General features: G+C 40.6%; 2 protein-coding genes across 5 annotated transcripts; one reads left to right on the top strand and one right to left on the bottom strand.

Annotated features, from left to right (window-relative positions):
- Nucleotides 1-14,285: 14,285 nt before the first annotated feature.
- On the top strand, nucleotides 14,286-86,229 carry ZDHHC17 (zinc finger DHHC-type palmitoyltransferase 17). 3 transcript variants are annotated; one of them, XR_008732377.1, is made up of 18 exons: nucleotides 14,286-14,418; nucleotides 33,203-33,306; nucleotides 42,226-42,348; nucleotides 48,413-48,490; nucleotides 49,883-50,027; nucleotides 53,818-53,882; nucleotides 55,217-55,379; nucleotides 59,938-60,063; nucleotides 61,326-61,468; nucleotides 63,864-63,964; nucleotides 71,604-71,728; nucleotides 73,144-73,206; nucleotides 74,481-74,574; nucleotides 78,395-78,478; nucleotides 78,871-79,028; nucleotides 81,098-81,192; nucleotides 83,091-84,459; nucleotides 85,966-86,229. XR_008732377.1 is itself a non-coding variant. In XM_055711287.1 (17 exons), the coding sequence occupies exons 1-17, from the start codon at nucleotides 14,356-14,358 to the stop codon at nucleotides 83,227-83,229; spliced, it is 1,869 nt and encodes a 622-aa protein (XP_055567262.1). In that variant the 5' UTR covers nucleotides 14,286-14,355; the 3' UTR covers nucleotides 83,230-86,229. The 3 variants fall into 3 exon arrangements, 2 of the variants coding, with proteins under 2 accessions (XP_055567262.1, XP_055567263.1); XM_055711287.1 differs by having other exon boundaries at nucleotides 83,091-86,229; XM_055711288.1 differs by lacking the exon at nucleotides 83,091-84,459.
- Nucleotides 86,230-90,742: 4,513 nt separating this feature from the next.
- CSRP2 (cysteine and glycine rich protein 2) lies at nucleotides 90,743-99,332 on the bottom strand. 2 transcript variants are annotated; one of them, XM_055712365.1, is made up of 6 exons: nucleotides 99,219-99,332; nucleotides 95,151-95,269; nucleotides 93,044-93,212; nucleotides 92,471-92,603; nucleotides 91,699-91,792; nucleotides 90,743-91,074 (listed from the first exon to the last, which is right to left on the bottom strand). In XM_055712365.1, exons 2-6 carry the CDS (start codon nucleotides 95,260-95,262, stop codon nucleotides 90,998-91,000), a joined length of 585 nt encoding a protein of 194 aa, XP_055568340.1. In that variant the 5' UTR covers nucleotides 95,263-95,269; nucleotides 99,219-99,332; the 3' UTR covers nucleotides 90,743-90,997. The 2 variants fall into 2 exon arrangements, with proteins under 2 accessions (XP_055568340.1, XP_055568341.1); XM_055712366.1 differs by having other exon boundaries at nucleotides 95,151-95,272; nucleotides 99,219-99,237.
- Nucleotides 99,333-144,179: the final 44,847 nt, after the last annotated feature.

The following is a 144,179-nucleotide window of genomic DNA, read 5'->3' on the forward strand; positions in this document are numbered from 1 at the left end:
GCTGTGTTTATGTGTTTTTAGATGAAACATGGCATTGTGTCAAACATAAATTGCTTGAAGGCAGCAGTCATTTAAAATGGGTCAGAACCAGTGAAGCCATGCAAGCAGAGAGGATGTTAGTGAAAGTAATGTGATTTTTACCTTCAAAATCTCATGAACCACTGAGCCTAGAAAACAAACTGCTGTACATCTTTGCAAGGTGGGACATGATGATTAGCCTTCTAGTGGCATGCAGCATTGATTTCTGTTCCTGGTGACCCTGAGTCATCAATAATCAATGGCTTTTCAAATCAGGCAAGCGCACAGGCCTTTTTCTGGATGGGACAGGATGTTTTCTGCATCTCAAGTGTCTTAAACCACTTACCGGGTATCATCCAGCACTGGTGAAATAAGGACTAGCCAGCAGGAGTAAACAGTACTTTAAATAAATAGGTTTTGCTCTCCTAGTGTGGGAGAGTAAGAAATGCAGACATAGATACATAAGAGGAATTGTCTTGCATGAGGCTTTATTTTCAAAGGCTTACATGGGGAGGTAAGGCTGCTCTTAAACATGCACTTCTCAGGTAATGGCAGTAATGGCACACTGTGCACAGTCTTCAGTTTTAATAGTAGCTGCTTGGGTAAAAAGGAGGTTCTGTTGTCTGATCTTCTAATTCTGTATGCATTGTTTTTGGAAATATCCTTTCTGTGCAAAGCCCTGGGGAAGAAAATAAATTCTTTTCCATTTCTGAGTGCCTGGAATTTGTGAACACTAGAAACAAGCCAAAGCCTTGATGCTATTCTTGACATTTCAAAGTCAGCTAAGCTAAAAGTCATATACTGCTTAATCATGGAGAAAGAAATTATTATGGTTAGTATTCCACTCCAGACGCATGAGAACTCATGGCTTCCTTGTTCCCTTACCCCAGCATACAGGCTGTGTACATTCCATGGGAGAGGATTTAGTACAGCTCAAAAATTAAAGAGCAGTGCCTTTAGACTAACCAACACTTGATGAAAAAGAAAAAAATGTTTCAAGAGATCACGAGTAAGAAATGCCCTATTCTTTCCCCAGCCACCCTTCTTTTGCTTCTTTAACACCTTTCTTTCTCTGTCTTTTACTGCCTGTTTTAATGGTGTCTTTGTCTGTCATTTTCTTTCTTTTCTCCAAAGTTTTACTGACTCACATTCTTTTCTTTCCACTTAAGGGTCTTTTTCTGCTTTCTCACGTGCCCCCCCCCAACCCCCTATAGTCCACCCTTTAATTTTGCACCTTGTCTTAGTCTGTTCCTCATTTTATTCCTCAACATATGTGTTGAGACTGCTGGCAACTTAAGACAAGGCTACTGGCACAGGGCAGCTCCTGGCTTTGCTCCATAGATGAGCTCTTCAAGGAAGGAACAATTTCGAAAGACATTAGGTTTCAGTAATCTGCACCATGCCCTTGGAGACAGTGTTGAGGTTCATTAGTGTCTAACGCAATAAGCACAAACATAGAGTTATAATGTGTCACTGGAGCAAATGGGAAGAGCAGACTCTGATCTCAGAGCATTGACTGATGGAAGTCTTAAGTAAATCCATTGATATTCATGGAATCATGCTGTCTACGTCAGTGCTTGCACAGATACCCACTGCCCCTTTCTTTTAAGAGATGACCCTTCCAAATACTGGACTTGATTCACAGCTATTTTTGCTGAAGTTTTGCACCAGCAGAACTTCACTGATCTCAGTGGAGATAGGCCAAGTTTAGGGATATAAATGAGACCAGGAGTAGTGAACCTAGCCCATATATTTTCGCTGAGTGCTTTCCAAAGCCTTCAGTTGTATTTTGAGAGTCTGCATTTCCGTTCAAATTCAATTATTCATGTTTGACAGAACCTGCTCTGGCACTACTGTACTTTAAAAACTGGAAACTCCTCCAAGGTATAGTACAGAAAAAATAAAACCCACTATTGTCCTTGAAGGGAACACTGCAAGGCTGCTGGTTCTGTTTTTTCAAGCAGACTGATATTTTTTTTGTCCTATTGTGTCAGTTCATGGCTGCTGAATGTATTCTAAAACATCTCCATTACTTTCCATCTTACAGGCATTTTTATTAGATCTATAATCTCATGCCTCATATCCTCGGAGTGTCCTCAATGCTCTGCCATTGCTAAACAATTATCAGGAGGATGTATTTTCTCCCTGATGGATTCTAAGCTTTTCTTCCACAGGCTAGATTTTATTGCAGATTTTATGTCAGGATGGCAGAGGCTCATTGTTTCTTCTTAATTGTTCCCACTAGAAGTCAAAAACATAAATACAGAAAGAAGAGCTGAAGTGATAATCTAGGCAAGTGAGAGAGCAGTTTTTGATGTCCAACATTCTCATAAAAATTCACTTCATGTTCCTGCTGACCTCCTTCTTCTTGATTCGTGGCAGATAAACAGAACACCTATCTCTTTTTCCTCTGTTAAGAGGCATCAGAGTGTCCAGGCTCATCTCTTACACACCCTCTTTACTGCAGAATAACAAGCTACTGGATGGCAGATAGTTTTGCAAACTTTCATATTTTGGCTGTTCTTTCTGCCCATGCCTATTAACTCGTCCTCTTCGTATACTGAAAAATTTCACCCACCATAGGTGGCCTTAACCCCCCCGCCACCCCTGGAAGATCACAAATGAAGAAGCATGTTAATGCTGCCCCCAGAATATGATACTGCAGATCTGTCCATTGTGCACCACATTTTCCAAAGCAAAGCAACACAGGAACATATTCCTAGCTTTCATACACAGATGTCAAATTCATTAATTAGCTATCTAATTAATATGAAGTCTAACTTTCCATTCCAGCCTTCACTTTCCATTCTTCTTAAGATTGTATTTGAAAATGGGAATCCTGAAAATATAGCAGGAAAAAATTGTCTTTCCTCCAGTCATTGCAGTAGCAGTGTCATAGACATATGAGACTTCTTAGAAGCATTGCACATCATAGATTTCATTCATATAGTGAGCATTTTCAAACATATTTTAAGGAATACATGTATTCATGAAATAAATGGACAGCATGTGAAGGTATCAGGCTAGACTTCTCAGTTTCAGTATTTGGGAGATGTCCTACCAGCTGGCTGTTATGAAGTAGCCAACTTGCCAAGGCTATAGACTGCTGACATACTGTGGGATCAAAGGAGAAGACAGAGAACCTGGAAGACATCAACAGTTTGAGAAATTAAATGGTAAGACTATCACGATAGACTTTCTTAACATAGCTCTGTCTGTTGGGTCCTTACTCAAGCATGTAAGACAGCAGCATTAGGATTTTCACTAAAAGGCTAATCCCTACAGTGATTTTTCTGATTTTGGTAAAAAAGTGTTGTATTTATATTTGCAAAAGTCCCATAGTTTGAGGCTATTGCTACCAAGTTTATTTCATTTATTGATTCTGTAATTCTCAACACCTTCTTCCCCATGTCTTTGACAAGCACTTGAAATACCGCTACAGAACAAATGCACATGAATTCAAGCCAACATCCTTTTGCACAAATGTATTATCTTCAGAAGCACCTACATTATTTCGGAGCCAAGGCCATTTTTAAAAATGGCACTCAGCGGAGTGAGAGGGTGGAGTGATATCCCTCCCCAGGGGAGCCACAGGCAGTAGTCTCCATTCGGGTCACTCACGTACTCCCCCATCCTAACGCAGTGCCCGTTGAGCTGATGTCTGCATAGTGCTATACCTTTCACAGGCAGTAGGTAGGGTCTTTCCCACCAGCCAGAGAAACTGGCTTTTATCTATTTAACGTGCGTGGCAGAAGTTGGGCCAGCACCTCCACTAACCCCCTCTCTCCCCAGAAAACACCGAGAAGCTTCATTCTTGCCAGGTAACGAATTTGAGAAGGAGAAAAATATTCATGGTCAATAGTAAAATATTTAATTTTTCAAATTCACTGGTTTCCCTCTCCCCTCCACCACCACCTCACCACCCCCAGTTTCTTGCAAGGGTTGGTAACTGTCTACTTTCCAATTCTGGCAACTACCTGTGTGTAGGAAAACCCATGTCTTGGTAAGAAAGATGCTCACAGGTATAGGTTTGAAGTGCTCAAGTCTGATGAGAACTAGCCTTCAGTGTTAGATGACTATAGGTATGTTGTGGGCCTTCCTGTATTGCTGCTTTTTTTTTTTTTTTTTTTTTTTTTTTTTTTTTTTTTTTTAAGAATAACACAGTTGCAGTCAGTTCCATTCACTGCATTTTCAATTTCTGCGCTGCCTTCTGTCTGGATCTACACAGGTTTTAGGATAGGAAATGAACATTTGCAAAGGGCAAACTGAGCACTAGTGCAGTTTCCAACCAAACAGCACAATGCTTATACAACGTAGCCTGCTGGGAGTTGTGCACCTGTGTGGTGCCTCTGCATGTGTCTGAAGTCTCTTCATATTCTCCTTTATATTGAAGATCTGTTTTGATTTGCTGTCTCTCTTGTAAAAGCAATGTTGTAAAAATCCTTGGAGCTTGCTTCTGACGTGCACCTCTGACGATGTGCACAGCTGGCTCTGCATGGTCCTAACCCTGAGCTGGGTTCACATGAGCCAGCTCTGCTAATCCCAGAGCTGGGAGCCTTAGGGTATTATCCAGCTTGCATCTGCAGAAGTGCTGCTCAGTTACTTCTGCCACGCAATCAACACAGCAGCTCTGTGCTGCACCAGAGGGATGCTCCGGCTCAGGTCAGCCTGTGCTGGGGCAATCTGTGCTCTGCTCCATCCCACAGAACACCGCCTGTGTCTTCTCACCACAGTAATGGATGGAGAGGCTTTTAGGAGTTTTGTTGGGTTCATTTCTCTCTCTTTTTTTTTCCTTTTTTTCTTTTAATATTGTGTGAGAGGCAGAACCAACGCTGTGATGGCTGATAATTGCCTGCACGTGCGGGTTATAATTTAGGATTGCGTATATCTATTTTTCAGCCTGCTTCAGTAGACTACCTTGGGCAGGAACGGTAGGACAATATTCAACACACAGTTGTGAGGGAAAAGGAAACATGAAGTGAGAAGAGAGGATTTAATAGATCTATTCAATAAATAGTCCCCAGGGTGGTGCCTGATGCCAGGACTAGGGTGCCCTGGTACCCCTTGGATGCCCCCCTCCACTGGCCCACTGGGTGCCCAGGCAGCAGCAGCTCCGCTCCTTTGCCTGGAGCTGTGGAAGCCCTGGGGCATGGTGCTAGGAAGAGTTACGGGGTTAAGAACTGAGAACACCAGACACGGGCAGTCAGGAAAAATGAAGACTGTCATAAGAAACTAAGCATATGGCTACTAGGTCTATATTAAGTTTCATTTTACGTGCATGGAATTACCCCTTCTCCCTCTGAGACTGGCAGGGACTGGGTCACTGTTACACAGGGGAGCTCACATCGACGCAATAGCCAGAATATTCTCCGTCGCAATATGCTGACCTGCAACTTCGCAGATGAAATTGATTATTTTTGCTGTCAGCCTCCTCCTGCTCTATTAAAATTCAATTTTATGGTGCAACATTCCCTATGGATATGTTTTGTCATTTGTTTCCAAGACAGGCTGGAAGCATGTATGTGCTTCTAGCAAATGCTGATACCTCGTAAGTTAGCAGCAGCAGGCTGTGATATAATAAACTGCTTACTTTTTTGTTATCATATAATATGTGACCATTTGTAACAGTCTTAAATCCAAGCTATACACCCATCTATTAAATACCACTCTGTGTGCCAAACCTTTTAGTTCCACTGTATTAAAGTGCGAGTGAGCCTTTTTTCTTTTTTTTAGGACCACTGAAAAGTGTCGGCAGTAAATGAAGCCCAAGGTGACCAAGGTCCTGATCCTGCAGGTTCCCAGGTCTTGCCACTTCCTATTACCACCAAGATGTGCAGTTAGAATGCTGTTAAATCTCTCAAGTGGTGGCACTTTTGAGAATAGGGACTGAGAGTCTTAAACTTCGCAGCAATTCAAGGGATGTCTGTCTCATCAAGCTGTAGGAATCATCTATGCTATTTTGACTGAAGGGAGATAACACAGTCATTGCCTTGAAAATGTCTTAGCATCTAGAGCCTTTTTTTTTTTTTTTTTTTTTGAGAAAGGAATCGTGAAAGAGGTTAGAATCATCCACCTATTTCTGGAATTATCTACATTGCCCACATTTTGCGATGTTTCTGATCAGGAATGGTTTTTGATTTTCATCTGCAAGCTCAGAAAGGCAGACTTGGAATAGTGCCTCTGTAGATTTCCATCCTCTCCTAACCCAGATCTTTGCACAGCAGATTAGAGCTGCACAACAGGGCCATCAGCTTTAAAGTGACAGCTCAGCTGTCCTGCATTTATTGTAGAAACGATGCCATTGGTTCATTTCTTACAGCTCCTAGAATTGATTATACTGCCTATACACCTCCTGTACACTTCACTGTCTTTAGTGATTTCCAAGCACACCACCTAAACATGCAACTTTCTGAAGCTCAGTTTTCTTTCTTAAAATAATTAAAATTTCATCATGCAGCGTAATGTTTAACATCGTCTACTGAATATTAGTAATACACGTTTGAGTTTGCAGTCCAGATTGGCCATTTTCATCCAAGTCCCCTGAATGTTTGCTATATTTTACTTAATTGTTTTAAAGCCTAATTGTGGGGACTATTTTTTCATTTAGTAGCCTCAATATTCTGGCAGTCATTATATGAATCTAATGAAGAAAAAAAAAAAGTAAAACCATATCCATTTTTTTCCCAAACTGTATCAATGAGTCAGTAAAAGAGATTGATGCTTCCTATGTACCCTTCCTTAGTCAAGGGCAGATGTCTTTTGGAGCTACCACTCTTTCCTGTTGAAGCACAGCCTAGTTAATGTCAGCTCCTATGCACAGAGTACTTGCCTGTGTGCAATGGTTATTAATTCATCAGAAATTCAGCAAAAACCTAAATAAGATGGTAATTCATGCAACATTACCAGTCACAATTTTAAAAGCTTGTCATGAGTGCTGTTGGCTTATTTTGTCTGTCCTTAATTCCAATAATATAATAAATCTAAAATACCTACATAACATGCTTTAAGTACTTCAAACAGCCAATTAATTGTCTTCTACAAAAAAAAAACACCATAAAGAAATAAAACATCTCCCATGAAAAGCAAATGGATAGCCCTGAAGTGGTCAGGTAATTGGACTAGACAGTCATTGTAAGTCCCTTCCATCTGGACTCACCTTGCCTTGCCTTGCTTTCTTACTATCAGAAGCTTTCTGGTTTTAATCTTTCGTTTTCTTTCTTACTACTTTTGATAAAAGTTTCCTTGTTTTATCTATTGTTCCTGTGCTATTACTTTTTTCTCCTCTTACATGAATGCAAACAACTTTTCATTCTCAATGCATGAGCAGGTCCATCTCTAGCAATACGCTGCCCCTGGTAATGGTCTCTAGATGTCCACTATGGTGACCATAATGACTACAGTTCCTGAAGAGGATTATAACACAGAAGTATTCTATGATCATGCTATTTGTATGAGTGTCTTATTACTATATGTGTGGACACCACCTTAATTACTGAAAATTACTTGAATTCAGCTAGCAAATTTTCGTTTATAAAGGGGAACGGTACTACTCTACCATGCTTCTCCGAGCTTGATTTAGAACTAAACAGGGAAAATATTTACTTCATTTGATATGAAGTACCAAAAAGAGTTCATGTATTGGCTTTCATCCAAAGATGGTAACTCCTAACTGATTTTTTTCCTTATTTTATCATTCAGCCTGCTTCAACCTCAATTCCTGATGAGACGATATTTCCATAAAAGGACACCATAGTTGAATAGGTATTCCTTCATTCTCATTAATATCTTTTTAAAGTAGTGGAATGACTATTAATTTGATTTTATTGGTTTGTTATGAGGTTTCAGTTTGGCAGTGAGCTCCCACCTCAGCAGCTGCCTGTGTTTCAAAAATCCACTCTTCGGACATGTTCTGCACCTTCTCCAAAGGCAGCTAGAATTATCAGCCCAGTGGATGCAAAGAGAGGTGTGGGAGAACCAATGGACAATGAAAACAAAAATAGAAAGGAAAAGGTTCATAAAGTGTATTCCAGTCTTCAGATTCAGTCTATTCATCTTCCCTTATAAATAAATAAGGAGCATAATCCAGCATCAGCTGAATCACAGTAGTCCCAGGTTTCCCCAAAGAATGAGCACAGACAGATAAAGCAGAACAAACTGGTACATGTGACATGTTCCTGGATGTGCTAATGAAAGTGGTCTAGAGAGATACTCGAAGGAGACAGACTCAGGTGAGTTAAAAAATATTTGAGTAGACCTATTAGATCTGTCCAGTCTAAGTAGCGAGCAAGAACACTAAGTAACAGCAACTTTGAACAAAGAACACAACTTTGAACAAAGAAAGAAGAGATGGTGCTTTGACGTTAGATATAACAGCAAAGTCATCCATGAGTATGATATGGTATCAAGATCAGATATTGAAAACACAATGAGTGGGAATAAAGTGCATCATCTTAAAGGGAAAAAAGTGGGCATGAAAAGTCATGTTAGATAAACCCACTCATTTTCTGTACTTTTAACTCTATGAACCAGTGCAGATTTTTTCAGCATGTGGAATTGCATCAGCAAAGATAATCACCTAGGGAAATAAAATGATTGTTTTATGTCATTCAAGGACTATACATATTTGCAAACAGTAAGAATATTCTGGCAGAAAAGAAATACAAAACAAAATGACAAAGCCACCAAAAACCTAAAAGCAAGGGTGCTATGCTTAATGGCAGCCTACATTTAGTGCTCACCTCTCTGACTGTGTTCAAATACTAAATAATATGCACCGGAAAATTATATGAAAGGAATAGAAAGTGACTAAAAGAAGCTAGCTAAAAGCTAAAGAGACGTTGCATGGACAGGCTGAACTCCTTACTGTTTGAAATCACAACGCTAATTAAGACATTTAGGATTCCATAGATATAATTTTTTTTTAATACATGCTTAGCATCTTGCAATTTGTCACTGCTTTCTATTTGTGTTTATTTCATCAGCATTATATTTTAATAACTTTATGGGGAAAGCTCCCTGCATTTAATTTAATATAGAGATTTGGGGTCCAATCACACTGTGGGAAACTGCACATAGAAAAGGCTCCCTTTAAATGAAAAGGGTGACATCTTTCACCACTGCAAGGGCATTTCCAGCTTCCAATAGCCAAACGGAGAGTTTGTTCACCCTAGGAAAATGAAGAGTGAAATAGCAAAAACATATTATTTTTCCAATCTCAATTTCATCATTGGGCCTCTTTTAAAACTAGCCACCTACTGGAGTATTTTCAAGGGAGCAAGAGGTTTTATAGCAAAATAGAAGATTTCCTTGGGCAGATTCATCCTGTTCCATACTAATAATGCTGCAAAACACCTATAATTTTCAGACCAGCAGACAATATTATGGCTTGCTATCCCATCAAAATAAGCTTTCCCCCACAAAGATTTATTCAGGAGGAGTAAGGAAGAAGGTGGCTTTCCCTTTTAGTTATTAGCCCATGCTGTGTACACTCCAGGTTACAACAGCTGAGCAAGCACCCAGACATTACAGTTCAGCTGGGATTTTTGCAACATTTTTTCACCTGTCCTTTAGGAGTATTGCTGATACTGTACGGTATTTAAATTGCTTGGCATGATATACAATGGTATTTGATAAATAGTAAGGGATGGTATAAATAGACACTGTGTCTGTCTTTCCTCTTCTTCAGAAAAATGTACATCAAGATGACCACCACTGAAATTCAGAAACACGTCGCTATAAAACTGGTGTAAGAATATTGTCTGGCTCTCTGACCTGGATTGTCCTTATAAAAACTGGTTCTAGCTTGACTTTAGGTATCACCCCTTGCCCAGTACAGGGGAAGAGCTGCTTGTCATTAGTTTAAATATTTTTCTCTAAATTGTTGAACTGTACATTTTGGTGCATCACAGCCTACCTTAATTATAAGGTATGAAAGGAAACCCAATAATGGTGTCATGATCATGTATCAGCTACAGTCATACAGTAGAGACACCTCTCTTCAAAAAGAAAAAGGGTCTATCAGCATGGTTTTTTTCTCCAGTTTTGTTCACATTGGATGGAGGAAGGTCATTTGTGAACCTCTCCCTGTTGCTGAAAGTGGCTAGCTAGTTTCACCTGAATTTTCCCTCTGGTTGTTTCCTGTTATGCTGAGAGAAGACCTAGTGAGTAAGTACAGCATGGGATTAAGATGAAATTAGTGAAGCAAGTTTCACTGTTGCTGACAGGTTTGCCTTCCAATAGCCAAACCAGAAACGGGAGACATCGATGGAGGTGCAGTGTATGAGGTGTGCTGTCACAGTTTAGGGGGTGAGCTTCAACCAGACAGATGTTAGGACAATAAAATAATACTGCCTCCCCACCACCAGAGAAGAAAAGCCTACACAACCTTTAAAGAAGAGTATGTTTCTGAGCCCATTGCATACTTAAACACTCAGAAATATGGTAATGCTGCAGTAGTTTGCCCTGCAGAAGCATCTTATGGAAATGCTTCCAAGAACCAGCAGCTGGAACAGACTGGAGGGGAGGCCACCTGGGGGGTTTCAGTCACCCAAACTCACAAGCTTTCAGGCACCCAAACTGGTCCAAACTATGTGAGAATCGGGTGTTCTCCATCTAGGAGTGAATGCAGGCTGAAAGCATAGACATGGATAAACCCAAACAGAATGACACATTTTCTATTTTGGTAGACGCATTTAGATGGATGGGTGTCATTTCCAATACAGAAAACACATGGCTCAAACAGTAACAAGATTAGGAAATGCAGTGTAGATAGTGAACAATAATTCATCATAGCTCCTTTGCAAGCATACTCAGAGAACAGGAACATGATATAGCTTCCCCAGATATTTTAGCCCCTGACAGTGAAGTCATTTTTTGGGGTGACTATGCAAGGGAAAATTTCAGAGGCCTCAGTATGGTGGCAAATCAATCTCATGATGTATTAATTAGAATGGGGTTAATGAAAACTATGTATGAAAAGTGAAGGACAAGGCAAAACACAGCTTTTCTAAAGATATTCATTCTTGTAGAGTTAAGTAGGGTATTTTTGACTTAGCACCTATTTTTGGACTAAGACACTCCAATATTCTCACTTTAAGTTTTGGCCTGCCGTGAGAGCAAATACTTATCTCTAATCGCAATATTTAGTTGCAAAGGTGAACATTATTTACTTACACTTTTAGTTAAGTGGTAACACCATAATACAAAACTACTACTAAAACATGTATGTTAAATGTTTTTTATTTCACTGTCACATTTCACAGTTCAGTGGAAGGTAAGAGCTAAAATAGCTGCACAGTCATACCTAGTCCTGAACAGAGTGTATGGATATGTATTCTATAAATATGTCTTGTTTCTGCCAAAGGTGGGGTTTTTATCCAAACAGTTTGTTAGAAAAGGTAAAATTCGTGCTGCAGAACTGAGAATCGTAAGAGTTTGTGCTGCTTCCCAGTTAAGCTGTGTTTTGGCTTACCTGAAAATTAAAAGGCATCTAGACCTTGTGCCCTTTTTCATGGTGATTATCGTAAAGCAAGACAAAGGGAAGGAAATCTGTGTGTCTGTGGTATGGGTGAATTGTGTTTTGCTTTTGCCAGACTAGAATCTAAACCCATTTTCTAGTGCATGCACTGTTTAGCCGATATTATAGACCTGTCCCTATGGCTTGCCTAGTAAGTAGCACTGGATAAAACTTATTTGGTCGATACAGAAAATACTTCACACATCAGCTATTGACAATTCAATGCAACCACGCAGAAGAGCATTTTCTGCCATTGATCAGCAACAATTCCTGGCATTTACAAGGCATCTTTAATGTGAAAGCCTTAAATTGCTCTGCAATGATAATAAATTCTCAGAGTACCCCTTTGAATTAGGTGCCGTGGTATTTGATTTACAAATGAGCAAAATAAAACATAGAGGAGTAAGGTAATTGTTCAAGGTCAGACAATGAATTTTTGGCAGAGTCCAGAAAAACATCTAACCTTACAGCCCTTATATCTGTGGAAAATAGGTGCAAGCTTTGTTATCGAAGCAGATTGTTAGGTTGGTAACTGTGTTCACTTACTCTGCATAGATGTTAACCTGTCTGTAATGACAACCTAAGACAGCAAAGAACAATGTTTCCAAGCAATCATGTTACAGATTAGGAGTGGACAGGGAACGCTTGAGACATGGAAAGCTTTCTAACTTCTGAACCACCACCAGGTTTTGAATAAAGAGCTCTAATGCACACACCTTAGCACATTCCCATATTCTAGTTATGCTGTTACTCGGTGGTAAAAGGGACACTCGGTTCTGAAGAAGGGTATAATATGAACTATATACGCAGATGAGACCTCAAGTGTAATGGCAAAAAAATCTCTGTACAGATGTCTCTGAGAACAGAACTGGTTTCAAAATGCGTAGACCTGTGAAGAACAGGGTATAAATACCTAGACAGATGTCAGGGTATGTGTTTACAATCCAGTTCAGAGCCACGGGATGAGCATAGCTTTTTTAGACTTGCAAGGAATAATAATCTGCATAGATTTTTGGTTATTTCATCACTTTTATTATAAATATGAGCGTAGAACTGTCACGATTAATAGGATTTCTATTTCTGGGGTTTGCAGGAAGTTGAAACCCTTCTTCTTTAGGCAAATCAGATTGCATATTACATCTAAGCCCTGCTGCATTTAATATTATACACAGTTAAAAAAAGATCCTCTCCTGTATACTCTGTCTTGTTCTGCTCTTTTAGCACTTCAGTACCTTATGGTTTCAAGTCTGTGCTTTGAGACCTGTTTCACACCCCCAGTTTCTAAATCCTATGTCATTTTTCTTCTTGACAAATTTAAGCTTAAATATATTTATACAGAAAAAAATGTTTATGGTTTAACATTTTAATAATGCTGTAGTCAGATTTTATTAGTGCTTCTCTGTTACATTTTGCATGAGATAGGAAAAAGTAATGAAGAGAGTATCATTGTGAGGTTTTAGGCTTATGAGCTTAATGTATTATGGTACAACAAAATGTATTATCAAAAGGTCCTTTTCTCACAAAGGCAAATGAGAGCACTAGAGATACAACAACATAAAGCAGCAGTCAAACCAGTGATAACATTCTGTAATTGCAAAACCATTTTTTATAAAAATGCAATTTATAAAAAAAAAGGCTTGAAATAAAGAGCTTTAGGGCTCCTAATCTTGGCTGCTTGTGCATTACACAGCTTATAAGAACAGAAATGACAACCTAAACAGAACCAAGCCTCTTTTCCTGCACGATGTACTTTGACCCCTGAATCTGCAGCAGATAGCTTGGCCATCTGGGTAGTGCGTGTGACAGGATGTAAGAAATCACCGGTTCAGTTGGGTACAAACGGTTGGAATGAATCCCTTCCAAGCGTCCTCTGAACTGTTAGGGGGTTTCAAACGTTCCTGCAGCCGAGAGTGAAAACCTTATAAAAACTCTCCTGGCTTTTTCCCACGCTCTCTTTGCTACCTAGTAGGCATGAATAAAACTTCCAAAGCAAGCTGACAGACTTTGCTTAGCCTGTAGCCAAATCCACATTAAATGTACAGGGGACCTCGCCTTTTGCTCTCATTCCAGATTATAATGAATTTAATCTAAGCTAAACTATCTCTCAAAACCTAAATTATACTAAATATTCATTCAGGAGCATTGATACCGGTATCTCCAAAGAGTAACATGCTTCTCTAAACAAAGTTGCTAGCAAAAAATTTGATTTCTCTTCGGTCGGCGGCTGCCTGCCTCACGGCAGCCGTTCCGGGGCCCCGAGCGGCCTGCAGCCCCCAGCCTGCGGGGGCCGGGGCCGCCCAGGGCCGCGCTGCGCGGAGCGGCGGGTCCTGCCCGGCGGTGGGAAGGCAGGCGGGCAGAGGATCAGGGAGCGCTCCCCAGCTCTCCGCGCCTCCCGGGGAGCAGGGGGCGGACGCCGGGCCGTGCCAGTTATCCGCCAGCTGCGGCCCTCGGGCTGGAAACCCGCCCGCAGGCTCGTCCCCAGGCCGCCGCCGGGGCCCCGAGGCCCGTTAGCGCCGTCGCGCCGCCGCCCGTAGCTCCCAGCGGAGGCGGCTCCCCGGCACCGCCCTTGCCGAAGCCGCCGGGGAGCGGCCGAGCTCCGGCGGCCGGGCGGCGCGGGCGCTGCAGGGCGGCCGGGGGGGGCAGTGCCGGGCCTCCCCCCCCGCGCCCCCTCACCGGCCCCGCTCCGCCCCGCGGCTGCGCGCCCTTCCCCCGCCGGGGGCGCCAGGGGGCGGTGCGCGCGCGCGCGCCTGCCGTGAGGGGGGGAAGCGCGGCGGGCGCGCGCGCATTACCCGGCATGCAGCGGGCGCCGGGCTCCCACCAAGATGGCGGCGCCTCTGGAGGAGTACGAGAAAGAAGCGGGCTGCGTCCCCATCCTGCACCCGGAGGTGAGGGCACCCCGCCGGGCGGCGGTGGCGGCGGCGGCGGCGGCGGCGGCGGCGTGCACGGGTTCAGGGCGCGGCCGGGGTCAGGCGAGCGGGCGGGGTGCGCGGAGGGCGGGAGGTGCGCCGCCGCCCCCCGCCGCCGGCCTGGGTGTGCACGGCGGCGGCGGGCCGGGGTGGGCTGGGCTGGGCTGGGCCGGGCCGGGTCGCGGCAGAGAGCGGCTAGGCGGGGAGAAGGTTGCGGGTGCCGGTGGCGGGGAGCGGGGCAAGGCCCGCCGCGGGCCCTGTTACGGCGGCCTCCCTGGCGGCGGCGGACCCGGCCGACCCTGGGCCGGGGGGGGGAGTAGGGCGGTGGGGGCCCGCCCGACCCCGGCCCGCCGCCACCCAGCCGCTGCTCCGCGGGCAGAGCCGCCCCGGGGTGGTGCCGCGGCACCGCGTCCCAGAGCCGCAGCACTCGGTGCCCAGCCGGGCTCGGCGCCCGTCTCCGCCGCCCCGGCGGGGGCTGCTGCTCAGCAGCCCGGGGGAAGCGGTTCGGAGGAGGAGGAATAATGTTATCTCTTGTGTTTTGCTGGCACTGGCCTAGTCCCATCCGGCCCAGCGCTCCCTGAGTGGCCGGGGGGGGGGGGGGGGGGGCGGTATTTTGGAAGCAAACGGTCCGTTTTTTCCAATCTGTTGGCCAGGCGGCGGTAGGAATGTTTACAGGTAACATGTAGAGGTCGTTTTGTTTCATGTTTTTACCCTTGTTTTGTGCCACCCGCCTTTGTCAACAGTGTGTGTGCATTCTTGAGGACTAGTATGAATGCTTTGAAGCATACTTCAGACAGTTTAGAGAAGTCTTCTACGTGCAGACTTTTCTCCTGATACGTTAAGGATTGTAAGGATTGTTTTTTCAGCCTGCAGAAAGATTAGTGCATATGTCAGGCTCCAGTTTTGCTAAACAGATGGTACTCTTTTTTTGCTTAAACAACGTCTTAATGACACTTCGGGTTTTCATGATGACTGAAGGGGCTCTGTAGGTCTTTACACACGATTGTGTATCCTACCCACTCTACCTCTCCAGAATTTACTCACTTATGATTTTAAAATAGACCTGTCTGTTCTGAAGGTTAAGTAGCAAGGCAGCGCACCCCAAATAAGTTTCTTGATTTTGTAGTTGTTGGTGGGTTTTGTGGTTTTTTTGGATATTTTAAGTGGTGTGCGAAGACTGTTGCTACGTTTCACCAGACTAACCAGAGAAGTATCCTCACTTGCAGTGTCTGATGTTTTCCAGAAGTGACAGAAGTCTTCAGTAATGATCCAGACTGTTGGATGTTGATGTTCTTTGAAAGAAAATGTTCTTAACTTGTAGAAACTCTAGATGGGCAGTCTAAAACTATAAACTGGAGTGAAAAGCATCTACAGGCTGTTAGGAAACCATTGTGTTTTAAAAGATTGTGTTTCTTAAATCAGCTTTGAGTAATTACTATGTAGTGAACAAAAATATTGCAATTTAATTTGGTGATTTTCAGTAGTTAAGCAATCTGACAGAATTTTATGCTGTTCCTTTGGTGTATAAAGTCGAGTGTGTACAAAAAATGAGGAAGTTAATACATGTTGTGTGCTGTAATACCAACCTGAATCTTTTAATATGCAATAAATATCGCTCGTCTAACTAGTCTTGAGGGTTTTTAATTTGATTTTTCTAGAAATGCTGAGTATCTAACTATATCTTATTCTCAGGGTAGTATTTACACAGATTTCAGTGGGTGTTCCTGTAGTTCTTAAAATCTCTTTGTGCCGATAAGCTTTAAAAGAGAAGGATGTTTCTAATGTTGGTGGTGAAACTGGCTGTTAAGTGAGTATTTCTGGAGTGTCTGTTAAAAGCTTGAGGATTTTGTACCGCAGCAGAGCTGTATCATTATAGACTTGTCCACTAAACAACGTAGTACCTCTATGTTCAGTCATTTTTGAAGGTCAGGGGTCTTAATACTTGGTGATTTCCCCTTTTTAAGAAAGTAGCACCATGTCCTTATGTAAGTAGTGACGTTGGAGCATGTAATCCATTCTTACATTTGTATACATATAAAACTGATGCTTTTTATAGGACTGTCAAAATCTTTCCCAGTTTCTTATGTTTTATGCTACTGTTATTTGTGTCATGCATCTTTCAGATATTTTTTCTGTGCTTTTTTTTTTAATGAGATGTTTGCTTCTTACTGTCTCTTTATTTTGACTAATCTGAATTACTTTCAAAGTTTTTTGATGGGCTTTTTTTGAAGGAAAGTATTTTTTATGCGGGCATTATGGCTTTGCATTTTACCATGAGATATTATGAACACAGTATTAATGTTGCAGGAAAGATGTTCTTGGAAATAGTGAAAAATTAGTGAAGTACTGGCGTGCTGGAAGACATGTTTATTTGTGAAAGGCACAGCTTAAAGTGTTTCAAGGAATTTTGGTAAGAAGAGGTAGAAACACTGCTGAAAACATGCATGCTTTATGAAACTGGTGGTGGGGGGCTGCTTTTGGTGTGGTGTCTTGCTGACTGAGTTTGTGGGCCTCTCCCTCTCTCCCACCTGAAAGCAAGCCAAACATATAGTAGACTCTTGTTTCAAAGGACACTTATTCTTTCTTCTTATCACAAGTTCAGTTTACTATGACAGTGTAGATCCCACTGTTTGCTAATAGCATCATTATAAGTTTACTAGTGGAACAGCAAAGCATACAAATACCATTTTAGTGCTGAAGTACAACAAATAATGTCAATTGCTTGTATAATACTAATAGAATCATCTTACAGTATATGATAAATGGATGGAGAGCTGCTGGGTAACTGATATATTTTGGAAATAGTTGCTGGAGAGAACTATTCCTGAACGTCATTGTTCCTGAAAGTCTTAGAAAAGTTAATCTTTTAGACTGAATATTTTTTATTCCCACCCCCCGTTCTCCGTGAATGATTTGGAAGTGATAACAAAATTGCCATTAATAAAACTTGCAGGTGAAGAGATGGGTAGGTACTATGCCGGAAGGACAGCACAATTGTAAAAAAACATCTAGAATTCATGTGAAATTACGCTAGTAGGACAAAGTGCACCTTATAGCAGCCATATTCAAAGTAGTGCATTGAAGATAAGGAACATAGACATAGGATTGTATCCTGAAATTTATTGACTGGTAGGGTATAAATATGAACAGGCAGTTCAGCAGAAGCTCCCAGTATAATGCTTTGATTAAAAAAAATTGTAATGTATTCCTTGAATATTTTTTTAAAGGTGGTTTACTGATTAGGAACAAGGAGATTATTTTTGGCTAAGTATGTGGTAACATTAAGGATGAAGTTTTGTCTTTAAAAGTCATTGTTAAACAATGAAGAGTATTGAAAAGAGTTAAGAATTATTTTAGCGATGCCTTAACATGAACAGGGTTTTTCAAGCCTTTCACTGTATCATAGTGAGGAGCACCTTTTTTCCTCATGCAAATACTTTCTTACTGAGATGCAGTGCTTTATTCAGTTTATACTTAACAACATCCAAGGCTGGAAAGTGAAGCTGAATGGGATCAAATTGAAAGGTGCAAGCAGTGAATGGTGAGGGTGAGTAATCATTGTAACGAAGAAGGATATTCAAGCTCTTGATGTTTTCAGCTTGAGTTTGGATGTCTTTCTAGAGACCAAATGCAAGCTTTTGAATTCTGCATGTGGATAATTGGGTGGTGTTTCAAATCCATGAATATGAAGGAGTGTAGACTGTGTTGAAGTGACTGATTTTGTGAGTGATCTACCGCCTCTTTTATATACATGAATTCTAGGATTGCAGAGTACATAGATGACCGAGGAGAGGGGGTCCTTTTGGGTATAGATCTTGGGGTGGGCAGGGCATTGACTGCCCTACAGTGTGATATGGTTGCTCCATTGTAAGAGATGCAGAGTACCCTAGGATGGAACAGTAACACTGGACTAAGTAGTTTTGGTGGTTTCCATCTCCCAGTGTTCAGGTTTCTGGTGACAGTTACAATGGCAAGTACTGCTTCCATTTATACAGTGTAGCCCTAGTATGGGAATGCAACTCATACTTGTCCTTTGACTAAATTATTTTAATAGGCCTTCTGACTATAAATTCCTTGGATCTTCTAAACAAGAACAACTTCTTGAACTGGGTAGGTGACTGTAGGCTTGGATGTTTTATTTTGAAATGTAGCGTGTGTGTGATCTTCGGGAAGTGGATTGTGTTTGTACTGCTCCTGTTTGTTTGGAAAATATTCTTGGTGTGTGACCTAATACAGCCTGAACTTCTAAGGTATTTCATCTGTTCAGGGCTGCATCTCTTCCTAAATGGTAAGAACTGTTACTAGGGTGGAAGATCTCTTTTGTTACTGCTGTGTAGTGCATTCACTAATGTTGTTAGGTTGTGTGCGATATGTTTGAGAGAGATGGAAGTTACTGATTGTTACAGATCTCTTTTGGCATTAGAAAAGTCTTGACTGTGGAAGTAGGGGTTTGGGGGATTTTTTTGGGGGGTTTGTGGGTTTTTTTCTTTTTTTTCTTTGACTTACTCTGAAGTCAGAGAAAAATCTTCCTGCAAAGTTGGATGAAAATTTTAAGGGTGATGGATTCTGTCAGGAATTATCCCAGCTCAAAGCCTTCATTTTTATCTTTGTTTCTCTCCCTGTGGTTCAATTTGTAACTACCTAGGAAGTTAGAAGCAAAATACCTCCTTGTATTCCTTGGTGGTGGTGTGAAGAAAATAGGTAAACTTACTGTAGATAACTTTAGGTCTAGTTTCTTCTGTTTGAAGTATCAGTGAAAAGCTTGATTTTACAGTCTGACTGTTCCCTGTGGATTTCTATTGATACTGGTAGGCTGTGTTGGGGTGCAGATTGTTCTTAATAGTCCTGTAAAGGTATGAGATTTAATCTGTAGTTTAGTCAAGATCACTTCGGGGACTAAGTTTACATTTGTGAGCTCATTCAAAGATCAGTTATTTTTTTTATTGTATTATTTAAAAAGAAGGTCGGAACCATGAAGTCTCAGGCAAATTAGCGTGTTTGATATTGAAGTTTCTGTCTTGCTTTGTCTGTCATGGTTATTAGTTTCATAGTTTGAGGCCAGAGGGGACTGCAGATGTAATCCAACCTTCTAATAACAGGCATTGAGGTTTTTTTAATGAACTAATTCTTTTATAGCTGGGATACTACTTCTAAAGTAAAAGAGAAAATAAAATCCTATAGCAACAGATAGTATGGTGTGGCTGGAAAAGTTGCCCCCAAATTAATTTGTCTAAGACTCAAACTTATTTCTAGTCTCAATTTAATTTGTTTCCATTCATTACATCTTGAGAGAGATCTATCCAAATATAGGTCTGTCTGTATTTATTTAATATGCTGATGGTTGTCGGATCCCTACACTGATGTTATGGTCTGCAGTCCTGCTGATCCTTTTGAGTCTGTCGTTAAAGTTGTGTTCTTTCATTCTTCCAGTGTTTTCATGGCATTGCTCTGAGTTCAATAGCTGCTGTATTGGCGAACTTGAGAACAGAGCACTGTTCTAGTAGCTACACTAGGGCCAATTGCAGTAGTAAAGCAACTTCCACATTCTTACTTGGCATTCTCCGTATGTGTAGACCATTCTACTGGTCTTGCTGGGAACTGCACACTGGAAGCTAGTGCCCTGATAATACTCACCTCCAATTCTTGTCAATGCTTTCTGGATAGTTACCAGGATGGATCTGCATTTAGATAAGACTTTGCTTTTGTTGGTATTTAAAAAACCTTATCCTGGCCTGTCCCAACCTTCCCCAAGTAATATAAGCTACATAGTATCAGGTATTATTTGTCCCCCTTCCTTCCCCCACAATGTAAGTTACCTCTACTCTTGAGTTGCAGCCAAGCATGAAGTAGGGTGGGGTAAAAATCCAAGCTCTGTAGGATGCATAGTGTCCTCTCAATAATATTTTTGTATTGACACTCCCCTGAGGTTTTAAAAACATGAGCTACTGAAAAGCGCAAGAGAGAGTTTTTTAGCCAACGTGGTCCTTAACTAGGACAGTATGTGTAATAGTCACAAAAAGAATCGTAAGAATAAAGCTTGTTGACTTCTAGTTTTTAATACATACAGGATAGACTACGTTAACTTTATATTCTAATTTCTTAATCAAAGTATCAACAATACTAAATCAACCACTTCATACATTAAATGTGTTTGACCATTACTACTTCTGTATAAACGGCAAGTGCTGGGTTTATTATTCTGTGAAGTCATGGTACTTAGCCTTACTAGTCTTTGCTTTTTTGTTAATTCTGTGTCAAACTTGGAAAAGCCAGAAACAACTTAAAATGGTGAATGTTTATAACCCATATTTTTTATCCAGATCACTGGAGTTTCTTCATGCTTAATGAAGAACAGTATTTGAATCTTTTGGACTACATAGTTGACCTAAACAACCTGTACTTTAAAGAAGCTTAATAATATTTGTTGTTACATAAGAAAGCATTTTGTCATGGCAACAGTATATGATTTAAATGTTCTGGCTTTTTCCTGGTGTTTTTGTTCTGTACTTATTGAACATTTTCAGATTTTGAGGCTTTCTGTTGTTATTGACAGTTCTATCATTCTTATGTTGTAATCTTGACAATTTTTGTCCATTTCTTTTGTTGTTAGGATGCTGCTTGCCCTTCTGGGGATAGGAATGTCTTGTGTCCTTTTGCCTTTCAGTTGGCCATATTTTTCTAATTTGTGACACTCATTGTCAATGCTTCTCTTGCTGGTGGTTTGTTGTTGTTGGTTTTTTTTTTTTTTTTTTCCAGTTGTTTTCACTTCCCTTGTATGCAGATTTTCGTCACTCTGGGCTTTTTCTCAGTGGTAGCATTATGGCTTCTCAGGCATCTTGAAAACACTTGAAAAACTGTAAACAGTTCTATTTTTTTAATGTATTTTCTTCTGATTTGGACAGTAGTGGATTTTTCGCTTTCTGAAACAGGCCCTCTTAAAGCATCAGTGATAAATGTCTTGTTTGACCTGAATTTGTGTTGGCTTAGTTTGCTTTTACTTGTTAAACACAGACTTTTATTTCTCCCAGTTTTCACACATTTTCAGTTTTTCAACAAGTGTTTATTTCACTGTGTTTACCTGCTTGCTTAGGAACGTAGTGAGACATTATAAATGTGGAAGAGGGTTACATTTTAACTTTGCAGAATCCAGTTTACAGAATTAAAGAGGAAAATGTTTGTTTGCTGTTGGCTTGAAAACTGGGTAGTATTGCCAGTGATACTGACATGTTTCAATGGGAGTGGCATCAGTAATTGGTATTTCAGCAGGCATGCTGTCCTCTGCTGCTTTTCAAAGACAGTACAAGATAAAGATTTGACTTTCACAGTGTCCTTGTAGTTGGGAGAGACACTGGGGTCTGTTACAAATGAGACTGTAGAACAAAGTTGAGGCTTTTTCTGAAGTCAGAGGGAGTCTGGCTGAATTGAAAACCTTCAGGTCTGTCATGCCCAGTAGTACGTGGTGTAACGTTAGACTACAATTTGTCCTGTGCAATTTTGAAATCTAGTAGTTTCTTCCTACACTTGTAGGATGACGTGAGGTCTTCAGAAGTGTTTCCTTAATTGTCCCTGTAAGGGGGGAGGTACCAAAATTGGAGGGTAGTGGGAATGCTGTGGTCAGAGCTTGGAATGCTGTTCAAGATCAAGGGATGACTTAGGAAGGGGGGAGCGCAGTAGCAAGAGAGGAAGGACATCAGAGTGTGCTTTGAAAACACTTGAACTGCCGGTTTTGAAGGTTGTGATGTTTTTTTAAACTCAATCACATGTTAAAAAACATGGTCTAAAACCACAGTGGAGCCCAGACACGGTCCCTTACCCTTCCTGGGACTAGCTCTTGCAGTTGTGTGGCCAGTAGGTGAACTGGAATACTTCTTGCTTTGTGAGTGTATGACCTGATCTAACTGAAACCATTACTGTGCTGTTGTGAGAACTTGTAAGAGGTAACCAAGAATGTGCAGCCAGGACTGTGAGTGTGACCGCTCCTTCTGATGGCACATCAGTTTTAACTTGACCTAAGGTGGTTGTGAAACCTACCTTTAAACACTTCCAGCTGCATGTGTCTGCCAGTGATGCTGGTCTGGTCCCAGGATAAACCAGTTCAGGGAACTAGATCTGTAGAAAATGCATCCAATAAAAAAAAAACAAACTTGTGAATCACTTTCTGCCAGTTCACTATGCCTAATCCATTGTAGGATCAAGTGCACTACAGTACTGATAGAAAGTAGAGGGTGAGCTGGTGTGACCAGTTTGGAAGGTTAGGAGTTGTCTGACAGTTTAGAACAGTCCTATTTATACCACAGATTTACTAAGCTGTTTGATATGCTGCAGAAAATCAACTATCAGCATGACTAGAAGCACCTTTTATGCACTTCCTAGTTGTGGTAGATGAACCAGCCTGTGTTTATCCAAAGTGGGAATGAGAATTTGCTTAGTTGGCTGTTGATTTGAAGGTCCATTTGCTGGTTCAGGTTGTGGTAGGAATGGGAAACTGAAGTTTTCTGTGAAGACCGAGTGCAGCTTATACTAGCTTTCTTTTTTTCTGTATCGGCCAAGGAGAAAAGAGGGTCCATAGCTAGGCTGACGGTTCATTCTGTCATGTGCACTTGCCAGTCCTCTAATACTTGATGTAATTTTTTTGCTGTTCCTCGGAGATGAATTAGCTGTAAACTCACTAAGGAGCATAATTTACATTTGAGAGTGGCTTTGGCAAATACTTGATGAATAAAGCAGAACTTTCATTATACTTTTTGTTGAGTACGTGATGTTACCAGGTTTGAAAATTGAATCAAGAACCTTGATCTTTGGAAAAGAATTTTCAGAATATCCTTTTCTGGGAATTTTGAGGAGTGGTTGTTTTTTTTTTTTTTTTCTCCAAGTAGCTGAGGATCAGGATTGAGCTAGATGCACCTAAGTATGTATTTTTGATGTTTAGCACTTTAAAACAGTGAAATGCATAACTGGTTATAAGTTTTATCTCATGATGACTTCCTACTAGTGCTAGATGTCTCGGGGATTTTTTTTTTTAATGTTGAGACTTGTGTAAGCTCATATACTCTTGAGACCTAGACCTGTTTAAACCACTTGGGGAAAAAAGCCCCATTTTTATTTCTGTTGAAATCCTGAGATTTTGGCTGAGAACACAAGGTAAGACTCCTTGAAAAGAGAGCCAAAAGGATGTATGTACATGTTAATGTAAGTTGCTGACTAAAACAAAACTTTCAAGTAAATTTTAAACCATAGCATTTTAAGCTTTCCATTTTTTTTAACCATTACAAATGCTAGTCAAATGCAGCTGTTTTAAATAACACTTGTTGCTGACACTGTGTGCAAATACAAGGCCTTCTGAAAAGCCTACTTGTGAAGCTGTTGCTTCCTAAAGCATAACACTGTTCAATTTAGCATCGTCTGTAAGTAAATGACTAGAAAGCTGTCCATTGGTTGTGGATGCTTGCTTTGAAGAAATAAAACTTGCTCATTACCAGCTATGCTTTAATTCACATGTTCTCTGACCTTTGTATAAAGTGGCTGGGTAAAGGGCTCTAGTTGAGCATCTCTAACTCATGTAAAAAAATCAGATCTACATTGGCAAGTATGCAGGATTATTCTCTCTGTTGCTTGTGGGTGGAACTCAGTATCAGCAAAAGGACTACTTTACCATGTTTGAGGCTTTTCTCAATCTATTTTGCTGCTTTTTAAAGAAAGGATTGTAGACTTAAACTGTGACTTGCTTTCACAAAAAAATCAGAGTATTAGGTATGGGGTTTTTTCCATTCTATGATTGGCTTCTCCAGGGATTTTCATAAATGCATCTTTTCATTTGGCACGTCAAGAAACCATGCAAATAGGCCAAAAAATTAAAGAGGGGAAACCAAACAGACTTCATGGGATGCTGTCAATTGTGAAAAGTAATGGAAAATGGCGACAGAATTGGCATTGAATGGAAGGGGGGTTTGTCATGTCATACTCAATTTATGTAATTTAATGCTATAATAGGGGGCAGGGACAATTCCAGCATAAATTGTAAAGGTCAAAGTAAGGCAACTCAGACAGTATATAATTGCAACCCAAACAGTTCAGTGTTTTTTAATGTATAATATGGCCAGTTAAGATAATTGGTATTGTGCACTTTTTTCATGGAGAATGTAATTGGTATAGATGGAAGTTTTCTGGCATGTATTAGCTAAATTGAAGGTGTATATGCATCATCTGAGTTCAGACAATCTTAACAGCTCATAGCTGCTGAAAGCTCTGGCTCCTCAAACTTGTGGACCTGTACAGCCCTGCAGATTTTTTTATTTCATTTTTTTTTTTCTGGCTAGGACTTCACTTGAGTGTGAGAAGGTTCAGGCAGCTGCCACTTGAAGACAGTCAACAGTTAGTCAGCTTAGCTGTTTCACTGATTTTATCCTAAATTTACTGCTGTTTCTAGAGAAGAAAAAGCTGCTATTTTCAAGTCTGTAAAGAATTTAATGTGATCATCTCTAAAATTAATACATGATCACTTTAGCCTCTGTTTCTGTGACTTTGTGTTGCAGAATTAGGTGAAGGGGTAGGGGCAGGAAAGTTACCATAAGCTTTAGAAGAGGAACTTCTAAGTTAAAAATGCCAAAATAAATACCAGCAGTATCTTTTTTAGGAATGCATTAAATGTATTTGCTTGTCCTTATTTTGGGAGCATTATTCTATTAATGCTAGTGCATGAGTGGCTAGTGTTTAAGTGTGTATAAACTAATGTGGGTGTTTATAATATGCATATTACTATAAATAAATCTGTATAGATTCTTGCACTTTAAAAAAAGTAGGAGGAAAACTGGGAAAGTTTACTAAAAAGCACTATATTCTGTCAAATGAAGAACAGAGAAATCAAATGGAGGGTAATTCTTTAATATTAACCTTCAGTAATCCCTGTCAAATATAACACACGTAAGGATTATTTTATTGTTAAGCTGCTTTGAAATAGTTGCAGTCACTTCTGATTTTATCATGATTCTTTCAGCTATAGCCAGGTATGGAAATAGTATAGTCATCAAAAAAAAAAATATTCTTCTCTTTTCATTAAGAAACAAAGGCAATGGTATGCAATAATTTATAGAAGGTGATGCTTTTATTACTACATTTTTATTTTTAGAAATTCTTAGTATTTTCTCTTCAAGTGTCAATTATCTTGGTCATCATTCAGAATTTGAATGTCTGACTTTGATCGTGGTATTGCTTCCTTGCAGCAATATTGCATAACATTAAAGGAAAAGCAGTCCTAGCCATCTGTTAATGCCTACCAGAGCCATGTGTAGCAGCTGTAAGCAGCAGTATTTTCTTCCCTTCCTTATGTCCAAGCAGGCATATTGACCTATTCATATCCTCCTGCTATATATAATTGCGAATTATGAAACGGCGATCTCAGAATAATTCAGTTTTGGTCATATTCTTTCATATATGATTTCATAATTTTTTTCTATGAATACTTTTCTCAGAATTCTCCTTAAGCATTTTTCATTTTGGCTTTTTTATTGGAAAAGATTAAAAGATTTGAGCATTGAGGGGAAATGAGCATAACTTTACTTGGACATTTGGTTTTGAGAAGTGATTGGGAATACTGGTATTGTTAGTGCTCGTTCTTGGAAGCTGTACTTGCTTTTTGTTCCCCTCTCTTCTGCACTTCCCTTTTTCCTTTGGCAGTTTTTCATATTTTGCTTTATCTTCTGTTTCCCTATCTTATTGGTCCTGTTTTCCAGAGGATGTTCGCTTTTCTCCTTTACTGTGTTGTTTCTTTTTTCCAAAACAACTTTTATCGGTTTTTTTAGCCTTACTCTCACTCTTCCAAGTTTTCCTACCCTGCATTACTTACATATCTGTGCAAGCAATCTGCACATTCTGTGACTAATGAGTAATGATGAACTAGTCACAGATGCAGATGAGTGATTAGGGCACTGTCAAAGGATAGTCACTGAAGTGGGAAGCTCATCGAGAAAGAGTGACCCCTGGCACTAAATGGAGAACCAAATTTGATTTTTATAAATAAGTAAAATCTGTCTGTTGCAACCTTCTAAAGCCAACCAACTCTACCAGTTTCTAGAAATAGCATAATTTTCTTCATCCTGTAAGCTTGACTTCCTTGAATATTTAAAAGCTGGAGTGTGTTGTTCCATGATTTAGTCAAATTAACAATTGGCAGCTGCCAAAATGTTCATGCTAATTCTCTTTACTTGCTTAATGTTCATGCTAATTCTCTTTACTTGCTTTACTTCTACCAATGGCCCTGGAGCCAGTCTTTTTGGAGGAAAAACAGATTCAACCTGCTGTCCTTGTAAAAGAATCGGGTTTTTCTGTTTCTTGTTTAATTCCTCCTCTCTGCACCCCCCATGCCCCTGCCCCACAATTAATTGAGTGGGCTCACTGTACCACAGCTAGCTTGAGTTAGACAACAGGAGCACGGAGCCAAGAGCCATGGGGGAGAGTGGGCAGAGAAATGACCTTTCTCTTTTAGCAATGGTAAACTGCTAATTTGGCTCAAATCAAGCTTGGAATTGGCTTCTTGAAACAGGATGAAGTAAGCAGAGATTTAGTGTTTGCAACCTGCTTATTGTAAATTAGGGAGATTAGGGCCTCTGCTCTCTGTTTGGGTTACCTGACTTGCAGCTGGGGAGGAACTGTTGTCAGTGGAGATCAAAATATCAAAAAATAAATGCATTTGGATTTCAGTTGACTTTTCATCTTTGAATTTGCTGTTAGTGGTTTTTAACAGTGGATCATAGTTGTGAAATTAAATTTCCCTGGAATAAATGTTTTCATCATAAAAGGAAAAATAACACTTCAATATTGTTGAAGCCATTTGTGAATGTGGTGTATGTTCTAGGCTCAATGTTACGTTGTGACTTTATTAGCAATCTGTCATATGTTTGGAAAAAATCATAGTAGTTCTAAGGATTTAAACTATTCTCCTAGAATTTCTGTGAGGGGGTGTGCATTTAGAGGAGATTAATTCTTTCCTATTTTTGGTGAGAACTTAAAAGCCAAATGGTGACAGTGAAACTGACAGTGCACAAAGTTCTGTGAAAGGCATGATGTAAACATGATAAAAATAATTATTTTTCGCTTTTTAAAATGCTTATTCGTGTTCCTTTAATAATGCTGGGCAAGCAATCTTGGTCAGTATAGGACTTCTAAGCAGAGCTTTCTCTCTAGCAGGTTGGAGGAGTAATCTGTATTTTGTGTTTTAATCTTCTGTTAAAGTCCAAAAATAGATGCTGTCTGAATGTTGTACCTATGCTTTCTATCTAGCTTAGCTGCTGATGCAGAATGACTAGCACTGGGCAAACTCCCCTGACATCACGCCCCTGCAGTCGGTCCTAGCGGGGCTGAGCAGGACATGGGATGCCTGGGTACAGGCAGCTGTGTTCAGGTAGCCTGCTGCTGACTTATGGCAAGGCCCACACTTGTCGTGGCAGCACTGCATGGTTGTGTGGCTGTGTTGAAAGCATTGTATTTGTTATCAGTGCGTATACAGAGAGATTGTGATTTATATTCACAGCTTTTTAAATGGCAGGTTTATAAGTTGCTATGCTAAACATTTAAAAATATAAAACTTGCCAGAGGAAGTGGTGGAAAAGGTAAATGTTTGCTAGTTTTAAAGATTTGGCATGGTTTTATTCTGAGCCATCTTGTTTACTTAACTTGTAATGAGTGAATATGCGCAAGCATGTACGGGCTTAGGAGGAGTTTTGATGTCTAAACAAGTTTTATTGACTAGATTGAAATCCTTGCATACTTAGGCTTGCTCTTTCACTTTTAAATGGTGTGTTGTGGTACTGAGTCCTTGTTGCAAACTTAATAGTTTAATATACTGTTGCAGTCCTTGTGATGGAGGAATTACCACAATGGTATTTGAAGAGCTTCTCTACTTTAGGGTTATGTTTGCAACGGTGTAGCACATAGTCAAATGAAACAATTGCCATACTGTTTGTTTGGTTTTTTTTCTGATTCTTACTTTCCAAATAACTGCAGAGGTACTTGGCAGAACTTGACCCCTGGCTGGATAGATACAAATAATTTGTTTACTCTTTTCTCATTTGAGCAACAGATGCTTCAGAAAACATTTATTTGCTGTATTATTGTATTAGAAACTGATTTTCAATTGCAGATTTTTTTCTTTAAAAAGGACATAATTTGAATTTGTGAGTTTTAAGAATGTGCTTTTGTGTTTCAGTGTTGTGAATAGAATGGCTAGGAGAGCTTTGCACTTTCAATTTTCAAATATGATTTCTGTTTTTTTCCATTGGTGTATATATAGTCTTTATAAAAGCAGAGGGAGCTAGCAGTTGAGTTCTGTTGACTAGATATTGGTATATCACAAGCCATGACATCTGGGGGAAGGTTAATCATGTTGAATACAACAATTTTCGTTTCCTGCTATGTTGATGTTTAACCAAACCAGTAGGCTTTGCAAGCACAGACGTAAGTAATCAAATTGATCTCTGAAATGCCTAAGGCTGTGATAGGGACTGCAAAATCAAAAGTTGAAGGTTCAAGGGAAGTGTTTTTTAGCTGTCTTCAGTAGACTCTGAGATAACACCTTGAGCTCATATCTGTTTTGGATTCATGTATTGTAGGTCTTATGATGGTCTCCTACTTCAGGCTATCTTATATTTTGTCTTGTCAGTCAAGTGCAGTGTGTAAGAACATTGTTTGCAGTGACTTGGTCCAAATCATGTATCACCAGGTGAGTCAGGTATTACTGTGATTCACAAAATACAGGTTCTCTTCTGTCTTCATTCCTGGCAGCTTATTGACTTAGGAACCCAAAAATTACTCTGTGGATCAGTCATAAACTAGGCACTTACAATGCCAGGTAAGAGTTATATCCTGTAGAATGGCACCAATAGTAGCCAGCATGCTACTATAAGCCAACATGCAACTGTCAAGTTGCATAAATAATATTAAGTAATAAATTTTGACTCTAAGCTTGGGAGTCTGTGTCCGGACTGCAGAAAGCTGACTGGTTTGTGTGAAGATTCAGATTTGATATGCTTTCCTGGAATTTGTCTTAAATTATTTACTTCCAAAATGAGCAGTATTTGCATCTTCTTTTCAAGCAAATCTAAAGTCATCCATTTTTCCACAGTTCACACTGTGTTTAGGAGAGTCTGTTGTATGGTGTTGGAGGTTGTGATGTCCGTATATGTTTCAGGATTTTAGGGATTGTTTCAACTGTTCTTAAATGTAAAATACAAACTTAACTTCTTAGTAAATCAGGAAACATAGAGTTCACTTTCAGTTTATACTTGTGAGTCTTTAAACAGATGGATTGTAGCTGCTAATGTATGTACTGGGGGAAAAAGGGAGAGAACTGTTTGCTTACTCATTTGCTTTCATCTCAAATCTGACTTTTTCATAATTTCAGCTGCTTTGCATTAATGTAACAAAATTTGAACATTTCAGTGTAAAAAGAGTAGTCCAGAGATGCTATCAATATGAAAGGAGATTGAAATACATATTTTTTAAATGAAATTAAGGGTACTGTCATTGCCTTCAAGTCCTTAGTAAAAGTAGTAGAAAAACTGTAGGAGGGGCTAAGGAATATAATCTCTCACTTTTTTGAATTTACATGGTTAATAGTTAATACCTAAGAGATTGCTGTGTTCCTGTCAACTTTTTTGTGAAAGCATTAGTATCACAAGGCTGTGGTTTCATGGTCACTTCAGGCGGACATAAATTTACACTGCTAGTAAATGGGCATCTCTCTTGACTGGCTCGTATGGACTCAAGGGAACAACAGAAGGCTGGTTTGTCTGCTTGAAGTGGTCAGGGAAACACAGCTTAAGAGAAATAGTGTTCCCTGGTAAATTAACATCTGCCTGAAAAATAACCCAAGTTTCTCAGTTTGCTTTTAATAACTGTTAGATAACAAGAAGAGAGACTATTTTCCACTTCTGGCAGCCACGGAAGGCAAAGAAATACATTGGTCTACTATCTTCACATCAAGGTGAATTCTCAGGACAGTGAATTTCTTTTGTTCTGGCCTCTGCCTACTTGACTTGTCCTTTATAGTTTTTCAAGGTCTGAGCATTACAATTTGGTAAGTAAAATCCTGCTGCGATTGTGTGGTATAATGGTGAACAGAGATTGTATAAGTTCTGCTTTTCTCCTGATTTGATGGAAAAGAGAAAATCACGTTGGACAAAATAATGAAGTTAGCATTCTCTCTTCTTTTTTTTTTTTTTTTTTTTTTGTAATGTCCTCTAGTATCTTCTTCAGCATCTTTACTCCAGCTAACACTCTGGCTTATCTAGTAGGTGGGGAAAAAAAAAAATGTTTGGTTAATAAGTTGCCTTCTTCAAAGACAAAGCGAAACAGTTTCTGTTATAGGAAAAGAATTGGTTGTAACATGGGATGTGGATGACGGCAGATGCCCTGTGATACTTTTAGGTTGTTTCTCCTGTAGAGATGGCAACAGAGCAACTTTCCTGCTGGGCTGGCAAGGCTTAATTGCTTCTAGTCAGTCTTTTCAGGCTTAGAAAGAAAAATCGAATGCCACAAAAGGGCATTGTGGTCAAGGAAACATGTACTATGTGAAATTGAAAGAATTATTTTTCTGGAGAGAAGTCTATGCATAAGAATAAATTGTTTTGAAAATGAAGACTTTTGCTGCACTGGTTCTCAGTGTTACTATGTTCTGCTTTTAAAGATCTAAACACTTGAATTTATTGAAAAAATTTAGTGTATAAAATGTTGTAAATGTTCTAGCTATATAAATGACTTAATTTTAGTACAGTTTAGTACTATGAAATGTACTTAATGCATTAGAATTTATCTTAATTTGATTTATTTTCCTTTTTTGAAATAGCTACATTGTATGTAACAAATACAAACATGCTCAACTGAAGTTACTTGGTTTTGAAGTTAATACTGAGAGTTTTGAGGTTTGCAACTAGACTGCCTTCTTGATAGTTTACTCCAAGGTCATGAATGGTGTAAGTTTTTAGACTTCTGTTTAAGTGGCACTTCAGTATGCTGAAACCTGGAAATAGATATTTTAAATGTGCTTTTCAGACTTAAATAGTCTTCTTCACCTCTCTAAAAGAGAGAGGTAATGCACACAATAATTTTAGAATAGAAGTACCTTTGAAATAACTTCAGTGAGAAGAATTTGTAATGACTGATTTGACTGCCAACAGCCAGTTATTGGGAAGGCGTTGTATTTATACAGCCAAGATGAGTAAGTCCCAGGTTAAGAGAGTCAGAACGCAGTTTACTTGTCTGCATGGCAGCTTGGTGTTTAAACAGCCATTGCAGTCAACAGAGAGCTGGTTAATATTATCACGTAGCTAGAAAGCACTTTGGCTGACTAGCCACAACTGGAAACAGTAAGAAGTTACTTCTCATTGTGACCAACAGCTGCTTTTGCAGAAATTATTGCACAGCTCGGAGAACATGAGAAGTGGGGAGACCTGCTCATCTTGGCAATAGGAAGTCTCCCTAGCCCTAATATGTCTCTTGGTCACTTTAAGCTAGTGGGGCAACGTACGCCTCTTGGGAGAGAGGGTGGTAGAGATTTGTGACTGAATCCTCGTTAAGGTGAGGTGTATTATATCATGGTTGTCTTGACTCAAGATATCTCTATTTAAAAAAAAAACAACTATAATAATGAAAATGTTGATCACTTATTTTAATAACTAAGTGGAAATTGGCATCTTAAACACTTTTCATAAGGTGTTTAAGAGTGTTTCCATGTATAGATTAAAGAAACAAAATTTCTTCTGTGAAATTATATGTAGGGGAAGACCAAGTAAATAATACATTTTAATAACATCAGTTGAAATGCATTTTTAGGACTTTGAGAGAGCTTGCTTCTTTTTCTGCTTCACTGTTGCAGTTCTCATTTTTTTTATGTAGCTGTGCTGAATTAGAGAGGCAATCAGCTGTAGTACTTGTAACATGGAATACAGTTAAGAAGCTGTGTAGAATTCATTGCTCAATTTCAGCTTGCTGTGTTGACTTTCACATGCATGCAGTTTGTAAAGAAAAATGGTATGTTGCTGCCTTGGTGATCTGTGAATACAGTGTTTTAATATAAATGCTATCCAGAGAAGCAGTGACAGTTGAAGTGTTGCCCTTCAAAAGAATTAACTTTGTAGGGAGCTGTATCTGGTGAAGAGCATGTCATGGTTGTGCCATTTATGTTTGAGACCCATAGGCTAAACATACAAAGGTCACCTCTGAAGCTGGGACTGGAGTTGAAGAATCAATAAAGTATCAGTAGGTTCTAGTCATTGTTATTAGTCATTCACAATTATTTATTTTCTGGAAGGTATTTAACTATGCTATTTGAAGTATAGTATTTATTTGTAGTAGCAGACTGAGATTTTGTTATTTTGTGGCCAGTAGCTTATTTTTTTTTAGCTATGCTATGTTGTGTTTCTAAAAACAAATGAAAAAACCCACAAACCGAACCAAAAAAAGAAATTGCTGTTATTTTTTGTTAACATTCTATAAAAATACCCCAGCGTAGGATTTGGCAGAACTCTGGTATTACAAGTGGTGGTTTCTGGAAGTGTTTGCAATCTGCGTTGGGGAATATGGTGGCCTGCTTTGCAAAATGTAAAAATGTGGCCAGTCAGCTTACCATGCTCAGATTTAGGTAGATTTATAGTACACTGAACTGGATACTGGTTTTGTTTTTCTTATAGATTATTTTTTAAAATATTTTTTCTTTTTTTCTAAGAAAGTTCACTAAATGCTGGTGTTCTAATAACAAGTTTTTTTTTTTTAGGAAATCAAGCCACAAAGCCATTACAACCATGGATATAGTGAATCTCTTGGACGGAAAAGCCACATTGATGATTACAGCACTTGGGACATTGTCAAAGCCACACAGTAAGTTTATTTTTGAGTATTGGACTTGTATGTGTCTGTATTAGTTAAAAAACAATAAAATGGTTTTTTTTTATTTGCATAAAGTGGAAAGTGAACTCTATTTGTAGATACAGTGGTGGAAGACTTCAAAAGTGAACTCTACAAAATTAGCGTTAAGACGTATTTATGAGATTTGTATGGAAATATGCGGGGGAATTATGTTAAGTTGTAAATATAGGTCATTTGCTGCAAGAGAACATATGGTTTTCTTCCTATTGGTATGATGTTCATTTTCTGTAGGTGATGATTAAGAGGTAAGTGGGCAACACTGATATGCAAACATGAGGGTTTCATTGGTTTGTTGACGTCAGTAGGTTAGAAGGAATGTGGCTCTGTGTAACTTCCTTCATTGTCTCCAGTTCTGCAGTTTCAGTGCTGCTATGAAACTTGAGTTTATTGCTGAAATTGTGGGATTAAACTGTGTTCAGATTTAAGAATAGCATTCTTAATGAAGATCAGTTATACACATTTGTCTTCTACACAGTACCGTAGTACATGCTAACTCACAAGACATTGAAGAATTGTCATGATGCTACTTTTTAGCTTGTTTTTACTATTCAGAGACCACCACCGTCGCTTTTCTTCAGTGAACTGAGATGATCGTTTTGCAAGATTTTTATTTTTCTTGTACTGTTAATTTGAATACTTAAACTACTGTGTATCTTGCTGAGCTATTTGTCTTTTTCTTCTTAAAGCAAAATTGTTCTTTCCTTTTTTTCCCTAAAAGGCATCTCCTCCAACTGAAAGCAGCTTTGCAGCTCTGCATGTGACACAGGCCCCTTTTAGGTTTAGGAAGTATGTACTTTCCTTCACTTTTTGTGAGGATTTTAACTTCCTGAAATAGATGATGACAGACTCTGCAGTTGTTGCTGTAAATACTTAATACTACAACTTGTAATCCTCATATTAGGGATTTTTAGAAATGAAAATTATGGCAAGCATCAAACTAGCTGCTTGAAAGCATGGAAATACAACAGTAGAAGTGGTTTGACAGGTTACCTGCTTCCATTCTTGTATGTTCAATGCATGTTTGAAACCCTAAAATGTATTTGTCCCCATTAGCCCTCAAATTTAGACTGATCTAGGCTTTCAGTTGAGTCGTCATAATTATTTTCTGGTCTCCTCAAACAAGAATCAACAGGGCTGTTCTGAATTACCTGTTATGTTCCTTTCCAGTCACGGTGAGAAACGATTTACAGAGAGGAGGACATCTCACCAAAGAGTACTATAGTTTTGTATCATAGCCCTAATGGTTAATGTCACAGGGAAGGGGGACTATCAGCATGAGTATGTGATCAGGTTATGGTACTTCCAGACAGCACTTCCCTGACTAGAGGGAGAACTCACCATTTTTGTAAGTATTTATGAGGATTTGAAGGCCATGTTATATAAAACAGCTGTCTTAAAGGGAAAAATCCCTGAAATTTAAGGCAGATAACAAACCCACCAAATAACATAAGGCTTGCAATAAAATAATCATGCTAATATATTAATTCAGTGTTATTTAAAAGCTATGTAGTTCCTATTAAAAGATATAGTTAACTCACTTTTGTAGAAATATAACCTCTCTTTTATATAAATGAAAAATTATCTTATCCTCTACCACTTGTCCTCAAAAATCAGTATTCACTTAGACTAAGATATCTGCTGACTTTGTTTACTTTTTAGTTGGGGGCTAATATGAATAAGATACTACAAAAAGTTTTGTAAAGAAGGGCTGATCATCTGTCTCTCAAACTCCCCTTTCCAAGCAGTTCAGTAAGTTCAAGGAAAATGTAGCAAAATAGAGTAAGAAATATTTTCATTCTCTTGGTTTGGGTGTGTTTTTTCAGTCCAGGCATGTGTGACATTCAGCATGGGATTGGTGGCACTCAGTCTTCCCCAAGAGAATATAACAGGCTTCTTAGTGTGATGCAGTCAAATAGTAGCTGGGTGCTTACAATTAGTCAAATGTAATTCTGTTGATCTCAAGAATGGTCTGGTAGCCAGCTATAATAATGTTGAGTATCTTCCACTATTAAAAGTCAAACTGATCTGTCACCCAAAATTATTTGGCATTTCATGTAAGACCACTTAAAGTGCAGGCTTTTCAACAGGCAGAAGGTGCATTTTGCTGTAGCACAGAATTGTTTGCTATTAAATCTGTGATAACCCAGGCAGGAAGCAGTTGTCCATGCCATATAAGTAGCTAGTCAGTCATTTAATTTTTTTCTTAAACATTGTTGCTGTTACCGCATTTTATGTTTTGCATTAAGTTTCTCCTGTGAAAGTAACTATTACTGTTGCAACATACATGAAAATGGGGAACATAGTTTCTTAAACTTTAAAAATGATGATGAAAAATGGCATGAAAAGGTTTTTAACTATACTTCGTATATGCTGTTTGAATGTAGAGTTCTGTTTTGAGATGTTGAGTTTATTGGCACTTGATTACAGAGAAATAAAACAATGTTATTAAAATAGTGCATTTGCTTTTATGATTTTCAGCAAGAGAAAATAAGAGCTTGCAAGCTCTGCACATTTTTCCAGAAGTATTTGTTCATGGTTTCATATTGAACTGTTTGTGTGCTTTAGCTTCTTACTATAGATCAAATACTATTAATGTGCTCATACACTTTGAGCTAGAAATCTAATGACCACTTAGAATAAAAATAAGACTTTGTATAGAAAAGAGTGGTTCAGCTAATGTTCTCTTGCAGAGTTTATCAGTATTTGTATTTTTTCCCCATTATGTTTCTGTTAAATGCTCCCACAGATGTGTGAGCCTAGATGTTTTATACCAAAAACAATCTCTGTTTGTTTTGCAGAAACTTGTGTTTGGGTTTAATATCTATTGCTATAAAGGACACTTTGCACTGGCTTTGTTATAAATGTGTCCAAGGGCATCTAGGTAGTGTTAAAAGTAGTAGCGTCTTAGCCTGTCATCTTGCAGTGATTACAATATGTGTATAATTTCTTGGCATCTTGTATTTGGCTATAGCAAAATTGTTTCATTCATATAAAGTTACATTCCTGAAAGCGGAAGCAGGCCACTCATATGTATTTGAAAATCTCTTTAAAAGCAGTGGTAAAAAAATCCATTCTTGCCTTTGCTATTGCAATGGAGTAACATTGCATACTAATACTTCATTTATAACTGCATAGAAAGTCTTTGAATTTCTTCTGCCTCTACAAAAGCAAAAGGTGGGCTGTGTACTGTTTTTGTTCCTCTGTGATACCATTCAGTGCTCTCTCTAGAGCTGCACGGAAATGGAGTCTTGTTAAAAAAAAATTAAGTCAGTCATTAGTGATATAAAAGTGAAATTTAATGGAGGTATGTTGAGTATGTTTAGTTCTATCCTTTCTGGCACCAGTAGCCCTGTGTCATCCAAGGCTGGAGTCGTAACTTTGAATATGATGTCTTGGGAAGGGTACCGTGTTAATGTAACTTAAAGTTGCTGCCTTTTGTTTTGTTTTAAATACTTCAAGCCATGAAACTAAGGAAAAGTAGCTAAGGTCCACAGGTAGAGAAGTATATGATCAGTTATGACTAGGAGAACAAAATCTGACACATAGTAATCCTTGCATTGTGATTTTTAGTTCTGTTGAGACTGAATAAGCTGCTTCTGCTTGTAGTGAACTTGAGTAAATTCCAGCTATGCTGAAATTATGTTCAATAACCATTATGAACATGGGTATTAAACATTAATGATATTAACAGTTGCTTTTGTGACTTCTGGAAGATTGATTCCTTGTGCTCAAAGTGTTACAATTTCATTATCAGAAGACTAACTTTTCTGTTAGTTTTATTCACTGAGATCATTCAGAGTGAAGTTGTGTGCATTGTGAAATAGTGCAGCATGAAATATGCTGAGTCTTGCTTAGGAAAATTTGTTGGATATGTTTGAGAACATGCTTTTTTCTTCACTATTTCTCATCATTCATTGAGTAACTGATAAGAAAAAAATAGTATACATATGGAATAATTATATTTGTTGAGGGTTGGCCAAAGTAATAATTACTTCTGGCTTTCTTCAACTATTCACAGGAGAGGATGGGCAGACTGTGACACAGGTATGCATTCTTTATGCCTGGTCACTTATGCCCATGGAGTTTGATTATGTTGCTGAAAGTGAAATGTATCTGAAGTTCACATGGAAGAGGTGGGATTTATATTTTTTTTAACTACACCAGTAATATAGCCATAACTGCCTAGACAATTTAAGGCTTTGAAACATATGCAAGAGCTCAATTTCTCTTGTCTCTCAACATCACTGTTAACAGTTCATTAACCAACTCCTGAGTTACCCTTTTGCTGTTGGAGACAAAACTGTCTTGCTGTTTAGCACAAATAACATGAGAATGTATGAAAGATTTTGTTAGTACTTAACCACCATAGTTTATGGGAATGAGACTTCCAAAGATAAAAAGGATCATTTTTATGCTAATTGCGTTTCCAGTTGAAACAGCTTTGATTGGAGTTACAGTGATGAGGGAGTGAGCTCGTGATTTACCTACTGTTTGTTGGCATGGTGATGTTCTTGCTGAAGAGAGATTCCTTCCCAGTATTGTGGCCAATTTTTTTTATTAATCACGCAGTAAAGCTGGCAGTGTCTATTTCTAAGAGTTGATGTGCTTGCAGACAAAAGATTAAAAAATGCATTACATACTTAAAATGCAAAAAGGCTTCTAGGATACTATTTCTGAATGTATTACATTAAGAATATCTTTAACCTGCAATGACAAATAAAGCATTACAGGTTAGTTACTGAAATGGCTTAGAGACTATGATTTAGAGACTATGTGCAAGAAATGAGCTTGCACAATGGTATTTTTGCCCTGGAAGAAATAGTCCCATTTCTTTCAGAACAAGGAAATGTCAATAATGTGCTTTAATTTTATTCCATATTGATGTTTGTTGCATCACCCTCTAGAATTCACCTAGATGCTGAAAATTTTTTTGGTTAATACATCAGTCTCTTTTGAGGATTTGAATCTTTTTCTCCATTCCTCTTTCTGGAAGGCCATAGAGCCCTTTATGACAACATTTTAAGTATGAGTATGCTAAGTGTCCGAAATAGATGACTTTCTCATTTTGTAATCTAACAGTGTGTCATGAAGTTTGGGAGAAGGCAAGGTGAAGTCAACTGCAGCAAATTGATGGAAGACAACTGTAGGTAGTATGTGGGAGAAGAGTGCTGCTTATCAAGAAACCAAACTGCATCAGATTCAGTGTTGTATTTAATTGCAGAGAGCCTGCTGTTTCCAGGAAGAGGAGCAAATTGTTGTAAATTCCTAACCTTTTTTGCCAGACAGATTTGTCTGTCTAAATCCTTAAGTCCTCATGTGACAATTTAATAAATTGAAGACTTAATAAATTGTACCTCGCATGTTACATCATTTGTAATCAGTTATGATTGAGTTCAAGATACCAAAATAAATTGCTGGGAACAGGCAAACTGATGGTGACTTAAAAAGTTGCTGTATACCTCATTCTCAGTTCAACTTTTGGAAAGTGTTTTGTTTTCCTGGGAAGGCTCTTCTGATGTGTTGCAGAAGTTCATGATTGTTTTGTGGCCAAGCAATAGGAAGTACCTGTGACTTGCAGTTTGCCCTCCGGTGGGGAGGGGAAGTCTATGATGCTATGCGTGGAGAAGGAATCCCTTCCTGCTACCCCTTGTTATATCTGAACCCATGCAGTAGTCTTTGCCCAGGACCTTGCAGCAGTGTATGGGTGAATTCTAGAGGTGGTATTTGTAAACATCAGTGGAGCATAATCAGAGGTTCCTATTAGGGCTTATGCAGGGGCACTGGTGACAGAATTCTGCCTTAGTGGGCTGCAGAGTCGATTCACAAGCTTGCCACACCTCTCATTTTCACATCTCTTGAGCCAAGTTCTTCAAAAAGCAGCATCACGTTTTCTGTAAGACTAGAAATTTGCTTTAAGTAAAATAGAAAAACCACTCAAACAATCCCCCACCAAACCCACAAAGAACACCTCCCTGCCACACCTCCCCATGCTGGGGCAGTGCTGCTTGGTTATACCTATCTTAGTAGCCTGGTCTAACAAAAACTTGACTGGTTGTCAGTGGCTGCTTTCAAGGAGGTTCATTTTGTGTTGTGTAGTTAACTTGATAGGATGCTCATCTAAATAACTTGTACAGTTTACCATAGCTGACCGATAGTAATGTTGTGGTTTAACCCCAGTAGGCTACTGAGCCCCACACAGCTGCTCGCGCTCTCTCTCTCTCCCAGTGGGTTGGGGAAATGAACCAGAAGGGTAAAAGTTATGCACTGATATAAAGACAGATTAATAAGGAAAACAAAAGCTGTATGTTCAAGCAAAGTAAAATAAGGAATGAATTTACTACTTCCCATGGGCAGGCAGGTGTTCAGCCATCTCCAGGACAGCAGGGCTCCATCATACCAAACAGTTACTTGGGAAGACAAATCCATAACTCCAAATGCCCCTGTTCCTTTTGCTTGCCCCAGCTTTTATTGCTGAGCACAGTGTCATGTGAAATCTCTTTAGTTATCTCTTTAGTTAGTTAGGGTCAGTTGTCGTGGCTGTGTCCACTTTCAGCTTCTTGTCCACCCCCAGCCTCCTCGCTGGCAGGACAGTGTAAGAATGCTCTGTAACGCTGTGTAAGCATTGCTCATCAATAGCTAAAATCTAGGCATGTTATCAACACTGTTTTGCTCACAAATCCAAAATTTAGCGCCATTGGAGCTACTGTGGAGGAGCTTAATTTGATCCTATCCAAAACTAATACATGTAAGGAAAATCCTAATCCATTACATGAAAGGTTTACATGATTGACTCTTACACTTCATAGATGTTAGCATTATTGTCCTTTTACATTCTGTTTCTTTCAAATAACTTAAGTATTTTAGTAATATAATTCCTGCTTGCTGTGTGGTACTACTTACTTAAGCAGGATGAGATTTAGCTCAACTCAGCCTTAGGCACTACGCTTTTTTTAGCTGGTGACTACTAAGCCTAGTAGCAGAGCTGTAGGTCAATAATTTCTTACGTTATGGCTTTAGTTAGTTCTTTAAATAAAGGTAGCAGGCATGTCTGCAGTAGGAAGGGTAATCATAACAGCTGACTGGAGTAGAACATCTTGTCGAGGAAGGTGTGTTTTGTTATTTTATAAGAATCGCTTTCCAGGTTACCTCCAGATGTTGTAATATGCTAACGTGATGTTGCATTGCAGTAAGATCAGGATTTGCTGTCTTGCTTTCAGATACCCTTCTTTCCTCCATCTCTTCTACTACTCTTTCTTGGCTGACCTGCCTTTAGTAGTGTTAACTATCGCAGTGGCCCTTTCAGCCGGGAGGGGGAAGAGTCAGGAATGGTACATGTTAAGCCATTTGAACAAGCACTCATAGGGCCACGCTGCTGATACAGACTTGGATTTGGGAGATAGTGTGCCTCAAAACTGGCTGGGCTTTAGACCCTTATCAGTTTTCCTGGCAGTTATGTGTGTCTGAGTATGTGAATCTTATTTAGCTGGTTGCATACTTTTAAAGTCTTCATAAACGTCTTCCGCCCACGCCAACTGATTAAAACCAAAGCTTTGTTGTCAAAATTATTCATGACTGTTGCTTTACTACTCAGTCTGAGGGACGAAATTTTACAGGCTTGTTGCTAATCAGTATGTGCTGCATGCAAGTCTTTGTTCTGATGTTTTGTAATGTCTGGAAAGATTATAGGTGTGACAGCAATTTCTAGCATTTTTCTTAATTTCTAATGCAACTTTCCTAAGAAATTGAAAGCAATACATTTTAAGTAAGCTGTTACATTTAGTACTTCTTTTTTAATAGTTACCAGCTACTTTATGTGCTTCAAACCTGTGATAGGTTTGGAAAGCATTCCTGAGGAATCTATTCAAATACATGAAAGAAAAAGAATATTAACTACCCTGGAAAAAAGGTCTCTGCATCAGTTACACAAGCTGATCAAGTGGTGTGAAATGGCCTTAAGTAATCTGAGGCTGTCTGTTCTGCAGAAAGTAGAACATAGAAGCCATGTAAGAAAAACTTGCCTTAATTCCAACTTTGAGAGACTGTTCTGACTTCTGCTAGAGCAGAATTTTATGTCGCAGGCATTGACCTTGATTTCAAGGTGTGCCCACACGTCGGTCTCCTCCTTGAAACTTGAGAAATCCCTAGGGTTGTACAGGTTTTGAAATGTAATCTTTACTTGCCCTTTGTTATTTAGTGGTGGAGTTAGTCCTACGTGAGATGCCTAGGTGATATTTATGCTTCCTGATTTGTTTCAACTTTCAAAATATATGCAGAATTTCTTTTCAAATGAAGGTAGCTCACATTTAACAGTCATCTTTAATGAAAGAATTAATTTCTATTAAAGTGCAAAACAGAAAATGGTACTGACTTTTATCAGGAAGATGGCCATTTGTTATCTGAGAAGAAAAATGGGGAGTGTTTGACTTCTGTTAGTATCTGTAATTGACCCAATGATCTTGTCATCGGCTGAATTTTAGGAAGATACTGTAAGATCAGTTGGCTAAGCTATGTTGGTCTTCAAGAGATGGAAAGGAAGGAGAACACTGATGGGAGAAACAAATGTAGTGGAGTCCCTGGGAAGAGAAGAGTTTTACTTACACTTTGTTTACTATTGATCAATATTTTGCCTTGCTCTGCTGTGTAGTTTTCTGTGGAGGCAAGTTTTCTGTGAAATCTTGAATTTATTAATAAAACTTCTGCCAGTGGAAGCTGCTTGTTGCAAGAGATCTGTAATCATATATAAGTAAAAAGTAAAGTTTCTTCTTTGTTTCCTTTTGGTTGAAGCTTTTGGATTGTGACTAAGTATGGTGTTTGCTGAATGTATTTGTGTCTAAGGTAGCGGCTTTGAAAAATCTTATTTTCTTCTTCAAGGTATGGAATATACGAACGATGTAGAGAATTGGTGGAAGCAGGTTATGATGTACGACAACCAGACAAAGAAAACGTAACGCTTCTCCACTGGGCTGCAATCAACAACAGGATAGATCTGGTGAAGTATGTATTACATAAACTAATCATGTCCTTAAAAATGTTGATTTTTTTTTTAAGGCATTAAATAATACTAAATCTCTTAAAAATCTCGAGTTTTGGTTTTGAAATTTGGAGGAGGAGGGAGAAGTTAAAATACCTAATGTGCATTTTGGCAGCAATGTTTTGATGACCCAATTAACAGAAATAAAACCTGTTATATGTCCAGAAGTCAAGCTCAGACTCTTCTCTGATGAGATAAACCTGTGGAACAGCCATTCAGCTGCATATGCAATTTCTTTATACCATGATATACTTGTTGAAATACCAAATTTATTTTTTGAAGAGGAAAAGTTTGATGTGATATGATAGTGGAAGGTTTGATTAAGAAAGATTAATATGATGCCAGGAGCAATTCCTACTTCATTCAGCATTTTGAGAAGTTCTAACTTAAATAACTTTGCATTTTAAAAACACAGCTGTTACAAAAGGTTACATTGCAGCACCTCTCCTTGCAAGTAATAACAAAATCTTTAATAGTGGGAGCTGTGGGATTTGGAGGGTTTTTTGCTTTTCAGTTTATAAAATCTGGAACATAATATTTGAGACTGTGTTTTAAACCCTATTTTTATCCTTCAGAACATGGATAGCTTAAGGGGTAATTCTTAGTACTTGCTGTTTTACAAATCATTAGCGTGTATAGAACATGTTTGGGTTTTGTTCTCCACTTGTAACAAAACAATGAATTAAGTACATGCAAGTAAGTCCAAATACACAAAAAATATCATTGAATCAGCAGGTTTCTAGAATATTTGACATAAACTGCACATCTTCAATCAGTTCACTTTTCAATTGGTATAAATGTCATGTCTTCAATCGGTCCACTTTTCAAAACAGTCCTTATTAGTAAATGTGTACACTTACACATAAAAACAAATGCAAAACCTTCATTTAAGCACATTCTCCCTATGTATGTCCATCACCAGCACCTTTATCAGAGCAGATCTTAAGTTTCTAGAAGATTTCAGGGTAACGTTTCTCATCTTGTTTTTAAAGGACTTTATGTGTCCTGATGCAGTTCTCTTAAAGGAAGGTTAAATAAAGATAAGTAAATAGATAAAAATTTAGATCTGATGAGAAGGAACTTTGGGCCCTAGGGGATAGGAAGCTAACGGTGAACCAGCAATGCAGCCTTGCGGTCAATGGTATACCGGGCAGCATTAAGAAAAACATTGCCAGCATGTTGAGGGTGTGGTGATCCTCCTGTCCAGCTGCTGAAGCTGGATGCCTGTGTGAAGTTGTGGGTTCCCTTTTGCAGGAAAGATAGGGACTTACTGGGGTGAGTCCAGTGCAGGGTCTCAAAGATGGTTAAGGGACTAGAACATCTTACATGTTCTAGTCCCCTCTAGAGAGGGGGTTGAAAGAGCTTGGACGACAGTCAAGAGAAGAGAAGACTTATCTTGTCAATGTAAGATCCTCAAGGAGGATCGTAGCAATGTATGCAAGTCCCTGAGATACCTGGTAACATAATATCTGGTAATATATAATGCCTGGGATCTTACCAATGTATGTAAACACCTGATGAGAGGGTGTAAAGGAGGCAAGAGCCAGACTTTTTTCAGTAGTGCCCAGGGCAGACAAGAGGCAGAGGAGACACAAATTGAAACACACATGAAATTCCATCTAAACATTAGGAAATACTTATTTTACTGTGTGGGTGACTGAGCACTGGCACAGGTTGCCTGTAGAGGCTGAGAACTCTCCATCCTTGGAGATATCAAAACCCAACTGGACATGGTCCTAGCCAACGTCATCTAGCTGCTTTGATCAGGGATGGTTGGGCTAGATGATCTCCAAAGGCCCCTTCCAAACTAAACAATTCTGTGAAATAATTTAGTGATTCTGAAAGATTTTATTTTTTTATTAGACACAACAGATAGCACAACAGGTTTCATGTCTCTGTTGTGGGTAGAAGCGTTTCATGGAAACCATAATTCTGCATTTGGTATCTTCCTTTCATTATAAGATAGGTAACCCGTGTGCTTTCTGGCACGCTAAAAGAGAGCCTCTTGCAGAAGTGATGCAGGACCCTGGCTTACCTTTATAACCTTTTTTGTGAGAGTACATTTTAGACCTTACTGTTTTCTTCCTTTTCATTCAGTTTTCCTTCAGGGTTGTCCTGGGTCTTTGTGGCTAGCATTTTACAATTTACAACTGAAATAACTGAAATGCATAATTTTTTTCAGATAGCAGTTTTTCTTTAAGAAAAGTACAGCATCTAAAAGCAGTTATGATATTTCAAGCTCACTTTTTCATCCATCTCAAATTCTTAACGAATTATGTGCAATGAATTGTTCATCTTATTTGAGCTGTTGGAAGGCATATTTGCATTACAGATATTCCATCTTTTGGATATGTCTTTACATGGTCCGAAAAGTAAAAGGCTTTGAGACAGCTATCATCATTTGAAAATATCAGAATGTCACAAGGCATTTGGAAAAATAAACCTGTATTGTGGATGACGTTTCTGTATGTGTATTTTCTGTATTAGCTTCACAGTGCAGTGAATCTATCTGTGTGATTTTTGTTTATGACTTAATGCTTTAGTTCACTAGCATTTTATGTATTCTGCTACTTTTTCTTTAAAAGAAAAAAAAAAAAAGAAACCAAAACAAACCAAATACAACTGCCCAGAAAAATTTGCTTGAGGATCTTCTGTCATTCACAGAGTAAAATCAGACCAGATTTTAAGTTCCCGGTTAGTCCTCTTTTGAAGCTAAATTTGTGAAAGAAGTACTTTAACATGTGAGTATTTTGTGGTATATTTTACCTTTTTTGTCCCCTCCAAGTGTGTTGCTAACAATTTCCTGCTGTAGCAATTATATTGGACATAGGATTGGTTGAAAATCAAAATGTCACATTCAGGTAGATGGAAGTCTGTGCTTAGATCTCTATCTGAATTTCCACTTAGGTCTTTATTATATGTTAGGAAGATCTCTCCACTTGCGTTTGAGTGCTGGAAACTTGTTCTCAGAATTTTAATGCAACATAACTTTAATTGCACCAGCTATATCTTTTTCAGGTTATATTAGTGAGCCCTGATAATTTAATGTTCTTTAATGTGTCTAATTCTTCATTTTCCTCAACAATATATCAAAGGTGGTGTTCCTTCTTGATGCATCTTTACCACTGTGACATACTGTGTTGCATTTTCTTCCTGCTGTTTACTAGAGTGCATGGGACTACTGATGTGTTTAAATGTATCTGAGATTCATTCCTCCTGATGCAGTTCTTATGCTCTAAGTTCACCTATCTTCAGGGGGTCTTGATTTATTTTAGTTTATATCACCCATCATGCTGAGTGCTCTCTCACTATTTTGTGAGACACTGGTTTATTCTGTTTCCTTAGATTGAAATTATTCTGGGGTTTTCTTTTGCTTTGATCCTATCACATCTTTCCACAAGTCTCCACTCTATTTCCGCATTCAGCATAGATCACAGTGAAAGCCATTGATACATTATAAGGAAAACTGAAACACCTGTTCTTATTTCTATAGGATTGGGGATGAGTGTCAGACATACAAAACATAATTCTTTTTTCATCATGACACTGATCTATTGATCTCTCTTCAGCTCAGTTTTGTAAAAATTAAAACATTGGCCTCATCTCTCTGCAGTTCCCTACTGCCTGGATTTCCCCATTCCTTGTGTCAAACTTTCTCCATACAAGAACTTCTGTTCTACTTTTCCTCCTTCTAGCAACAGTGACTGCATGCATTTTGATTCCACAAGCATGGAATGCAAGCTGGGGCAGTTTTAAAATATCTGGCAAAGACTTAGTGATCCTAACGTAAAGATCAGTGGAAGTATTTTCTTCTTAAGGAGACCTCTTATCAGATCTGCTTACTTTGAATGTCAGTAGATTGCTCAAATAGGACTTGCACACCTGGCATCTTCTAGTGTGGAAGCTTCAATGACTCACTGAGAGTAGAATCACAGAGTTCCTCCTTTCTCCAGGGACATTCTCACAAAGCAGAAAATTCCTTCTGCAAGATCTGCCTAGACAAAGAGATTGTGTGGTCTGGTTTTGCAGAAAAATCTCACTGTTTATGTGTACTGAGACTGAAATACAGTGATAAATCTCAACTTAGGCTAAGAACACCCTTAAGGGAACATAAAATGTTATTTCAGTATACCATCTGGCAGGAGGTTGCCACCTTGTCTTTTCCCAGTTGTCAAATTGCAAGTTCTCCTTTCTAAATAAAACACACTAACCAGTAAGCAGTGCTGCTGCTCAGTAGAATTTCAACATATTCTGTGTTCCTGTGGGGATCAGTGTTTGGATGAAGACAATCTGTATACCTCCCCATGAGTGGCTGTCACATCAGCAAGATGGATCCAAGCTTTGACTGTGAATTTCTGTGTTATCTTTTATTTAGACATGATTTCCTTGGGAACTCCTTCACAAGGCAATCTAAATAGCTTCTCAGTGTCTTTTTCAAATTTGTTCTTTGGTAGCTGTACTTCACAATAACAAAATTACATTGTCCCTTTACCTTATGTACGTCTCGTCTTTTCACCTACATGGGACCAAGACTTTCTTTGGTTGTTCTCATTGAGAAATCCAAAAGCTTAACTTCAGCACAGAGATTTTGCAATTTTGTTCCTTTGGTATTGAAGACCAGCGGAGTGGACTGTCCAACATTCATCAGAGCAGATCTTGTTTGTCATATAAACCAGAGTTTGTATGACTTCAGCATGTCTGCTAAAGTACTTCATTGTGTCTGGTGGCTCTAAAGCAAATGTATGAAAGGACATTTCCTTTAGATGTTTTCCGTGTGGACAGGTATAGCTGATGCATTTTTCAGTTTCTGTTCCTAAAGGTAACTTTTGGGCTGATTTTGAAGTTTGCGCTGTCTGAATCAATAAGCACAAAAGAACAAGAAGGTAGTTACTTAGAGTAATGTTTTTCAAAGTGTTCTGTTTGTTGCCCTTCTTCTTGCTGTGTCTTGAAACACTTAGAGGAAATTGAGGTGCCAGAAACTCAGTGCTGAAGATTTGAAGGACAGTTTGTGTGGGTGGGAGAGCAGCACTCATATATAGTGATGCGTATTTTGAAAGCAAAAAGTCTGCAGGTGCAGATACTTGAAATGTGCAAGCACTTGGGAATCTATAGCTACATAGTACTTTTCAAAGGTCTGTTAGCTTGTATAGTAGTGGATGAAAAACTAGAAACCTTCTGGGAAGGTGTGTTTTTAAAAAACATTGATTTCTTTGTGAGCTGTGCATTTTCTTTACAAAGGACAGTATAGTGTCCTATATAAAAAAGCAAGGAAAACAGTTCACAGAAACAGTACAAATTACTATGAATATGAGTTGCTGCAGTTGAACATGGGTGACTTGTTTTGTTTCTACAAGTAGCTTGTCTTTTTATGGATGTTCTTCAGGGAAAAATAATTTCTAGCCCATCATTTAGAAGTATTTTTTAAATACTCAAGACGTTTTTGTCTTTTGATTAGTAACAATTGAGAAGTCCATAAAAGTCTTAGTACTAGGCTAAACACATAACTTAAGTGTGAGCTCTTGGAATGATGACTTCAGCAGGGCTATTCCATACATGCTGCAAGTTGAATTGTATATAATTTTGCTATTCGGCCAAATGTGCTAGTCTTTAGCTAACATTTAGCTAAATATGCTAGTCTTCTGCCAGCATATTCTTTTACCAATAATTCAGAGTTCTTAATGCAGCAACCCCTCAATATTTTAAAAGGATCCATTTAATTTAATACTCCTGTGGCAGCACAGTTTATACCAATATATGTAGCAATTACTCTGTTTTACCTTAGAACCAAACTAGGAAATCTCAGCATGTTTAAAACACAGTAGGAAGCATCCCTACTGTCCCAACCCACATCAAAAAGGCAAAAAATTGCATGTGTGACCCCTAAAAAGGAAGGTTATACGAAGGCAAGGAAAGGTTCTGGTCTTCGGGTCTGTAACTGTCTGTGTTGCGTAACATCAAACATGCTTACTGTGTGTCATTTATGTTATCCAAGACAAGCAATAATGTTTACTATTTCTGTTATTCCAGATACTATATATCAAAAGGTGCTATTGTCGATCAGCTTGGAGGAGATTTAAATTCTACCCCACTTCACTGGGCAACAAGGTGGGGAAAAGTCTTCTGGAATTTTCTTTTCCTGTGTTTTTGCTCAGCTTGGAATTTGCTACTGATTGGTTTATGAAATTGCTATATTTTATGAGGGTACTTTGTACAAGAATTAATTCAGTCATTGATAACTGGGCACACTGTGAATGGGGAATGTTTGAGCTACAGGAGCTTTCAGCATATGGTTCAGTTTTTGCCTTGACTCTTTCTAATGTAGAGGAAGATGATTGCTATGATAAGACAAGGAGTAAAGTAAAATCAGAGTCTGTAGTCACCTTGGTTTACTCTTATTTTGGAGATCTTTCTTTTGTCAGTCTCCTGAAGTTCAGCGACATTTGTGCAGATGGGGCTTGGGATGATTTTGTGTGACATTGTCCTTGCAGTGTTCTATTACATGTGTCGATTCTTTTTAAAGATGCACGTAAAATCAGATTTACGTGGTAGAAGGTGGTCTGAGAATGATGAATGGCTGGGAAAATGGAAGACAACCTTTGAGTAGTAGCTGCTCCTTCAGACAACCACCTAGAAATAGGCGAGAAAGGAACACTGTCCATATTAATATTTTTAACTGTAGACTGTAAAAGGTGACATAGAAAATTAGCTTTTAGAACATTTAATGTATGAAAATGATTATTTTTTTTTTAACTAAAAATTAAGACTTGCTCATTAGCCTCTGTTAAATGCTTTAGCTTATGCAATTCTTTTTGTTACAGATCATACTCAAGTTCTGTGTTAACAGTACAAAAGCTTGATTAAATTTCTTGGTGTTTGTACCTGTAATCTGTTCTATGAAGCATTGTCTGAAGCTGCTTCTGACGGATGGAAAAGGTCTTTCTGCTCATGTCAAAAACTCTGTACTGACAGTTAGGCACTGTGTCTACAAGAAGGATATACCTAGGCTCATTATGCCAAAAAGATGCTTAAGCTTTTAATGTAATGTGGAGGAAGTGCAGGCCTTCAGTTTTCCTTTTTTTTCTTCCTATTTTTATTTCACTACTATTTTTGATAGTAGAAGGATAAACCATCTGCCCCACAGAAAGTGAGAGTATGTAGCCAGTTTGGCATCTCTTAAAACAGTAGGTTTCATATGTGCATTGGAAGACACTACAGTAGACTAGATTTCTGTACTAAGAACTTAGGGGGTTTTGTTGACTAGGCAGTACACAACACCCTTAAGTGAATTGCATGTGATGAATCCATTGGCTGCGTAGAATTTGTTCATATGCTTACTAAGATCACGACAGTTGTTTTCAAAATATGAGTCGAAGTGTGGAAGCTTCACTAGTATAATTAACTGCTAAACATATTTGTTGTATTAAAATATTCATATTTAAATAGTTTTTCTGTATGTAGTTATTCAGTTGTTTGTTTTTTGTGTTTTGTTACATTTAGACAGGGTCACTTATCCATGGTTGTACAGCTGATGAAATATGGGGCAGATCCGTCGCTAATTGATGGAGAAGGATGTAGCTGTATTCATTTGGCTGCCCAGTTTGGACATACTTCAATTGTTGCTTATCTGATAGCAAAGGGACAGGTAAATTTTAAGTAATATAATATTTAAATTGATTCTACTCAAAATTGGAGTAGGAAAATGATTGAAGCCTATACCTATCATTCAGAAAATGCAAAATACTTGCCTTACTAAGTATAAAAATAATTCAATGTCTTTTATTGTAGACTACAGTATTGATGTGCCACCTGCCAGACTTAATTTCCTCTGATAGTGGTCTGAGTACTTTGGCTTTAATTCACACCTGTCTAGTGTAGTATATGGAAATTCTAGCAGTTATTCTTTTACATTCTTTAGTTCTAATTAATTTAATCTTTAAATGTTAACAGTGATGATGATAGCAAATATTTTAGAATTCTTCACAGAATCATCAGGTTATACATGGGTAAAGAATCTAATGAAAGAGTTGACATAGGTCATGACTTTTTTTACACCTCAGTCTGCAACTTTTATTTATTGCTGTTACTAATTTTGTGTTTAAATAACAAAAACCAAAACAACCTAAAACCTTCTTGCTAGGCTCTTATGTTACTGCTAGATCTGTAAAGTGTGTATAGCATATGTACTCATTACTTGTTGTCTCCCATCCTTCATTCTGTATGCCAATGTTCATGTTCACCTTTATGCTACTCACTCTATTATAATTTGTAGATTTATTCACCCACAGAAATGTGCCTGAAGCACAAATTTTATTTACTTTGTAAACCGTATAGAAAAGTCAAAGCCCTCCGCTTGTTTTACGGTCTTGCTAATGCTGTTCACACTTTGGTATTCTGCTTATTCTTTGAACCAGCAAGTGAGATATGATCCAATGAGTCAGATAGAATATGACTATGGAATCAGTGGCTGTGGTCTGTGTAAAACAAATACTAAATTTGTTGCAGAAAATTATTTGTGCCTTTACATGCAGAGAAAAACCAAACTATTGCTCCATGCAGTATTCAGTCTGTATCTGAGAACTGTTTGGTGAAAAAGTATTTAGTGTATGCTAGAGAGTAAGCTAGGCATAAGAAGTGACTGATCATATATAATTGCTGTTTTGTAAGAGATAATGATTAGAGAGAAATGCTTTTTCATCAGGAACAAGTTTTGTATTTTGTTCACAAATTACGTATAATTGTATGTGGGTTTTATGTTACCAGACAGATCTTGCAGATGTTATACAAGTGTGTACTTGTTTAAAACATAGCATTAATGAAGTATAAACGTCCTTTAAAATATTCTACTGTGATTATGAAATCTCCCTGTAAATGTTTGTTTGTCCTCATGTTTATATACATATTTATCCTATTCAGCTGAGCATGTAATACCTCAATCTGAAAGAAGCTGTGTCTTTACATGTGTACATACATAAACACATGAAACTTGCTTTAAATTTTAAAACCTATTATCTTGCAAACAGCTGTCCTTATCAGTAACTTTTAAAAGAATGATTCTTATTGAATCCTCCAAATGTTATCAAGTATGATTTTTGTATCCTTTTCGTGCCATAAGTTTGAATTAATTTTAACAGTAATTTTTGGCAGTACTTCAGAAAGTCCAACTTTAAAATTATGTATTGATTTTTATGTTTAAAATACAGTAATATCAATAGCATTGTAATAACAATCCCTAAACTCATAGCTCTCTAGCTATACTACATAGAACTGCAGAAACTAAGGGAAATAAATGTTTCTACTTCTTATTTTCCTTTAATAAGTACATACGAGGTCATTAATCCCCCCACATCCTTTGTGATGCCATGAATTGGGTTTGGAAAGTTGAACTGCTTTTGCTTGTGTGGGCTTACCATATATACTACTTGCAAATTTTTTTTGCCTTTTTGTCTTTATAGAGACCAGGTTCTCTTATATCCAAAGAATAGACTTGCCCTTGTTCTGAACCTAATTGTAGTACCTGTGTCGTAAATGACAACTAAATAAATGTCAAAATAAAGGTCAGTGTAGGCTGTTGTGCTTTGTTAGTTCTTCTTAAAGTTCCTTTGAAAGGGGATCTGCCTCAGCCCATGTTGTACCTTAATATGAGTAATAACTGCAGCCTGCCTAGGTAATTTATGTGCAGGGAATAGTCTGGAGCTCATGGCTTGTTTGTTGTTTTGGTTTTTTTTTTTCCTTTTAGCTAAGTGTCACCTAGTGTGCAAAGTGTACTTTTGATTTGTCAGGTGGAATCACTGAAGGAATCGTTTTATTTACATCCAGGCAATCAGGTCCCTGCTGTTATGAAGAATTGCTTTTCTATATGAAATGTAAAGATGAAAGAGTGATTGTTCATGTTACAGTAATTAGTACAAACTTCAAAATATGTTGTTCACACAGTGGGACCTGTGAATCAAAGTCATGCCTCTCAAGGATGAATGAGCTTCAGGTTAGGCTGTAGTTCTAATTTCCTTCACGATCTCAGCAACAGGAGGTTAAAATGAGTGCCAGCATTTGCATGGTCCTACTAGGCTCAAAAGGATCTAATCTATACAGGTACTGTGGGCAAGCAGACTTGGATCCTGGTCTCAACGCATGTAACTCTCCCCTGAACAAACAATATGATAAAGTAATGGTTTTCTTTCCATCGACTGCTTTTTATATTTTAGATTTTTTTCTTAAATCAAGCAACGGAGTAAAAGCTCTGAAATGTAAAGTTATCTGCAGGCTAGGGATGTTTTCAAAGCAATTATTTGGAAGAGCTAAATTGGACTTTCTGGAAAACAACTTCCTGGGTCAGGGTAGCAGCACCATGAGCAGGGATCCTGGGGTACTGGGCATTTGGCAGACTACTGGAGTGGAGGAGAAGGTTATGGGGGTGATGGAAAGCAACATCATCCATTTTCTGGGTTTCTGTCCGTAGCTTCTGTAGTAAAAAAAGACTTTACTGAAACACTTTCAGCAACGTTTCCCACTTAAGGACTGCGGGGAGTAGCATAGTAAATACTGACGTAGCGCTCTCGCCTCTGAGGAAAACTGTTCAGGTCTTGCATTATAAGTTAACTTAGAGTAATTTTGTTGGTGATGGTCTGTGGAACTTGGACAGATGTGCTCGAGTCTCATCTGTTCAATGTATTCAGGAATTACTAACTTCTATGTTAGTGAGGCAGGGATCTCAGGATACCTAAATACTTTAGGTAAAGAGCCTTTCTGATGGATCTGAAAGAATTGTCTGGATGGTGCTGTCATTCTGTGGCTATGTGCTGTTAAGTGTAATAATGGTGATTTTTTTTATATTTTTAGCCATCAGTTTAGTCAACACTTGATTGTAGATCAGTTTTATTTCTGGGTAGGTTGTTTTTATTAATGGCTTTTTTAAAAATTAAAAATTTTCTAGCATCCATTAACTTGATATCCAGGTATGTAACTACCTTTGGAATGGAGTGAACTAAGGAAAATTGCCTTGCAGGTGGAAAAATAGATGGAGCTAGCATTCAGTAGGATGTAGGATTCAGGCCATAGTATTTATGCTAATTTGTCAAGTATCTTATTAAATATTGGTGCATTATTTTGGTTTTTTCCTGCTTTTGAGTGCAATAGTACACCACCTGTATGTATCTTTTATGTTGAAGAATAATAGTAACATAGAAATGACTAGTCTTACACAGCATGACTGTTGCTTAGTTTACAAAATAGATTGGATTGAGTACCTTTTTGCAATAGTGGTGTTTATGTCTGTTTTCATTTTTTAAATACTATTTTATTACGTACTAAATCTTGCTAATTTTTCTCTAGTTGGTTAGTCTTAAAATACTGCTTCTCACTGCAAACCTTGTCTCTACTGGATCTTGAGCATGTTTACTTATCTCACCAATTTTTTTTTGCTTTTGCTTTTTTAGGATGTAGATATGATGGATCAAAATGGAATGACACCTTTAATGTGGGCAGCTTACAGAACACATAGGTAATATCTCGCTGCAGTTTTGACTTTCCCCTGATGTTAGCTAGGTGGCGTATAGTAGTGACTTGTTTTGATTTTTTTAATATTTTTTTTCTTAAACTAGTCAGTGTTCTTTCCGCAACTGCCACTTTATCTTTCTTCATTTATGATTGTTGTGAATTAACCCCATTGTGATAAATCAGCCCCGCTCAGCCAGTGGAATGGGGAGGAGAATCAGAAGTGTGAAAGTGAGAAAACTCACTGGTTGAGATAAAGACAGTTTAATAGATAAAGCAAAAGCTGCATGCCCAAGCAATGCAAAACAAGGAATGAATTCAGTACTTCCCATGGGCAGGCAGATGTTTAGCCATCTCCAGGACAGCAGGGCTCCATCACACCAAACAGTTACTTGGGAAGCCAAAGAGCATAACTCCAAATGTCCCCCTTTCTCCTACTTCCCCCACCTTTTATGGCTGAGCACAACATTACAAGGTGTGGGACATCCCTTTGGTCAGCTGGGGTCAGCTGTCCCAGCTGTGTCGCCTCCCAGCTTCTTGCCCACCCCCACCCGGCTCGCTGGCGGGGCAGTCTGGGAAATAGAAAAGACATTGATGCTGTGTAAGCAGTGCTCAGTGACAGCTAAAACACGGGTGAGTTATCAACACAGTTTTGGTCACAAGTCCAAAACACAGCACCATAGGCACAACTATGAAGAAATATTAACTTGATCCTAGCCTGCTCAAGAGAGAGGATATTATGCAGAGGTACTCACTTAATACGAAGTGTTCGTTTACAAAGTAAATCTTCCTGTGGAGATGATTGGCAAAAGTTGGTTTAGAATAACAATTCTCCAAAGAGCAAATTTGTCTGAATTAGATTCCTGCCTAGAAGGGACGATCTCCCTCAATTGTTGAGAGGAAAAATGGTTAGCTTTTACAAGTACCTACTATTACCAACATTATTATCCTATTTTATTTTCATCTTTTGGAATGGGAAGTGGGAATATAGCATGTTTTGAAATTTGTTTGTTAGCTGCCAAGTATATAATCGTGTGCATGCTTTTACAAATCTGTTAATATTGTTAGGTTTTGGTAAATGAGAAAACAGAATTGTATTAACAAACGTGTTTTGTGACATTCCATGACAAGGTGTCTTATTGAGCTCCTTGAAAAGTCAAGAGAATTGTGGTTGTGCTTTGGTGGGAGGGGAGTTTGAGCCACTCATAATCATCAGCAAAAAATGTCACTTTGCAATTACATAGTGTACCTGATTAATGTTCTTTATAGAACTCATTAACAGTAAGTCGGTATGTATTTGAGTTTATCTTCTGTAGATCTAACAAGAATTTTCTTTTCTAGTGTGGATCCAACCCGGTTACTACTTACATTTAATGTTTCTGTTAATCTTGGAGACAAATATCATAAAAACACAGCATTGCACTGGGCTGTGCTAGCAGGAAATACTACAGTTATTAGTCTTCTGTTAGAAGCTGGAGCTAATGTTGATGCTCAAAATATAAAGGTAAAAACTTGGTCTGTTTTTTATTGTAAGTGGTTTCAGGCAGAAATAACAGAGCTTATGATAAATCTTAGTAATAGATTGTTATTTGTGGGTGTGGTAGGATCATGAAGACGGAGAAAAAGCCATGCCACTGATGTTTAATTTGGGAATAACTTTTTCCTAACAGTGATGCATAAGCACTAAATCTTCACCTTCAGGATATAAACAATTTACCAATGGATATGTGCAAATACATGGGAATGGGGTTTAGACTGCATGCGTGAAGACCCATGCGTTTGGATGCAAGATTGGAAATTTGACTGAATGTCTAATAGTGAAGTTCTGGGGTGACTCCCTGTTTGTTGGATGTGAGACATCTCTGTCCTCTTCCAGAGAGGTGACAAATGCTCTAGTATATCTCCCAGTGGCAGTAAGGAAGTTGGGAGGCCTAAAAATACCAATAGGAGTAAAATAAGGAAATGGGCTCTCTTTTGCATCAGAACTTTTAAGTTGCCTGATCACTCCACCAGAACCTCTTAATGATGAATCTAGATTCAGCACTGACAGAGTCCATCCCTAGCCAAGCAGTTGTTGGAATTTATGCCATAGACTTGGAGTCTTACTGTAAGAGCTTCTTCAGCAGTGAGAGGTGTGCCTGTTGAACATGTTTTTGTCCATTGCCTCTAGACTATTCTGTGTATCAAATTAGATGCACTCCACCACCCAAGCTGTTTCTTCTGTGGTGTCAGAGAATTCACTTTTAGAAAAAGAATTCTCTACTCAATTTCTCTTCAAATATTTGTATTTTCCACTTGATGAGTTTTACTGACGAGCTAACAGTGGTTACACTGGAGATACAGCTGTAAATCTACATTTATAAAATATTAAATGCTTAATTACATTTATTTGACTTTTCACCATTTTTCCCCTACTGATTAAGATGGCCAGGGCCTGTTTTGCTTGGCCGCAAGTGATAGAAATATGGTGAAAAAGTATATATATACACACATCTGTTTTCTTGAACAGCATGGAACAGTCTTTTTAAGAATGCAGTCAAATTTTGCTAGTAGCTTTCTAGGTCCTACATCCACTTCAGAATATCAGAAATACTGATGATCATGAATGAAAACTCACTAGAAAAACCGCATGGCTTTTCCCATGTTTAAAATGAATCAACTAACCTCTTGCATATATTGATGTCACTATGTAATAATTATTCCTGGTTGGTAAGGTCAGTCGTGTGGATGAATTGTGCTTCTAGTCTTACTTGTAAGCGGTTGAAAAAGTTTTTTTTTCTATGCCACCTAATGGTAAGATTAAGGTATTTTTGGGGGGGGGGGGAAAAAATCAGTGTGTCATACCTTGCCTCCCTTGGCAGACTGATTAGTGTGATTAGAGTTTTAAAGTCACCACCTTACATACGTTTCTGGACTCTTATGAAACCTGTAATAAAAATTCATATGTTTGACCAAATGAAAAAGTATCTGCTAGCCTGAACCAGTTCATGGTCTTTCCTTCTTTATTGACAGACAGCAGCAGTCAGTAGAAAAATAGGGTTTTGAACTTGCTGGATCATGATATCTTTCCAGTCATGCCAGAAGACATGTGCCTGGTTTTATTAACAACTGCCTGCTTTCTGCAGTGAAGTCTAGGTTTCTTGCATGCCTTCTCAGGTTTGTAGGATCTTCAGAGGATCAAAATCATTCTAGGAATGGCAGTTTTACCGGCCTGCCAGTGGCTTTATAAATAACATGCTGATTTGGGTCATAATAAACATATAGGAAATAAAAGAATTTGTTGATTTTTTTTTTAGGTATATAGAAACTCAGTTTTGTGCTTCTCCTTTGGCTGTTCAGCAAAAAAGTTTTCTTTGAGCCAAAACCTGGTTAAGTGTCTGGCTCATGTTTCCCCAGAAATAAAAGGAATTTTGAAAGGCTCCTTTCTGATGCAGTCACTTCCAGATTTCTGCAGCTCTGTCTATTGCAGTCCTTTTCTCAGATAGCCCATGAAATTGACCAAGAATGGTGGAAAGACAGCAAAGGCTTAAAGAAATACACGAGCTAAAAGCTGTTTGTCTTTTTCAAGTTATGAAGTGGCTGAATGTTAGGTGTGAGCTTTGACCTTGTTGTTACCAGCTCTAGGCAGTCTGTGTTAGAAAGGCACATGCTGCTGGTCACTTAGGTTTGGAACTAATTGAAACCAGTCATCTCAGTAAGGTGGTCATTTTACGTTGCATAACAGTTTGAGAAGTAGATGAAGAGTAGCATTCTTACTCTATAATAAAGCTTGCTGCAAGTCCTGTTTGTGTTATTTATTCTCTTCATATTATGTTGTACAAGAAAATACTACTTTTATTTTGGTAGTAAGATACTTTCCTTTTTGACATCTGGATTACAGTTGGGAGTTGGAAGCTGCTTTTCAGTACTCAGAGTGGGGTGTTTGGGGGTTTTTTTGTTTGATTTTTTTTCAAGGAAATCATCTTGCCACGCAAGATTGGACAGGTGAGGACAGAATTTCACAGGGAGTCAGCTTACCACTGGGGGTTGTGGGGATACCTGTACATTTTATTTAAATATAAGCAGAAACTCCTTTTTTACTAGAGAGTGATAGAGACCTAAAAGAGCCCTTATGGTTTAAGGAAGATTTATTTTTAACCTGTTAACGAATCATTGAATGGACTTTAGATGTAGTTTTGTTATTTGCAGTGTATCTGTAGACTTGTCTGTGGAAGTCTGCATGTAAAGTTCCCTGTGGTAATGACTCTTCAGATTATTCTTTCTATCTAAACACGTCAAGTATGTACTATTGAAGCCTTATTGCTTGCTGGCAAACTAAGCGTGTTACTAGATAAAGTTCCCAAATTTTAAGTTGTTTTTTTTTTTTGCTTTCTAAGCAAGTCAGCCATCCACCATCCCTGTGAGTACAAGGAAAATATTAAAATGGCCAGATGATGAGAAACATAGTCAAAGACTTCTTTAAAGCTCCCTCAATCTTTTTATCTAGGCAGTTCCTAGGTGTCTCAAGGCCCTCTAGTGGAAGGGATGCTCAGCCGGACCCCAAGACAACTTCAGGATTTACTTGGGAGATCAACTCCCAGAGGGAATTGCTTGTCCACAGGTAATATTTACAGTCTGGATATATAAGGTGATATTAAAACAACAGCATCTCTGGAGTATTCCAGATATTAGCAATTCAAGGTGCTATTAAATTTATCATGAAGCAGGCACCAGAGCTCGATTTCAGGCATTTCTGTTGAGGATGGAGTTACTTTAATTTGTTTCTTAAACATCTGGCTAAATAACTTTGAAGCCAAGTTAAAAGTTTATTTTTTTAAAACTGATTTTGCTAGTTAAACTTCTCGCACAGAAGGGAGTGTGAGATCCTGTTAAGTAGCAAAAATCTTCACCTCATAATCTGTAGTCTGTGCTATTTACTCTCCTTTTAGAGATTTGGAACAAGATTTCAAGGGCAAAAATGACAGTTAAGTACTCAGTTCCCATTGTTTTCCTATGGGATATAGGTAGCTAACTGCACTTTTTAATCTTTGAAATCTCTTCTGTCTGTAGTAATTATTGCCCTTTCTGGGTAATTTCAGTTTCTGGTACCTGTCTCACTTTTTTTTTAGGAGGGGTCCGAGCGATGGAGGATTCAGCCATTTTTCAAGCCTCCATGAATGGTTTGTTTAGGAGGGGAGTTAACTCCAGTAGAAGAGAGGAGAGGAGTCAAATGCAAAACTGAAGCTGGAGGTACCTGCAATTGGTTGTCTCTTGCCTCCTCTATAATTTTAGACCCAGTCAATAACTTTTGTTTAGCTGTCTTCCTAGATGTTTAAAAAGCAATAAAATCAAATTGGTTTGGTAGGCACCTTTGGCCCCTATATCTCTCTCTGTTTCTCTCTTTTGCTTTGTCAGTCCTCTCTGAAAGTAGGGAAAGAGGAAGCACGGACCATTTCTGGCTTAGCACCCAAAGTACGTGAAGCACAAGCTAAGCATAAAAGCTCAGTTTTGGAATAAGTTGGACATGAGCATTCAGTTTATTTTTTCCCATTTTCTTCCTAGGACTTCAGTGACTGAGATGAATATAAGAACATTAAGCTATTGGAAGAAATTCCTTATAGAAACATTCCATGGTATTAGTAGCTTCACTCTGCCAAAAAGACAGAGAATTAACTGAGAAGTCAGGCTTTAGACTGGGAGAGTTTCCATGATCCAGTGGGTCGCAAGTTCTTGCTCTTTGCTTGATTTCTGCTGCCTGTCAATAGCTGAGGGGGAAGCACAGTCTTTCATTTACAGACTAGTAGACTGTGTGTAGAACAGTGAAACAAATTTGTTATGCCAAAGGCAACAATTATTGCTATGTCATTACATACTGTCAGGATCACACATTTAATGTTCTACTTGTCCACGTGTGTAGTTGTGAGAGAGTGAAAAAGACCAAAAGGAAGGAGTGATGTTTGGCATCAACTAGCTTAAACTGATTCAGAATTTATTATTTTCATCTTCCAGTCTTCTGTTTCAAAAGTGCTCTGAATACCTTTTATTTTTAAATTGTTTTTTCCCCACTTTTATACTTCTGGCAGGGAGAATCACCACTTGATCTTGCAAAACAGAGGAAAAACGTTTGGATGATCAATCACCTACAGGAAGCAAGACAGGCAAAGGGATATGATAGTCCATCCTTTCTGAGAAAACTAAAAGCTGATAAGGTAAGAAGTAGTTTAATGCTTACTTAAATCAATATTACTGCTGCTGTTAGTTTGGGTGGGTGGGTGTTTGTTTAAGGTAAGCCGTTCAGTACTGTGGTTTCCCTGCATTTTGGTTTTAGGAAACATCTGGTTATGACAAAAGTACTTGCAAAATTAAAACAAAACAAAACCCAAGAGCTTTATTCAAAGCAGGAGGCAAGAAGCCTCCACACAATTACCTTTAGTTTTTGTGCTAACTAAACGTTAGGAAGGTATCAAGTGGTCTGGTACTGTTGGGGATACCCAAGATTTTCACAAAGCTGACTCTGAAGTATCTAAAGAAAGAAGCATTTTAGATACTGTGACTGATCTCATCTCTAGTTATGTAGTGTTTGTTGAATGAAAGCAGCAGTCAGTCTCTGTAGTATAATGTAATACGTGAATCTCTTATGTTGAGGCTTTCTCTTCTCACATTGTTATTTAATATAAATAAAATAAAAAGTGCAGATAGGAGGCAAGAAATGAGGGTATGAAGGGTAACATATTACTCTTAGCATGAGGAACTATCTACCTGCCTATAGTTTGATAAGTTACCTAAGGTTAATATTTTCTTACCAGGCAGTGTGTTGTGCTGGGTATTAAGTATTGCTATCACTGATTTGTTACAACTTCTAGATTTAAAGATACATTGCGTCTTGGCAATTAAAGCTCTGGCTACAGCCTGTGCTTTAACGCTGTGGTAATATAACAACGTAGTGATTATTGACTTTAAGTGAATTGTGCATTGCATTGTGTGTATGTGTGCGTTCTGACTGTGCTTGAATATCTGGAAAGAGTTCAGTGCCTTCATCAATAATTGTATGCACATAATATAAGACAAAAAAGACCCTATCTTTCTTCATAGACACTTCAGGATGACTGTATCAATTACATAACTGCAGTCTTGAAAGTTCACTGAGATTACCATGTGCTCTGTAGCAGTTCATACTTTGACAGATTCTTAAAAAAGAGCTAGTTACCTTTATTCTGGATTAACAGCACTCTCTAGAAGACAGTTCTTCTAAAATAAATTACTGATGTATTAAAAACTTTAGGAAGATTTTTTTCCTTACACATTCATTGGAGATATGTAAATACAGGAAATGAGAAAAATTCCTCCCCCTTTGTCAAGCTTCCTGAAAAATTGAAGTTTTTTGTGACTGTCCTATTTATTATAGAATATTATTTATTATACAATCTGTTCCTGAAAATAGAGTTACTTACTGATATTTGTTTCTATATAGGAATTCCGTCAGAAGGTGATGCTGGGAACTCCTTTCCTAGTTATTTGGCTGGTTGGGTTTATAGCAGACCTAGACATTGATTCTTGGCTCATTAAAGGGCTGATGTATGGTGGCGTTTGGGCTATGGTGCAGTTTCTTTCAAAGTAAGTGTTTTATTAGGACACTGTTTAATGTGCACACAAGAATTATTTTGCTGGCATCTTTATTGGATAAATAACCTTAAATTTCTATTTTTTGTGTGTGTTTTTGACATGCAACATTTAATTTTTTTGTTATTTTTTTTAATTACCTTTTCTGGGAAAGTTCTTGTGTGGCTTTAGCTCTTGTAATGCTCTGTTGTCTTCCAAATATCAATGGAGTTACCTTGGGTGAATACCACTGAGCTAATAGAGGCTCACAGCAGAACAGAAATTCAGTCGTTATCCAGAGGAGGGTGCTGAATGCCTGTCTACAAAGACTTATCAGCGTGAATTTTGCAGAAAGCAGTCAAGGGGAAAGCTACTAGAAAGGAGTAGAGAAAGAATGTGCAAGTCTGCTATTAAAACCTGTTTTTTTAGCATTGAAATACCCAAAGGCATCTAAAGAGATTTGTAGAGAGAAATGAAGCTGGAGTCAGATTTCATAGCTGCTACTGTTGTGGAAAGGTGTGACTAAAGAAAAAAGGCTGCTTTCTAATAACTTTTTTGTTTTTTACCTGATCATAAAGAATTTTTGTTGTGTTTGTGGTTACCTGTAAATGCACCTACATGTACACATGCACACACATACACATGCAGGCATGTTCCAACAGATTTTCAAGATCCTTAGACTACTTCATCTATCCTTTGCTTTTCATTATGGTGTGTGGCACATATAGAAGAATTTAACTATCTTCATACGTAGGAGCTTTCTGCTTCTCTGGCATTGAATGTCATGTTTTTTAGAACCACTTGCTTTTCTTTCCTTTCTATTTAAAGAGGAGAAGAAAGTATATCTGTTCCCTAAACCAAGCTCATAGAGTTTTAGTGAACTTAGTATGTGAGGAGGGAGATGGGAGGTCATCAGACTTTTGCCTCTGCAGGATCTTGGAGATTATCTGTTCAGTCTTTTTGTCATCTCAGAGGCTGTACAGCTTGCTGACCTCCTCCCACAAATAATTTATTTGGCAATGCAAATCCTCAGCCATGCCTCCTTCAGGAAGCAAGGACAAGATTTCTTAGTTTCTTAAGATCTGTGTTTTCTCAGATTTTATTTTTTTTTACCTACCTGGCATGTATTCAGGATTAACATTCTTACTTATCCTTATCCTTTGCTTAACGTTCAGTATAAATACTTTTTGAAGTGTTTTTCACAAAGCCCAGGTTTAAATGAAACCTTTGCTGTTGTTCTAGTAGTATTTCCTTTCCCTGTTGAATATTAGCAAATCTGCTTAGCTGTGTTTTCCTCCCTACTCCTTTCACACACACAAAAATGCACAGAAATTGCTGAAATTTAGGTCACTTCTGAGTAGTTACTGTGTGTCCAAATGTATATTCAATTATTACTCGCCATCTTAGCTTATCTTCCTTCCAGGATTTTCTCAAAAGACCTAAGAAACTTCTATTAGAGAAGAGACAGTTACTGCAGATAGTAAAGGAGTGAGACGAAAACTACTTGGCACACACTTTTGTCTGTGGCAGCCCTGAGAGCACCACCAGGACAAAAAGCAAAATGCATTAGTGTAAGGATGTTTAAGCAGATGGTGGAAGAACTTTTATTTCAAGGAATTTAAAAGTTTAGAGTGTGACTTTAGATATGATTAGCAAGTTTTTCTTGGTTATGGAGTAACCTAATCATCTGCTTTGACTCAACTATATTCAACTTTATTCAGAATAGTCTTTAAAATGTGAGAGTATAAGAAGGGGGAAATAATTCTGATGGCTTAATTTTTTTTTCTTTATTAAAGTAGGAGCATTCTATCGTAGAAGTTGGGAAATCCTAGTGATATGGGAAATAAATTAATCTGGGTTTTTTTCTGATGTTCTATTAGCAACTGTAACAGAAGCAAAAGATTCAAGAAGCTGAAATATTTCAAATATGTAGGCTGATAACACCGAAGTCTCTAAAGCTTTTTTTTCTTGCTGAAGTAATTTTAATGGATAATTTTCATTTTATGCGTTTCCAAAATACCTTTAGCCCTGAAATCTCATAAGTAAATGTGGTTTGCAACCACTGTCCATGTAGGCTAGGAATCTCACAGGTTTCTAACTGTTTTCACAGTGTAGTTTTAGCATGAGTACTTACTCATTCTACATTTCTTGTCCGATTCTTGCAATACACTTCAAAAGCAAATGTATAAATTTTACTTAAATAACTTTCAGTCATGACCCTTCTTCTGGATGGGTTGAAAACAGGAATTTCTCATGAACTTGAAAGGTAACAGTGAGGAAATGTTTTTATGGCATATTTTGCAAATCCCATATAGTATGTTTTGTAATGGCAAGTGTTTTTCAGAAGCAGTAGTTCAGGATTTACATTTTTGTGAGTTGAAATGTATGTGACGTTGTTCCTGCTTTACAGGTCATTCTTTGATCACTCCATGCACAGTGCACTGCCTCTAGGAATATACTTGGCAACGAAATTCTGGATGTATGTGACATGGTTCTTCTGGTTTTGGAATGATATCCTTTCTTTGTGTGTATAGTAATAAAAAATATTTTTTCATGTTAGCAGTGTGTTGTAATACCTAGATATATCCTACATATATGAGTAAGAAAACAAACTAAAATTTTAAAATGGCAATCTCCATTAAACATTGCTTTCTATGTTGATGGTGATTATTTTATTGCTTTTAAAATGTGCATGCTATTGCTTCCCTTCAGTAACTGAATGATTTTCCTCAAAGTCGGCTTACAGTAGTCTGAAGAATTCCTGTGCATTACTATTTTCTTAAGTGGGGGAAATGTAAGCAACTCCATAAAATATATTCTGGCTCTAAGGTGACAAGGTGTAATTCACTGCATCCTTAAACATTGCTTTTCTGAAAAGCAGCAGGTAATTTCATGGTACATATCAATTCCAGTGGAATTAGCATTATAGTTTGTATTTTTGTAAATCTTTGTAAAGATTTTGGAAAATCCATTCCATACAAACTTCAGATACATTTGTTAGCTGTATTTTCAGTCTTTGAACATGTATACATTAATAACAGTAGATTCTAGAGATTCAGTGTATACCCATCTATTTATGGTCTTGACTGTCTAGATATCATCTTTTTGTACTCACAGGGGTAGAAATTGATTCAGATTTCACTGAAGAATGTCAGTTACCCACCTTAAGGAAATAGTTTCAAATTTTTAAACAACTTCCTTTGGCATTGCAATTACAATAACCGTGAAAACAAAGTAGAGATTTAGTGTTTTATTAAATGTTTAAAACAGTTCTTATAGTTGTAAATAGTTGAAGTTAACTTAATATTTATGATGGATCTTGGCTTGACTTTTCTGGAAACTGGTTTTCTTTTCATCCTCAAAGGAATTACCATGAGATAGGATAATAGCAGTGCAACCCTTTTATCATCTTGTTAATATGTGCTCCAGCCTTAGCTAAATGAACTTCATGTTTTTGGGTTGAGAGCAGAAAGGAGACCCTGCTTCCATGCTGCCTTTGGCTTCCATTCTGACAGCATTTACAGAAGTGCTGCTGTGAGTAATAGCAGTTCCGTGTGACTGGAGATGACTGCTATTTGACATTTGAAAAAAAAGTAAAAATGAAAATCTAGTCACTGTTAAAAAAACAATAAAAACATTTTGATCAATATTAGCATGTGTGTGTCTTGAAATAGTTATGTAGACACGGTGATCCTACTCCCAGTCTCTGCCTGGACTTATTTTCTGTGGTTTTACTCAATTACATTTACTAGTAACTGCAGAATGAGGAAAGCGATTATGAAGTGAATATGGAAAAGTAATATGAAAAACATTTTGAAAAGCAGTAGTTAAAAGTGTGTGTATATATATTCTCCAGTTTTTATGGAATAGAGTAGAACTGTCAAATATGTTATGCCTCTAGACTGAAGTTGCTTTTCTGTTCTTTTTGTTAAGAAAACCTGACTTTTGGCAAATAGTAAAACAAAAGTTTCTGAGGCAGTTACAGTGACTACGCCATCTCACTTATATTAGCTCTCCGTACCTTGTAGGTTTCCTTTAGAAACTCATATTTGCTAAAACTACTGCATGTCGTGGGTTGCAAATGTTGAGCTACTGTAAAATGCTGACATTAACATCAGCTTGAACCAAATCTAGAGAACATATGCAACTTGAAATCAAAGTCCTTCACCATATTAAAAATGGCTGCACAGCCAACACTGCTTGATGGTGGCCTCTATCTTGATGTGGAAAGCTGTCCCTTAAGGCTGGTAAATAGCTTTTTATCCTGAAGATTGTATTTTCTTCATATTTGTACCAACTTGCTTAGGTTTTTATTTCTGTTAGCTGTTCTGATTAACATAAGTTGAAGTTTGGGGGTGTGTGGTGTTTGGTCACAGAATAATGTTCATTGTCCACTAGAAGTAGTAACCATAGGCAATTCACTATCCTAATAAATCTGACTTCAGGATGTCAATAAAATACTGTACTGCTGCTGTAGTTTAAGGTAGGTGCCTCAAAACCTTCACAACAGTCTTTCTGCACACAGAAGTAGTAGTCTAAAAACTTCAGTTACTAATTGCTTTCGTTAGAGCTGACACAGTTCTTTGACGAGAAGTTTTAGAGACTTAGCGCTTGAGGCTATCTTCCTTTAATTGATGATTTTTAATTGGAAGTCTTTGTAATAAGATTCCGAATTCATTTTACTACTTCTGGAAAATTGCCCTGTAGCTTTATTGGAAAAAAGAAATTACATACCTGCTCTATTTTTATAGCATGAAGCACAGCATTGTGGTTGGAGAAAGGATTGTTGTATTTTTACAGCTTTATATGATTACTTACAGCAGACCAGAGTATTGTAACGGTCAAGTGATAAAATCTCTCCTGGTAGTTTTCACAAATTCTGACCATCTTTTGCTCAGGAAAAAAGTTTCTAACCTTAATCACAAATTGCCTTACTGGATCTTCATATTAAAAATAATACAAAGGTCTTAACTGCTGCAAGTGTAACTTGTAATATTCAGGTGTTAGGTAAGAATTTTCTTCTTTTGCAGCTATGTTGAAGTTGTCTGGAAGATCATTTGGTCTTCTGGGTTTAATCTTTAATGAGACAGAAAAGGGCACTCGAAACAATGTATCATGAAGAGTAAACAAACATGAAGATCAGCAGTGCATTTTCTTGAATTTCAGGGTGGTCACGTGAAAAATATCTATAAATTACAAGGCTTAACGATGTGTCTTCTACAAGGCCAATCTTGAAAGGAAATTCAAAACAGTTTAAATGAATCTAGCATACTACATTTTTTTCATTCATAAATATTTTCATTCTGTTAGGTTTTTCTCAGCAGCTTCTGAGTCTGGTATATTTGTTAAAATAGAAATCCCATTGTTGCTGGGAGTGAGGAGGTTATGATCTCTGTATATATGAGTCTATAGTCCTATGCTCCCTGCCACTGTTTTGCTGCTTCTCTTTAACTGTATTTTGCCCATAACTGAGGACAGTTATGTCCTGTTTGGTTGGTGTATTCTAATCTTCTGCTGTTTGCAGAGCAGAAGGGAAATACCTCAAAAATACTACACACAATATCACTGTATTTTAATTTAGGTTTATTTTTAAGGGGGGGGGGGGGGGGGAGAGATTTAAAAGCACACTTTCAATTACTTGAAATTAGATTTTCACATTTCATTCTTTTTCATTAGCATTTAGAGGTAGAACATTCTCGTGTCCTGTAAAAGTTCAGGGCACGTGTGCCAAGTTCATACCTTAGTTGCTCATGCAGTCTTTTCAGTTCCAGCTGAACAAACAGTGCCTGTTGTGTCGGAAGGTTCTTATACTGCTCTGGTTTTCTAAGATGTCAGGGTCTGCTGTAACCCAAAATACTTACAGTATGGTTTTTTGGTTCTACCACTTCCATTTAGTGCAAATGGGGGTGTGCAGTTTTCATTAATTAGGCTTTTTGGTATGGGATACTACTTGCAAAGCTGAGATAATGAGATGATAAAAGCCGGTTTATAATTTTAAAAATAATGTATCATTGACTAATACTGTGTTGATTATCTTTTTTCAAATATACTTCATGTATTGATGGGTTTTAGATGAAAGAAAAACACTGCACACTTGCAGTTAGGGATCATTTTAAAAACTGGATGTAAGAATTCTTGATTTTCATGCTTTCACAAAGTGCTTACAAAAGTGGTTTAAAACTGCAACAAGCCAACTGGTACAGTTAAGCAGTTAAGAACAAAAAATCCCATTTATATTACCAAAGTTACCTTCAAGGAAAACAGCAAAAAGCCTTGTATGCAAAAAAGAGAATCCAACAGCCATGTTTGTAGAGGAGCCAAAGACCCAAAAAATCCAAACCCCAGACCCAGCTATCTGGAGCTTCTGCTGTTCCCATGTCTAAATACTTCTACTAAATTTAAAAAAAAAAATAGAAATATTCCAGGGTGGCGGAGATGTCAGTGAATTTATTTTTTTTTTTTTGCAAACTAAGGGATTTTTTTTTGTGTTTGATAGAAGATGGAGGTGGAGAGCTTTTGCAGAGCTTCAGTTGATTAAAAAAGGATTTTTGTCTAATAAGTGCCTAGTCAAATGAGGCTTGTCATGTAGCTATCTGCTGTTACTGACCTGGACTCTTGGATCCAAATGTGCAGCAGTTATGAATTGATAGCTTCATTAGCATGTATTGATCTCCGACAGCTTACACTGGCTGCAGGTTTTTCACTTTAGGAGAAAAGGATTTATTGCTGGATTTCTAGTTAGTGGAAGGGAGCATCTTGGTATATAATGTGCATTTTGGCTTGGTTTCAGACTCCTGTATGACATGTGGCTGTGACAGCAGGAAGGTGCATGTGTTTGTGCCCTTCTAAATAGGCTGCAGTTCGGGATGAAAATCACGTTTACCTCATTCGTGGGTTGTGAGGTGCTTGTCTGGTTTAAATTTTCTTTTAAATGAGATGGTCTTTTTGGTTGCAAGTGGTTTTGTGGAATAATTTTCAGCCTGTTGTACTTGTTCTAATAATAAAAGGATATTGATTAGTACTAAAGTGGGAAGTGTTGCATGGGTGTTTCTGCTTTGTCTCTCACAAACTGGGGAAACCTCATAAAAGGCAGCAAATTAGTTACAGGGCAGAATGTGAATGTCTGCTATATCATGCATTTTGCAGCCCTTAATATTGTCATGTATTTATCTTTGTGTAGTTGGAAATGTGGATGTTAGGACAAAATAAGGCACTCTCTCTGGAGTAGGAATTCCCTACTTGGTAGCTAATGCAAACCTACAAGGGTTTCTTGCGTATGGGGGATTTTTCAGAGATGTCTGTGATACAAGTTGCTATGATTTTTTTGGAAGTAAACTTCAGAGGGGAATTCAAGATAATTTTAGATATGTCTAGTGTGGACATCCACATTGAAGTTAGTTGTTTAAGCTCTTTTAATAGCCAGTAGAGAAAAATAGCCACTTGTAGAGCACTGCTTCTCTGACTTAATTTAAAGATCTTGTTACTGAAGATAGATTGGATGTGGCTTTTTTCTTTGTTGTGTACGAAGGCATACTGAGTAGATACAAGGTAGGTGAGATGAATCCCACAGTTCGAATTGTTTTATTTACATCAGATGCCAGAAATATCCTGGGAAGACAATTCTAACTTTCCTTTCTCCTTCAAAGTGTGGTTGGTTTTCATCCCTTCTCCCCAGTTTTGCCAAAAACTTCTGATAAATGTGTTTTGAAGATACTAATGAAAAATACTGCTGACTTTGTCTTTATTCATTTACATAGTTACTGCTCATCTCTGCTTTCTCATGTAATCTCCCAACATCTCCCATCTTCAGCACAGAAGTACCTTATACACCACCATTTACACTGTCATTTACACTATCTGACACAACCATGGTAGAGGCAAAACTTAGACTCTGTGGGGAGTCTCATGCTCTCTGTATGTTGTGGAGTAAAATGGGGGAAGGGCAAGCTCAGAAAATGAACAGCTTCTTTATCGCATGGATTGTCCAAATTTTAGTCAGTAAAAAAACAATTCCAATACTTTTAAGGTTATAAAAACCCTTTTACTGGATTAAGAAATAAATTGTCTTTCCCCCTATGTTCTTAACAGTCCAGACATGATGTCTAGTAATTAGTAATGGATCATATAATTTTTTTTCATTTGTACCTTTGTTTGTAACAGATGTCTGATTAAGGTATGTTTAATGAAAAAAAAATTCACTGTTGCAGCCAAACACCCAGTGATGCTTGTAGTATTAATAAAGAAAATAGAATCTCTCTAGCTATAAAAATAAGTTGAACCAGATTATTCTTGGCAGCAGGTAATTTTAGAAGAAAAGTAGGAAGAAATTAGATTGTATAAATACTTAAGTCAGAGCTTGAATGTTTAGGTTATAGTACAGCTGGTGGGGTTTTCCCCCTGTTATAAGCTTGCTGGAAACAGCTTCTTAGAGGAAAGATTAATTAGCCTTTAGTCAGTTAATACTAGCACTCTACTGTAGAAGGTATATGATTAAAATTGTAATGTAACTTGCCGGTATTTTTTACTTCAAAATTCACAGCCAATTCCTCCCCTCAACAGAAGGAAAAGGAAAAGTTATTTGGGATACACTTCACATAAACAGTGAGACTTTGTTAGCATTTCAGAAGTCAAAAAGAGGCCTTACTTATGATTATTCATATTTTGGGGTTCTGTCACATCACAAGAGCAGTGCAGAAGGATTTGAGATCCTTACTGTTACTCTATAGAAATGCTGGGGTTTTTGTTTAATGTTTGTTCTAACTGTACCATATAGATTGGTTTATCAATGTAAATGTATGTAAATTTTTTTCTTAATACTACATAATGATTTCAATAAACATTTTCCCAAGAATAGTCAAACACAATAGAATATACTGGTAGATATATAGTAGAATGAATTTGAGCATCTATTCTAATTTCAAAATCCGATTTTTTTCAAATCATGCAAAAAGTGTTTTTTTTTGCTGTGTTTAACGTGTTATATGCCAGTTCAGTACAGATGCTTGGTTTCAAGTCTTACATGCAGGGTTTTGCAATGTATATGCACAACATAAAACTTTAATTGTAGTAAAACTTCTAATGACTACTGAAGTAGAGAGAAATATTCATCTAAGTTACTCAGAATATAGTGTAATGTGGGTGTGCAGTGATTTGTGCCTGAGCCATAAGTGTCCTTTTTGCCCAGATAATGCTATAGAGGCTTCTGCTGCCACAGTTTTGTCGAATGTGGCATCTCCCTGCAGCTATGACTGACAGCTGACAGGTATCTTTAGTCAAATTGGTCATGGCTTTTGTAGGTTTGCCAGAATAAATAGTTTTCCACCTTTTGTGGAAGAGGCATGTCCAAATTACTTGTTTTTTCAACATCACTGCTAAGAAATGTTTTAATTCTGTGAAGAAATGTCAGGTGTTGTAAGACTAGGCATATTCCATGGCAAGTCATTCAACACAGGAAATGTATTTTGAAACTAATGGTTATTTTCTGACTTTATATAGTAATTGATTTTTATAAACGCTTCCAGAGAATACTAATGCCTGTGGTTTTGTAAGTATTAGATGTATTAGTATGTTAAAAATAACTCATTGATGTAAAATATGGGTATTGCCTTATAATAGGACCAGGTTTCAGACTACCTTTCTTGGAGATTAGTAGTCTCGAGACGTGATTGCAGTGCAACAGTGGTCGTTGCAGCGCAATTCCTTCTATGGCTAGAAACAGTCTTTTCTGTGGTCTTAACGGGAATGTCAAGCCACTGAAGACAGAGGCAAATGTCTGTCTATAAATAGGGCACTGAAATGTTTATTGTGAAAACAGGAAATACTTTCAGAAGATAAATTTCATGGAATTTAATTTATTTCAGAGGGAAAATAATTACAAAAACTGAACTATCATTATTCAATCTTTAGAAGGGTAAGTGCTTTACAAGTGCCTCATGGAGAACAGCATTTTGAAAAGGAAGTTTTCAAGTTTGAGCAGTAGAAAATATTGAGTACTGAGTGCGTTCTTACAGCAGCACTGAATTTTGTTAATTCACAAGACAGTGAATTAAAGGCATTTGTAAAAATTAATTTAATTTTTTTTCAGAATTATCAATGGATATTTTCAAGAGGAAACTTGGTTTTAAACTTTAGATTCCTTGACCTTAAACACATTTGAATTTTTTCTTTATACATCTTCCATTCCTCGCTAATAGCATTGCACTTTTCTACAATTTTGGAAAATCCTGGAAATCTGACCCAGGAATCATCAAAGCCACGGAAGAACAAAAGAAAAAGGTAAAGCCATGAGATATGTGAAACTTGTTCTTCATCAGCTTTCCACTGGTTGGTCAGAGTAGTTTGCTATTCAGTAAAATTTCAGTAAGTTTTTGTATAGCAAAAGGTCTAAAATGTTGAAGAGTCTTATCTTCCAGGTTTCTTTTTTTTTTTTTTTTACATTTGGAATATCTGTTTAAGTCTTACTGGTCCAAAGTTGCATTTTAGTCATTTTAAATAAGAAAATAAAATTGCAACTTAAATTCTCAAGATAAAAAGTTTAAAAAGCAGTTGGGTGAAAATGAAAATGTGACATTTCAGAGGTTTGCCTGAAACAAATAACCCATTACGGGAAAAGTGATAGTTAATTTTATAAAAACTTTCCAGGCTTTTAATTTAAACAAATTTAAACAAACAGTAGAATCATTTTGGTTGGTTGGTTTGGGTTATGTTTCCTAGAAGCTCACATCCCACCAAAAGTAAATTTTCAGCTTCTATTTCATGGTCATTTGTGAAAACACTTGTGTGGATCGACATGAGACTACTTCAAATTAAAGCCTTATGTAGGAATGAAAATACATGAGCCTTTTAAAAGGGTGGTTGCAATAGCCTAAATTATTTTTGTATTTTCCAGTAGGTTACAATTGAGTTGTTAGTGTGCAGATTTACTCTGCAAATTCCCTTTCTGTTATTGCAAATTTGCCAAAGTAAATTCCAGACTAAATTCTCCTCCTTCAACTGGACTAAATTAAATAGAATAGTTAGCAACTGCACTTTGATTTGGATTCAGCAAATTGCACAAAAACGCACTTCATTTGATCTGCTTGCTTAAGTAGTTAAATGTGGTTACAATAGCCTTGCAGAACTGGATGGGAATTGTAAAATGCAGCTTCTTCAGGCAGATGCATATGTCTGTGGATGTTTTGGATTTCTTACATTGCAGCTATCTAAATTGTGAAATGATCTGTTTTCAGGGGTATAAACACATAAAAGGTGTCTTACCTTAATGTAGTGCTTTCTCATATTTTCATAATTTTTCTCAAAATGTTTAATGTAGAATTAGCCTTTAGCTTTGGAATAAGCAACTAAAAAAAATTCTTTTAATTCCAGATGACTAAGTCAAGTATGTATCAAAATTAATATAAGCTTGCTTTTCTCTAATTAAACCTAGCTAGATTAGGAATAAGTATAAGCTAAAATTAATTTAGAAGTAAATGTAAATACTGGTTTAATAAAGTAGGTTTAAAAACATTCAGCTGAATTTAAGTTGTTTCTGTGTGTAGAAAGTACCTGAAATGAATAGAGTTCGCAACCCTGGCTCTGAAAAGCAGCCATTACAATGGTTGTCACCATTTGTTTATGTGCAAAATTCTAAATTCCTTCTTTTTTTCTTTTTTTTTCTTTTTTTTTTTTTTTTTTTTTTTTTTCCCCTGCAGACAATAGTAGAGCTTGCAGAGACAGGAAGTCTGGACCTCAGTATATTCTGCAGTACCTGCTTGGTAGTGTATTTTATAATCAATTGCAGCACTGACTTAATGCTAGGCCAAAATTAGACGTTCCTGTACTGAACACATTTTTTGCCTTAGCGCAATTTCAAGGGCAGGATTTATTTGTAATCTTTACTTTAAGCACTGTCTTCAATAAATAATATATCTGTACACAAAAAACCTGCAATAAGAGGGGAAAAAAAATTACTGTGGAAAATAACTTGCTAGTGTCAAAATCCAAGTATCCAGTATATCTACCAAGATGGTTGATTATATATCTAACAAGTTAAGAAAATCACAGATGACATTCCACTACCTCTGTAACTCACAGTAAATTTATGTGGTGCTTCTAGTAAAATATTTTTTTCGAAAAGCAAGTGTATTTCTCAATTTGGCAGTAATGGGGGGGGGGGGTGGGCGGGGGAAATGGAATCTTAATTTTTATAAAGCTTGCCAAATTGCCAGCAAATATTTTTCTTGGACTAGTTAATACTTAGTTTCACCACAAAATATTTGAAAGAAAACAACTGCTTAAGGAAAAAAAAAGTAACCATAGTAAATGTAATGCTGTTTCTTTTTTATTTCTTTTTTAGAAAGTTAACTAGTAAATATAAAATTATAAAATTATCAAGGTTGTCAGTGTTACACTACAATGCTTTGACCTATGTAGAACATTAATGATGCTAATATTCCCAAAATTGAATCTGGAAAACTATGTACAGATGTGGCACCTTAAAATCTATGTGTGTTTGTATACATTTATGTCTCGAAATACTTAGTTATTGGTTCTTTTTTTATTACCGTTTTATATTTCTTTCAAAACATAACCTTTTAAAACAAAATTGTTGGGAGTAATTTAGCATTTTACATTCCACTGAGTCCCACTTGTCACATTCCTGTCTTTAGAAAATAAGCTGTAAGAGTTTATGTTAGAGCTCAGTTATGAATGATACTGACAGAAATGTAGAACTCACACTCATTCCACATTTGCATTGTTAAAAGACTGAAATGAAATTGGTTGCTATACAGAGCTCAATAGCTGGAGGTGACAGGAGAACTTTGTATGGGGAAAAAAATCCTGCATATAACAAACATACCATGAAAGTCATTTCAATGCAGTTGTATAGATGTTTGTGCCAAGATTGCTTTATAAATTAGCATCATGTTTGAAGTTCTCTAAAGGGTTAACAATAGCAAAATCAATTTAAATGGGGGGAGGGGGAGGTGTCCTATTTAAAATGTCAGTGGTTTTTGCTTTTCTAAACAAATGTTAATAACGGTTACAGATACGGAAGCCAGTGAGGTCCAAACACTGTGGTGTATGCAATCGATGTATAGCAAAGTTCGATCACCACTGCCCGTGGGTGGGTAACTGTGTAGGTGAGTAATTTGCTAAAATATGATGTCTTAACAGATAAAGAAGGGAAGAACTTCTGAAACTGGTATTGTGCAGGTTTCTGTCTGTTCTCATTTTACAGTAAGAGTAACTTAGCTTCTGCCGAAGTCTGAGGAAGAACTGTTGAGGACTTTTGGTAGGAGGGAAAACATTTTCAGTCTTGAGCTTGATCTTTTTTCTATGTGCAGTTCTCTGCATTATTCTCATTAGTATTGTCTGTTATATGCCCATCCTCAAAATTGTTCTGTGTCTAATTGTTTCCTATGTATACATTTTTATTAACATAAACTCTAGTAATTAAAAGATGCAAAGCTAAACTGCTTTTTAATGTCTGCAGAAAAGGCATGTACTGATCCCACAACTGATTTTTATCCAGTACATAGGATAAAAATGTTCTTCTTTACCAATAATTTTCAGTAATTTAATGGGAAAGTATATGTATTCAGAAATGTCATGATTATAGCAGTTAGATACAGAATGACTTCCTATTGAGGTATTCGCCTCTTTTTGACCCCCCAGGTAGTCATTTATTCTCCCCAGTGATGATGAAAGGAATGGGTATAGAACAGGAATAAGGTCTCTAAATGCTACTATTCCGTGTCACACTTTTTGAGAAACTTACTCAAAAGCCTTTATTATGCAGGGAGCACTGAAGACTTCACAGCTAAGAAACTGAGTGCATCTTGCTTCACTGGGTTATTTTTTTTAGGACACAAGCAGAGGTAACTTTAAAGTTGAGGAGGAATTAGGACCTGGATTCATTGACAGCTGACAGCCAATAAATGCTTTGTTGCCATCCTTCCAAATATATATAATAATGGATAGTCATAGTAGGTTGGTATTATGATCAAGAATAAAATAGTCAGTGCTGGCATTTGAATTGTAATAGAAGATCACTGAAGCCTGAGATGGACTTCTATCACTCCTTTCTATTTTGTATTTCCTACTGATGTTACTACCTGAGCTACTTTTGATTAGTATTTTAGACATTCTACAATGAAGAACTAAGACTTTTAGTTAACACAAGCAGGGGGCCATAGACTCTGAGGTTTTGGAGAGTGTTTAGTGACAGTTTGTTTTGCAAGAGTGCCGAGGAGTACTTGTCAATGGGACAAAAAGATCCAGCATTTTAATCAGTGACTGGAAAAGCATAAAGAGCAGAAGGGGGAGGAAAGACCTTAGTTTGCATGGAATAGGAGAGTCTACAAGTAATGGGATGAAGTTATATGGAGGAAATGTTTTTTTAAAAAACAGTGGTGATGGAAAAGCAAAATCTGTCCACTAGTGGTCTTGTACAGATTGGGATAACTGGACATAAAAGTAAACATTCAGACGCTTGAAAGTATGCTGGGAAAAAAGCATTAGAAATCACATTATGAGAGCAGCCCTGAACTGGAGGGAGTGATGGTCTAAATGACCTTATACGGCTTCTCTGTTTCTCTCAGACTGGTACGTGGTGACTCTTGATTATAGGATCACAAAATAGAATCCATTCTTAAAATAGCATTCATGGCATGTTTGCCAAAAAGGGAAACATGAATTGAGCCTTTCTGAAAAGGTGGAATTTGGAAATGTTTTATGTAGTCTTCCTCTGAATGTGTTTGAAGGATAGAAATTTTACTAAAGATAGGACTGAGAAATATTGTAAGAGCGTGTACAGACACTCTAAAATAAATCCTTTGGAGATAAATCTTGGCACATAAAGACATTGAGAGAGAATATTTTCACCATTCTGAAGAGGTTGATAAGAAGTGCAGCTATTTGGAAAATAAATTGACAATTGGGCAAATTATTTTCATCCTACCCACAAGATTTTATTTAAAATTACAGTGAGCAAGTCTCCAAAAGTGATTCTACTTACCCTTTTAATGGAGTATCAAAATAGCATTATGCTTCTTAAAGTTGGTTGTTTGAAAATGAAACCCAACAGATTTTGTTAAACTTGTAGTTACGTTTCAAACACAAACTGCAGGCTTGCAACAGAAGTAACAGTATGGAAGGAGTTAAAGCCAAATCTTAAACCATTGTGTCATGTGGGTTATGCTGACATTGTACTGAATTATTGTTCTGATAGCAGTGATGCAGAAGGTAGGTCTTGTGTATGTGAGAAATTTGTTTACAGTTTAGAATAATGATCCTGTTTCCCCCCCAGTAAAGATTCTTCTCCAAGGAGCTGAAAGTAGGAAAATTAAGAAATAAACAGACCATCAAAATCATGCAATATAACTCCATCAGTAAAAAATCAGTGATCTTTATTATGTTATTACCTATGTATAATATAAGCACAACCATATAAAATAAATCAGCAACAATTCTTACAGCATTGTTTAAACTGTGGAGAATAACTGTGTTCCTGCCAGTCCAGGGTGAAACTGTAGAGAATGGTGCTGAGTTTTGCCAGATCTTATTTAATACACAGAAGAAAGGCAGTTTCTCCACTTTCCTTTCCCAAAGTCTTTTTTCTAACCTATGACTAAGATTGTACCCCTCTCATTTATGGATTTATGGTTTTGAATGCTATATGTATGTTTTTACCAAATACAGATGGATTTCCTCTAGAGTTTTGTTCAGTATCATTGAAGATGCGGCTGAAAGTAGCATCTCATCATGTGCCTCTCAGATGGACCCCTAGGACACCGTTTAACTTCAGTTTTTTACAAAAATACCTTTTCTCAAACGTAACAGTTTTGAAGTATAGACTGGAAATGAAAGTGATACCTTAGGGACATTCCCAGCACTGTTTCTCATATGCTGTTAGGTGATTGAAGGCAATGTTACAACATATTTTATGTCTGCAGGAACTTGTTTGATTTTCAGGGAAATGTCTTGTGTTTAGTCTAGCTTGTGTTGTATGTGTATTTTTCCTCATCTCTTATTTATATAGTCTTTCAGTTCACTTGCTGAAAGCACTTTATTTTCTGCCTCCAGAGGATGCTCTTGTTTTAGCAGGCAAAACATTTGACATAATGAAGGAGTAAATGCTGTGCTGGTAGATGATGACAGCCAAATCTTTTGTAGCCCATTATCATCTCTGTGGGTTTAGTTTACAGCCTAGAGCTCTTGGAAGGTTGCAACAGTGGACATATTTTACAAACAGAAGGAAGCTGAGTAGTTCAGAATTATGACGTACTCACATAAGAGGCATCTTTTTAGCTCTGTTAATGTTAAAAATAAATCAGTCTTTTAGTAACTGAATTTTCTTGCATTTAAATTCTGGTTTAAGTAGAATGTTTTTTATCCCATTCATTATTTTAGCCAGGTTGTTAGGCCTCATCTGTTCAGTTACATGTGTTTGGTTTACAAGTTCTGTTAGATATTTTATTTTCAGCTAGCTTCTTGAGTTTGCTTATTATCAAGGGAGATTGTATATTTATTCGTATTTCTATTTCTTTTAAGAAAGTGAACTCTGTAGTCTGATTTTTTAAATGGAATTTTAAAAATATTTTTTGATGTGTGATTCTTGGCAGTTCAGGGCGCTGCTGCAGCTGTCACCAACATTGTCCTAAATACTGTCTATCCATTTTATTAGCTCATGAAAGAGGTTACAGATGAAATGCATTTGTGTGAATTGCAGCTGTAATGTGACAGAAATTGAAGAAAATAAGACATTGCTGTCTAAGAAAAAATCATAAGTAAACTAGCTAATTTCACTGTCTTGAAATAACATTGGCTTAGTATTGGAGAGTGATGTTTCTGTACACAATACTAAGCAGTACTTCTAAGCGAGCAATTAAACTTTCTGATGTAGTGTTGTCTTTCTTATGAAAGTGTAGTAATTTGATCCCTGATGTTGTGCAAATTTAGGAGCAGGGAACCATCGCTATTTTATGGGATACCTGTTCTTCCTGCTTTTTATGATCTGCTGGATGATTTATGGATGTATCTCTTGTGAGTAAATGTGGTTTTTTGGCTTTTTTAAAATTGTTTATAAGTACTTTATCTCCTTGTATGGATTTTTACCGATTTCTGGCGTATCAGAATTTTGGATATTTTTATGCTGGAATTGAACTGTGTATGAATAATTTACTGTATTGGATATTTTAAGTTAGAAGATGATGGGGTTTTGTCCTAAATTTTTTTCTTTATCACAGCCAAGTGTGTGCATATGTTATATATTTATGGCACTGGGAAAGGAAAAGAGAGCATGTAAAACTATTTTTTGGCACATTGTCATTTTCTTATTTAATTTAGTACATTCTAATGTGGGCATCATGTTGATGTACGGTAAACATATCTTAAATCTTTTATATTGTTTTTGACACTTTGTTTTTTTTCTGTAGACTGGGGTTTCCATTGTGAGACAAGTTACGCAAAGGATGGATTTTGGACCTATATTACACAGATTGCTACTTGTTCTCCGTGGATGTTTTGGATGTTTCTAAACAGTGTTTTTCACTTCATGTGGGTGGCTGTGTTACTCATGTGTCAGATGTATCAGGTATGGAAGAGCACTTCATTTGTAATGCTGAGTCTTGGGAGCGACATAAGAATATCACATAGTTCTGTCATTTAAATTTTAATGTTCATTATGCAAGACCAAGTGTGTCTCAGCCACGCTGGAGGAGGCAGGCATCTGTTGTCTGTGGATATAGGCATTGTTCGCTTCTCATTCACTTGCACTTTTTTTTCCCCCAAGAGGCTGAAATGCCTACTTCCTGCTTTCCGTTCTCAGGGAAGGGCAATGAAGACTAATAAAGGATAAGATGTGTGGGTCAAACTTAGAATAATGCAGTATGTCATTAGCAGAAGGAGGGTGGTGACTTCAAAGGGGATGCAGTAATTTCTTACACTGATTCAGTGTGATCTGAGGTCACATCACTGTAGTGTAATTTGACAAAACCCAAGTTTTTCATTATCCTCTTTAAGGAAAGACAAGTCATACTGAAAGCTTTCAAGTATGACTTGAAAGTCTTTTAGTATGACTTGTCATTAATGAACCATGAGACTTACTGATTTAATCTTTCCAGAGATCCTGGAAATAAAAATAATCCTCTAAGGTTTAGGTAAAACTTTTCAGGAAATTTAAGGTTTTCCTCCTTTCTCTACAATATTCATCATTTACAACATACATCAACTTCAAAATCTTCTATGCATCAGTGAGAGCTGTTCATTCTTTTAGAGGTGTTTCCTGCCCAAGACAAATGAGCAGAGGTAACTACATGTATTTCAGGTGGCTTTCAAAGCAGTCTAACCCACCAGACTTCAGCAGAATAAGCATGTAACTTTCCAGAGAGTCTTCCATCATACTTGTATCATTGTCCATTAAATTCCCCATTGAGGATTCCTGTTAATCTTTGAACTATGCCACTTGGAAAAATAAGTCTCATAGTATTTTGTATTGTTAGTGTAATTAAGCAAAATAATCCTAGCATTTGAGTTCTTTATAATCATCCTTGAAAAATGAAAACCAAACACACAGTCATATTACTAAATTTCTCAAGAGTTTTATGCACAGAAAACTGAGGATTGTTCTGGGCAAGTATCTTTGGAGCTTGCTATAATAATGAAATTGATAGAGATTATTTTGCAACTGCGTAGCCCCTGCTCTTACTACTTTTACTTTTCCTCTCCATCATAAAATTTGGACTTGTTATTGAACTGGTCAGAGTTATTGTCAAAACACTAACTACTATCTAAGAAAAATAATTAAAAACCTGTATTTCCTACTTCAGAAGTTGGCCACTGAGAGTCCGTTTATATACATAGACATGAAACTTCACTAGGATATTAAGTACATCTAAATGAGGCAAGCCAGCCCAAACTTAACTTTTAAAATGTTGCTTTTGTAGCATGCGGCAGAGTTGACTTTTTATATTTCACTAGGAATTACAAGATTTTGTCTTCCTGTAGTACAAGGTCGCTAAGGGACTTCTCACATTTTTGTTTCCAATTACATCACGTTACAGTAAACTCCAGTTTTGCTTAAGATACTCTTTTAGGCTAACATAGCTGGAAAGCTGTTACAGAAAATAATCTTTGGGCCAAATGGTTCTCTAAAAAGGGAAAAAACAACAACAACAAAAACCCCATGTTTTTTTCCTGTCATCTTTTTGTCTTGCAGACAGAAAAGTTACGTTACTGCAACAAATTTATAAATGGGAAAAAATGTATTGCTGGAGCTGTAACCAGAGTGTCAGGAGGAAACCAAAGTCATTCAAATGCTGTATAAAGTAACTCTGGAATCTTTTTTTACAGTACACTTCAGCTGACAATGTAGTAAAGGCATCTCTTTCTTACGAACCAAGAAGTCACAGTTTATTCAGTGATCGTGATTTATTTCTGATCACTTTCAAAATTAAACTGTTTGGACAGTCTGGTACACCTGTTGCATGGTGTTTTATGTCAGGACCTGGTAATTTCCCCAGACAAAAATTCTTTCTTCAAAAGAAGGAGTATTAAACAATACATTTGATCCTCATGCTAGGGCTTGTTTTGGTCTGGCTCATGCAGGACTTGTTTGCATGTCTTTTACATGTGCTAAATTGCTTACTCTTCTTCTGTCTTCAGATATCTTGCTTGGGTATCACGACAAATGAAAGAATGAATGCAAGAAGATACAAGCACTTTAAAGTTACAACCACATCTATTGAAAGCCCATTCAAGTAAGTTTTAAAGTGTAAACATATTTCTTATTTTTGTAGCCTTGCATACATCTGAATGGTGCAGCTTGTTGAAACAGAACATAGCTAAATACTTTCAGAGTATTTTCAGTACTTGGAATGCTGGATCTGTCAGCTATTTTTACAGTAACACATTCTGTCCAGTTAAAGGAAGTGATAAATGTTTTGTAGTGACTGTAGACAGGGATGCATAAACATAGAAAAGAATGGTTTCCAGCAGTGGTCATATTTTGCTGTGGTGTTTATGGGGAAATAAATATCCTCTTTATAAATCAGATGCCCAAAGCAGAGGTGGTTGCTTATTGCATGATGTCGATGTGGACCTGGATCTTCACTTTCACGCCAGGCACTTTCTCCTGATTAATATTTAATGTGCTGTTGAATTTGCATTGTCCAGTTGCTCTCTTTACCGCGAGAAAAGAGGCAGCACTTCCTTCCTGCTCGGGAGGAAGGGCATGGGCAAAACTGTTTGTGGGGAAGGGAGCAGGCAGCCCCAGGAACTGAAGTGGGTGTTGCATGGGTGAGGCATGGGCTTTTGGTTATCAGTATGTGAAGGGTAGCTTGGCATTCTGGTTTCTGTAGTAATGAGGGTGCAAGCTGAAAGAGGGGTGCTTGGGGGTGAAACAGCACGGGGATGAGAATACGGCAGCACGGAGCAGCTTGTGGAGCCAAAGCAGGAAATAAATGAAGGCATGAGGCTGGTATGTCGGTGGGTTATGGGCACGTTACAAAAGGAGCAGTGAAAGGACAGAGGCATGTCTCAATCCTGCTGTGTATGCGGCGTCTCCTCTGGGGGCTGCTGTTCTTTCAGGTGGCACACAGAAGATTGGTGTTATTGTTGCAGTTTGATTTTTGTGCTAGAAGTTTGTGTGATTTTTATTTTTTTTTTTTTTTTAGTATCTCTCCTTACAAAACTTCTGGTAAGATGCAGATAAGCATCTCTGTATGGTTGCAGTCTTCCTACAGATTAGAGTTGTAAGAAAACCAGATAATCATTTTGCCTGAAGAACACAGGGTGGTGCGTGGGATAGGAGAACCCCACTGGTTTGATCTCCAAACTAAAGTCACATTCACAAACTATTTTCACTGAAGAAGCTGCTGTTATAAAAAAGACTCCTGAAAATAACACCAGATAATATATATAATAAATATTTAATATAATAAATAACTGCTTGGCATCACCTGTCAGATGAAGAATTGACATCAAGTGGTTGCTTAGACTTGCTCTTGCAGGTCATAACAGGAATTTCTCTTCCAGAAAACCATGATCTATCCAGCCCATGTGTAATTAAGTTTAAAAAACCCAACATGTTGGAATTTTGATGTAGGTATCTTAAATATTTGACAATTAATTGATTCAGCAGTGGAAAGCACTTGAGTAGTTCGTTTAATTCAGATAATGCTTTCTTAATTTGTGTTGCCTAGGGACTTAATTGATCTTAGACTTGCAGCTGGTGGATTGGTACGTGTGGCAGAAATAGATATTAATAAAAATGGAAATTATTCTAGGAAGACATCCAGGCCATGCTGTTTTGCCTTGCATCCATCCGTACAATGCAGCTTACCCCTTAGAAAGGGATCTGAATTGCCACGCTACGCTACATGATGGTGCATCGCCAATAACATGTTACATTTCTCCATACGGTTTTGTAGGTAGTAGAGAAAAAGTTAGCGTCTTGTTTGTGTCCAGGTCTGGTGACTACTTTTATTTCAGAACTCGCTCATCAACAAGCACTAAGATAATTCCTAACTGAATTGGTTTTCTACAGTTAGGAACTTAAAGGGTGAAGGATCGGATTTGTGGGTAGACGAAAAATGTTGTACTTTGTTAGATCAGCTGTGATACTGCTTACTAACATGTGGTTTTGGTTTGTTTTTAGCCATGGATGTATAAGGAACGTTATAGACTTCTTTGAATTCAGATGCTGTGGTCTTTTTCGGCCTGTTATCGTGGACTGGACAAGGCAGTATACAATAGAATATGATCAAACTTCAGGATCAGGCTACCAGCTAGTGTAGCACCACCTTCATCCTGTGAGCATATCATATCTGAGTGGTGCCTGAAAAATTTTCTCTCTCTCTCGAATCCGCATCCCTTGAAGAGTAGCATGCTATGTGTAGGGCTGATGATGAATCATAAGGTACCTTCTCTTCATCAGAATTTTATTAACAAAAGTAAAAATGGACAGAATAAACTGCCAAACCTGATAAGGAAGAGGAGGAAGATCAAAAAGGGATTTTAACAGTTCTTAACATGAGAATTATTTGCGACAGCATATTCACAGTATTTGTTGCTGGGGTTTTTATTTAAGGTCTTTCACAATGGAGCATGAGGTTACTGAAGTATTGACATAAGTAGTTATGTTGTGCTAAGCAGAAAAACTTATTTCCCAATATAATTCCACTGAAACAAGAATATAGAGTATAAAACTAAATTTCATGATGCAGAGTTCACTGATTGCTATGTTGTAGTCCCTGTAATGTGATTTTTTTAATACAGATTTTCTGTAGTATTTCGTACATTGAAAAATGTGCTTTTCAGTACTGTTACATCACGTGGTGGGAATCCCCTGTAACATGTTAAGTTTTAGCAGTAGGGCATGTCAGATAATGTTGAGAAAAAATACTTTGCCCACATTTTATGGTGATTGTTTTTGCCACCAGCTAGTGGTACAACTAAATACTTGTAGTAACCCTGTTCTGAGACCATATAGTCTGAAATAAACAATTACAAAAATAAGGAAAGCTCTTCTGTCAAAATTAAAGCCCTGTTTAAATGCATGATACACCTGTAAAACTTAATCACAGCATATAATGTTCAGGAAGAAAGGGGAAAAAATTCATTTACTATGAAGTAATTAATATAAGCAACTTACAAACTAGCATTGTTTTAATATTAGGTTTGGTCCTCATACAGTACAGCGTAGTGTAATTGGAGAACTGTTGGAAGAGAAATTGCATGGGGGAAACCACAGATGTGAAAGCAAATATCTCAGTTATAAAAAGACAAGACAGTTTTAAATTGAATGCAACTGCAGAAGTAAAACCCAATGTTGTCTGAAATATTTACTTTGCTTGGATGTAAAATAATGGAAACCAATCTGTAAAACAAATAATTTAAAATCGCCCTGATAGCACGCACACACAGAAAATGTAACGCAACTTCTGAAGATGATGGTGTACTGGCACGTGGAAATCACCCTTAATTTCTGGTTTTTTAAGTTCTCATGCTACAGATATGTTTGGAAGGTAAGGAATGACCTGAAATTGCATTCCAAAGGGGCTTTTCTTGAATGTGATGCACTGATTTTTTGTTATGGTGTTTTCATAAACTCATAGTGAATTGTTCACTGCTTCCTTAACTATTGTTTACAGAGAGACTGAGAATCAGGTTAGTTCTCTTCTAAGTGCTGTAGCAACCCAGTGGTTCGAGAAACCTGTGAGGGGAGTTTGGGGAGGGACCTGAAAGCAGATGTCTGAGACTAGTGTAAAGAATGTGTATCTGTATATAAATAATTTATCAAATAGTTTTCTCTCTGTGGGTGTGTTTAGTGTATTCAAAGCTGCTCATTTTCATTTTATTCAACCAAAAAAAGTGTAGGAAGATATCTAATGAGCTTTTAGTGATGTTCAATATTGCTGTTAATAGGCATTATGCCCTGCAAATTCACTGCATGTTTGATGCTTGGCAAAATTAGCGTTTTCTGTAATATGCAGATTACTGGTAATAAAGCAATCTAGTGGTATTCCCGGCCCTTGCCTTAGTAAGAGGAGCAGTGAAACTGTAAATAGTTGATGTTCAGTATTTGCAAGTAAACATTTTTTCTGTAGTTGTTCATTGATCTCAAGACACACACTTAGTTTGCAAGTACCAGATATCAGGATTTACAGAAGTGCAGCTTTAGAGTACTTGAATGTTTAATACTGGAAAAGTCAACATCGTCTTGGACACAGTTTTAATGGGAGAAGTTTGGGTGTAGGGGTGGCAAGAAGCTTTTACTATTTTTGTCAGACAAAATTTGTAATCCTAATGAAGACACATTCTCTTTCAGTGAAAACAGTTAATATCAGTTATTCCTATTTTTTCTAATCAGAAAAAAGCATGAAGAATTTACAATGTTTATTTTAATCACCAGTAATGTCCTGCATATTTGTTCTTTTTTTTTTTTTCCCACATTTTTGCTGGGGGTCAGCTGACTTGAAGTTTGATACACTTTATTAAGCATCGCCTAGCACCAGGAGAGCAGTTCAGTATGTGATACAAGTTTTGGGTTTAGTTGCCCAGTAGCATTAACTGCCATGAATTGTCACGCAGTCCATGTCAAAAATGTTTGCAAAAGAAGAGGTGATCTTTGGTAGTATGTAGTGAGTTCTGCACTATTTACTTGTTAATAGCTCTCTGGTGACAGTTCTCTCAAGGCCTGCAGAATTTGGGTAATAGTAGGTAGTTGTGAAAATTAATTTGCTATATGGATTTGGGATGTATGAAGTTTCCAGTGCAAAATGTAACTTGTCTTGAGTAACACTGAATTGTTTGATGTAAAATCATAAAATCACGCAGGGGGGAGCCAACTATGCAGCATTTTTCTGTCAAGTTATCAAACTTACAAATTACTTGTTGAACCAAAACTGCATTGCTTCTGAAACTTAACAAAGCTGATCCAGACCAACAGCAGATCAGACTAACTTAATCTGGCATAGGTAGAATAAATGGGAATTTTGTCTTGGCCCTAAACATGTGCTGTTTCTTTGCAGGTTTCTGTATTCTTTGATGTCCACCAGATTATTTTTTTTAATTAATGTGTAAAACAGCATCGCTACATTTTAAGCTATGGATTTTTTTGTATATTCTTTATTTATAACTGTGCCAAGTATTATTTTAATACTGTCGAGATCTTGATGTATTACATTGTGAACAAAAAAAAAAAATCTGTAAAATGTTTAATAAATTAGCTCTCCTTACATAAATTAAATCTGTTAAATTTTGTAAGTTATTAATCAAATAAATATTGACTCTTAGATGCAGTGTTTGTCTTGACTTGGGATGTGATTTCACACAGTGGTGTTTCTGTCCAGTTTCAGAAGCCACACCAGGAAAAACTAGCTGCTATCTTGCATTTTACTTTAGTAAAGTCTTTCCGGAAAGATTTACAGGTGTCTGAAAGGTAGTTTGTACCCAGGTCTGTGCCTGTGTGAAATCCTGTGAACCACTGAACGGGGTTTCGGTGAAGCCCTTTGTACTACCAATTATAGAGTTACCATTCACTAATTAGATAGTCCTTTCTTTTGTGCAAAACATGCTTGCAAGGTAATGTTTCTTAAGGGGAAATTCCTTCTAGGGAATGTTTCAGGTGGCCAAATGTGCATATTTAAATGACATTTGAGGTATTCTAAGGGTAAACAGAACATCCAGGTAAGGCTGGGAGATATGACCAAGATGTGTGCTTCTATGTTGCGCTTGCAGGAGACAGAATACCTTGACTCTTCTGGTCTGTGCTGAAGGTCAGATTTTGAGTAGAACCAAGGTAACCATCCAAGTTGGGCTTTAATCAGGATGTTTATAACCAGCAGTATGTGTTAAAAGTATGAGGCTGGGACGTAAGAGCATACCTAACGGGGAGGAAAAAAAAAAGTCTCTCTGGTTTCTGATGGTTGTGGGTTCAATACTGACACTGAGAATTGTTGGTGCTCTTCTCCCCTTCCCCATCCCCAAGCAATGGTTCTGGTGAGGCTGGGCCCAAGCTTGCCTCTGCTGACCACCCTTTGACTTGTCTGGTAAAGATCAGGGAAGGTACTTCCTGTTTTTAAAAAAGACATTCTGTGCTGAAGGTCTCTGTCGGAGATTTGCAGTGCTCCACCAGAGCAGCTGCTGCTCCTGGGAGGTATGGGTGGGCTCCTGATGACTTGAAAGCTGGTTACTGGGTTTGTTTACTCGGGAGGAACCTGCCCTCTGCACCCTCATTATGGCTTGATTACAGTTCACTCCTTTGTACCTCCCATGAGCTGCCTTTAAGTAAAATCAGATTTTTCTTGCTACGAAAGCAATGCCTACTTGTGAATGCTTGTGTTTGGATTTTACCCACCTTAGGCTGCTGCATGGATATCAGTAAAAATTGCACCTGCTAATTCCAGGTTGAATTTTTTTGCAGCATCTTACAAACTTAGTGCTATATCCATATGGCCTCCAATCCTAGATACTGCTTAAGATCTCCCGATCATGAAGTCAAAGTACTGTTGAGAACCAGTCTCTCCTGGAATCAGGGCTCCAAACCGAGACTAACTCAAAGCGTTACTCCAGCCTGGGCTGAGTTTTTTTATTCACCAGTGCTTTGCTGCAGCTGAGGAGTTGACAGTACCCAAGTGAAAGCACTTCAGTGCAGGGTAATCATTTCTCTTGACTGGTATATTGTCTTCATGGTTACAAGTTTCCTTTTTTCCTTCATTTCTTTATTGTTCTGTTGTTAAGTTAGCTAGTGAGGTGTAGAGCAGTATGGAGCTGCGAGGTATCGCTGTGACTCCCTCCAGGAAATGAAAGCCCTTGGTTGTTAGCAGTTTTCATCACTTCCACTCACTTCTACAGTTCATTTTTCTAGGAACTTAAAGCTCTCTTTTTATAGGTAAATGAGTAATGTGTTAGATGCCCATTTTTGTCAGCATAAATTGCACCTGCCAACTCTGCTAATGTCGTGGGATTCGATCCACTACAGTAGCTACATCAACTAATGGGGAGGTGTTTCATCAGCTCAGTAGTGTGTTAGGAGCATTATCTTAGTTTCTGTCTATCAAACAGTGCCGCTCAGCATTTTACAATGCTTTTCCTCAGAAGAGGAAGCACTTCCATCAGGTAGCAAGGCAAGGCTATGGAAAGGGAATATGGTCATTGTCTTCATGTTGTTGGCTGCTGGGGCCTGGATACCGCTTGTAAGATAGAGCTGTCCCTGCTCAGGTTGGAAGAGTTGGAGGGGATCAACCCTTCCTGCACAACTGCCAAGTTGGCAAAGGAGAAAAGTACTTTTTTCGGGGTTGGGGGTTTTTGTTGTTGTTTGGGGCGTATTGGGAATCACCAGTATGAGTAGCAGGACCAAAGGTTTCTGCCCAGGTTTCCTGGGCTGCGCTGTTGCTGTCTCACTCCCACCTGAAATGTGTGCTGCTTCTGCCTTACTGTTGTCTTTTTCAGTTGTAATCTTTCCCTCTCTGTGAACTGTGCAAGCTCTTGGCTCACATTTTGAGCTGGCTGTCCTTCCTCAGAACCACATTGTTCCTTTGTAACCTGTACAAAATGCTCTTTGTGTATTATTTTGACTAGTAAGTATTTTTCTAATTAGGCTTTTGGCTTGCACTGCTTCACCGCCTCAGACTGCAGTCACAGATGTTGCTTGAAACTCTGCCTTAGACTGCACCGACCCACTTGCTTAGCATTTTATTCCAGTATTCTCTGCCTTGAATACATCTCCATAAATGCACTCTGTGAAGGTTTTTTTCTCCAAAAAAAGTATCGGCCTGCCTGCTTCCCAAACCAGACAGAGTTTCAAACCTCATTTTTTCTTTAACTAACTTCTGTTGGGCACAATGAGAGTTGAAACTGAACCTCCCCCTCCACCCTGGAGCACCATGTGGGTTGTAGCTACTGGGACAGAGCTTGTGCCTCCCCATGGATGTAGTCGACGTCTAGTGAAGCCCTTGTTGTGCAAGGGCATGCCCTTTGCTGGGAGGGGTGGAAGGGCGCTCCTACAACCAACCTGCTGGAGCTCAGGGATGCTCCTCTGAGGCACGGTTTGTGCTGTGAAGAGGCATCTGCCCAGACACCGTGTGCCTCCCCTCCTTATTCTAGGCAACAAAGCCTTTAGCTTTTGAAAAGGAGCTTTGCAGAAGAGCCTGAGCACGCTGGTGAAGGTCTGCTTCAGGTGCTCGAGAAACTCAGAATTAGATTTTTTTTTAAAAAAAAAAATTAAAATAGCGAAACTGCTTATACTAGATGCTGGTTACTAGCAGAAAAATAAGGCAAGTTGTCTTAAAGGGGTGATTTTTGCATAACTGTTTTAGGCTTAAGTACCGTGTTCTCACACAAGGCCTTTGTGGTGGGCTGGTCCTGGGTCTCCTGGTGAGGGGGTGGCTCCCATTTGTTTCACAAGAAATGCAGTTGCAGGTGCTCTCAGCTCAGGCCTTGCAGGCTTGTGTTGGGACCTGCTCCAGCCCCTGGAAGAAGCCAAGCTCTTCTGTGAGTTTTCTGCTCAAGATCTGGCTAAGGCAAAAGTAATTGTCTCCTAATCATAGACCTTTATCAGCAGCAGTTCCTGAAGAGCTGCATTAGCAGAGTCAAGGTCCCTGACTAGTATGGCTTTCACCCAACTGGTGACTGGCCTACACTGCATTTGAGGTGTTTAATTGTTATTACTCCTTGCTCATCAACTTGAGTTCAAGTCACATTTTCTACTAGAGTATTTAAAGACAGAATTTTATTCTGCTCTGTTGTTGGGCTGCAGCTAGCTTGTCAGGTGCCATCCTCAAGAGGCTCCTCCACCATCTTCAGGGAACTATATCCTAGCACAATCAAGAGAAGATCAAAAGCTGCTCGTAAACCTGAGTTTGATGTGGTGGTCCTGAGCTTGGTCAATGGCTGAGTAGGGATGGTATTAATCTGCAGCTGTCTTGGAGTACTCATTGTGCATAGTAAATTCTGTGCATAACAACACCTCAATACCAAAGCAGGTGCAATCCCACAAAATACTATGGTGAAAAAAGTTTGTTTTCCATTCACTAGAGACTGTGTGGCAGCCAGCCAGCCACTTAGGCACACCGCTATGTACAAGCTATCGTTTTCAGAGCTGTGTCGCTGCACCCAGCAGTAGATTTCAAGATTTACTTCTGTGGAGTGAGCTGCTAGTTGCTTTTTACGTGCATATAATGTTGTGATACTGGAGAACAGTCATTCACCTCTGAAGGCCATGACTTATGGATGTCCAGCTTTCAGTCACATTGGGCTTACAGTGAAGGTCTGCACCAAGTCTATATCATCATACAGCTTTGGGCGATGAAGCTGGTGAAGGGTCTGGAGCACAAGTCCTATGAGGAGCAGCTGAGGGAGCTGGGGTTGTTTAGTCTGGAGAAAAGGAGGCTCAGGGGGGACCCTATTGCTCTCTACAGCTGCCTGACAGGAGGCTGTAGCCAGTCCCTTCTAAGTAACAAGCGATAGGTCAAGAGGAAATGGCTTCAAGTTGTACCAAGGGAGGTTTAGATTGAGTATTAGGGAAAATTTCTTCCCTGAAAGGGTGGTCAAGCACTGGAACAGGCTGCCCAGGGATGTGGTGTAATCACCATCCCTGGAGGTATTTAAAAGATGCATCAGTGCAGTGCTTAGGGACATGGGTTTAGTGGTGGACTCAGCTGTGCTAGGTTTACAGTTGGATTCAGTGGTCTTAAAGCTCTTTTCCAACCTAAGTGATTCAATACCTCCCCCCCTGCATCTCTGAAGTACCCCAAAAATGCTCCCCTTACATGCTTTGACAGCAATAAAAGATAAGTAACGCTTGGCTTTAGGATATATCAACAAGCAAAGCTTTATTGAACTGATACTCAGTAATAATGTTACAGTGTGATACACAAAGCAAGGAAACAAGCAGTGCCCTTTTTTTTTTTCATTTTAAAAAAAAAATCATCTGCTGCACATATGCCCAAGCACTACAGTAACTAGTGTCTGTTTCACAGTAGTTAGTAACAATTAGGAAATTCTCTTGTTTCTTGTAGCAGGATCTCAGCAGAGCCATGAGGGGTTTTGAGCTGTGCCCCCTCACTGGGCATGAACGAGGGCACCCGCTCCCTGGCCATAACCAAATCCCTTGGGGCCAAAGTTCTTTGCGTAACAACCTGCAAGAAAGATGATCATGTAGTAGTACCTGAGGCTCCTGGCTCGTTAATTAAGAACAGCACTGTCTAGGCCGAGCCCTCAGTCGCTTCCCTGTTGTGTCACCAGAACATCCCATCAGAAGCAATGCTTAAAAGTGTTTTAAGCTGTGTGACTGCCATGACCGAACGCAACAGCCACAGCTGTTCGATCTTTGTAGTTCCCAGCCTACCTTGTGAAAGCAATTTGTACATTGGTTCCGTGGCTAGGTATCTGTTAAGGCATATGTTGCCATCAAACCACTGGGTGGATCAAGTACACATCCATGAGTGATACCACGCAAGAAGGCACGGCAGGGTGCTTCCTAGCTTGTTGCCTTACTCTGATCTGCTCTCTGGCCCAGGCAGAGGGCACAGGCTGCTGCTGCTGCTGCATTTCTCAGTACGTACTGTTTTGCTTGAAGCAAATGTGAGCTACATCAGCAGCTTGATTAATACTTAATTTCTCAGCTGTGTTCCTATGACTTACAGAGCACTTGCATCTTGACGGGAGCCTGAAAGTTTCTTATACCAGGAATAAATTCAGCATCCATCCTTGCAACACATCACCTTGAACCATAAACAAATGATCTTTGTTTCTTTCCTCACCTTTACAATAGATTTCTCCCTCTTTTTCAGTTAGGGTTGTAGATTCTAGGCTTTTTCCACACTTGGCACATCGGAAGCAGTTTTTGTGCCACGGCTAGGTGAAAAAAAAACCAAACACACACAGTTTCAAATACACAGCATGCCTGAGTTGGTAAAAAATGCATTAACTGGAGATGCCTGCGTTAGTATTGTTTATAGATGACTGCTGCAATAAAAACCAGTTCAAGTGTACCAGTAACAGATTAGTGTATTTTCATTTCCATGAGTGGCCCAAAGCCCTGAATTCCATAGAGCACCCTCAGGGCAGCATTCTAAAAGGGTTGGGCTTGCTCTAATCAATTCAGAGCAGATCTTGGCTCTCTGCAGCAACTCAGACTGCTGGCAGACTCACACAGTTTTACATGTTTTTTTCAGAGAACATCCCCTTTCTGCTGAAACATTCAGCCTCCATCATAAGCTGCACACCCCAAGACAGTTCCCTGTTCTTGGGGGAGAGTGCTCTGGTACTCAGTTTCAGTTTCTGGTACTCATTTGGCTTGACAGACAAGATTTTATTGAAGCCTCACCTCTGAAATCCAAGGTGAGCACTCATCACCCTGCATTTCAAGTGCTTTTTGTTCAATTAAGTTGATTGACGACTATTTCCAATGCTAAGAAATGCAATTTTAGGGTAACTGCCCCATAGCTGGTTCCCTACTGGAACCCGCATAATGTACCTTGCTCACTTTAAAGTCCATGTAGCAGGTACAAAACAGCACACGCAGTTCCTTACCTTTCCAGCTCCTATTACTTTCTCTGCTGCATAAACAGAATCACCACACCTAGAGCATTTCTCTGCCCCTCCAAACTTCTGAGCAAACTTTGAAGTGTTTGGATTTGTTGTGGGTCGGTGGGGAGAGGGTGTGCTGAAAGAAACAGGACATTTGTTGTCTTTACTCTTTTACTAAATGACCTCTTGCTGTTCTTAACAACACTGACAGAGCAGCATCCAACACGCAGTACAGAACACAGTACTTTTGCAAAACTGGAGAAGTTACCAGCAACTCTATCCAATAATTACAATCCAATTACACTTGGGGGGGGGGAACCAACAAACAACCAAAAACAAAGATGAGAAATGCCATGCTTCAAAGGATAAAAAGAAGCTACTGTAAAAGCTAGCTTCCTGAGGAGCCAGCCCCTTTTTACTTCCAGGGAAGTGCTCAATTCTGTTTCAGGACATGGATTTATCAGATAGTAAGCTACAAATAATTCTGTTAACTAAACGAAATCTAGCCTGAAAGACTCCTCTGAAAAAAAGTACTGAAGGGCAAGGGTCACACACAGCCCAGCTCAGTCCACTCACCTCTCAGGCTTGATGCCTAGTCTCTCTCCCCTGTCCATGTTCAGCGTGCCTGCTCCTTGGCCGTATCCATAACCTTTCGGGCCATACTTTTTTCCATAACAAGATTTGCAGTAAACCTCAGCATCGTGAATCGCTACTGTTGTGCTGTCCAAGTTTTTTCGGCAGACCACTGGAGGGAAAACACGAAGTTACACTGCCTTAAGGGACCATTTCCATCGGCACACATAGTAAGCCAAAAAACAAGTGAGAAGTGATGCTACGTGTTTCCTTGTCCACAATTCTTCCTGTTAGGCTGTGGGACTGCCAGAGATTAGAGGGAGCAGGTCGTTGTTTGAATCAGTAAATTATGTTTAGCCCTATAAAGGGCTTTATTCCCTCCCACCTCTTCATGACCATGACATTTAAAGCCTGGAAACTTGCTGTGGTTTGATGAATGAGGCTGCTCAGAAACCCAGATAGCGCAGTCAGCAGTTTCCCTTGACAGATGCCATACAGTATGAAGCAAAAGTCTTACCAGGGCAGAAGAGCCCTCATCCTGCCCTTTTGGCCAGGGTGGGGCTGCGGAAAAAACCCCATGACCTTGAAGGTTTTCCCTCGCCTCAGTGCTGGTTTGGGGCAGAGTTGGGACAGTTTCACAGCTGTCACTGGAGAGGCCATGCTTTTCTGGCATTCCTACATTGTCCTTCAGCACAATGTAAGCACTCTGCTCAAGGTTACAGTGGAGGGCAGAACTATTTCCTACTCCTTTTATATCCCAACTGGCACGCTCTTTCCGTCTGCAACAGCATTATGCCCATGATAAAGAATTTGGGGAAGAAAAAAAGAAAAAGCCTTATGCATTTTTTGTTTGAAAAGAAGGTCTTCAAAATACAGAGTGACCTTTGCTTATGGCATTCATTAGCTCCAAAGTTCTTTTTATAAGACACAAATATCCAATAAGTAAATCAAGTAATGCATGTTTGTTAAGCCTACAGACTTAAACTCCAACAGAACTATGCACTAAGGAAAAGCAAATACTCAGACACACTAGAGCCATTGTTTCGCTGTAAGTCCCAGGTTTCTTTTAATAGAAACTCCCATAAAAGGCTGAAAATGAGGCAGCTGAGACATCTAATCTTTTTTTGTGACTGCTGTAGAGCTAAGGGAAAGGAGCGTAGGTGCACTGAGGCTCACATGCCAGCACAGTGCACTGACGTTATGCTGCAGACTAACAGCAAACTAGTTTGAGAGGGCCAGTTTAACTGGGGCTTATATGAAGAGTTAAACCCCTAGCTCTGCCTACAGGTATTAAACACCAGCAAGTGGGACAAAACAGTACCTCGTGTTTGTAATAAGGTAAAACTCTCCGATTCAGACAGACAGGCTGTTTGTTTGCAAAGTAGGAGCCTCCGATTCACAGCAACCCTTTGTTCCCTTCATCTAAGCAGAGGCCTTTTCAGCAGAGAAAGTGATTTTCAATGCCTCACTGGGCTTGTTGGTTGGGCTGGAAAATAATCCTTTGGACTCCTGTCATCTGAAATAAACCACAGGCCCCTGTGCCAAGAAAGTCTAGACTTTTGGCTGTGCTGAAGCACTGACAACACGGCTGTGCTCAGGCTCACTGGTGTCCCAGTCTGCGTGGGACTTCAGGTTTGATAACTGTTCCTTCAGCTGCTGCTGGCCCTGGGACCACCGGGAGAAGTCCAGCTGAGCTCCAATCAGTGCAAACAGGGCTCGGCACTGGGCTTTTTCCTCCGCACGAGCAACATTTAAGCCAGGTTCCCATCCTAAAGATCCCTTAGACTCCAGAGGAGAAGGCTGGGAGGGGGACAAATGGAGGAGAAAAGCATGATGTGCTCTGCTTTGGGAGGCGCATCCCACCCCTCCCGTGCGGGACAGGCAGGATAGTACCTCCCCTCTGCACTGCTGGGCCCAGGAAGCACGTGGGGAGGAAGCAGGAATGAAGCCCAGCACACAATGGACAAAGACATCTCTGGCCTCTGCCATCCCTGGTGTGTCACAGGTGCCAGCTGAGCCTGGACCGTCTCCTGTGGACCAGCACCTTGCTGGTGTTACCCCCAGCTATGCCAGGAGAGGTTTTGCAGGGGAGCGGGAGGGGAATACTTACTGCAGAGGAAGCAGCACCGGTGGAAGCTCCTCCCGTCACACTGCACCTCCTCGGCATGGTAGACAGTGCGGCCGCAGGCACCGCATTTGTTGCCGCCTCCCCAGTTTGGCATGGTGGTTCTGCGTGCCCAGCCAGATGGGAGGGGAGAAGGGGAAAGGTTTGTTAACCACAGTGCCCTCCATCACCCCAGCTCAAGGACAGCTGGGGTTACAGGCTCCTTTAAACCAGGTCTGCGAAGTTTGCATACCAGAGCACAAGCCTGCGATTTCACCAACTGTTTAAAAACTTGACCTTCCACTGCATGAGAATTTTTTGTGTTCAGATCAAGTTCTCAGCCCTTCAGAGCCCAGACCAGACTTAAAGGCTTAGGCAGGCTCTCTACGGCTATTTGTAAAAGCAGATGGACTGGCAAGAGGAACAGAGGCCACTGCTGCTGAACAGCAAGAAAAAAAGGCACAGCCTTCACAAGATGTGTCCTCCTGTCCCTACCCGGGGTTTTGGAAGTTACATAAACTGGATATGCACAAATTACAGTTTCACGCACCAGGGCTTTACTGCACCATGAGTAAACCACCACCACCCCCCCCGATGGGTACAATTTCAGTTTCTATTCTTCACTAACACTGGGACTCTCATCTGATGGAAGCAAACCGATTGTGCCAACGACGGCATTTTGTTTTACTGCAGGCCCTATCATTCAGGATGCAGTACGAGACAAAGTTCACCTCACTGGAGAACCACTTACTAGGGTTGCAGGGACATTCTGAACTCCTTTGAGATCACGCCTGCACTTCAAAGAAGTTTAAGGGGGATTATTTCCCAGGGACTCCCACCACTATTACATGGACTGCACCTTTACCAGGCAGGTGTATGAACCAAACCCAACTGCTCAAAGAATCACAGCGGCTTTAAAAGAAAAGTCAAAGTCCCTGTCACATACTACTTACAACGGATGCTCAGAAGGCTAATGGGGAGGGACAGACACCATCACCCCTTGTGTCAAACTACAGCCTTGGGAACAGTCTCCCATTTCAAGCTGAGCTTCCCTCTCCAGAGCTCCCCGGCACTCCTGCCACCACCACTTCCCACACAGCTCGACTGTGAGCTCCTCCTGCTTCTCCCATTAACCATCCTGGGTTAAAGCCCCAAGCAGAGCGCTACCTGCCACCTTCGTCTTCTCTGGGGCTTTCCTCCTCCCACCACCACCACGAGCTAACATAGCAGGTTTGTGGAAGGCTCATCTCCCAGTCATCACTGAACTGCCCTTGACTTGAAACCATTGGTTAATGCCGGTTCGCTCCCCTGTGGCTCACGACCAGAGGACCACCTCTCCCAAGCACAGAGGGCAACGGCACGGAGAGAGAGGGCTATCAATTCCCCGAGTCTAACCCAGCGGAGCTGCTCAGGCCCCATCACCTCTCCTGCTCCTTACTGACCCTTGTTTCAGACAGGGTTTCTGGGCAAGGATCACAGGTTCTCCCACCGGAACCTGTCACCCCATCCCACCCCACCAGCAGCACCATTCCCTCCCCGCAGGCTCCCCACAGCAGCACTGCGGTATGGGTCAGCTATCAGGGCAGGCAGGCAGGAATTTGTCAGAGGCTTCTGACGTCTGTCAGCACAACTCACCTTTGATTACCCTTAGAAGCTCTCCTATGCTGCCCAGACAGGGAGAAGAGACACACGACAGCATCCCTACACAACACCCACAACTTGCTGCCTGCGGTTGGCTTCGCTGCTCATCCCTCTGAGCCAGAAGCAGGGGACTACCCATCTCCAGTTGTCCCCCTGGCTAACAGAAACAAAGTGCTGCCACAACACAGGGAGCCACAGAGAAGCACTTTGTTTCAAGATCCCCCTTTCTCTAAGGGCTCTCACCAACGTGTGGGAGAGGCCTCGCTGCACAGCGAGGGGTCCCGTGGGCGCCAGGCTGCTGCCTCGCACTCCCCAGGCGAGGTAGCGCAGACCCACAGATCACATCTCGGAGCAGCGGCTTTGGCTAAGCCTGAATTCAGTGACCCATCTTGCTAGTGCCGCTAAAACAAGCTTTCTGCCCAAGCAGCCTGACCAGTAGCTCAGCAGTTTTAGGGATGCAGGGGAGGTCGCATGGTTCCCAAGGAAGACGTGCTGCCAAGTAGCTGCTACAAGAGCTTCGTCCGAGACAAGCAGACAGCCATTCATGGCATGTGGGAAAACAAGATTAGTTTATTAACCTAAATTGGGGCATCTTAGGTACATTCCTAAGCAAAGGCTTAGGAAACTTCCTCTGAGCGGCTGAGCAGTGCCATTTGCACACGGACACTAATTACTGAGATATCCCTTTGTTTAATACTTCCAAGGGATTAGCACCATTACTTCTCCATGGTTTAGCGCTAATACCCTGACCAAGCCCATAAAATTAGGTTTATGACATTTCCCACTTTGCCTTTGTCATTCTTGGCACAACTGTAGAGTCTAAAAATTAAGATTCCATTTCTTTTATTCAAGTGCTTGGCTGTGCTACCGCACAGCAGCTGACATCAATCATGGCAAAGAGCGTCCTTAGTTAAAGAGAATATAGGCTGCACAAAGCTTTGGAAAAGGAATGCATGGTCTGGGGAGGGGGAAAAAAAAAAGAAAGAAAAAAAAAAAAGGAGGGGAAAAAAGGAAGGAAAAAAGATGAGATTCCTTTCTACTTTGTATGCTTTCTAAAACGTAAATGGTATTAACTGCAAGAACTACTTCTGTCTTTCCCTCTCACCACCCCACGCTCATGTTCTTTTGTGCATTTATGAGTCTAAGTTATTGTAACCATTTGTTAGCAAACAATTATTTAGTTTCCCATGCATATTAGAGCTGAGGACCTGGATCAGGTTTCCAGCTTTGCCCCAGATTTCCCATGTAATACCGGGCAGCGCGGGGTGCAGCTCCACACCCCTTCTTCCCAAGGGAAACAAAAGTATTAGAGATCGGCAACCATCAGCCGTTCACATCTTCTGATAAGGGCTCTGCGAATTCATGAGGTGAAAAGCAAAAAGGAATTGAAGCCAGTACTTGAAGGTGACCTTACTATCTTCCACAGAAGATACTTCCACTTACCCTCCCCGTAACACTCCCACTATGGCTTGTGTGGGAAGAACAGCAGTATTTCTCCGGCCACCTGCAGCGGCGGTGCTGGGGGACACCCGAGGGGAAGGGGACAAAGCTCGGCAGGCAGGACAGCACCCCAGCCTGCGCCTGCCCAGGGCCCGCTCCTGTCAGCGCCCTGGGGCTTCGTGCCGCCCAGGTCGCCTTCCAGCGCTCCACAGGTGGCAGATCCAGTCTCCCCATCCTGCGTTAAGCCTTCCCTCCCTGCTCCCTCAAGACTTCTCGGCTAGTTCAGGCAGGCCTTCAAGGAGCTCGTGAGCAGTAATTAAACATCCAGATGATCTCACTCAACAGTACCAACAATTCTGACTTTCGGTTGCAGGTTTGTTGGCAGCCGCTGCCCTTCTAATGAGAAAAACCTGGTTTGTGCTGAGCCGGTACCCAGCCGAGAGGGCGGCTCGCCGGGCGCCCCCCGCAGCACCGGGGCCGAGCCGCGGCGGCTGCCAAGTCCCTTCCAGCCCGTTAGCGAACGGCCAGTTTAAGGCCAGGAAACCTGAACGGGCCCCGGGGCAGACACGGGACGCTGCGGGCCGCCCGGAGCGCTTCCCCAGCCCCCCGGCGGGCAGCTGAGCGCCGTCGAGCCCAGCAAGCCGAGCCGCGCCGGGGACACCGCAGCTGGGCGCCCCCCGCCCCCGCAGGCAGCCCCGGCCGTGCCGCTGCCGCTCCCGCACCGCCCGGTGCGGACACCGCGCCCCGCACAAGCGGCCGCGGCGGGAGGGGGCGCCCCCAGCCCGCCACCCGCCCCGCCCCGCCGCGGCGCCCCCCGGCAGCCCCTGCAGCCCCGCGGCGCGCACGGGGGGGCGGGCCGGGCCCCGGGGGCGCTGCCTCGGGCGGCGGCAGCAGCGACCAGCGCGACCCATCCCGCACCGCGGGGCCGGGGCCGGCTGTGCCGTGCCGTGCCGTGCCGTGCCGTGCCCGCCCGCTGCCCGCCCCGCCACTCACCGCAGGGCCCGTCTCGCTTCGGCGCGTCTCAGCCCGGCGTGGCCTCGCAGCGGCTTAAAGAGCCGGGGCGGAGCCGTGGCGGGCCCGTCCCAGCCCCGCTCCCAGCGCGGCTCTCGGCCCCACCCGCGGGGCCTGAGCCCGTCCCAGCTGGAGCCGGACCCCGACAGCGCGGGGGGCCGGGGAGCCGCGTGCGCCCAGGGACCCCCCGTCCCTGCAGCGCTGTGGGAGGGAGCGTGGGGCGCGACCCTGCTGCAGCCACCCCGAGAGGCGGGGAGGCAGAGGAGGTACCCCAGCTGCGGTCTCGGATGGGACCCCAGCCCCTGGTTTTACTCGGTTTTAGGATTTTCGTATCGTTTCCAAACTTCTTCGCCATCCGCGTAAGGTCGACGCGGCATGGTGACGGCGCTGCACCGGGGACACAGGGCAGGGCACGCCGGGCTCAGGCACACGCTTCCCTGGAGGTGAGAAGGCGGCCGGGGCGGCAGCTGGTGCCCGGGCGTGCGGGAGCCTGCAGGCACCCCCGGGACGAGTGGGCACCGCAGCTCCCCGCTGAGCCATTGCTCCAGCACGGACTAGTTAGGAAGGACTTAAATAGTTTTCACAAAAGGCCAGCAATTAGACCTGTCGGCACCAGCCAGTTCATGCTGTAGCAAACAGCTCCGTGCTTGAGCCGCTTTTTAAAAGCGGCCCCGTTTCCCCAGTCCGCAGGGCCGTTGCGCGCTGGCTGGCTGGGGTTGGGTTTATGCATAGGGTTCCCTGCGTTTAGGTGGGAGATGCAGGCTTATCTCCTCCCCTTTATTACTCAAATACCAAATCAGCTACTCATTACCCGTACAAGTGCCAAGCTGCTCTGCTTCAGCACAGGAACGACTTTGCGCGCAGCAGCGGCGAAGCCCGCCGAGCCGGGTGCAGGCAGCCCCTTACAGACCCTCCAGCACAAGCACCGTACAGCGAAAGGGCTGTCTGGCTGCAGGTCAGGCGTGAAACGGGTCCCACAGGACTGCTAGCATGGGTGGCATGCAACCATGTTGTCCAGTGGCCAGTATGTGGGGGCAAATCGCCTGTACCGCAAGATTAAAAGCGACCTCCCCGTCAGGCATCAGGCGTGCGATGAGAAAGATAAGCTGTCTTCTCCCGTAAAATGTACTTTCAGTGTGCTGCAGCCCGCATGCTGGCAGCCACAACTCGCTGAGATTTTTTTCCTTCCCGTTTATGATTTTCTTTTTTCATTTGCAATGAATTGTGACTGACCAGGTTGTGCACAATTTACGCACGGCTCGGAGCCCTGCTCCACAGGCAAAGCCAGGATCAATCCCTGTGGAACGAGGTGGTGTTCACTACGAGCAAGACCAAGAGCCTGACCTCACGTACTGTAGCAAAAATTTTGGTCTAGGTTTTGAGGGGAGGGAGCACAGCGAGAAGCAGAAGTATTGGCGACTGTTGTTTCACAGCTTGGAGGTTACAGGAAGGGAGAGGATTTCTCCAAGTCAGACAGGTAAGAGGCATGTGAGTCAGAGCAGGCTGACTCCGCTTGCTATGTGAAATGCCTGTGCTCTCTTGCCCAACCTGTCCTGCTCCCAGCCCTGCTGGGAACTGCGTGTGATGATGCTAAGTTATTTACCATGTCTCCTCAGGTAGTCTCCAAAGCTATTAGATTTTCCCTTTTGATAACATTTCCTACAGACTATAAAAAATAAACAGCAACATTCCCAAAGGGAAGAGAGTAGCATTGCAGTTCTAGCGAGATCTGACCACACTCAAAGAAAGGAAATTCTCGCTGTGAGTAAGGGGCCATGGCTGGCATGAAATAAAACACTCTTCAGCGGTGAGGCACTGCTAAGTGAGCTAAAAGTCTGACATCCAAGAATTAATTTTCTCATGTCTAATAATTAACCAGTCTGTCAGAAGCAGGGTAACTAGGAGAGATAGACATAAGTATGTTGGTAAGTCCATTACTTTTGGAACGATATTAAGGAACACATTACTGTGACACTCGGGAATAATGCCTTGTAACAAAGGACAACAAAAGCAAGAATGAAAACTTTCACCATCTACTTTATTTCTATTGATAAGTACTATTTCTATCAATACATTTTAGTTTTGTATATTTATTATCTATAAACACATACTTATTTTATATATAAACATACATATTGTCTCTTCTCAGAAGATCTCTTTTCTGTCTCTCTCTCCTGAGGGCATAGTTCAGAAATTTTTAAAGATAAAGCCTGCATCCTACCCTGCCGCATTCCTCCTTGCTGTCCTGCACTCCTTCACTCTTACCCTGAGCATCCCTCCCGTTGCCCAAGCAGCCCCACTGCCCCCTTAACCCTCCTCACCATTCTCTTGACACGACCCCATCCCTCCCCGTGTTCCTGCCTAACACCTGCCGTAAATTCCTCTTTTCGACTCACTTGCCCAAAGTCTCAGATGTTGCCTCTTCTCACCGGCCTAGGGAGGAGCTCCCAACTAACCACCACGCCAGGTCCCTGAGAGGAGCTGGGCTCCTGCAGCCTGCCAGTTTTTTGTCTGGTTTCTACCATTTTGAGCTCAGCAGCTTATAATTAGGACAGTTTGTTTCTGAGAAACAGCATTCAACTGTATTAACAGCTCCCATTCATTTCCTCTCTTGATTTCTACAGCTCTGTGAGTGGAGGAGTGTGCCTCTGTTTTCTTCTGCTTCCTTGGCCATGGGAAAGCAGGCTCTACACAAAACCAGTTCTCCCTTCACTTGTGAAATTGACCCCAAGCACATTTATCACCTCAGAACAAAATTCTCAAGGGTTTATCTATGCCATAATTTTATGTAACAGTTGTTTTCCGTGCTTTGAGGAGCTGAGTAAATCAGCAGCTTGTCTGACCTAGTTACTTCTCAAAAGACTTGTCGTACATCAGTGTCCTCAGGCCTTTTACATCCACTAAATACCTTCCACTCACTTGGGATTATCATATCCTCATTTGATCTTGTAAGCATGGTCCCACACGTCTGCTTACGGCAGAGTCAATCTGCTTGCTCTGCTGGTAATCCTTGCTATTATTTTATGAAAGTTTATTCTAGATAGTCCAGATTTTACTTTGCAGGGGATTTAGTCATATTCTGATATCATTTTTGTCAGACCTAGTTTTATCCAAATACTGCTGCTACTGATAGAGCTCCCTTAATTGTGTTCTTGAAAGAGCACAATTTAGCTAATTTTCCTATTACAAAAGATGGTTTACAGCTAGCATCAGAGCTTATCATTTAACAAACTTCAAAGTCGGCTACCATGCAGTGGTTCATGTAGCACCTTGGTTAATTTCTCACTGGCCAACCCCCAAACTTGCCTCTAGTAAAAGGGATTTTCAAGAGAGCTCTATGCAATATCAGCTAGTGAAAAATTAATTCATGGTCAGTTATACCCGGATTTGCCTTATCCTAGAAGGGAATGTGTTTAGCTAATATCTTTATCTAAACATTCATGCATCTCAAGAGTGCTATACATTTATTCTACCATAAATAGAACAATGATAGATCAATGAAATTTAATTAATTCATTCAAATCAATGAAAATAGAGTGACAATTCTAGAGATTACCAGAGCTGTGATTTTTTTTGAATCCGCTGTTTAAATCCAAAGTACAGCTCTCAGAGACCTTCAGTATGAGAAGACTGTGCTTTCCAAGCTCATTGATTTCTTCGTCATTGATCATATTTATAAATTATTTTATTTCTAGGAAATTTTAATTCTAGGGTAAAATTATTTACAAAATTTTCATTTGCCTAGTGATTATAAGAAGTAGCTGTTTGGGTGTCTAATGAACAACATGATCTAAGCTAGCATAATTGAAACCTGTAAGTATTTCCATCTTTGTTGACCTATGTCTTTATATCAGTGATGCTTCTCAACATAGAAAGCAATAGTCAGATTTGTGACCTTATTCAAAATCTATCCAGATCTTCCTTTTTATAGAATGTTCATTTTTTAATACTATACCTCATGATATTTGATTCCTAAGGTATAGGGACTGATACTGAAGAGTTCTCTGCAATCGAAATTTTAAAACTAAGAAACAAAGAAAATTTAAACTTTAAATTTAAAGACTTTGCTTTGTTCTAAATCATGGCCAAGGGAGTGTGTGCTTCAACACAGGTCCGCGAAAATATTAAGCTTTTGCAGCATCCCAGGTGTTTCCCACACTGAGGAACTCTTGATCCCACCTTAAGCACTTAAAAGATCTACTGTTATTCACAAAAAGGGTTGCACAGGGAGATTGAGCATCACCAGGTTGCATCACTGCTTAGGCTACATCTACCACGTATCCCAGTGTGATATGAGGTCAGTAAATCACCCAGATTACTTCTGAGCGGGGAAGCACAGTTGTGCAGACATGCCAGGAGAGTGCCATGCCTTGCCACACTCCATCCTTCATCCCTAGGGATGGCCATAACACAATGCTCAGGGTCTGGTCTGATGGGGAGGTGAGCACCCCTTGCTGTTTGGGATGCTGAGCAACCACTTCTCACTGCTGACAGAGTTCCCTTTCTCCAGAAGTTAGGGCTGGAAAGGTCCTGTCTGGGAACAGCAGCAGAGCCATTTTCCCACCCTTGCTGGTTTGGTCAGCTGGCGGAGGGGTGCAGAGGAGGCAGGGTGCTGGGCACTGACCACATGCCTGCTGTAGAGCATTTGGTCCCCTCCCCTTGCATCCAGGTTGTTTCTCCCAGTACAACAGTACCGTGGGGAGAGGCTGAGGGGGAGCCACCCACCACATCCAATGGCCTCCTGACAGCCAGGGCTGTCTCCCGCCACATAGGAGGCTGCGGCTCAAACCCCTGCTGCAGCCCAAGGATTTAAACCTGGTTTTCATGTGGCCACGGTCAATGCTGCAAATAACAAATTATTTGGGAGATGGGGATGTGCAAGCCCTCCCGTGCCTGGCGTGCCCCAAACGTGCCTCAGTTGGGCCGAGGTGCAGAGCAGTATCTGTCTTCCAGGGTCCCACTTCCCTGTGGGCTTTGCTTTAGGGGCTCTGAGCAAAAATGGAGGCAGCTGTGGAGCTGCCCACTGTTGAAAGTATGGGTGCTAGTGGGATTTTAAGGAGACTGAGCAGTGGGTTGTGACTCAGAGGCTCTCAGACCCCTCTCCAGCTCAGCAAAGATTTGTGGACCCAGCGTGTTCCTGGTCCACTGGGGAGATGGATCTGGACTCCTGCAGAGAGCTCCCATTCATTCCTAGGGTCTTGCATGCAACGCTTCAGTCTGATGTGAGTTTTCTCTAAACCCCGTAAAAATGAAAGAAACACACAGTAATCTTAAACACATTTAGAAAGATAAAGCACAGTGCAGGCTGCTGGTGTTGGTGTTGTTAGGGAGCGGCACTGTAAAAACCCAGGAAAACACTGAAGTTACTATATTCGTGTTCTGAGGTTTTGAATGGAAGTTTCTGAAAAGCCTAGCAAAGCATGAGCTCTATTTCAGGTGCCAGCTCAGCAGAATACTAATACCTGGACTAGTGATAATGTTACCTCCCTGGCAGGAGGCATAATTTAGGCCAAAAGTATTGATTTCTTTAATAAAACTCGATTTATTCACCATACATTCACAATGCCAGATTATCCCTCACATCGTGCCACGGAAGAACCTGCAGGCAAGAGCTTCAGTAATCTCAGCTATGTACAAGCTTTGTGGCTGACTGATGTGATTTCATTAGCGTGGGACAAAATTCAAGGACCCACACAGCTTGTTCCAATAATACCATTGCTGATTTTTGAGAAGGGCAGGGAAATGTATTTAATATTAGATAGCAGACACAGGGGATAGCAAGTTGAAATGGTCTGACTTTGCTGTTTTCGGAACGCTTCCCAGCTTCATCAGGCTGCTGTGGGAATTGGTGGGAAGACATTACCCACATAGCAGATGGCAGCCTCACTAAATCCGTAATGGCAAAAAGCAGTGGTTGGGCTAAAAAAAGAGTCCACGTGATTTTTCCCCTTCCCCCCCACCCCTTCAGCCCCTTTCCCAGTAACGGCTGGGACCCTAAACCCTTCTCCACCACCCCCGTACTGCTGTGTGTAGCTTCTTGTCCTCATAAGAAGGGGAAGCTCAGAGGTGAGTTGTGCCAGGGCAGGATGGTGATTGTGCTGTTGCCTGCCTGCCTGCCTGCCTACCAAGGAGCACTGCTTCAGGCTGTTCCATCACCAGTGAGCACCCTTCATCAGAGCCACCGGCAGTCTGGATCCAGGGCTCCCTGCTAGCTGTTGTGAGAAAGAAGAGGGTGGATGCTTTCCAAGTTGCATCGTGCTGCCATTGCATTAAGTTTCCTGCATCCTTACATCAAAGGAAAAGCATTTCAGACTCCACAGAAACAGCTAGAGGGGGATCAGCAGTAAATACAGCAACGTGCCAATGCCTGCTGGAAACCATTGCTACAAAATGTGACTTTGGCATGTCCCCCCTGGCAGCACAACCTGCTGAATTGCAATGATGCTTCACCTTTCCCAGGCTAGGAACATCAGCTCTGGGGAGAGGGAGTGGACGTTTTGGCAGGAAACCTACCCAGCCTCAAGGGGAATGAGCTATTGAGTGTGGTTGGGCTGTAGCTTCTAGCATGCCTCCTTGCAGCCAGTGGTGTTTTAATTACCCTCTCTGCAGAGGGGCTCAGTGGGATTGCATATTGTTCCTGTTCTCATCTGAACACAGAATGAGCATCGGACTCCTACTCTGCCACCGACTGTATTGCCAATGACAAACACATTGTCACTGGGGAGTGTGTGAGCATGCTATGAAGTCTCTGTTTCCAGATGTAGACAAGGAGAAGGAAGGGTGGGTATACCTCATCCAGTGTGGAGTCTCTTGGTGGGAGTTAGACAGCACTCTCCATAAACATGATTATGCTTCAGCAGCAGCCCATTGAAGGGGAATAGGTGGCACTGGGCACCACCTTAGTGGTGCTCCTAAGACTGGATATGGCAGCAGCAACAAGAGCCAGCCACCTTTTTTTCCTCTGCATGGAAACCAAGCATCTGCAGCAGGCTCTGCCCAAAAGCAAGGGTGTCCTGGCTGCAGGCAGCTTGCCAAGGGAGATCCATGGCTGTGAGCTATTCCCAGCTTGCAGAGCTTCTGGTGTGGTTCGTAGCAGTTGTCAGTCTGCCCCCCCGCCGTGAACTGGCAGCAGCATTGGATTAGTGTGGTGGCTTTCTCCAGTGGATACCGGCTACAGGTGAGGCAGCATTTGCTTCTGCCACCAAAGTGGGTTTCCTTTAGCTCTGGATGGACCAGTTCCAGCCTCTGACATATCCCTGGTGTGCAGAATTCATGTCAGCAGCTGTGTGATACAACAGTAACACCTCGCATCTGCATTTTCCAACGTGTTTTGGGGAGCTGAACTGCTCACCTCAGTGCCATCTGAGGATTAAAGAACACCTTATGAGTTAAATCAGCTGATGCTGATTATTAATTAATGCGGTTATCGTCACTGGTTGGAGTATTTTAATTACCTCTATCAGTAAAGAATTATTTGAACCAGTAAAACCAGGTAATAGTACCATGGAAATGCTGGTTATATGCCAAGATTTCAGCAAGGAGAGGATGTCAAGGCTGTGTGCTTGGAGATGTCTCTGATTGTGTTAACATAAAGGCCATCGTAGTGCACAGTGAGCAGCTGATGTGAGTTGCCCAGCAGAAACTTCTCATCTTGGATGCTGCCTTCCACAATCGGTAGAGATACCCATCAGCCAGCACCAGCATGGGTGCTCCCCTGGTCCCTTGGCCACACTGCTTTTTTCTACTCACATCTCCGTCCGTGCTCTGTCCCTCTCTTTGGCCACAGCATTAATCAGGGTGCGCAACAGCTCCCAGTTAAAACTATCTGGAAAAATAATTTCTATTAGCAATGCTGGCTTTGGCTGATCATATAACTACACCATCAGCAACAAATCATTGTAAGGCACTCTGCTTTTCTGTGGTTACTTTGGATAGTAATTTATGACCCCCTTCCACACACAGTGAGTGAAAACAAGCCGAGCCTAAGAAGATCACATTGGCTAGCTATTGCACACCACAGAGTCTTGGCAGTAATCCCTTTTTCTTGACATAAATACAGAAGCACTAGGAGGCTACAGGGTATCAGAACCTCTTCTGTATGGTGCTGATGGTCAGCTTTCAGCGCTTGGCTTATTCATTATCTTTAGTGCTGCATTCAAATTATGATGGCCATCATCACCTAATGCACACTCTGTAACAGCATACACACTGTCCTGCTAAGGTAGAGCAGTGCCTGTAAAATACAGATCTCTTTTGCTGAGAAATGCAGATGTAAAAAAGCAATGCAACAGTGGAAAAGAGTCCTACACATATTTTATCACTCAGAAAGGAAGATCCAGCTTTAACAAAAGTGAAATTCCATGGTCAGGAAAAAGCCCAAACAAGTTACAGTACTTTCCTTAATTGGGTTACAAATGTCACCTTTGGAATACATTCAAAATCAATTATTCTTTTCTTTTTGTTGGGCTGTCAGTTTGGTTTTTACGCTTCATTAGCAAGGCTACAAAACGAGGCTGTTGCACTTCTTATTGATTCTGCTTTGTGTTCAAAGTCAGTTTATCTGTATAGATGTTGGGCAACAGTAAACTTTTCTAGCACAGATGAGATAAATATCTGCACAACTTTTAAAAATCAGCAAATTGCCATCACCTACCACAGGGTTGTTTCTGGTCTTCCTTGGGATGTAGATTCTTCCATAAAATTAATTAAAAGATACATTGCACCATAAAGAGACAGCATGTATGGGGGTCAGAAGGGCAGCCTGCTTAACCCAAAAATTAAAATGGGAGAAGACATGCAAACAGAGGTTGAAGAGGAAGTGAATGAGATTGTCTAAAAGGTAGGAATTAAACAAGGATTTATTTAAAAAAAAACTGTTCTGGAGGTTGTCTTTTAGGGGTAAATGGGGAGACCATGACAGGCAGAAGAGAAGGTGTGAAGCTCAGAGTGAGAAAAGGAAGCAAAGAGAGCAAAAAAGGTAAATGTGTCAATGGGGGAAGAAAGATGATTGGTAATGGGGAAAACTGGAACAGAGGTAAGTAGGAAGATAATATGCAAGGTCCCAGTGGAAAAGGTCTCTGCATGAGGACAAAGAGCCAGCATTTAATGCTGTTTGAGACATGAAGACTGAACAAGGTAGGCAGGCAGGCATCAGCATGAAAGAGGATTTATTACTAGGTTGAAAAAAATTATTTTAAAACTCAGAAGTTTATTAACTCCAAACTGGCTGCTAGATGCAGAAATATGTGTATCTTCTGTGTTCCTTGCAAGTCATGATACTGCTTGTACAGTAAGATTTATTTTTGGTTATTTTTTTTGTCCTAAGATTTTTTTCCTGTAGCAGTCCAGATGTTCAAAAGATTTAATAAGCAGTACATTAATTGAAATTTCCTTACCACCAAAAAGGCTTATTCCTCTAACTCAAAATAATTTTTACTTTTTTTTTTCTCAGAGACTGGTTTTCAAGTCAGAAATATATATAGCTATACATATCTGTATGTATATATGGATATGTAGGTATACACATGGCCGTAGTGGTCTGTCATTTTTGAACCTCAGTTACACACATCATTTACTCTCTAGTATTTCATCTGCACATTTGAGCTCAGTGCAAGTATACGCCACCAGTTCAGTGCAAATCACCTAAAACTTTCCACTCTCGATAGAAAAAACATGAATTAGCATCTTGTACCCTGCAGTTTAACACGTTGCTTTGTGGGCTCATAATGGCCTTGGTTTTGGGCTCCATGATGTGGCTTGGAGTGGAAGGGAGAGCAGAAAGGTCTTTTGGCATTTCTCTCTCCCAGGGGCTGGTGTACCTTGTGCTAAAGCAGCTGTGGCCACCAGCCGTTGTGCTGGTGGGGCTGTGATGGTGTTGCTGGGCTGCAAAATCCTCCTAAGAGTAGGTGAGACCCTTGTCTTAGCCAGGGCTGAGGCTCAAGAACCCACTAATGACAGCTAAAGAAGCCTATGATTTCAGTAAGGTCTGGACAGGCTTTTGCTCCCTTTCCTTGGCCGTCTTCCCCCTACCTGTAAAGTGAGGATAACAGCAGCCAACGTTGGGATAGCTGAGTGGTGGCAATAAGTTTTAGCTCCCGAGAGCCAAATTGCCCTCATAGCTGGTTGCAACTATGATCCTGTCACTAATTAAGGGTCAACATACTAGTCTGAAAATGAAATGCTAGGTGTTGCTGTTATGGTGCTGGTCATTTAGCGAGCAGCCTTCTGTCCGTCTGTCCTTCACCATATGCAGTTTCAGTCTTGTTCCTGCAGTGATCCACAGCATCAGTATTTCCAACAGCAAATTCTCAGCACAACTCGGGCCAAACCCCACCGAACAGCCATGGAGCAAAAGCATAACAGGCACTGAAAAATTTCAGCAGGTGTTCCAGCATTAAAAAGCTTTCCTATAAATTTTACATTCCAAATTCTAACCTTTGTGTTTGCTTTACAACAGAAACAAAAGAGTTTTGATTCCAGCCTGTGGTTATTTGGTGTGAATTAGGCCTTTAAAAGGCCCCTTGACGTTGTATGCATTCTTCCATAACCAGCTTTTAATGTTCTAAGAATAATTACATGGGCCTGAAATGCACAACTAATATTTGTTTTTATTTATTTACATGTAATTGTTGTCATGCAACCAGATACTGTTTCCATTTTCATTTTATGTTCCTAGCAAAAAGGTTAACAGAAATCAGAAGTAATTAGCTCTTCTAAAACCCAGTCATTTTATGCAGAATAGAAGGGGATTTTGTTTGTTTGATTGTTTGTTTTTTTATTGCAAAAGATGTAAGGTAAAATAAATCTGCTTTGCAAGTTAGCACCATTTTTACTGTTTGGTGATACTTGCAACGGTCTTCTCTAAAAACTAGAGAAGGGAATGGGACGATTCCACTGCCTGCAGTGCATTTGGAGTCTGGTGCCAAAACCAATAGGGAAATCAGCTGAGAGATGAAGATTTAACCATTGAGTGAGATACTTGCTGATAATGAATGCTGGTACTTTCCATCAGCCTGTGGCTGTTTTGCATTTAGGGAGGACTTGACAAGTTCAGGGCACAGAGCAGAAGACTTCTCATGCACAGATTGCCTCCTTTCTCAGCACACATGGGTTGCTCTTACCCATTTGGTATTTCAGGAAAATGTCCTCCAAGTGCTGGTGTACTTCAGTACAGCTCATTTGGCGCTATGACAGGCAGGCCAGTTAGTTAGGCACCAAATCAGTTTTCGGTAACGCAGATTCAACACCAAATCCCATTAACTGTTAACTTTAGGATGCCTGGAGGCTTGGATGTGCCGGACATTCTACCAGTTTCTTTCCTTGCTTGCAGCCCACCAGCTCACAGCCAGGCAATCAGTGCAAGGCTGGCAAGGCACTCAGCCAGACAATTTCTAGTCTGTTTGCCCGTGTCTTTTGTTCACTGTGCTGGTAGCTCAGGAGTGGGATTGTATGTGCTCAAGCAAACTCTGTGCCAGCCCAATGAGGCTTTCAGCATTGAGGATGGAGACCCTGCACTTGCGTGTGGATGTTTGCGGGGGGTCAGCACATCATTAGGGCTTTGTTGTTTGAAATGAATTTTTATAACTGGGGAAACAGTGGGCTGCCCAGTCCTGCAAATGGGAAGCGTTGACAGCTTGGCTGCCATCAGGGCACTGCTCTTGTTGCTCTGGCTTGCGCAGCCAAACAAAGTCCTTCTTGAATGAGGAAAATCAGTGGTCCTTGGAGCTGTTTATTTTAGCTATTGTAACTTCATATGATATTCAAATCTGTGTAAATGTAATTATTCCCTGGTGTTTTCTACTCTAAACACCTCTGAAATGTATATGGAAGTAGTTTCTAGGGCTTATTCACTTGCTTATACAAACACTTCCTGGTACTCATTTTGCTTTCATTGCCTCTCCACTCCTCCTGCTCTCACCATATGGAAAATGCAGGACGTACCATGTTGCCTAATCCTTTTTTAATCCCTTTGCCCGGCAGTCTTCTTGCTGCCACCACCCCAAGGCCTTCATCTGGCTTATTTTAGCCCTCCTTGCCTGAGAGCAGCTCACAAGTCAGTACAGCATGCAGACACATGCATGCATGTATACATACGTATATACAAACACATTATTTTCATGTGGACTGGGAGGAAAAATGGCTTACCTCACCTCTCATCTATTGCCCTGACCTTTTCAAAAAAACTCATGTCAAGTTTCAGTGTTATTTTAGTTTGTCTTAACAGCACATTTGCAGTTGAATTTATACAGTGCTTTAGTTTGATTCTTTTCTCCCTAGTTCAACTATACTTCAGAGAAGAAATGTTGGAAAAATAAATAGATACAAAAGAAAATTATTATGCAATATACCACTCTAATGCTAGAATTTCACTGTCTTATAAATCATTTCATGTATAGATGAGGAACAGACTTCTGATTTACTACTGTCTGTCTGAATTAGTCATATATGGTAAATTTCCTTAAAGGGGTCATATTTGACCGAAGGTGTCTGTTATTGTTGGCATTGATACTCTTTCCAGAACTGCTAGACTACTCATGGCACTGGACCAATTTGTTATTTTGGGAGTAGATAAAGTCTTTGTTTAGCCTTCTGGCACTCAGCATAGCTCTTAAAAAGGGTTTTCTTTGTTTTGCTTTAGGTTTTCTGTTGCTCTTAAATCTGCTCCATTCTATGGGGTTTTGTCACAGGAGACAAGGGGCCTGAGTATTAGGTGTACTCTTTCTTGGATGCCTTCCCAGAAGGCTTAATTTCAGGTGGGTGGGAGGGGGACACGTGCAGATGATATACAATATTGTATTTGTACATTGCAGTGTCAGCACTCCTGCATTCGTCTAAGACCAGCAGCTGTCACTGTTGCTGATGTTGACTAGATGTCAGATATGATTTTTGTATTAAACCATAGCACCTGGAGAAGTTGAATCATAGGGGTTTTTTCCACATGTGTTACCTCATTGTGTACAACCTGGAGTCAGATACAGTAGAGGACTTGGACAGTTAAAGGGGAAGCATGTTTATACCTGACTGCAAAGCTTCCTTCGTTCCTGATTTTAAGGTTGCTGGACCTGCGTGTTTACGTAGACCGAGATCTGCCCCAGCTCTGGCACGGATGTCACTTTGGGGTGTGGAGGATGCCGGAGGCCAGCTGGGATCATAAGCAAAATGTTCCTGCCCACAGCCATTGCTGTGCTCAGTACACAGGCAGGATTGTTCTCGCAGGAATACCATTGCCAGCTTCCCTGAAGGCAACTTGTGGTGCTATTGTGTGCAATAACCTTGCAATTAGAGCAGTCGACAAGAGCCTGAGAAACTCAGATTTAGTTCTCTTTCCCAGCAGAGAGGATGCCAGTGGTCCTGGAGGACTGCCCCCCTCACCAGGCTCCAAGCTGCCCTGTGAAAGCAGGGCTTCCAGGTGTGGGTGAAGAAGAGGGGGCGAGCCCGTGCTGTTGGGATGAGGGGTTATCCACCCTGCTCTTCGTAATGCCTGGGGCTGCTTTGGTTCATCACTCAGGGACTGCTCCCTGTAAGAGCACCCTAGGAGTTACCCAGGCAAACAGGGAGCCCAGGGCTTCCCCATCAGAGGTGTCCAGCTCTGGGGCAGTACAAATACACAGCTCCTCCCTGCTCCTCCATCCACTTCCCTCCCTGAACTTGCTCTGTAGGGCCAGGAGTGTCCCAGCTTGGGCTGGCCCACTTCCTTGGATACTGGCCAGAAAAGTGGGACTTAGTGCCCTAGGAGTCCTGAGCAAGGGTTCTGAGCAGTTAATATCTCAGCTGCTACCCATCCATCTATTCCCAGTTGTGATTTGAAAGAAAAGCAGGCGCTCTGCTCCATTTTCAAAAAGCACATGTTAGGTGGAAAGGAACTGAGGTCCCTGAGGCCAGCCCACACCCAGGGTCCCAAGGGGCTAGGCTGAAGGCTGCCTTTTGCATCATGGTTTCTACATCTGTGCAGTAACCCGCCAAGTGTGTGAGCTGAGCAGGGCTCTGCCTCCTCTGTGTTTAATGAGGCACCGTTGTGGTGCAGCCAGCTTGAGAGGCAGGCCCATGTGAACCTCATGAAGTTCCACAAGGCCAAGTCCAACCAAGTCCTGCAAACGGGTCAGGGCAGTTGCAACTACAAATACAAGCTGGGTGGAGAATGGATTGAGAGCAGCCCCAAGGAGAAGGATTTGGGGTTGCTGGTGGACGAGGAGCTCAACATGGCCTGGCAACATGCGCTTGCAGCTCAGAAAACCAACCATATCCTGGGCTGCATCAAAAGAAGCGTGGCCAGCAGGCTGAGGGAGGTGATTCTCCCCTTCTGCTCCACTCTCGTGGGACCCCAGCTGGAGTACTGCACTCAGCTCTGGGACCCCAACATAAGAAGGACTCGGAGCTGTCATGTCCAGAGGAGGGTCACAAAGATGATCAGAGGGCTGGAGCACTCCTTCTATGAAGACAGGCTGAGAGAGTTGGGGTTTCTCAGCCTGGAGAGGAGATAGCTCTGGGGAGGCCTTATAGCCACCTTTCAACACTTACCGGGGGCCTACAAGAAAGATGGGTGACAGACTTTTTAGTAGGGCCTGTAGCGATAGGACAAAGAGTAATGGCTTTAAACTGAAAGAGCGTAGGTTTAGATTAGACATTAGGAAGAAATTCTTTCCTGTGAGGGTGGTGAGGCACCGGAACAGGTTGCCCAGAGAAGCTGTGGATGCCCCATCCCTGGAAGTGTTCCAGGCCAGGTTGGATGGGGCTTTGAGCAGCCTGGTCTAGTGGAAGGTGTCCCTGCCCACGGCAGGGGGTTGGAACTGGATGATCTCTGAGGTCCCTTCCAACCCAAACCATTCTATGATTCTATGAACATATATACATGCAGCCTAACTGCCGAGCCATAGGGGTCCTAACATCTGCGCTGGTCTGTGAACTTGACCCCAGCGGAGGTTTCATTCTGTTACACAGCTGGGACAGACCTGTGCAGCTCAGGAGGTCAGTGGGCTCCACTGATTTACAGTCTGCAGCAGTTTTCTGGGTTTGGGCTCTATATCTACAGTATTTTTATTGAAGAGGTTTCCAAGAAGGTGGGGTTTTTTTTGATCAGGGCTGAAGTAATCTCCCCAGTAAAATGCGTACTTAAGGACATACCTTAAGTCCCATCATCTTGAATGAATCTTAAGTAGGTTACCCTCAGTACCTTTGCAGAACAGGGCTGTGACCTCAGGACCTGATTTCACTGTCCCTGCACAGGCATCAAAGTCAGTGGGATGAACAGGCTGGTGTTGCCACACCATGGCTCAGGTCTTGCAGCTCTCCATGGAAGATGTGGCCACCTATTTGGATGTATAGCACAGAAATTACACTGTACTGCCTTTCTGTACTTTCCTGCCATGGCATGTTTTCTAGAGAGTTCAGTGGAGATGGTGTACTTAGGACATTTATGCATTTTAGGCTCATAAAATATCTTGCACTCCTCAGCCTTTGGAGCTGAAGCACTTCCATATTTTTTCACAGCACTTTTTAAAACAATATGAAAATGTCTGCAGAAATATTTTTTTTCCAGGAGGTGGCTCCTCATCCATCTTGAGTACCAAGTTACACTGCAAAAGGCCCAACTCAGCAAACACAAATCCACAAATTTACCTTAAGTCCCAATGCAGCCTTGCTGAGTACAATTTTGGCTTGCGTTAGCATGTGTTTGAAGAGTCTGAACACAGAGACCTGCTGTTGGAAATATTTATGACAGTTGGACAGCATTTGTTTGGAAATGTTGCTCCAGCAGCACGTGCATCCCACTCCAGCCCTTGGGCGAGCACCAAGTGTGTGTTGCTTTGCCCCGTGCTGATAACAAAAGTTTAAATGATTTTTAGAGGGACAAGAAAGAGAGCGAGCTCTGAATTTCTGCTGCAGATTAAATATGTCTCAGGAAAAGGTAAATTTTTATCCAACATGTGACCAGTCTGTAGAATTTGTATGGCTAAATATCAGCTCGCTATTACCTTAAAATGTAGGGCTGTACTATGTAGTCCTTCATCAGTGGTTGCTTGAGGCTTAGGCATCCGATATCCTGAAAACTCAGCTGAAGGAGCTGATGTGTATAGTGCTGTGGCACAGGTACGTGCAGCACCCCTGCATCCCTGTTCTGCTGAGACACAGGCTCCTGACTGCCCCCCACCCTTTTGGGAGGCCTAAGAAGGAAGACATGTTCCACCATCCTGGTAGATAACTCCTTGATCCTGAAATCAAGGCTTTGAAATCTCAGAAATATCATTTGGTTTGTTTCTAATTCAAGTGAATAACAGGACAGGGAGTGTTGGATGGGAAGAAGGGAGGTCATGCAAAAAGTGCGGCAGTTCGCTCATGGGGACAGGCTGGTGAACAACCTGTCGGTGAAGGTTTGAAAGGTACATGTGTGCTGTTCCTGGCCAGATTCTGAAGTCCTCATGATACTATTTGTTCAAACAGGCTGTTAACATCAAAGGATTTGTCTGTACAAGGTGAGGTATATACGGAATGAATGTCTCATACTGAGGGAGCGAGCCGTGAAGCTTTACAAAACGTTATGTTCTAAACAAACAATCTGAAAGACAAAAGGGAAGGGAGGAGTTGGACAGGAAGGCAGGTTTCTTGCTCTATAGCTAGAGTGGGTTTTAACACAGAAGAGCATTGCGGGTACAAGAGGGCTTAGTTTCTTTTCAATTCAGTGTTTTGGCCAACTCATCACTTTGCTTGTTTTTGGCAGAGTGGCTGTAGTGGCTTGTTTCCATGGTCATTGCTGGCTCATCAGTTTTACTCAATTCTTCATCATTTTCAAAGGACCCAATTAAGGCCATTTTCATGAACTTCATCATTAGGGACAGCGTTCAGTTTACGCTCTCCAGTTACATGCCAAATCTGGTGCAGCCATCCTATGTCTGAGGACTTGTGGGCAGCTTCCTTTTGTGGAATTGGGATTTCTCCTGTCTATAGGAGAAACATTTTCTATCTATCTGACTCTAATTTCCCCAGGCCTAGAATGAAACCCAAGAGGAAACTGGAACCTGTGTTTCTTTTATCTTAAATAGATCTTCACAAACGTCTGCCATAAAGGGGGCTTTGAATTACTGGGAGCAGGGGTAAATGGCATCCAACCGGGAGCACTCCATAGCACATGGGAATGTTCTGTAATGCACAGGATTTGGGTCTTAATTTGAGGTTTAGCCAAAAGGAAGGTGTCAAAATACTGCTCTTTCCAAATTATATGCAGCATGTGTTAGAGCTGGCTGCAGAGATTTTACTTCAGTCTGCATCAGGATTGCTGATACAAGTCACTAAGGTAAATATTACTAAAAGGTTCATTTTTCTCCTTTAGTGTGGCTGCTAGTGCTCTGGAGTTTTCAGTTTCATTTTTTCCCCCTGAATGTTACTTACAAAAAATATACATTAAATGAGTTGCCTTTTGTGTGTGTGTGTACATATGTATTTTAAAAATGGCGTGGTCAGTGGTGTTTATTGAACAAAGCTACAGCCTGAGTCAAAGTCATGCCAAATTGCAAGTGTGCATTCTTTATACCTCTTAACAGGAAAGCAGCGTTGAAGGAATATAGCTACTCTCCTACAGTAGCTGGCAATGGAAGCTTTCTCCTACTTGAAGATTTCCTAGCATCTTATTTTTGTGGGGAAATGAAACATACTACATTTTTCAGATTGGATGAGAGGTGTATGGACATTTTCATCTTTGCTCTGGCTATAAACATTACTACTCAGGAAGTTAGGATCAAAGAGCAGAAATAAAGCTTCATCTTTGCTTTGCTTCTTAATGAATTAAACAAGTTATTTTCTCTTGTCCTGGGCTCTGGCAACCTGAAATGCAGGAACGATGGATATGGTGATGGCTGTTTTTCAGTAACAGATTCCTTCTCTCTTTTTTTCCTTTCTCCAGCTCACCTATTTGTTTCAAACATATCCATCCATTCCTCTAAGTACTTGTAACTAGATTTAATTGCAAATACTGAAAAATTCTGTTTCCAGATATTAGCATAGCTAGGAATGGAAATTTACATTGTCCCAAGTTACACTATATGAGCAATAACTGTACTTCTGCTACAGATAATCAGATCATTTGCAATGTTTTAAACAAATGAGCAACTAAAATAATGTGCCACCCATTTACAATTTTTCTTAGAGAAGGCTATTAGAAAAAAGAACTGATACATTTATTTTCTCTTCAGTACTCATCTGGGTTCAGTTCTGAGTTATGGAGAAGCTGGATCTTGTGTCTCTGCTACCCTTTTCAGCAGGTCACCTCAGCCTAAAGCACTGGGAGTTCTCTCACATTAATATGTTGATATATGCCCAGGACCACATGTACCTTCCTCACGTGCTATGTATAAACACCCCACAGTGAATAAATTCAGGTCCAAGCATTTCCATCAGATGCAATCATTGACAGAACTGGTTTTGAATAAGGCAATGAACCTGGGCTTCCCTTTGTATCCATGAAACAAGGTTTTGCCTTTGGAAACTTGCATAAGAAGCTCATTTGCCAGTAGATTTCCATGTTGAATAAATGGATGCAGGAGGGAAGGGAAAATAAGTGCAACAGCAGATGTAGGTAAGGGGTTTACAGCCCAGAAGGAGCAATGAAAGTTTTAGGATGTGGATGTTTTTCCCCAATGCAGTGTTATGACCCCCATATATTGTGAAAGCGAAGATGATTACACTGTAGCTGTGTTACTATAATGTTATAAAATGGATAGGATGCTATCTTTCAAAGAGACTATCAATTGATTCAGTAGCATGGATAACTGACCATGGATTTCTCTGCATGACAAGACCAAGTCGTAATAACAGCTTGGGAATAATGATGCTATATTTTTCCATTAAAGAAAGTTTAATTTCTGGAACATTGACAGGTTTTTAAAGTAATGTAGACTTTTCTTACCACTGAAGCCCACATCTTTATTACAAAGCCAAACTGTTCTCTCCGAAACCACATTATGCATGTTGTAACAGTACTCTCCCACAGACGTTGAACACAGAACATATTTTTCCATGTGAATCATCCATTCTCTTATTAAACAAAATACAAGCATGTGAGAATTTTTTTAGGTTTGTATTCCATTTCTCCTTTTGATTAACTATTAACATTTTATTGCTGTTTCAAATAATTTTCTGATGATTGCATCATTTTTCCCCTTAAACCACCTCCCCACTCCCCAATTTTTTTTCAACATAATGTAAAGCAGTTCTCATCCTTACTTTGTTGCAAGCACACATAAGTAAAACAAATTACCAAGAACTGATCCTGCAGTGAGATGAATGCCAGTAGATCTGTAGTGCTCCTTGAAACCACTGGTCACGCAGCTGCACATGGAGTTGTCTGTCTGCATTTCTCTGCTGGATAAAGCCCTTGAAGAGAAATAAAGCCATCATTACAATCCGTGACACTGGTCACTGAAGAAAACAGTCTTTCTGCAATTTTTTATACTTTCCTTCAAAACTAGGTTATGAGGGAGCATGAAAAGCATATGTTGTAAGGCTGGCACTGGTGGTCAGCGTCCATCCCCAGGTGCTAAGCCTTGCCACTGGTGATACGGCTTTTCATGGGTATTATCTGTCCATTTCACAGCCCCAGATAAAAGGTAAAGAAGATTCAAAGTTCCAGGAGTGATTAGTTTTGATAATTGTTCTGCTGCTTGCTTTGTGCAATTTACTTCTATAAATAGACACCAGGGGAATCATCTGTCTAGTGTACTATAGCACAGTAATTTCCTGTATAATTTCATCCAATTGCTGCAGGAACTCATTTAAGCAATTGTTAATTAATCATTAACAATCATTATCTTCGGGTAGAAATGATGGCTAATCAAGATTTCCATGCTGCATTTTTAATTTCTGAAGGTTCATCATTAATCAAATTAGTAACATTTTTTGTTATTTGAGGAAAAGAAACAGTATGCATCCCATCCATTCAAAGGAACTGTTAGGAACAGCTCTGCCTCTAAAATCATTGCATGCCTTCACTCTGGCTGTTGTGTAAGTCAGAGGTTTGTTTTGCCGCATAAATTACTTAAAAACATTTTGCACTTTAACGATGTTTTCCCATTGTTCATGCCACTGACAATTATTCTGTTAGGAACAACCATAAAAGTAGTGACACCACTCCATCTATTTCCCTTGTAGTTAATCTTCTTTGCCTTATACCTTACAGCTGTGAAAAAAACAAAAAAACCCCAACAATTTGTAGTACTTTTAAAGCCGCCTTTTTCTCAATGATGTAGCTAATAATAATCTATTTTTCTGTTAGTGTACCCTAATGGCCCATCAACACCATGTTTGTAGATGGGGTTGATGCTGCTGCATCAAGATTTTGAGCAACTCTGTAGTAGAGGAATGTTTAATTCTAATTTTCTCTCACACTGAAGTGACTTTGCAGTGTTCCCTTGGAAAAAAGAGTGGCACAGCCCACAGATGACACACAGCTGGAAAACTTCCCTTAGGAAGGAAGACCAGCCAGGTGGCTCTGCTCTCTTTCCTCCACAATTTTACCTACCATCCTTGACAACAACGGCAGTGGGAAGGAAGGAGCAAGGGTGGAGCAGAGCTGCAGTTGGGCTCCACCACATCTCCAGGGACAACCTTCACCCTGTGGAGCTTGGCCAGGCTGCATCAGCCAGTCCCCATACTTCCAGTCCCATGAGGGACTTCGAGTGATGATGTGGGAGAAATTGGATTTGGGAAGCCAAAGATTTCCCCTTTCTGAGGCGCAATGGAGAAGCAGCCCAGAAGCTGCCGTGTTTATAGCAGGATGTTTGCAAGCACTGGGAGGACGAGGCCAACAGGCTCCCCAGACCTCTGGCTCCATCTCAGCTCCAGCACCCTGGCCCCAGGCAAGCAGCTCCCACATGTGTGCCTTCACTCTGGCCAGAAAAGGAGTAATAATTAACTCACAGGGCTGTAAAGTACTTGAACAAGAAAAGACCAGTACATTTGAACGGTACCTCCGTCCAGCTAAGCCTACCTCCGCGATGCCAAAGTGAGCTTGCAGGACCCTGCTGCTTATCAGGGTGTGACCCACCAGCCTGGGGATGGGGACAGTAGCCACTTCTGTCACTACATTTACTGAGATAAAGTGATCACACACTCATCTCCCTGGGAGATGTAAAGATTAAAGGTTGGCAAGTCAAGTGCCTTGACAGTGAAAATGCTGTTGAATGGTGCTAACGTTTTATCACTGCTGCTTGCCACACAAGTACTTGCTATTACATTTATTATTAAAACACGTTTCTCATAGAGCTGCAGACTGTGAGGCCATGAATGGTATTAGGCTGAAATCAGGACGTTCATATTTCAAGGAATTCCAGAGGAATGAACAATAATTTGCCACTAATTGCAAAGAAGCTTTGATAAAAACTCTGAACAGACTCACAACAGCGCATATTTTCCAGAGACTGCCCAGTAATTTTCAGTAAAACCCAAGAACAATATGACCGTTAACTCTTATGTTAAATGTCATCCAGATTTGTTCATATAATTCTTCACCACGCTGCATCTTTTCTATGCATGTTTTCGTAATTTATGCTGTGTGGCTGCATTTGGGCTCGCTCAGTTATACATCCATGGAAAAACATTAGATGAAGGTCAAATGAAGCCTAGAAGGGATGGGTGATTACCTTTCCCATTTGACTGTTCTTTAAAAAGTACAAAAGTTATCTTCTAGCTTGTGACTTTGTTTGTAAGCAGATTGCATCCACACAAACCCCTTCCCATGTAAAGGCTTAAAGACGTGCCGTAGATCCTTTCTGGAAATGGATGAGGCCATGAGCAGCGATGGCATTTGGATTGCGCAGTGAACTGTGTGGTGATGGTTTGTGGCAATGTGTGCAGCACTGTGCATGTGCATGGCTTCCTCAGTGAGTCTGCTGGAGAAGGAGAAAGCAACTCTGACCCCTGACTATGAGGCTTGGAATTAGGCAGGACATCTACCCATGCCCTGGGAAGGTCCTTTGCTGCATTAGGAGGTTATCGCTGGGAGCCTGATTCAAGACCCACTGTGATCTGTGGAGACTTCCACTGACTACTGAGATTTTCTCTTTGTGCTAGGGCATGCTAAATAACGTGATATGCTTGTGGAAATAAAAATGTCTTTTCATGCTTGGCTAGTGCTGCTCATGTTGTTTGATGGCTGCAAATGTTCAGAAAGCTACCAGCTGTTTGTAAGGCTGTGCTGAAGGCTTCCCAATCACAACAATACTGTTCCATTATTGTGAGCACTTATACAAGGTACAGGTTGTTTTTGCTTAAGTTTGTTGCCATTTAAAGTTCCAATAGCAGTAATCAATACCAGATGACTTAAGTTACCTCCCAAAAGAGAAGACTGGTGAATGGTTGAAACAATTGTAATACCTCATGGGAAAGTTAATTGTTCAAATTATTCAGCAAAATTCCAAATTCACAGACAATTAGAAAAAATCTTGTGAATATTTTGCCACCATGCAAGATCTGTGTCTATACAGAATATTATTTTAAATTAATATTTCAGCTGGCTCATGTTTAATTTATTCTGGCCTGGTTTTGTCCTATTGACAGAGGAAGTAACAAATGTATGAATATGCTCTGATTCCCCAATTCTCTATTTAATAACACATATTAAAAAATTAAGAACAAGCTTTAAGGCATGTCCCACTGTGTGGTTAGTTCTCTTAAGACATTATTAACAGATGTTATGACATCTCGTTCCTAGCTGTGCTGGGATCCCTGCTGCCAGCTGCTGAAAGCCTGGGATCTCCCCTCACATATGCAGAAGTCATTAAAAAATATAATTGTTGATATTTTAAGTTGCCTAAATTAGGACATGTCTTGATAATGCCTAAATTGGGGGATGCACATGATATTCATTAGGCCAAATCCATTGCTGAAATAAAGCCACAGAAAGAAATGAACTAACTTTGATGATCTAGGAAGGCCTTCAGCACAAGAATTCTTATTTCAAAATAAAAATATCAGCTATTATCTTTTTGTGTTTACATGCCAAAGGATAATGGAAATCGGATTCTTTGCCTCATACATTGTACCTACTAATCACTTAGGTAATGTGCTCTTTTTCTGTGCTGTGCTTCAGGGTGTCCTTTCCACCTCGTGACTTGTGTGTGGCCACCAGCCTGTCCAGCAATATGTCAGACTGAAGGTAACAAAGAGAAATTTTGAGTGTTTGAGTCTCTGTCTTGTAATTTAAATACACTGATTTGAAACGCTGAACAATGTCAGATACTGATGTATTTTTGCTGAAAAATAACCTGCAGCTTGTTGTGCAATGAAGCCTCCTTGAGAACTTCTGCATGGAGGAAAACAGCTTGTACCCAAGCAGAGCACTGATGCATTGCTGGGACATGTTGGCTTAATTTTTCTATGGCCAAGAATGTGACCAGGTATAACAGCAGGCTGTACTGAGAGAGGATGGTGTGCTCTTGTGGGGACAGCAGTTTTCCCTCTGCATTAAGTTATGGAAGCTGGTTGCCAAGCTAGAGCTGAGGAGCCAGGGTGTCTTTCTGGTTTCTGAAAGCTCCTGACTTGACAGACATGCTGGGTTTCACTGTGTACTTGAACATTCAATTAAATGATAACTTGTTTCCTAAACTACCTGAAAATCTGGTGTGGATGCTTTCCACATACGTGATCAAAGATGTGTAGCTTACCCATGGGAACAGCCAACTAAAGACCAAATGTTTGAAAACTGGTGCAAATGTTATCAACTGGTCTTTTGAAATAGAAAATCCATTATAGATGCAATTCCAGGGTCAGGCACAAAGTAAAGACAGCGCAGGTAGGACTGTCAGGCAAGCTCCGGCAAATCTGTCGGGCTGAGAGAGGCAAAGCGTGTGCATCAGCCCCCGCCTTTCACCTTGCAGCCTGTTAGTAGACTCTGCCACTGACAACAAGCGTTCACTGAGGTACTTACTGGAGTGGTTGAAGTGCAATTACATATTGCCTTTTGTCAAGTTTAGTGTACTAATAGGGAAAAAAACAACCAAGGAAAAACCCATTATAAAAGCCACAAATAAACAAACCCCTGGTTTTCATCCAGACAAATTCCAAAACTACATCTGAATTCTCCTATAGTCAGACACAAGCAACCCCCAAAATGCTTATCCTTTCAAATATTTATGCTAAAAAGCATGGATAGCTATAATATCTTCATTTTCGCTAATTTATGTCCTTTTGTGTAACAAGATATTTTTAAATTACTCCCTTCTGACAACTTTATAGAAGAGCTATAATTTCTTTTCTCCCTCCCTCACTGTGCTTTGCAAAGTCACATTACACTGCAGCATTTAAAACGTGGGTAGAACTTGACAGTACTTCATACAAAATGTACTTTTAAAGAACGGAAATAATAAATGCCCAGGAAATTGCTATTTTTTTCTGTTATTGTTCATTAAATCCATGGAAAGGGAAAGATTACACAGCAAAGTTCCTAAAAGATCCACCAACATTATCTGTTTTTTTAAACACAGAAGAAACTTCAGGAAACTTCAGTGACATGATTTCTGCAAGTAGGAAATTCTGAAACTAAAAAAATCTCATTTGGAAACCACTATTATAATTTGCAACTTTATTTATACTTTGTCTTCTGTTCTGCAAATATTTTTGTCCTAGTATTAGGTGTTCCATTTCAAGGCAGGCAGATTGTAAGGCCAAAACCACAGTTGTCATTAGATTTATGAATCAGATTTGCTACAATACGGAGCTATAAAAGAAATGAAGCAATCTGATATTTCTGCTATAGGAAACAAATAATCATCCATATACTTAAATGCATTTTATTGTTGTTGTTTAATGATAATATTCTGTTCTTTGCCTGGTTTACATACTTTGGCCCTTCTGAATACTCTTCATCTTCTAATTAGTTTCCCCATTACATGTATAATTAAAGGCAAATCAGATTATGGTGATTAGCATATATTATAAACCATTTTACTAATTTCTGAGGGCATATTCCTACAAGGGATAACATAGAAATTAGAAGGCTAATTAGGCCAAAATTACCTTTGCTAATGAATCTAAGTAGTAGTTAAATCCTCTAACAAAAGAGACATTTTTCTGCTTTGGAGGTTAAGGTTTGATTCTCAGGAACCAACATGAGGAATAAATCTGTGGAGTTTCAAGAAGATTTATGAAGGGCTCGTCTCCAAACCACCTGAACTAATTCCCTGAAGATCTGCTGCCATTGGGTCTAACTGTGGCTGCTCTAAGACATTCATAGTATCGTAGAAGTCTGAGGGGAGAAAAAATACCTCTCCATGAAGTACAGCTCTTCCCACCGTTCTTGGGGCTCATGGAGAGATAGGAGGAGGTTTTAGGAGTGGATGCCAAATTTTACCCGCAGTGTGAGGGTATGGTCAGGCAAGAACGATGGCACCCTGCCAGCAGGGTTGGTGAAGGCAGGGTGTGCGGCCATGTGCTTGCCCCCAGCCTGTTGCCCAGACAAAGGGAGGAGCTGATGCAGGGTCACATCCAAAGCATCAAAGGCAGAAACCTGCAGCAGAGGGATGCCCTACGCCTGTCGGTCCGTGTTGTAAGTGCAGTGGTCTCGCTCCCTTATGCAGCAAGAAAGCGTACTGAATTCAGGAGCAATTGTTGTAACAGAAGAAAGCATCTCTAGGCGCTGAAGCACAAGCCCAGGGCTCGGGAGACCTAACGTGATTTGCACCACAGAATGGGTGTGCAGCCTTTGAAGGTTGGTTAGTCCCAGACCTTTATGTGCATTTGAGTTCTTGATTCTCCTTTGAATTAAGAACCAAAATACCTCTGAGGGCTCCTATCTCAGTATCCCTGTCCTAAAGCCCCCCATCTGTAAAGCGGAAAAAATAGTACTTTCTACTTCAGATATGCTAAGTATGCTGAAGAGGGAGGAGTGGTTCAACAATAGAAGTGAAAGGGCATAAAAGTACCTAAAATACACCAGCTAAGGACTACCAGAGCTATTGCAGGCACAGTCCTTCCCCTGGCTCGGACTTGTAACGAGGTGGCACTCTTCACTAGAGGCTCCCTTTCCCCCCAGTTCTCCACTGGGATAGGTATCTGTGCTCAGCCTGGAACAGAGTGCTTCTTCCCTCATTCTTCATTGGGATATATATTTAGAATATCACAGTCAGATTGTTCCTGTTTAAGGCTCTATTTTCAGATGCTAATTACCTGCTGAAACTTTCAGCCTCTGAGCTGAAGCTTTCCAGACCAGGTTTCTGCCCCAGATTAATTCCATTTAAATGTGTAAGTAACAAAGTGCAGCTATTCTTGTAGACAGGGAAAATACTCTCCCTTCATCTGAAAGAAAAAAGAAGAAAGTGATAGATTGTTTTGAACAGCTTCAGTGTCAAAATGAGTGGGAGCGAGAAAAGACTGAAACACTGTAGGAAAATAGTCCTTGGAGAGACGACGAGCTTTTTGGTGTTCCAGTGAAGCTGGCCAAGGTTTGGGGATGATAGTTTCCATATGCATAAGTGGTTTGCCCAACTATTTCCCCACATTCTACATAAAATGAGGCAGTGCTGTGCATGGTGATACAGTTCTTTGTACATACTAAAATACCCCCCTAGCCAGTATGGTGAGCTGTACCTCCATTGCTCTGCAATAAGCGAGGGTATGGGAGGAGTGAACATGTAGAAGGGAACAGGTTTCAACGTGCGAAGATGTCCTTTGGAGGTGATGGATTTTGAACTGTCCAACAGCTGGGTAGCTTTTTTCTTAAAAAACAAAACTAAACCAAAAAAGAATAGGAAAAGACCAACTACTGCAGTCACTGTAAGCTGCTCTTAAATGAAACCTGGCTTATCTGACTCCAGTCTGTGTGCATCGAGCTGTTGAGATTAAGTATACAGTAACAGAGAAAGTGAACTGGACTTTTCAAGAAGAATATTTATGGACTTGGAAAGATGTGCAGAGAACGGAACTAGGCAAAAGGGGTAAAGGGATTTTTGGAGGAACTGAGGCATACAAGGGGCTTGTAGCTATTTTCCAAATCTGTCTCTAGTACAAGGGCAGTGTTGTTTGCAGACCATGGTCTCTCATCAGAGGACTTGGGAATCCCAAATAGACCAAGAGGACTAGTTATAAACTACTGTGTAATAAAAGAAGCAGTTTTCCATGAGTGTCACCGGTAAGAGTCTTGACTTGGGGATTTGTGCTTAATTTAATTTTTTGGCAAATTAACATAAAATTTTAATTACTGATTTGGATATTGAGGAAAAGACAACAATTAAACAAACACTTAGGGAAACACCTTTCCTCCCCATTCTCCAGACTCAACCTAAGCCAGACACCTCCCAAGTTTCAGCTTCCCTTGTTTCCACCAGTCCCTCAAACTCAGTCCAGCTCCAGCTCCTTTAGTGAGGCAATGGACAGCACTGGGTGGTGGGTCTGTGTTGCAGCACAGTCAAACTAGTAGACCACAACAAGGCTTTACCATTGGTGAGATTCTACTGTCTGTACCGTATCTTCTTTCCCCCAGAGGCCAGGCCAGGCCAGGCCAGGCCAGGCCACTACTCTACTCTACTCTACTCTACTCTACTCTACTCTACTCTACTCTACTCTACTCTACTCTACTCTACTCTACTCTACTCTACTCCCCTCTCCGCCCCCGCCCCCCCCCCCCCACCTGACCCCCTCTCCCAGTCCTCAGGGCTATTTAACCACTTAGCAGGAAGGAGCTACAGCTGCACATCATCCATGTCAATCAACCCACTGCCGCTGAGGCAAGGCCACAGCTGCGTGTTATCAGTGCTGATCAACCCACTGTCTCCATTCTTCTACAGGTCTGTGCATAAGGGTTTCTTTTAACTGTTCCTCCCTTCTTACTTTTTTTTCTCTGTCCACCAGCTGCAGAGGTGTCCCTGACCCAGCATGGGTCAGGCATGGCCGCAATCCCTCTGAGGTACCTCCTCGGGCCCAGAGCATCTCCCCCCAAGAGTGCGTCTCCAGCTATGTCCCCAACACTGTCCTCCCACATGCCTCTTCTGCCTCTTTTCAGGTATATCCCACTCCTGTGTATACTCCTGTGTCTCCTATCCCTTTCCTTAACCATGCCGGAGGACGGCATCAGTGATGCCTGGGTGGCATCACTGTATCTGCTTCATGCTCAATACAATGAAAGAAATCATGAAACCTATCGAGACAACGGTGAGTAAGACCCAAATTTCCTGGAGCATTAGGGAGACCTTGTGGCGCTGACAGCTGGTGAGTGGTGCCAAAGAGGGAAGAACGAGATATCAAACGTGAGCACTAAGCGCAGAAGAAATGGAAGGGAGGTCAGAGCTGAGTGCATGAGTTACTTGGCCATGGTTTGGGAAAAAGAGGCAACGTCCCTGATGCACAGCAAGCAGTGTGTCTGTGAGAGGGGTGAGCACCCCTGCCCAGACAGGGAGCCATGGGGTGGGGTTCAGGCTGGCACTCCAGCTCCAGGAGCCTGCAGGAAGCCATCCAAGCTCCAGAGGAGCTGGGTGTGTGTGTGTTAGGTTATATTACGCCCTTCCTTTAAGCATTTCCTTTTGGCTAGCTCAGGTTTCTGCCGCTTACCATTCAACGCTGGCGTATTCAAGGACTGTAAATCCATCCCTGGGAGGCAGCCAGCTGAAAGCTGGTCACCACTGCAACAGCTCTCTGTGGCTTTAGGTCTGTTTGCCTGTTCAAAAGATGCTACTGGCAGCTCTGCCCTATGTACAGTAGCCCACATGTCCAGTTTTTGTGGAAAAAAGCTAAATCCAAGTGAGAATTAGGTGAATATTGTTTTGTATGCTATCACTGTGGAGGGACTAAGGGGCTATCAAAAAAGAAAAATATGAGATACTCCTGGGTGTGTAAAGCAAAATTGCCTCAAGTAGGTTATTGTCTTAAATCTTGAGTGTTAAATGGATGGCTTCCCTTCCATTTTCCCTGGCTGCTGTTGCATTCAGCACCTGTGCTTCCCCTTCAACACAAGGTCTTCCTAAAGGCTTGTGCAACAGTTTGTCTGCTGGCCCCTGTGAGCTTGGTGGTAGCCCTTCGGCAATGACGTCGAACAGTCATAAATCACAGCTCAGGTGAATCCCCACAGCAGCTTTCACTGTTCTCCTGCACTGGATGTAAAGCCTTGCCACCAAGGTTACCCTCTTCACTTGGACAAGACCTACATTGAGGCCTGGTCTCACCAGCACAAATGGAGCAGCTGGAGACCTTCTAACATATGAAGTTCCCAACCTTTCCTACCTCTGCCTGCATGTGCCAGGGGTTGCCATTCTTTGGTAGATCTCTTTGTCCTTGCCCTCTGAGATGGACACCCCTCAGGTGGGTGTCCTTGAACTTGCAATAACCGCACTTTGTCACATTGATCATCCTTAACCATCACTGCACCGTGCATTTAATCTTGTTACAACATTTGCTTAACCTCAGGAAGGTTTTCTGCTAATGAAAGCCCTAGGAGATAGCCTGATGAAGCTCAAATGAGTGTAATTTCTATTGCCTTGGGAAGAAAGTTTTCCTACAACATAACATGCACCAATTTATAATGCTTTTCTTCCCTGTGGCACTTCCAGAGTATGTAAGCTCAAAGAATTGCATCCAAATGCAGAATTCAAGACACAACAAATTTTAATTGATTTTCTGGAATAATTCATCATGGTGGAAGCAGTGGGAGGTGAGAAGCAGAGCTTTTCCCTGTATTTTTTGTTCCTTAGCCGTATGTGTTAGTAGCTGTCTCTCAGCATGACTCTTTCTTGTAAGCATGCTCAGATGCAGCTGGAAGATGGCTAAGAGTGTGGCAGGTGGTGCCAAACCTCTGTTGTTTGGCTGAAGATGGATGGATGGGTATTTTGGAGTGGTTTAGCTTTAAAAACAATTTTCCTCCAAATGCTCCATTCTCTCTGAGGTCCAGGAAAAGTTCCCTGTGAGGCAGGAATCACACGAAAGGTAGCAATATCATGAGTGTAAAACTACCATTGCTCTGATAATTTCTTTAGGCTGAAAGATGAAAAAACTCAGAAGCCTTTCCATGCCTGGGTATTACCGATAAGCCATTGCTAGAACATCATGCTCCAGGATGGACCTTTCACCAAAGAGCAGACAGACACTGCTAGTTGTGTACGATCACAGCTGGCTGAGAGCTGCAGCTAGGCTTACACCAGAAATGTTGGCTGCAACAAGAATGTTGGCTGGGGTAGAGGCATGCATTTTAATACAGAAGATCCGTGCCAGCAGCAGCCGTAGCATAGATGCAGTCATGCTAACAAAAAGTGCTCTTGCCAACAGCGTATACAAAGTATAACAGCAACAGAGACTCCCTTTCCAGCTCTTGGCATCTACTTGGGGAATTGAACTAGAAGCATCTGCTGTTCCTGTGCAAGCCGAAGAGCTGAGGCCTTAGAGGAAGTTATCCTCTCTGGACTGGGCATAGCATGCCTGCCAGGGATGGTGGCTACTGCTGCTGTTCTGAGCACAGCCCCAGAAATCAGCAGTTCCCACTGGTGGAGCAGGTTGCACCTTGAAACAGGGACAGGTTTTGGGTGTAAAAGGAGCTGGTTCCTCCTGTGCACTGGAGATTGCGTGGATGTGCCTGTACCAGCACCTGGTCTCCGAGGGCTCAGATCAGGGCTAATCCCCATTATTGATAAGTCCTTATAAAAATCCTGCTAAGAGTGGTAAATCTAGCTAAACAGCCACTTGGCAAAAATCATGACCAGCTGGCTCAAGCAGGCTAAGCTAACTGGTACTGACAATTTCTTCAAACTGAGCACCCTCAGGCCCTGCAAAATGCACCCACACCGGTATGTTCCCAGAGCCAGCACACTGCAACAGCCAAAGGGGTCTTGGGTAGACGAGGTTTTGGCTTTGCTGGGGAATTAGACACCCGGTAACAATGGCTTACCTTGTTAGATGCTAGCGGGTGCCAGTGGGAGGGAATTTAAGTTTGCTAGGCAAATACAAATTCCAGCGAGGAGATTAAACTTGTAAGAGTCTTAACGAAAAACAAACATCCTGGTTAGGGAGAGAGGCTGGAGAAGTGGTGCTAAGTATAATCATTGGGTACTTAGACCTCAGCAAAGACTGTTACAGGATAATTTGACACCCAAAGTGCTGACTAAAACCTCAAAAGTCCATTTGAAAGGAGTTGCAGAAACTTTGTGTGTGTGTAAGATAAGGAAGGAGGCCAACAAACACACCTCTTTTGAAGGCACTGGGAATGATTTCAGAGACAGGAAGAGGATCCAAAACGCTCTTAAAGCTGCAGCAGACCCTGCTTCCAAGGGTAATGGGATCCTGATTTTCCCAACCTGAGGTGCAGGATACAAGCAGGACAGAAGGAGTTTATTCTTAATGAAAAAGTAACCATTTGAGTAGAAAGAAGCAGAGGCAGAGCTCTTATTTCTATCATGCTTAATCATTTTTTCTGGCTGAAACATATGCTTTTGGGAAGGAGGTGGATCATAGGACAGAGAGTAAGTCCTGCCAGACCTTTATCTGAGAAGCTTACACACACAGACAAAAAAACCAACCCACAAACCAAACCCAAAAGCATTTTGTATCTTTAGAGATTATGGGGAAATGAAAGCCTGAACTACCTAGACAGAAGGACATGGACACTGCCAGGACACTTACACTTTCAGATACTGGTAAAAATCAGTTCTGCGAGTTTTGGTGAGTCTCTGATCGTCTGGTCTATGAACACATGAAGTCTTGACACACTAGGCCTAGATGATTATGACATTCTCCTCCCACGGGGGGATAAGTTCTTGCTCCTTTTTACATCAGACATCTTTTTTCTTGTATGCATTACAAGTAAATGCATACATTCTTACATGTATCCTTTTAAGAATGTGATTCTATATAGAAATGACTACAGAATGTGCAATGCCCAAAAAGCTGCAGTGCAATAAGATGTAGACATCACAACTTCGTAAGTTTCTGTATTTTAGCGCTTTACTCTAAAAATAAATAACCACTTCATCATGTAAGCCCCTGACTGTGCTATGGCTCATCTTTGACATTTGTTTTCATCGCACAAAAATTAGTTTTTCAGTTGTAGCAGGAAATCTAATTTCTCCATACAATATCAGAAGACACAAGCAGACAGGTAAAGAGCTGAATTCATCCTACCCATGAAGGTGCAATGGGTTTGTTTGGATAACAAACAAATTATGCTATTAAAAAATGGTATGTTTTAAAAGTGGTTTCCTGCCTTAGCATCCAGGAAAAAGGTTAAGAGACCTTTCTAGTTCCTGAACTTCGGAAGAACATCTAGGTGAGCTCATAGAGGGGATTTCAATGATCCAAGCATCTGTCAGAAGGCCAACTTCATATTGTTCAGGCAATTCAGGCAGATCCCAGAATGCTCATTAGCATCATTAGCTCTTTTGTAATGTAAATTGTGAAACTGTCCACCAGGGCGATGCTCTCTTGATGAGTTGTTCATGGGAAGGGAAGAATCGAGGTCAAATAGGGCTGCAGTTTCAGCTGCAGCGACCACAAGAGGGTTGAGTTCAGGATCCAGAGGAGAGATGGGAATGTGAGTTCAGACTGGAGTTTAGGAGAGCACAGTGAGGAATTTGCTAGGTAGAATCCCTTGGGAAGTGTCACAAATGGGAAGAAGGCTGATTTTCAAAGACAAAATAGGAAGAGCTCAGGAACAAACCATCATGTTGTGCAGGAGGAGTGGGTGCTGCAGCAAAAGGCCAGCATGGTGAAGTGGGCAGTTTCTTGATGAACTGCAACACAAAAAAGGAGCATACAAGGTCCTAAAAGAAGGACAGGCAGCAAAAGAGTTATAAGAAACTATGGCTTGCATATGTACATACAAAATCAGGAAGGTCAAAGCCCTGAAGGTGGTTTTAGTGAGGTAATCTTAAGGACAGCAAAGATCCTACAGGTATCCTGCTAGCTGAAAAAGCGCATGAGGTTCTGTTGGAGAAGACAGATTAATGTTGGACAATATGGGAAAGTCTGAGAAACTCAAATAACCTTTTTTGCTTTGGCTTTCAGAAGCAAAATTTACTCCCAGACCACTGTGTATATCAGCACAATTTGGAGAGTGGAGGGACAGGCAACAGAGTGGGAACAACACAGTAGATACTACCTGGAGAACCTGAATGTATTCAGATCTTATGTGATTTCATAGTGTATTGCCTGTTCTCTCTGACAAATCATGATGATTGGGAGAGGTTTGTGACAACAGGAAAAAGACTAGCAGTAAATCCTTAAGGAGTGCAAAAGGGACAGCCTAGGGAACTTCACTGTGTGAAGGACAGCCCAGCTTCACTTTAGTTCCTGAAAAGATCATGGCACATATCTTCTTGGAATCCATTCATAGACATGTGATGGGTAAGAATGTAATCTGAAACAGTCAACATGGATTGCCTTCTACAGCAGTGTGTCTGTGTGGAGAAGTAGAGAGCCATGAATGTAACACACTGATGACTTTATTAATGATTTTGATGGCATTACCCACAGCACTCTCATTTGGGAGCTGAAGAAGTATGGGCTGGAGAAACAAACTGCTAGGTGGACTGAAGAGTAGCTGAACCTCTGGGCTCTAAGGGTGGCTCACATCTGGTTGGTGGTCATTCATGAGAGGAGTACTGTGGGGGTTGTTTAACATCTCCATCAACACAGAATTATTATCTTCATCAACACTGACTGATAACACAGAATCAACCATCACCAAATTTATAGAAGATATTTAATTAGGATAAGTGACAAACTGACAAGATGATGGCACAGCTTCAATCCAAAAGACCTTTGCTAAAGATGAGGACTAGACCAACCTAAACAGCTTGAATGGTTTGACAAGGAGAAATGTAAACTTTTGCACCTGTGACAGAATAACCCCGTGCATCAGCACAGGCTGGGAAGTCACTGGGCAGCAGTGGTAGCCCTGCTAAAAAAGCCCTGGGTGTTTTGGTGGATGGGTGCTGACAGGGCACTCTCACTGCAAATAAGGCAACCGATACACCAGGCTACATTAGGAAGACCTAATGTATTCCATTAGAAGCACTAATCTCTATATGTGCACTTGAAACTGTACTTCAGTTTTACATACAGTCGTCTCCCTCCCCAAGCAAGAACACTTGCTATGAAATCATAAGGGAGGCAGAAGGTTATGAACGTAGTGTGTGAAACTTGGGAGTTTGGTCAGCTACAGTCTTAGCCTGGATAGTTCTGCCTGGCTTAAAAGTATTTTCTTCATAGCTTAGTAAAATGATGCTAGTTATTATGAATCTTGATAGCTGGTAGGGACTGGGTAATAGTTCTTTCTTGTTTTCATTCCTGGCCTGTATAATTGCAGTTAATAAAAGAAATGATTTCTTAAAATGCACTTTGTGTATTGCAGCTGTCCTCAGGGAAGAGGACAGCATGCCTTGTTAAACACTCCACCTTTACAGCAACAGCAGAAAGTCTGATATTCTCCTCTGAATGATGTAAGAGGAGAAAGAAGCATATTGCTTGCTGAGGACAGGGTTTTGAGATTATATTCTCCATCTTGCTCTTGTTTCCCCAAACCCTTTTGGTATACTCATCTATATACCTACTCTTTCTAAATTGAAAATGGAATGCTTTGTGCTTTTGGGGATTAGTGACTTAAGCAGAGCCACTGGGGTGAGATCAAAGGCTCGTGGGAAAATGATGAGCTAGCCTATCTCCAAATAAAAACACAGAAGCAACTCTCCCAGGGTTCTGTTTTTGCAGTGGCATGAACACTTTCTCCCAAATTCATTCCATCACATCATAGGCACTTAATGAGGCACCTAGATTAAGAGTCTCATTGTCTTAAACTCTCTTATTCCTCTAGATGAGGAACTCGGGAACGCAATTTAGTCCTCCTACAACCTGAATTACTCTTTCTGGGTGCCGGTCTCTCTCTGGATGCTAAGGAAGCCTTGGGTGACTAATGTAGGCACTCGAAAACTTTCTGTTTGTTTATCAGCCTGAAAGTCAGGATCTAGATATTTTGTCTATGTAAAGCTTACAAGCAGTAGTTAGTTCTGTTGGCTGAATTATTTGGTGTGGTGTGTCAGCCTGGGGCTGACAAATTGCTGATATACACTGCCCAGACATTCCAGGGGATACTGCAGAGAAAACAAGAGAGTCATTAACCTCAGTGACTCTGCTGTGGACAGACAAGAGATCAGCTAAGGGCAAGGTCTGAACATGAGAAATAGTTCCACAAGTGAGCCAGCACAACAGCTAAATACTGTCAACATGCTGCAGCTGTCCTCCCTCCATTTTCTTCCTTCTCTTTCCTTCTTGGAGGCATCAGATCTGCTGTGGGAGCAGTATGGTTTGTTGTGTTGGTCTGCACATATTGAGGAGACAGACTTCCAAGATTTCCGTGAGCTTCTTTGTACAGCCATGTACAACAACTGTTACTCCGTTGCTAGCTGTTTGAAACTCTGAAACATAAATCTAGGAAGAAGACCTGCTGTAGAGATCTGATAACACTTAATCGGTCTTCCTGTCTCCCCACCTCTCTCTTTTACTTATGCTTTCCTCCACTCCTGGATGATCCAGTCCCACTGGAGAGGCAGGCAAGCATGAGCTGATGGGCTGTTCCCTGTGCCTCCTGTCAGCTGAGCTCTTCCAGAAGGGGTATGGGATGGTTAGGGTAACATTCTTCAGTGCATCATTTTGCATGCAGGTGCTGCTGCGTGTTAACTGTGTTGAGGATAGCATTTAATGTTTCCTTAGCCCTGTTGGATTGCCTCCTGCTGAATGTTTCTTTACCGGGAGATCATCTGGACCCCTCTCGGATCTCAGCTGCTGTGTTTGAGGTCTGATTCAATCATGTTATTTCCTGGCACCAAGTAAGACATTCCCAAACACTTCTGAAAGATGGCACTGCCTTTTCCTCTGCCTTCTCGCGTTCCAAAGAACATAGTGATATCTCCCCTGCCATTTACTGCCCTCACCAGGACTTTTTCTGGGCATACTAGTTCTGCCATACTTTAAGTATCTGTTGTATGGATGTTGTATGGATGGAAACAGAAAGAGGCACTGCAAAGACAATCTTTAACATCAGGAAAAGTTTTTTATAACTGTAGCCTGGATTCCTGCCTCTCCAGGTGTTTAAAAGAGGTGCCAAAAAGCCCAGTCAATAGTGCTGATTCCAGGTGAGTGTTGTTTCTTTTGCTTTTAGCTTGCCTCAGTTACCATCAGAAATTGCCAATCTTTCTGTACTGTGCACCTTCCCTGGGCCAGGGCTGGACCGTGCTGTGGCTCCTGAAGTGTTAAAGAAGGTTGCCTGCATCCTGGAAATCCTCTTTCCTGCTGTGAGCCTGCAAAACACATCCCAAGCCTCAAGAGTTGTTCCTATGAAATAAATATGTTAGTACCCATAAAAGATGCTGCCTTTCCTGTTCAGATGTCAGAATACACATTTACCATTTGTTTCGTACAGCTACCCACTTGTTTGAAGTTGCGAGCACATGCTGGCTGTTAGTTTCCTTCTGTCCTTGTTTCAAAGTGTACACTGTGTGTCTGTATAAAAGTATCTTTAAGCATAGGAAATCCTTCTTCCTTTCATTGTGCGTCTATTGGACATGTTACCCATTTGTGTAAACAAAAAGGCAAATTTAGACAAAGTGGAAAATCCCAATCAGTTAATTGAATTAACTCAATTTTTGCCTTTCAGTAGATTGTTATTACGTTATTTTGCAGTGTAACAATCCTGAAACTTTCCACATGGTCCTGAGGGATCCAAACCTTCTAGGGGCTCAAGGCATCTGATTAATCAGGGATGACTCAGATGTCTGTGTAAGTCTGGCCACACATGGAATGGAGTGCATCTCATTGGAAATCGTCTGGAGGATGTAAATTATATAAAAAAATAAAAATTCTTGGTTCATCTAGACAGAAGTAAGTTGTGCAGAGATAGTTAACTGTTGCAGTACTCAGAAGAGCTCTGCAGGGAATGTGCTCTCAAGCCATGTGGATAGCCAGCCAGGCTGTGGAGTGATGGGGAAGGCTGTAAATGCCTAGGTGGTGCTGCCTAGTGCAGCATCTGACCTTTCAGCCATAAAACACAAGAAACCTGGAGCAGCCATATAGCTTCCAGCAGCCAGGGCAGGGCTGATCCAATCCAGGCTAGCACAGGGGACCCTGCCTGATGGGATTACAGCAGCAACAGTGACTGTGTAGTCTAGTGTTTCCGTACGACTTTGAAGTGCATTTTTCCTCTTTCATAAATAGATAACTATCTTGTTTCCCAGAGAAGAACAGAGCATGGTTTAATTCCCAAGGACACCCATGTGCCTGTGCACAAGAAGGAAACATCTGTGGAGGTGAGCAGAAATGGTGAGGAGTTTTTGCTCTGTGCTGGTTTGTGGGATTTTCTTACAAGCCACTCAGAGGTTTTCTAGAAAGTGAGCAGTGTGCTAATGCCTGGCACTCAGGAATATTTCAGGGCTAGGATTTTCCATTTGTTTTGCTTTTTGCTTGTTCTGCATGAGGTACTCACTTTGGCAGCATACATACTACAATCTGAATAGTGCAGAGAAGACTAGCATGGCCCCTGCACAAAACCTATTTTTCTTAGCAGAAGACTGAAGGCTAGCCAATGTGATGCCCATCTACAAGAAGGGCAGGGAGGAATATCTGGGAACCTACAAACCTGGAAGCCTGACCTCAGTGTCAGGGAAGGTTATGGAGCAGATCATCTCCAGTGTCATCACACGGCACGTGCAGGACAAGTGGGGGATCAGGCCCAGCCAGCATGGGTTTATGAAAGGTAGGTCCTGCTTGATGAACCTGATCTCCTTCTACAACATGATGACCCACTTAGTGGATGAGGGAAAGACTGTGGATGTGTCTACCTAGATTTAGTAAAGCCTTTGGCACCGTTTCCCATGGCATTCTCCTGGAGAAACTGGCTGCTCGTGCCTTGGATGGGCGTACTCTTCTTCACTGATTAAAAATCTGTCTGGATGGCCGAGCCCAAAGAGTGGTGGTGAATGGAGTCACATCCAGCTAGTGGCTGGTCACAAGTGGCGTTCCTCAGGGCTCCGGACTGGGGACAGCTCTGTTTTATATCAGATCTGAATGAGGGGATTGAGTCACCCTTAGTATGTTTGTAGATGGCACCAAGTTGGGCAGGAGTGTTGATCTGCTTGAGGGTAGTAAGACAGAGGGATCTGGACAGGCTGGACCAATGGGCCAAGGCCAGTTGTATGAGGTTCAACAAGGTAAAGTGTCAGTCCTGCACTTGGGTCACAACAGCCTCATGCAATGCTACAGGCTTGGGGCAGAGTGGCTGGAAAGCTGCCCGGCAGGAAAGGACCTTCGGGTGCTGGCTGACAGCCAGCTGGACATGAGCCAGCAGTGTGCCCAGGCAGCTAAGATGGCCAGCAGCATCCTGGCTTGTATCAGAAACAGCGTGGCCAGCAGGACAAGGGCAGTGATTGTCCCCCTGTATTCGGCACCAGGGAGGCTGCACCTCGAATACTGGGTTCAGGTTTGGGCCCCTCACCACAACAAAGACACTGAGGTGCTGGAGTGTGTCCAGAGACGGGCAGCGAGGCCGGTGAGGGGTCTGGAGCACAAGTTTGATGAGGAGCAGCTGAGGGAACTGGGGTTGTTCCTCCTGGAGAGGAGGAGGCCTAGGACCTTATTGCTCTCTACAGCTGCCTGAAAGGAGGTTGTAGCCAGGTGGGGGTCGGTCTCCCAGATGACAAGTGACAGAACAAGAGGAAATGGAACGTTGTGCCAGGGGAGGTTTAGATTGGGTATTGGGAAAAAAATTTCACTGAAAGAGTGGTCAAGCGTTGGAACAGGCTGCCCAGGGAGGTGCTGGAATCACCATCCCTGGAGGTATTCATAAGACATTTAGATGTGGCACTTGTGGACATGGTTTAGTGGTAGACTTGGCAGTGCTAGGTGAATGGTTGGACTTGATGGTCATAAAGGCCTTTTCCAGCCTAAACGATTCTATATGATTCTATATCTTCACTGGCACTGAGTCTGAGTGATGGCCAGCAGCCTGTCTGGACACCAGGTCTGTCTGGTCAGACTGGGAAGTGTGCCCAGCTTGACCAGATGCAGGCCATTTCCAGGGGGACTGGCAGGACCTGGAAAGCATCAGCTTGGCAGCCACACTCTATGTGATGCCCCCGCATCACACAGCACTACCGCACATGGTGTGATACGAATGGGGGTGTACAGGACCTCCGTGCATCCTCAGACACTCCAGTCCCCAAGGAGACATTGACACAGCCAGAGTATCTGTGGGACAGTGGGGAGCAAGTGGCTTGAAGCCCCTCTCCCTCACAGTTACCTACCAACAGCATTAGTGGGTCACATTTTATGGGAGAAGGTACACTAGCAAATTGTAGCTGTCAGGAAGGTGGAACAGATTAATAGCTTAGAGGCTATCAACTTCAAAAAAGAAAGAAGGCAGAAAGATGTAACGCAAAGCTACAATTTGGATGCTGGTTGCTCAGGCTGGTTCTGGAAAATGGTTTGGAAACTTATTGGGCTTAAAAAGAAATAAGTTCTCCAGCCCTTCTTAACCCATAGATGATGATGTTGATCCAAAATATTTACAGTGTCAAAGGGCCTATTCAAGGTGATGGGGGCATTGAACCCCACCTGTCAAGACTGCATCTTAACAAAGGTCTCCTTGGAAATCAGTGCTAAAGGCCTAATCTGGCAGTCACTGCTATGGAAGAGCCCAGAAGATTTGTCTGTAAAAGGATGGCAGGAGGCTGTCCTGTGGTATTTTTAATCCCAATTGCTATAAACTGTAATAGGATCTGTGATGCTTCAGTTGTTCGGATGGGTGACTTGGCAATTGTTTTCTTCTTCCTCTGGCATTTTCCCAATTATTCTTCTTCTTAGTAGAAATGCATATATAGGAAATAATATTCTATTTTATGTAATTGGTCACAAACCGGACAAAAAAAAAAAAAAAGAATCACTTAGAATGAGCAGTGACTGATCCCATTCTGAAGTAATTCCCAAATTACAAATGCTTCTCAGCTCCCTATCACTCTCTCTTCTCCAAGCCTGGCAACTGTCTTCATTCCCAGGCATTCCCTTCATTCCCAGCTTGTAATGTCTGACATAAAGCACCATTAAATATAATTAAACTTATTTAAGAGACGCAATCTGCCACCGTGCCAGTATCTGTAATAACAGGCGCTTAGAAACTGCACAGAAAAAGAGAACTCAATTTTTTCAAGTGTAGCACACCTACTGCTCAGTAATGGTCCTGTCAAACTGAATCTCCATGCTCTACTGCTAAAAGCTAGGCATCTGGTATAGTATTCATTTCCAGAAATCTTTTTTTCTATTGTCTGAAAATGGCCTCTTACTTTACTATGATGATTTTAAAATACACCAGAAATGTATTCTCCTGCATAGCTATTCATTCTGCTGTAAGAATACAGAAAAAACAGATGGGACTAATTTTCTCTTACTTGGTCCAAACATTTCAACAAGTGGGTTATTTTGCTTACCAGCCTTTGGACTCCCTGCTGTTGTTAATAGGATTATTTGGATAAATAAACTCATCCAACTTTGGCCCTATATAAATCATACACCTGAGGCAGAACATGCAGAAGTTAATGGAAAGAACGGATGTCTGCTTTGGTAAGAAATGAGCTGATGTTGCTTTACTATGAAAAGACATTAAAATCTTCTTGCCTGAAACAAAAATTCATTTTTCGGCATAGATCTCCAGTTTTACTTCTGCTATAGTTCAATGAGCACCAAAAAGTGAACAGGTTGGAACATAGTTTGGGAGGGTAAGAGAAGGAAGGTTTATTATAGCCACCTTATGGTTTACAGATGTTCCAAGTAGGCATATAGATGTCTCTTTTGTTTCAGAGTTATCCCTGCACTATTTTTGCCAACGTTCAAACTAATTTCTCCCTTCAAGGCTCTATCTACCTTAACTACAGTTGGAGGAAAACAGGTTACAGTCTAGCATACAGCAAAAGCAAGGTAAGAAAATGAAACAAGGAAACAAAACCAGTTTCCACTACAGACAGGAAAGGAAAATTTTTAAGAAGTGAAAGGATGAAGTAAAATAGAATGGACATCCACCTTTTCCTTCAGGGGAGAATGAATTAACAAGGCAAGATGTGATGAGGTACATATATCAGTGACAGATTGCAAAGACAGTATTGAGATGGAGATCCTGAACAAGGGAAAGTAAAAGCTGAGCAGTGCTGTAAGTATGCACCTCACAGGAGAGGTGTGGGTTAAACCCCTGTATGTCATCCCAGGTGGCCTTCATCTGCTTCCCAAACTCTGATCATCAAGGAGCTGAAGCTGTAGTAAAATGTGCCAACAGGCTGTACCTACCTCTAAGATGAAGTATTTTAACCCTGGAAGTGACTGCCATGACTGAGGTGCTCTGATACACCACCCTGTGTAATGTTTCTTGCTTTCTCATCATCATCTGGCCTGTTTGTAGGGGAATGACAGGAGTATATAATGGAACTGGTGTGATGATGGAGTGGAAGTAGGAGTAGGAATGAAGCACCCCTTGTACCTGGTAACTGAACATGTAAGTGACATTGATGTGTTGTCCCAGTGTGCAAGAAAATGTGCATTGCAAACAGGTGCAACAGTGGAAAAGGACATTAGCTGCTCCTTTTTTTTTTTTCCTGCTGGGCTGCAAAAAATTCCTCTTTGCTCAGATGTGCTAGTAGGGCTACTCATGAAACTCCCTTCCTCGGTTCAGTCCACATGAGCTGAATTAGCCAACGCCTATGAATGGAGCTGTTTAGACTGACAGAGGTGCTTGGGGAGATGCTCCCCTGAGGAGCAGGGGAGAACAGGGATGAGCAGTTTGCAGCAAACGAAGAGCAGTCATCTCTTCGGCTGGTGCAGTTGCATTTGTCCTTGGTATCTGGCCCTCCTGTGAGTTTGGCCTAGTGAATTTATCACCCTGTAAATGTGTAGCTGGTTCCAACTGTGAATTTGAAGAGCAGGCATATAATTTTAATCTTTTTTACCTATCCTTCAGCCAGAGCTGCATTAAGATGGTTACCTATGGCACCTGAGAAACTAGCTGCACCTGTGAAAGCAATTTTTCTCAAGCAATCCTCCTATTTAGTATATAAAGCACTCATCAAAAATAAGTGAAGTTGTGGAAAACTGGGGAGGTAATTGCACTGTACTTTAATTTCTCTTTATATTAGATACTATGGGAATAAACCAGGCAGACAGAATGACATATTAGACAAGGGGTGGAGGAGATGACCCTTCACAAGGTCATTTTGTTTCTGGACGAGACATTTGTCGCAGCTGCAGCACTGTTCTGCTTTGGCTGAGAAGGGTGTGCAATGTATTTTTTAATGAAATATTTAAGACACTGTTCCCAATGTGAATGTGGTCTAATGAACACATTCAGTAACTGTAATCTCTGTTAATGTTGACTGTGCCTGTGACCTTGGATAAATCATCGCATCTCTTTGTGCCTATCTTCATCTATGAAATGTCTTCCTCACAGATATGTAGTGAAGATTTATTAGTTAATGTTTACAAAGTGCTTTGAAGACTTAAATATGGTTATTAGTTTAACGACTCTGAAGTTTATGAGATCAAGAGGGCATCTTACCCTTTGCATCCAACTCACCAGCTGGGGGCTGCAGTAACTGTCCCGTAAATAAATACATCATTCACATCAGTCTTTACACATAGCTGTTATCTGCTACTAAATGTCTTTATAATTCTACATGGTCACTGGCTGTCCACTGTCTGTAAGTGCCTAATCATTTATAGCAATTAAGGAATAAATTATGTTCATTTTTACAAAACTACTACACTAGAGATGAAATTTTTTTGCATGCACTGGTAGGATTTGTTGCTCCAAGCAACTATAAGGTGATTTTTTTCAATCGTCCCTTTAGTCATATAATCTAGAGCACCTAATTTCCCAGGCAAACAGCAGAATCCTATCTGGACCTGGGGGTGCCGTTAAAATTAAGTAGGATTGAATTTTGTAAGTTTATTTTGAGCCGAATCTCTGGAAGACATAGGCAGGTATTGTTGTAAGCGTCTTTTCTGAGCTTCCAGATGAAAATACGCAACTGATGTACCTCTGCTTCTTATGCTGTAGTTTAGTATGCTACAGGAGATCTCTCTAGCACAGTGAAGCAACAGAAGTCTTGAGGACAGCTATTGAAAAAGTGTGACTGCTCATAAAAGCCTGACTAGAAATCATATATAGTGCCGAACCTCAGTTTTCCACCAATGAAAATGAAATCAGACTTTGTCCCAAGTTGATTGGTAATGTATTTTTTCTGTCTTTTCGGCAAAAGAAACTGCAGTGCCATGGAAATAAGCCAGAGCTGTCAACTCTTAGAGTAGTTCAACGTTGCTGTGATTTATGTGTGGATGTATCGTCCCTGTGCTAATGGTAAATAAGCGTACGGTTATTGTTCATGCCTCCATTTCCCTATGTTCTTCTGTTCTTCTGTATTGAGGTTGAATGAGTTCATTTCCATCACGAAGAAAGGAAGGATATGTGGAAATATGAACAGCTGTACGTCTGGCGTAGCATGAAATGGTCCATGAAAAGATGGATGAGGCTACTTTCTTTTACCAGAAAGGATTACCAGGAAGGAAGACCAGGAAACCCATGAGCATCAATGATGGCAAGACCAACGGTGAAGTGACAGGTTTCTTGGCTTTGCTGCCATCTAGCAGAAGATAGGCAGCCTGACACCCACCCACCTGCTGGGACACAGAAGCAAATTAGATTCCTGAGGTAGGTGGGGGATAATGTGGATTATGGCTGAGGTCTGGGCTGGCCATTCTGGCCTAAGGCCTCTGCATGTTGCTAGCTGACTGTTACAAGGTGGTTTTGGATGAGCAGTAAGGAGGCTGCTATTCCTTCCTTCTTGTCTTTACTCACCTTAGTTGGAGAAGTCTCCCTGAAGTGCAGAACTAGCTGAGACTCACCCATGTCACTGGAGGAGTGAACAAATAAGGACACTTACCTACCTCAGCAAGACAAGAGCCTTTTTCCTTTCTCGGGAAAGGAAAGCACTCCTGATGTACAGAAGACATTTAATAATAATCAGTTAATAGTAACAGTCACCTTGATCTAGGTTTGGTCAAGGCTCACGCTAAAAGAAACCTTTAGCTTCTAAAGCATTTCAAGCAAGTCATTAGCTGATTCTGAGTTTATACCACTTTATCATCTGAACGGTCTTGAACAAAGCTTAGTTACGTAATGATCATATTAGGCTCCTAAATGAGTTTCCTTTCCTGTAATTATTAATCCTCCAGCTTCCCTCTTTCTTGCAATCTCATTTTCTCCGGCAGTGTATATTCCTTTCACAGAGACAGATCTTGCAGACAGTCATTTACGGTCTGTGTTCATTAGTTCACAGGCAAAGGAAGCTAAGCAGACTCTACTCTGATTTTCCTTTTGTTCAATGGAAACAGCGTTTATTATGGTTTTGTTGCTGAGGGAAAGTTCAATTGCTAACGTAACACAGGCTAAAAATTCGCAGAAAGAGAAATGTTTCATGTTCTGGAACAACTGAGCTCACGTATTTTCCAGGGAAGGAAAGAAACTGCTAAACCTGAGGTAATTGAAATGTGCTTGTGAAGCTAACAAACATTATGAGAATGTTGCGATTAGGCTCAAACTAAGGATTAACCAGATCACAGCCTGAAGGTTAAGCTTTAAAAGAAACCGAGGCACGTTAAGGTACAGGAATACACAGACAAATCACCCGAGTAAGTCTGCTCTGTAGCAGTGTTCACTATATGATTGAAAGTAATTTTCCCTGCCAGATCAGATTAGACTGACTGTTTTTAAAGATAAAGTGAGAAATTTTATTACCGTTCCTTTTCTATTGGACGTCACAATATGGCGAAGGTCATTTGCCTGTGAGGGGTATGTCAGAAGCAATGAGACCCCCATACAGCTGAGTTTCTGGGCTGCTGCTTTTTCCTAGGGCTTATGAATTCAGCCCTAAATCGTGCTCTAAGGCCTCTGAATTGCATTAGATG

This window comes from Falco cherrug, chromosome 5 (genome assembly GCF_023634085.1).
Source record: "Falco cherrug isolate bFalChe1 chromosome 5, bFalChe1.pri, whole genome shotgun sequence".
In the NCBI taxonomy this organism is placed as follows: Eukaryota; Metazoa; Chordata; class Aves; order Falconiformes; family Falconidae; genus Falco; species Falco cherrug.

Excerpts from the sequence above, each read along its gene's own strand:
- ZDHHC17 (XM_055711287.1), top strand. The coding sequence starts at position 14,356 with ATGGCGGCGCCTCTGGAGGAGTACGAGAAAGAAGCGGGCTGCGTCCCC. Across the intron at positions 33,307-42,225 it reads GACATTGTCAAAGCCACACA|GTATGGAATATACGAACGAT; the intron begins GTAAGTTTATTT and ends TTCTTCTTCAAG. Across the intron at positions 42,349-48,412 it reads AACAGGATAGATCTGGTGAA|ATACTATATATCAAAAGGTG; the intron begins GTATGTATTACA and ends CTGTTATTCCAG.
- CSRP2 (XM_055712365.1), bottom strand. The coding sequence starts at position 95,262 with ATGCCAAACTGGGGAGGCGGCAACAAATGCGGTGCCTGCGGCCGCACT. Across the intron at positions 92,604-93,043 it reads CTAGGCATCAAGCCTGAGAG|CACACCCTCTCCCCACCGAC; the intron begins GTGAGTGGACTG and ends TGTTTCTTTCAG. Across the intron at positions 91,075-91,698 it reads GGGAGAAATCTATTGTAAAG|GTTGTTACGCAAAGAACTTT; the intron begins GTGAGGAAAGAA and ends TCTTTCTTGCAG.